General features: G+C 39.7%; 4 protein-coding genes across 5 annotated transcripts in view; 1 reads left to right on the top strand and 3 right to left on the bottom strand.

The window, feature by feature from the left end:
- Positions 1–19,395, bottom strand: part of foxo6a (forkhead box O6 a) — a 48,484-nt gene extending 29,089 nt beyond the window's left edge. Inside the window, exon 1 of the mRNA XM_067449388.1 lies at positions 18,709–19,395. Coding sequence (XP_067305489.1) covers positions 18,709–19,095 — 387 coding nt within the window. The 5' untranslated portion in view covers positions 19,096–19,395. The remainder of the gene's footprint in view (positions 1–18,708) is intronic.
- A 3,485-nt stretch (positions 19,396–22,880) lies between these two features.
- med18 (mediator of RNA polymerase II transcription, subunit 18 homolog (yeast)) lies at positions 22,881–30,983 on the bottom strand. The gene is made up of 2 exons (XM_067449848.1): positions 30,684–30,983; positions 22,881–25,009 (listed from the first exon to the last, which is right to left on the bottom strand). Exons 1-2 carry the CDS (start codon positions 30,754–30,756, stop codon positions 24,456–24,458), a joined length of 627 nt encoding a protein of 208 aa, XP_067305949.1. The 5' UTR covers positions 30,757–30,983; the 3' UTR covers positions 22,881–24,455.
- Positions 30,984–42,924: 11,941 nt separating this feature from the next.
- On the top strand, positions 42,925–106,307 carry atg5 (ATG5 autophagy related 5 homolog (S. cerevisiae)). Of its 2 annotated transcripts, none has more exons than XM_067449396.1 (8): positions 42,925–43,033; positions 49,862–50,015; positions 58,189–58,316; positions 64,906–64,984; positions 67,109–67,271; positions 71,424–71,518; positions 85,127–85,244; positions 104,049–106,307. In XM_067449396.1, exons 2-8 carry the CDS (start codon positions 49,908–49,910, stop codon positions 104,177–104,179), a joined length of 822 nt encoding a protein of 273 aa, XP_067305497.1. In that variant the 5' UTR covers positions 42,925–43,033; positions 49,862–49,907; the 3' UTR covers positions 104,180–106,307. The 2 variants fall into 2 exon arrangements, with proteins under 2 accessions (XP_067305497.1, XP_067305498.1); XM_067449397.1 differs by lacking the exon at positions 42,925–43,033 and adding an exon at positions 47,041–47,208.
- Positions 106,308–120,325: 14,018 nt separating this feature from the next.
- On the bottom strand, positions 120,326–138,706 carry prdm1a (PR domain containing 1a, with ZNF domain). Its single transcript, XM_067449847.1, has 7 exons — positions 138,532–138,706; positions 135,225–135,476; positions 132,750–132,869; positions 130,770–131,022; positions 124,500–125,395; positions 122,262–122,390; positions 120,326–121,173 (listed from the first exon to the last, which is right to left on the bottom strand). The coding sequence occupies exons 1-7, from the start codon at positions 138,556–138,558 to the stop codon at positions 120,634–120,636; spliced, it is 2,217 nt and encodes a 738-aa protein (XP_067305948.1). The 5' UTR covers positions 138,559–138,706; the 3' UTR covers positions 120,326–120,633.
- Positions 138,707–144,179: the final 5,473 nt, after the last annotated feature.

Here is a 144,179-nt window from a genome sequence, read left to right as displayed (position 1 = left end):
GATCACTGAGGATTTTTAACATGTTTATTAACCATATTTTCAAAATTAAAATCAATTATCAGTTTCCACTATAAATAAGCATAACAGGGTGGACATGTTATGCTTTACCACATCAATAAATCATTCTAATACATTGAAAAAAGAGTAAATTAAGGAGAGAGACTTGCTTTGATTCTTGTGGATAATTTGCTGCCAAAAGTTATTTTACTTCCTGAGAGGCATGTGATTAGAGGAAAAGTGAAGGGGTGTGTTCAGATGGATTTACCATCAGAGTAACAGGGGGGACATTCAGTTCAGGGACACAACATATTTATAAGACTTTAAGCATTAAATATGTTTTAATAACACAAAATATATATTGGTGAGGAATATTATAAATAAGAATATACAACAATATTGAAAAATTTGGAATTTGTTTGATTTTTATTACTTATATTTGTGGCTGAAGTTAGGCAAACTTACTTGGGGACATGGCAGTTTAGCATACTTGCACTAAACTCAAAGTAATTATTTTTAATTAATTAATCCTGGGTACATATAATTGTGTTCTATGGAAAAAGGGGGATTAACTGTGTAAGATGACCCTTTAAATACAATTATTAGCCAATTTTTACTACAATATTTACTAATTTTTAATGTATATTCCTCATACATAATATCGACCAATCAATCTAAAAAAAGGGGTCAATAAAACAACCGGAGAACAATTATGTCACATAACATTTACCTCAGGAAAGCCCTTATGACCATAATAGGCTATAGCACATTCGTTGGCTAGAAAAAAAAAGAGCTTTTGCTAAATATGTGTAGGCTAGTGTACCATATTACATATTTATTATATTTTTATTTAAATTCATTAAATAAAATTGTTATTATAATAAAAAAAAACGCATTACATGTAATCTGAGTTATTTTTAACCTTAAATAACACTGCCAGCTGATACGGCTCTTGTTTCCAGACCAAACATCTTGATGTGGGTCTAGCTTGTCAGGCTAGTTGTCATCATTTTCACCCTAACAAACTTTTTTTTTTTTACTTGTTTACCAAAAAGACAGCAGGTCATGATTGATATGAAATATGAGACGTGTGATGTGAAGACAGTAAAGTTAATGTCACTCCTACAGCAACAGAAGAATATGTGTATTGGTTATATTTTTGTTATAAAACATAGCCAACAGCTGAGTAGCGTACATATGATTTCTGTAGCACTCCAAAAGCCAGTTCATTCCATCAAGTCAAGAGCAATTCACCAATAATACATTCTATAGGTCATGCATATAGTCTTTAATAATGTGTTAGAGTTTAACATGTAGCATCTCTAGCGAGAGCAAGGAAAGGAGAAGCCTGAGTTTGTCTCAGCGAGTGAGTTATTTATACCTCCACTGAAGGTAAAGATCCGAGGCTGTTTCATGTGTGCAGACGGAGCAGAACCGACTGCTGCAATTAAGATGAAATCTGCTGCTTTCTTGATAATAACATACGTCTGAATTATTAAAAGGCACTGTTCCCTGCAGAGTCCATCAACACACACACACACGTGTGCACGACTACACGACCATCAGTCGATGGACGACGAAACACGCACCGGGTCCGTGAAAGAAAAACGGACAGAGTCCGAAAGCCGAACTCGGCGAAAAGCTCCATGCTGGCGGTCCTCCCCGGCCCGCGACCGGGGAGGGTGCATCGGTCCCGGTCGGAACAGCGACCCTCCCAGGGGTCGGAGGCGCGCCAAGACGGACTCAAAATGACCCGTCAGGTTTTTGTCAGGGAGAGGGCGAAAGTGGACGACGAAACGCGCACCCGAGTACCGGACCCAGGGAATGGCGTGCCGGAAAGCCCGTAAAAAGAGGTGCTGCGGGTTTGGGCTAGAGACTTCCAGGAACGACCCGCAGAGAGACGAGCGGGTCCGTGAAAGATAAACGGACAGAGTCCGAAAGCCGAACTCGGCGAAAAGCTCCATGCTGGCAGTCCCCCCCGGCTGGCAACCGGGGACCGTGCCTCGGTTCCGGGCACGGACGGAAAAAGTGGGCCCTACGGTGGGCGGTGCCTTACCAAGACGGACTCAAAATGACCCGCCCGGGTTTTGTCAAGGAGAGGGCACGACCGCCGCCGGGCCCATCCCGAGGGGTGCTTACCTTTTTTTTTCCTCCACCTGGTCGAAAGGAACTTGAGATGTATGAACCACTCGCTCCAACATTAATGATTTCAGAAAAATGAAATCCTATTACTGTCCACCCTGTTACTGTTTTGCACAGTAACAGGGTGGACATAATACCTAGATAAATAAGTGTTTATAGCATTTATTTGTAATTATAATCAATTTATATGGAATTTATTTGTTAAGAGGTCTGTCCAGCTTGAGAAGACAGTGTGGAATTTCCAAGAACAACACATGGGATGCTGGTCTGTTCAGTAGTATGTTGCAGTAAGTACACCCTTAAAAATAAAGGTACCAGGAAGAACCAAACATGGGCTTTCACAGTGATGCCATAGGATAACTATTTTTGGTTCCCCAAAGAACCGTTTTGTGAAAGGTTATTTAAAGAACTATCTTTTTCTAACCATTTTATAGTCTAAAGAACCTTTTTGAACTACAAAGAACCTTTTGTGCAATGGAAAGGTTCTTTGGATATTATATGTCCACCCTGTTACCTCCTGTCCACCCTGTTTCTCCTCTGTCCACCCTGTTACCTCCTGTCCACCCTGTTTCTCCTCTGTCCACCCTGTTTCTCCTCTGTCCACCCTGTTACCTCCTGTCCACCCTGTTTCTCCTCTGTCCACCCTGTTACCTCCTGTCCACCCTGTTTCTCCTCTGTCCACCCTGTTTCTCCTCTGTCCACCCTGTTACCTCCTGTCCACCCTGTTTCTCCTCTGTCCACCCTGTTACCTCTGTTTTTTATGTTAATTAAATAAGTTCAACAAATGTTATGCATATCTTGGTGGTTACTTGTAGAAAATTAAATGGCACAATTCAATTATTTAAGATGGGGACAAAATTCCAATGAAATTTATTTTTATTCTAAAAGAAATATGCTGAAATTATCATTGTGCCTTAAAAAAAAACTTTTCTCAAGATAATGCTTGTTTATGAACTCTTTGTTAAAACATTTGCAGGGTAGAGTGAGGGACATTTTAGCTCTTAGAATATAAAAATATTACAATAATTATACATTTAAAACATGTATTAATTGAGATGAGAATGTACAGTAACAGGGTGGACATTTGGCCTTTGCATGTGTGAAGAATTTGGTCAAAATTATTAAACAATAATATCCTGAGCTGGACCAATATATTTTATTGTAGTGTAACAAGCCAATTTTCAGATAAAATTATAAAATCATGGAAATTTTAACATTTTTTATTAGAAAGTTACCAAGCTGAAATGGCACCGAAGAGTAAGAATGACCCTGCTAGTAGAGATGATCGTTCCACTTGCAGCTAGGGATCTGTCACGTAACATTTACAAGCGCCAAAACGGCATTTATTGTTTGAATTTCCTAATAAAAGTGACAGAATCTGAGAGCTGAGATTTTTTTAATATCATAGTAACCTCTGTCTAGTCTGTTTGTCTCCGTGTCCTCTTTGCGTCGTGATTTTTCTGTGCGTGAGAAAATGTATTTGTGGCGTGAGAGCGTGAAAGTGACAATTGTGTGTGTCTGGTGAATGCGTGAGAGTTGGCAGTTATGGATACAATATTTTTTTTTTTTTATTAAGCTGTTCTTGTCTTTACTAAAATCAAAATTAGGCTAATCAAAGGGAAGAGTGCTCTTACGAATCACAACCGTAATAGACTCGCTGTTTTTGCTGATGCTGAATCGTCTTTAGCATACAATACATTCATTACAAATGTAATTTTAAGTTAAACGTGTGTTTAAACTGCACCTGCTGGGGAACTCACTTCACCTTCAGGGGCTCTGGGGCAGCTCAGTCTCTCCAGGTTTGTGGAGGTAGCTAAATATTTGTGTGGCGGGGGGAGGGGTATTTTATGTATTTTAATTTTAATACATTTAAAATTAAAAATTAAAGTTTTCTGTTGGTTAATGTATTCGACATACTGGCGGGTTGTTTTTACAAGTACAGTTTTTGGATCATCAAAGTTAGGCCCCTCCTGTAGATCCGCCCGTAAACGGTTATCTTTCAAACTTCCTCTGCACACAATAGGATAGCGCTACAACCAACCTGACAGATTAAACTTTCGCCGTGTTCGGTCGGCTAAACCCTGAACACATCTTCCCTTCTTAAGAATGACTTCAGTGCCATTCTTTGTTCTTTTCTCAGAGAAAAGCTCCACTCCAAGTCTTCCAGAGTCGCGGTCAAAGCTGATTCGACAGACCGCCGTTCGCCAGTTTCTTTGTTTACTAGAAGCACGCAAACGCAACTCAGCCGTCATTATGCTAAGCCCCGCCCATCCACTCTATACACGATCTGATTGGCCTGACCAGAGTTTGGCGTTTACAGCTCAAAAATGAAAAATGCTATTAACTTTTGATTAAATTGGCCTATTGTAATGAAACTGATCTTAATATATTCACTGGGTCATATTTGATCAAACTTCCTGTCCACCATTTTGTTTATCTTTAAAAAACTTATTTGAACTCCTCCCGTCCAAACTTTGCATGTGTCATTGTTACCTCACTCTGACCACACACACCACATACATTTCATAACTGCACCACCTATTGGTCAAAAGTAAGAAACCATTAAATCGTATTATTATTCGTGATTTAATAGCATAATATGACGTCATGAACATTTTCCCGCCATTTTAATTTTCAGAAATCTTTTTTCTCTCTCGAAACTCCTCTTAGGCCGTTACTCCGATTTATACCATAATTTAACTGGATCATCTTTAGACAATGCCAACAAAAAGTTATGGAAGTCAAGTCGATTAATCAAACCGTTCTCAAATAACGTGCAAACAAATTTGACAAAGTAACCATACAAAATAAAGGTGAGGCTATATCTCCACAGCGCTTTATCATATTCTGACCAAACGTAATATGTTTTATAACCATGACCTGAGGCTACCTGCAGCATTTTGGCGCAGTGCCACCTAGTGGCCAGGAGATACAAAAAATGGCTACGAAGCTTTTTTAGATTTGGGGCATCATGCCGAGTCATACGATACCCAATTTTCCTATATCAACCATTTCGGGCAAAAGTTATAATTCAATTACTAAAAATGCAAATAACTTTTGATTAAATTGTCTTATTTTAATGAAAATTAGCCGAGAACATAGATACCAATTTGCCACATTTAGCCAAACTTCCTATCCGCCATTTTGTTTATCTTTAAAAACTTTCTTTTTTTTAACTCCTCCTAGATCAAAATCGAAACCGTATCATCTTCAGACTGTGCCGACAAAAAGTTATGTATTTCATGCTGGCAGACCCGGGTTCAAGTCCTGCTTAGAGTGGGCGGTTTAAACAGGAGGTTACACAGACAAAAAGCTATGGATTTCTGCAATGCTTTGGCATATTAACACCAAACTGCGTGTTTTATTGTTACCTTACTCTGACCGCACCACATCAGTTTCATTACTGCACCACCTATTGGTCAAAAGTACGAAATCATTAAATCATATGATTTTTCAGCCATTTTGCCTAAAATCATCTCAGTACATAACTACCATTACACACCTGTAGGTAATAGATGGGACGAAGGAGAACCATATCCAAAAACAATCAACAAACCCTATCAATACTTGCAAAAAAATCTAAAACTTTTTTTTTTTATCATTAATTTTCAAAGTTAAAGAAGGTTTAAGACAAGTATAACCCCATAAAATCTATGCATTCAAATGAGTAAAAATAATAATTTATTTATGATAGTTTTAATGTGACCTTCATATAACTAGAGACATTTTTTAATAAAGTTTTTAATACAAATCAGCTACTGGCACACATAAAATCCCAAATATATTCAGTGTGAGGGGTTACAAACCCTGTTGACTACACTTACACATTCATTTCTATTGTTTCTATTGGGAAAATGACTAGATTTAGCTTTTTCAGAAAGATGGTCACAACTGGGTGTAGTTTGTTGCATATAAACCAGTCTAAAGTTTTGAATAATTATTATTTTTTAAATGTTTTTGCAAGTAGTCTCTTATAGCTCGCAGTAAAAATCATCAAACACAGAGAAGCTGAAATTCTGGAAGTGCACCGTTCTGCTAGAGTGATTTTCTGACAATTACACATCTTAGATGGAGCTTTTGTCAGATGCTTTCATCCAAAGGCACACATTTTATCTTTTCACGTTTTTCCAGGGAATTGAAGCCTTGACCTTGGTGTGGCTCCTGCCATGCTCTTCTGTTCGAGCTACAGGAATCGTATTTATTATTTTACAGAAAACATCCCCTCCTCCATACAGTGTGTTCCTTCATTTCTTCTCGAGCTGAGCTTCATCTAGTGTTGTGATGTTATCTCACGGGGACACTTCTACACACACGCTGGAAGGAGCACTTCACTTACTAGTCTCTCAAATATCTTAAATAACTATTAGACAACAGTGTTACAACCAGTAGGCGCATTTACATGGAGCACTTAAATCGGTTTTTAAGTCCAATCCGAATGAAAATGCTCCATATAAACACCTCAATCGGAATAAAAATGCCCAAACCGAATAAAATTATTGGTTTGAGAGGGGTAGGATAAACCTTTTCATGAACCGATCAAACGAAAAATGTAACCATGTAAACGACCTGACCGGATTACTTTGCAGTGTGCGTCCTTATATGACGCGATACACAGCGCGCGCCTTCACCACTGACCGCGCGCCACGCTCAAGACCACGTTATCCTAATGGGCAACATGAGCTGCAGCCCAGGGCTCCAAACACCGGGGGGCCCCCGAGACAATTCTCTTTAGCGTTAAATATATTTTTTTAGATCGTGGTAATTATGCGTACGTTGAGCATCATTGTCACACACCTGAATCGAGTCACAACGGACACCCAGAACATCACTTCAACATGTCAAACGAAAATGTAAGAAAATATGACAGTGGCAGGAGCGAATCTAGCGGGGGCGCAACTGGTGTTTCTAAAATTCCCAATGTACAAAATATAAATAGTTTCCTCTACCGATTTACATCAGCGGCGCTTCAAATGTGATGAGATAATAGCAAGAAAACACGTCTTTTTATTATTGTGTAGTAGTCCAATAAATGACTCCTATGAACTGCTTAGATCTACAATGCAAATAGTTTGAACACGAATAGATGACTCTATTCACGAATAGATGCCTGTTTCACTCATAGTCCGTTTGCCGTCACAATGTTAACGGGCTACAGCTTTCACACTGCACACAGATGCGGTCCGGCAGTGATGCGTCTGCAGCAGCGCGTTCATCGTTTCTTATCGAGTCTATTTTGTGCTGGACGCGCTGAATTAAAGTGACAGAACGTTGTTCGCATTAAAATAAACATGCACTGAAAATCTGGTTATTTCACCACAGATGCATATTAATTAAAGCCTAATCTGTTTCAAATTCAACACATGACTTTTTGCCTCGGGTAAAGCAAGGAAGAAGACAGACAGGGAGACAGGGAGACATGAGCCCCTTTCACACTGCACGTCGGACCCGCAATATTCCCGGAACATTGCCGGGTAGCCTTCTGTGTGAAAGCAACCACGCCCCGGGATTGATTACCGAATTCGACCCGGGTCGGGGACCTAGTAATATTGCGGTATTCGACCCGGGACGAGCGCTGTGTGAACAAAAGCCGAAACTAATGCCGCAACGTGTACGTAGTTATCGTGCGACTCCTAGAGCTTGTTTTTTCAATAATACATCCCTGCAGTGCTAGAAGAGCTCGTCTGTGTTTTAAACGCAGAGAGTGTTCGTATACAAAAGAAACTAAAATTAAACAAGCAGAAATGAGCGCAAACTGGACACAAGTCAAGACCATGGAGCTCCTTACTATCCGCGCTGAAGCTGAGATCGCTCGCCGGTATACGTCACATCAGCATGTCACGTGTCAACTCGATCCGGGACCGTTACGGGTTGTGTGTGAAAGCGCTCATATTACGGCATTTCGCTGGCAGTGTGAATGGACCAAATCTAGCGGCCTGGGAACAAATGCCGGGTCGCATTATCCGTGTATTTGCCGGAATCGCAGTGTGAAAGGGGCTATGGAGCGCTCTCATTTCTTTAAGGTGGAGAAACAAAGTTCTTTATGACCTGCAGGATTCATAAGGTTAGGTTGTTTCTGATTTGTAATCTCGTTATTCGATAATATTGTTTAATATATAGGCCTACATGACATGTTTAAAATATACACAAATACTATAGGATATTACCTTTTGTTAGTTTAATTTTATTTCGCGACTATAATGTGTGTGTGTCATCAGTGATGTAATCAGATTACTTCAAGTAACGTCAGTCATGTAATCAGATTACTTCAAATAACGTCAGTAATGTAATCAGATTACTTCAAGCAACGTCAGTAATGTAATCAGATTACTTCAAGTAACACCAGTAATGTAATCAGATTACTTCAAGTAATACCAGTAATGTAATCAGATTACTTCAAGTAAAATCAATAATGTAATCAGACTACTTCAAGTAACGCCAGTAATGTAATCAAATTACTTCAAGTAACGCCAGTTATGTAATCAGATTACTTCAAGTAACGTCAGCAATGTAATCAGATTACTTCAAGTAACGCCAGTAATGTAATCTGTAATCAGATTATTTCAAGTAACGCCAGTAATGTAATCAGATTACTTCAAGCAAGGCCAGTAATGTAATGAGATTACTTCAAGTAACGCCAGTAATGTAATCAGATTACTTCAAGTGACATCAGTAATGTAATCAGATTACTTCAAGTAATGCCAGTAATGTAATCAGATTACTTCAAGTAATGTCAGAAATGTAATCAGATTACTTCAAGTAACGTCAGTAATGTAATCAGATTACTTCAAATAACGTCAGTAATGTAATCAGATTACTTCAAGTAACATCAGTAATGTAATCAGATTACTTCAAGTAATGCCAGTAATGTAATCAGATTACTTCAAGTAACATCAGTAATGTAATCAGATTACTTCAAGTAACATCAGTAATGTAATCAGATTACTTTAAGTAACATCAGTAATGTAATCAGATTACTTCAAGTAACGCCAGTAATGTAATCAGATTACTTCAAATAACATCAGTAATGTAATCAGATTACTTCAAATAACGTCAGTAATGTAATCAGATTACTTCAAGTAACATCAGTAATGTAATCAGATTACTTCAAGTAACATCAGTAATGTAATCAGATTACTTCAAGTAACGCCAGTAATGTAATCAGATTACTTCAAGTAACCTCAGTAATGTAATCAGATTACTTCAAGTAACATCAGTAATGTAATCAGATTACTTCAATTAACATCAGTAATGTATGTAATCAGATTACTTCAAGTAACGCCAGTAATGTAATCAGATTACTTCAAATAACGTCAGTAATGTATGTAATCAGATTACTTCAAGTAACGCCAGTAATGTAATCAGATTACTTCAAATAACATCAGTAATGTAATCAGATTACTTCAAATAACGTCAGTAATGTAATCAGATTACTTCAAGTAACATCAGTAATGTAATCAGATTACTTCAAGTAACGCCAGTAATGTAATCAGATTACTTCAAGTAACGTCAGTAATGTAATCAGATTACTTCAAATAACGTCAGTAATGTAATCAGATTACTTCAAGTAACATCAGTAATGTAATCAGATTACTTCAAGTAACGCCAGTAATGTAATCAGATTACTTCAAATAACATCAGTAATGTAATCAGATTACTTCAAGTAACGCCAGTAATGTAATCAGATTACTTCAAGTAACATCAGTAATGTAATCAGATTACTTCAAGTAACGCCAGTAATGTAATCAGATTACTTCAAGTAACATCAGTAATGTAATCAGATTACTTCAAGTAACATCAGTAATGTAATCAGATTACTTCAAGTAACATCAGTAATGTATGTAATCAGATTACTTCAAGTAACGCCAGTAATGTAATCAGATTACTTCAAATAACATCAGTAATGTAATCAGATTACTTCAAGTAACGCCAGTAATATAATCAGATTACTTCAAGTAACATCAGTAATGTAATCAGATTACTTCAAGTAACGCCAGTAATGTAATCAGATTACTTCAAGTAACATCAGTAATGTAATCAGATTACTTCATGTAACATCAGTAATGTAATCAGATTCCTTCAAGTAACATCAGTAATGTAATCAGATTACTTCAAGTAACATCAGTAATGTAATCAGATTACTTCATGTAACATCAGTAATGTAATCAGATTATTTCAAATAACGCCAGTAATATAATCAGATTACTTCAAGTAACATCAGTAATGTAATCAGATTACTTCAAGTAACATCAGTAATGTAATCAGATTACTTCAAGTAATGCCAGTAATGTAATCAGATTACTTCAAGCAACGCCATTTATGTAATCAGATTACTTCAAGTAACGCCAGTAATGTAATCAGATTACTTCAAATAACGCCAGTAATATAATCAGATTACTTCAAGTAACATCAGTAACGTAATCAGATTACTTCAAGTAATGCCAGTAATGTAATCAGATTACTTCAAGCAACGCCAGTTATGTAATCAGATTACTTGGTCCCACTTTATATTAGGTGGCCTTAACTACTATGTACTTACATCAAAAAGTAAGTACAATGTACTTATTGTGTTCATATTATATTGCAAAACACTTTTGTTGATATTGAGGTGGGATACGGGTAGAGTTAGGGACAGGTGTGGTGGGCTGGGTAAGTTTAAGGGTAGAGTTAGGTGGAAGGGAAGTGCCAACTGTGTATTTACAAATGTAACTACAGAAATTAATTACAGACGTAATTACATGCAGGTCATTTTGAAAATGTAAGTACAATGTAAACACATGTATGTACACAATAAGTCCAGTGTATCAAATGATTAATTACAATGTTAGTACAAAGTAGTTAAGGCCACCTAATATAAAGTGGGTCCGATTACTTCAAGTAACGCCAGTAATGTATTACTTTTCAAATAAGTACATTTACATTCATGCATTTAGCAGACACTTTTATCCAAAGCGACTTACAACTGAGGAGTACAGGAAGCGATCCGTCATGAAGAGGCAAAGAAACACAAAAACTGCTCCAAATACAAAGATTTGGATATTACTCAGAGTAGCAGAAACCACAAAAGGGAGGGAAAAGCGAAAGAGTAGAGGAGGAAGGTAACACAAGCTACTGTGTTTTCCCATGTATTGACTGACGCCACTCCTGTCCTCATGCTAAGAGAATGTGCATGAGTGTGTGTGTGTATGAACACGATGGGTATTGTATATTTAGACTAATGCGAGTATTTACTCATCTCACTGGCACAGAAAAATATTTAGTATGCATAACTCATTTTACTTTAGCAGGAGTAGAAATAGTAAAATGCAAACTCACAAAGTTTACTCATTCCTTATTTCAATCTCTCTCTCTCTCTCTCTCTCTCTCTCTCTCTCTCTCTCTCTCTCTCTCTCTCTCTCTCTCTCTCTCTCTCTCTCCCTCTCTCTCTCACACACTGACTCTTTGTCCTGCTGCTTTGCACCATTAAAGACCTTAAAGACATGTTATAAATAACACTCTAGTCACTTCACATTACAGTCTGACTGACGGCCTGGCACCCGCATGACCCGCCGCACAAGACCCTGGCAGCACATTACCAGCCATCTCACACACACACACACACACACACACACACACACACACACACACACACACACACACACACACACACACACACACACACACACACACACACACACACACAGCCCCTAAACCTACCCATCACAGGAAACATTCTGCATTTTTACTTTCTCATAAAAACTCCTCCTGTGTGATTTATAAGCCTTTTGAAAAGTGGGGCCATGGGTAATGTCCTCATATTTCACCCTCTCCTGTAATACCTGTGTCATACCCATGGCATTATACACATTTGTGTCCTCATATGTCACAAAAACATGCCCCCCCCCACACACACACACAAGAAAAAAGTGTAAATGTACAGTCTGTGTAGGGATAGTTATCTGTGTAGGGGTAGTATTGTCAAAGAATAACCTTGATTTCCATCATTCCTCCTGTAACAGAGGCTAGCTGGTAGTAGTTGCTGTGCGATTAAACCTCACTCCTCTGACCGCAAGAGATGCTCTAGAGACTGACACTAGAGGATGCAGCCTTTAGCCTCCTTGTTAGAGCATCCTACTCTCCTGCCGGCGGACCCGGACACAGTGCCGTTTGTGCACATAAGTCCTAATGTCACAGCAAATGTTACAAAAGAGCTCCGTCTCCATCATGCGTTTGCTCACTACAGCACCTCATGCTATTATTTCTCTTCCTCTACTCATCACTCAGCTGAGTCTAGAATGAGCATCACTTTTACAAAAGGATGGGACTCGCACAATACACTACAGTTCATAACCTGATGTCTAATAAATATGATTTAATGTGATACACCACCACCAGATGCATAATAGTTGCGTTATGATAAACCAGCGGTTAACTATAGGAGACTGGCAGTATTTTCACTTCAAGGGGAAAACATTTTTATTTTTTATAAATTTAAAGAAATGAATGGCATAGCACTTTATTTTACAGTCCTGTTTCACACTAACATGCTACTTAGTAATGACACTAACTGTGTAATAACTAGGTACTAACCCTGAACCTACACCTAAACCGTAACCGTATATTACTCAGAGTGCTGAGGGTAAGTTCATATGAATAAAGTGCAGTCAAAAAACTTTAGGTGTCAATCAAATGTCTGTCCCTCTACAGTTTGCTGTGGTTTTGCATGGTTTCAGAGAGTGTGTAAGTTAAGTCTGTGGGTCTTAGAGCTGTGACTGACACACACACACACACACACACACACACACACACACACACACACACACATACACATACACCACAGCAGGTTTTCTGAGCTAATGCTCTTCTAAATGAGTCGACTCATTCAGTCACAGCCACAGCACATGGATGTTGAAACAGTCAATAAAAGACTTTAGGATGAGCACATGCGGGTGCTGTGTCATGTGTAGCAACATCAGGGTACAAGTGAGTGCTTTGGGCCTGGCCTGACTTCCTTAATTAAAGCCGGATACACACTGTGCGATTTTGGCCACGATTTGGCCATCTGAGACAAATTTTGCAAATCCTAAAAGACTCCGCTGATCCTAGGCTAAAATCTGCCATCTTTCATCGTTAGTTTGACATGTTCACCGGCAGCCGAATAATGAGCGCTGCGATCAAATTTTACCTCAGACGAAATTCTGGCAGTGTCAGAAGATTTGGCACACAATCCTGCAGTGTGACTTCTCCTACGACGACAGTCAAATATCTCCGGTTTTCAAGACAAACTATGACCAAAACGAGTACTAGAGATTTCTCTGTAGCCACCATATCAGTCCCGCGTGTAATGCAGCTCATCGTCACCGAACGCATCATTCATTGATGATATAAAACACCGGACGAGTTTTCTTGCATGCGTCCGTTTTTAGCGCGCCTTGACTATCATACAGTCTGACATTAATGACAGCAATCTTACAGTGTGACATATTACAGAGGCGATCATGTTAAATTTACATTACATTTATACATATATAAATGCGACTGACATTGCATTTAAGGTACGCATTTTACATTATTGTCAGTTCTTGCTCTCCCTGCGAATCGAACCCATGACCTCGGCGTTTGCTAGCGCCACGCTCTACTAGCTATAGGAAAGCCAGACTGTTCATACAGTCTGACAAGCAACATTCGCAAAGGATTTTGAAAAATTGCACAGTGTGCAGGACCCATAAGTCTTAAACCCTTTAAAGGAATAGTTGACCCAAAACTGAGCCCAAGCGTTCTATCTTATACCACAAGAAAAAATACAAACGGTGCTAATATACTCACACAATGTGGTGTAATACTACAAAAAAGTTATACTCATAACCTTTTGCTACATACCAATATTCCAGATGGCCAGACAGTGATTCATCTTTTATAAATCTGAGTTGTAAGTCACTTTGGATAAAAGCGTCTGCTAAATGCATAGATGTAAAATGTAAATGTAAATATTAATGTCTGTAACGCTGTGACCATAGAGACTGTTGTGTAGACTGTAAGTATTTAAAATATTTAACTTTTTTTAATGTTTGATGTTTAATATAATGAATAATGAAAAGACAATGCAGAAAATCTGAACGAAAGTGGCGGAAGACAAAACTTGTAGTCCATTATAACATCTATAAAGACAGCCTTCATGCTTTCAATGTTGAACTAGGCAAAGCTAGACAGACCTTCTTCTCAAATATTATAAACAAACACATAAACAACACGCACACTCTTTTTGCTACTGTAGACAGACTAACAAACCCCCCGAGTCAGACTCCTAGTGAAATGCTCTCAGACAGTAAATGCAGTGAGTTTGCCTCCTACTTCTCAGAGAAAATCAAAAATATCAGAAAGGCGATCAGCACATCCTCTAGTTGCTCTGGGGTCAGTCAGATCATACCAAACCCTCGGAAAATTACTATGTCTGATTTCGAAACAATTGACGGTAAAATTTTAGAAGACACAGTACAGCATCTTAAAACATCAACCTGTGCCCAAGACACACTCCCCACTTCTTTTTTCAAAAGTGTGTTTAACTGTTAAGAAGCAGATCTCCTAGAAGTGGTAAACTCCTCACTTCTCTATGGGACTTTTCCAACCGCCCTTAAAACTGCAATAGTTAAGCCTCTTCTGAAAAAGAGAAATCTAGATAACTCCATACTGAGCAACTACAGACCAATCTCAAATCTCCCCTTCATAGGCAAGATCGTTGAAAAAGTTGTTTTCAGTCAGCTGAACAAATTCTTAAACTCAAACGGATTCTTTGACAATTTTCAATCTGGTTTCCGACCGCATCACAGCACAGAGACAGCGCTCATAAAGATTATAAATGATATTCGCTTAAATACTGTTACAGGCAAAACATCAATTCTGGTTCTACTCGATCTCAGTGCTGCATTCGACACTGTCGACCACAACATACTTCTAGACAGGCTGGAAAACTGGGTCGGGCTTTCTGGGATGGTCCTCAGATGGTTCAGATCATACTTAGAAGGGAGAGGTTATTATGTGAGTATAGGAGACCATAAGTCTGAGTGGACGTCCATGACATGCAGAGTCCCACAAGGGTCAATTCTAGCACCTCTCCTGTTTAACCTGTATATGCTGCCACTGAGCCAAATAATGAAAAAGAACAATATTGCTTACCACAGCTATGCTGACGACACCCAGCTCTACTTAGCACTGTCACCTAATGACTACAGCCCCATTGACTCCCTGTGCAAATGCATTGATGAAGTTAACAACTGGATGTGCCAAAACTATCTTCAGTTAAACAAAGACAAAACCGAAATCACTACATTTGGAAACAAAGATGAAATTCTCAAGGTGAACGCATATCTTGAGGCTAAAGGCCTGACAACAAAAAATCAAGTCAGGAATCTCGGAGTGATTTTAGAGTCCGACCTGAGTTTCAGTAGTCATGTCAATGCAATTACTAAATCAGCATACTATCATCTGAAAAATATTGCAAGGATTAGATGTTTTGTCTCCAGGCAAGACTTAGAGAAACTCGTTCATGCTTTCATCACCAGTAGGGTGGACTATTGTAATGGCCTTCTCACCGGCCTTCCTAAAAAGACCATTAGACAGCTGCAGCTCATACAGAACGCTGCTGCCAGGATTGTGAGCAGAACCAGAAAATATGACCATATCACACCAGTCCTCAGGTCTTTACACTGGCTTCCAGTTACATTTAGAATCGATTTTAAAGTACTATTACTTGTTTATAAATCACTCAATGAGCTGGGACCTCAATACATCGCAGATATGCTGATTAAATACAAACCCAACAGATCACTCAGATCAGCAGGATCAAGTCAGTTAGAAATACCAAGAGTTCACTCAAAGCAAGGAGAGTCTGCCTTTAGCTATTATGCCAGCCGTAGCTGAACCAGCTTCCTGAACAGATCAGATTTGCTCCAACAGTAGCCACATTCAAATCCAGACTCAAAACACATCTGTTCAGCTGTGCATTTACTGAATGAGCTCTGAGCACTGGACGTCCGACTGATTGCACCCTATCTATGCATCATTTTTTAAATATTTTTTTTATAACTGTTTTAGTTTACCTGTTCTTTTCTTTGGTTATCATCATTTTATTATTTTTAATTCTCTTTACATTGTATTCTTTTTCTTATGCATTTTTTAGCCCTATTTTAATTCCTTTCTATGTAAAGCACTTTGAATTGCCATTGTGTATGAAATGTGCTATATAAATAAACTTGCCTTGCCTTTAATATGAAAAAATAGCGCTCATAAACGGGTGTCGATGGCATTCTCAAGTGAAACGAGTTGAGGCTTGGACCCAGAAACGGCGCTCCTTACGTCACGATTTAACAAGCGGATATTCGCGATATAGACAAAATCACAAATCTATTAAGCTGACGATAACGTCATGACGTCACGATTTAACAAGCGGATATTCGCGATATAGACAAAATCACAAATCTATTAAGCTGACGATAACGTCAACGGTCACGCTAGTGACGCTCCGCAGCCTCTGGAGGAGAAATCACAACACACGAACCCTGGTGCGATTGCTCAGTTAGTGCGGTTCATTTGAACATCTGTGAACGCTTCTCTCCGAACCCTGGTGTGCACCAAACAAGCTAAAAGACGGGTCTCGGTCCGCCTCCAAACTAACTCTGGTGCGGTTCGATTGATATATGAACACAACACGGACCAAAGACATGTAGACGAACCAAAAACAGGACGTGATGTCACAAGATGCGATGCACAGTCAGCTGATTAATGACGTGGAAAGATCGGTGTATCCAAAGTGAGTAACGTTAACGTTAGAGGACAAACGTAGAGCAACGAGGAAGAGCCTCATCAATATTTGGTCTGACGAGCATGTTTCGAAAATGCTAGAAAAAACTCTCATCAGAGGACCTGCTGCCCATTAGTCGGTACAGACGACAGAACAGCCGTCTCTTTTCTGCACAACGGAGGAATTCCTGGAGCTGTTTTGAATGTTTTGTACATTTTAAGAGCTCTTCATGAGTTCTCAGCGGGAAAATAATGCCATATGTACACGCATAAAACGATGGCGTTTAATCCGCACACAGCATTGTTTTGAATGTTCGGTAAGCGAGCTCCTACGTCATATAAGCCGACCAATCAGGTTGTGAGCGTCTCCCTGTGCCTTTGGTTCAGTAACTTTAGGTTCGCTGTTATAAATGCCAGTGTGAACGCTAAGCGACTATGTGTTCTATTTTTGTTTTTTGGTCCGGACCAAACAAACTGAACCAACCGAACTACAAGAGTGAACTAAGTAACAAAATTCCAAACAGCAGAACCATAACGCGTCTCACAGAAACAGTTTGCGTCACTGAATGATTCAGTGTTTGAATGAATCGGTTGAATCAAAGATTCAATAACCTGTTCGTAAACGACTGCCTCAATCTTGAATGAATCAGCCGTTTGAATGAATCGTTTGAATGAATGACTCAATGACTCACTCATTAAGACTCCCCTGCTGCCACCTACTGGTGGTTTAGTTTCATGTTTAAACACACTTTCTAAAATGTCTTATTCATCCAAAAATATAAATCTCATAACATTATTTAATGCTGTTGTAATTTTTCAGTGTAAATTATTTAATTTGATTGGTAACAGCCCTATAGCCTAGTGTCTTATTTTAATTTGATGTATAGATCAAATTTAAGAATATAAAGTTAGATTAGGGTTAAAAATGCCCTTTAAAAAGGTAAACATATCACAGATATGCAGATTTCAATATGCCAAAGCTGATTGAACTCTGTTGAGAATATTGCTTCAGAAAAAATTATATTTACAACATAAAAAAAAAAAAAAAAAACCTTTTTTTCTGGCAAGCACATTTTTTACTTGGACAAGTAAATGACCGATTTACTTATCCGAAGGACAAGCACATGAAAATGCTGAATGAATTATCAGTAGAATTTTCAAATAAAATTTTTACCGTTGAAAACCAGATCTTTTCCACAAAAATCTCCTTTTCCCCCCCAAATAAGTCTGTAAAATGGGGGGGGGGGGGGGGGGGTCGTCTTATATTCAGGGTCGTCTTATTTTCGGGAATATACGGTATATCATTTTTTACCTCAAATACAACCCTATATCCAACAGCCTGGAACACGCTTCACTTCCGGTGAAGTATTGATTCATGATTCTGCTGAAATCACGTGACATTGGCGTTCCGAATCATGAATCAATTCGCTGATTAATAACCGTTCGAATCTTTATTTGAGGATTGAAAACAAACCCGGAAGAGAAGCCAATGCTGAATAAAGTCGTAGTTTTTGTTATTTTTGGACCCAAATGTATTTTGGATGCTTCAAGAGACTCTAATTAACCCACTGATGTCTCATATGGACTACTGTGATGATGTTTTTATTCCCTTTCTGGACATGGACAGTATAGTGTGCATACACTTGCATACGCTCTCGGACTAAATATAAAATATCTTAAACTGTGTGTGAAGATGAACGGAGGTCTTACGGACATTAGGGTGAGTCAATAAAGACTTACATTTAATTTCTGGGTGAACTAACCCTTAAATAGTGCGTGCTGTGTGCCATGCGTTACCTTCCAGCCGGCAGAGCTGTTGCTGTCTCCTTTATCTTTGAAATAGGGCACATATCGGACCATCCAGTCGTAGATCTGGGACAGGGTGAGCCTCTTGTCGGGCGTGCTCTCGATGGCTCGGGTGATGAGCTCCGCGTATGACTGGTTGCCCCACGCGTTCCGCCGCGAGGACGAAGCCTTGCTTTTTCCGGTCAAACCGTGAAATCCTCCGGCGTCCAGCATCCTCCTCCTCCTGCTGCACGGCGGCGACGGAACATGAACCGAATCCACTTTAAATATGGAGAGGTCAAGCGACAGATCCGCGTTCACCTCGCACGGGAAGCCGTTCGCCCAGCTGCCCAAACCCGGCTCCATGTCCACCTGATGAGCCTCCGCTTCCTCCTCCATCCTCCGTCCTCAGTGAGCGTCAGGTGATTGTGGTTCTCACAGACGCCTCGCAGAGGAGGAGAGAAAAGGATGCTGTGGACGAGAGCGCATCATAATGAAGTCAGAGTTATGAATGCATGTGTGCAGACAACGGCTCATCTGCTGTTTCTCAGCCGGTGTAGCTCGCTCTGACCGCGGCTTAACTCTTCCTCCTCCTCCTCTTCCTCTGGTGATTCAGGCACAACTGGAGCAGCAACAGCTGAAAACTTCACACTGCATCAAGATATTTTATTTCACTCTGTTAATGTGATTATATCTAGCCTGCAAAAAAATGCTCTTCTTACTCAGTCATTTTGTCTTGTTTCTAGTCTAAATAGCTAACAATTTTTAAATCAAGATGCATTTACTAAGCTAGCTAATGACATGAAATTCCTTTTCTTAAAAATAAAATTAGTTTTTGCTTAAAACAGGCAAAATGATCTGCCAATGGGGTGAGAAAAATAATCTTATGTTTCCGTCCCAATCAGAAATAAGATTATTTTTCTCACCCCATTGGCAGATCATTTTGCCTGTTTTAAGCAAAAACTCACTTCATTTAGATTTTATTTTCAACCAAACAAGAAAAAATATCTTATGTCGTTTTACTTGTCTAGTAATTAAATGCGTCTTGATTTAAGAATTTTTTGATATTTGGACTGGAAAACAAGAAAAAAGTACTAAATAAGAAGAGCTTTTGTTTTGCAGTGTATTTATGTAACCACTGACACATTCCACTAATACAGTACCAACCTGAAACTTAACAAAAACACTTTCCTTTTTCTATCTAATAATTAATCAAATGACAGTAAAGGGATAATTCCCCCAAAAATTAAAATTCTGTCATCATTTTATCTCAGCCTTGTGTCGGTACAAACCTGTGACTTTCTTTCTATTATGGAACAAATCAGAATGTATTTTGAGAAATGTGTTTTCTCTACAATGGAACTAAATCTGATATGTCTGTCTGTCTAAAAATGTCTGCGATGTTTAATAGGGAGCCAGTGCAGTGTTGACAGAACTGGACTAATATGATCATACTTCCTGGTTCTAGTAAGAACCCTAGCTGCTGCATTTTGGACCAGCTGGAGTTTGTTTATTAAGCGAGCAGGGCAACCACCCAGTAGAGCATTACAATAATCTAGCCTTGAGCTCATGAACGCATGTAACTGTTCAGCATTTGGCATTGAGAGCATGTGCCGTAATTTAGATATATTTTTAAGATGATAGAATGCGGTTTTACAGATGCTAGAAACGAGGCTTTCAAATAAAAGATTGGTATCAAAGAGCACACCCAGGTTCCTCACTGACGACGTGTGTGTGTGATGGGTAGGTTTAGGGACAGGGGCAGTGTAAGGCCATAGAAAATACAGTTTGTATGGTATAAAATCCATTACGCCTATGGAGAGTCCCCACAAAGATGTGTGTGTGTGTGTGAGAGAGAGATACAAGGTCTTGACAGAGCAGCCATCAAGTGTTAGACAGGCCTATTCTAGGTAGGCTACTTGTGGAGCTTTTTTTCTGAATTAAATTGCAGGAAATAAATAGTCACCCATTTTTTTTTTAATTTCAGTTATGCATTCCCTTGTGAACTGGTAAGTTTCATCAGGAAGTGAAGAAATAGAGCTGAGTCGTCAGCATCATGAAAACTAACGCCATGCTTTACTGAATTTGGAATTTTCCATAGGCTAGTTGTCAGTAATAATCATCAAAATTAAAAGAAATAAACATTTGAAATATATCAGTCTGTCTAATGAATGAATATAAAATACAAGTTTCACCTTTTGAATTTAATTAGTGAAATAAACTTTTTGATGATATTCTAACTATATGACTAGCACCTGTAGGCTTTATTCCTCCGAGTGAGCAGGGTTGACGGAGAATCGCACACACCCAAATCTATAATCTCAACCCAAGCCCAAATGACAGACTGAAGTTTCCACAGTCATTTCACAACAGTGTTAGATTTGATCTGGGACTGAGTGCTTTGTTTGGTTAGCGTGTTAGCGGCTACATCTCCTCACCGCTGTGAGCTTTACTGAGACCGATACTGTGGTGAATGTAGGCACTGTGGATAAAAGCATCTGCGAAATGAATATGATCTGTGCTTTCAAGGAAAAAATGATCTTCAGAACATAAAACTAAATAAATTAGACTATTTTTGAGGCAGTTGGCACATATTATGGACAAAATAATTACCATCAACAAATGTGTACATTGTGCAGAAATGGATGAAATGTGAAACGTCGTTGTGTTAAACATCAGACATGAGGTAAGAAGGGATAAAAGAGGACTGAAGGGCAGAAACAAGCGTGACATCATTCACCACAATCCTCAAAACACACACACACACAAGTGTGCAGAAATAACTCTGATCTCACACTTATATTATTACTCAAACACAGAGGGCACTAGAGCAGGGTGTAAACTGAGTGTTTGACTTATACACACACCCTTTATGTCAGAGTGTGTGTGTGTGTGTGTGCATGCATATGCCTACTTAACCATATTCTGAAAACAAATTTGTACCCAGAAGTCAAAATCTCCAAATACCTCCCTTTAGAAATGTCCTCATGTGTAAAACTGGTAAAAAATAAAGTAATTTAAGTATTTAAAAAAATGTAAAAATGCAGTAAGTTTTCTGTGAAGTGTAGGTGTGTGTTTGGTAAAATGTACAATTATCTGTACATAAAAGAGAGAAAGAGTGTATGCACGAGTGTGTGCGTGCGTGATTGTGCATGAGTGCATGTGTGTGATTTTGCATGAGTGTATGTGTGTGATTGTGTATGTGCATGAGTGTGTGTGATCGTGTATGTGCGTGATTGTGTATGTGCATGAGTGTGTGTGTGCGTGATCGTGTATGTGCATGATTGTGTATGTGCATGAGTGTGTGTGTGTGTGCGTGATTGTGTATGTGCGTGATTGTGTAAGTGCATGAGTGTGTGTGTGCGTGATCGTGTATGTACATGAGTGTGTGTGCGTGATTGTGTATGTGCATGAGTGTTTGTGTGCGCGTGATTGTGTATGTGCATGATTGTGTGTGCGCGTGATTGTGTATGTGCATGAGTGTGTGTGCGCGTGATTGTGTATGTGCATGAGTGTGTGTGCGTGATTGTGTATGTGCATGAGTGTGTGCGCGTGATTGTGCATGAGTGTGTGTGTGTGTGATTGTGTATGTGCATTAGAGTGCATGTGTGTGATCGTGTATAAGTGTGTGTGATTGTATACGTGTGCGTGATTGTGTATGTGCATGAGTGTATGTATGTGATTGTGTATGTGCATGAGTGTATGTATGTGATTGTGTATGTGCATTAGAGTGTATGTGTGCATGAGTGTGTGATTGTGTATGAGTGTGTGTGATTGTATACGTGTGCGTGATTGTGTATGTGCATGTGTGTGTGTGTGTGTATGTGATTGTGTATGTGCATTAGAGTGTATGTGTGCATGATTGTGTATGTGTGTGTGATTGTATACGTGTGCGTGATTGTGTATGAGTGTGTGATTGTATACGTGTGCGTGATTGTGTATGTGCATGAGTGTGTGTGTGTGCGTGATTGTGTATGTGCATGAGTGTGTGTGTGTGCGTGATTGTGTATGTGCATCTGTGTGCGTGTAAGTGCATTAGAGTGTATGCGTGCATGTGTGTGTGTGCATGAGTGAGTGTGTGAAACAGTGTGTGAATGTTTGTGTGTATTAACATTTGATTCCAGAGGGCAGGCGGTGCAGATCTAGGTTAATTACAGAGCAGAAATGTTCCCCGGACGCCTCTGTGTGCTTGATTTGAATTTATTTCCCGTCAGATCTGTCATCCTTTAGAAAGCCTGAGCTGTGCTGACGCATCGGGACAGTACTTTCAGAACTCTGGGCCTTTATCACAATGAGCAAAGAGCATCACACACTGAAGACAGATGGAGACGGAAAACAGCAGAATGATTAAAGTCAGAGAAACATTTTACACAAGAATGAACTTACAGATGCGTTCAGCTTTTCCAAGAAAGAGTTAAAAAATGCTTAAAGGGTTAGTTCACCCAAAACTGAATCTTCTGTCATTAACTCCTCTCCCTAATGTCGCTCCACACCCGTAAGACCTCCGTTCATCTTCACACACAGTTTAAGATATTTTATATTTAGTCCGAGAGCGTATGCAAGTGTATGCACACTATACTGTCCATGTCCAGAAAGGGAATAAAAACATCATCACAGTAGTCCATATGAGACATCAGTGGGATAACACATCAGCAGCTAAAAAACCCCGGAAGAGAAGCCAATGCTGAATAAAGTCGTAGTTTTTGTTATTTTTGGACCCAAATGTATTTTGGATGCTTCAAGAGACTCTAATTAACCCACTGATGTCTCATATGGACTACTGTGATGATGTTTTTATTCCCTTTCTGGACATGGACAGTATAGTGTGCATACACTTGCATACGCTCTCGGACTAAATATAAAATATCTTAAACTGTGTGTGAAGATGAGCGGAGGTCTTACGGGTGTGGAGCGACATTAGGGAGACGAGCTAATGACAGAAGTTTCATTTTTGGCTGAACTAACTCTTGATCTGAGAAATGACATTATTGGAACGAAAGCTTGATATGTCACATGTTATCATCATTCAGTTCCTCATGGACTAATATTGCAAAAGAGATTTGTGGTTGCTCTACATCAGGTGTTTGGGGTCGATCTTCTTCAGGTGCACAGCGAAGCTCCTCATGTCCTCAGACATTGTGTGTGTGTGTGTGTGTGTGTGTGTGTGTCTACATGAGGCGTTTGGGGTCGATCTTCTTCAGGTGCACAGCAAAGCTCCTCATGTCCTCAGACATCGTGTGTGTGTGTGTGTGTGTGTGTGTATCTACATGAGGCGTTTGGGGTCGATCTTCTCCAGGTGCACCAGTGGCTTCAGCTGCTCAGCGAAGCTCCTCATGTCCTCAGACATCGTGTGTGTGTGTGTGTGTGTGTGTGTGTGTGTATCTACATGAGGCGTTTGAGGTCGATCTTCTCCAGGTGCACCAGAGGCTTCAGCTGCTCAGCGAAGCTCCTCATGTCCTCAGACATCGTGTGTGTGTGTGTGTGTGTGTGTGTGTGTGTGTGTGTGTGTGTGTGTGTCTACATGAGGCGTTTGGGGTCGATCTTCTCCAGGTGCACCAGTGGCTTCAGCTGCTCAGCGAAGCTCCTCATGTCCTCAGACATCGTGTGTGTGTGTGTGTGTGTGTGTGTGTGTGTGTGTATCTACATGAGGCGTTTGGGGTCGATCTTCTCCAGGTGCACCAGTGGCTTCAGCTGCTCAGCGAAGCTCCTCATGTCCTCAGACATCGTGTGTGTGTGTGTGTGTGTGTGTGTGTGTGTATCTACATGAGGCGTTTGGGGTCGATCTTCTCCAGGTGCACCAGTGGCTTCAGCTGCTCAGCGAAGCTCCTCATGTCCTCAGACATCGTGTCCTGTCCGGCTGGAGCCAGCACGCTCAGCTCCACCAGATAGGATAAAGACAGCGGCTCCGTGTTCTCCGTGTTTCCTGGCACCAGCACGCGGGACAGTTTGCTCACCACCACCTTCATTGGCCCCTTGCGGAACACCTGGCCCTTGGCCACGAACTCATGGTCCATGCGGAAGCCCATCTCATTGAGGAAGTCGGGCAGGCTGTGCGAGGCGGCCACATCCACACAGTTCCTCACCAGGGCGTGGCGGCTCTTATCGCCCACCTCGGGCTGGCCCAGGTAGCGCAGGTGCCAGGGGGCGGAGGGGTGGAGCAGCGAGCGCCGCGCCCGCAGGAGGAACGGGTTGCCCTGCTGACCCTTCAGCAGATACACCAGCTCATGATCCGCAAAGCTCTCCGCCTCCATGTTATCACACAGACCTCTGAGGCGATGCAGGAGACTCTCCAGCGACTGGTCCAGCACACTGCCTGTGGAACACAACACAACAACACCAATACGTCATCACCATAGACTGTAAAGAAATATGGCCGTAGTGTCCGTGACATCACCCATAGGATGCCGATGAGCCGTTCTGAAGCGTAGAGACGAGATGGGCGTCGCCATCTTGTGAGCGAGTCATCACGCGTCACTCCCAGACAACAGAAAATGGTGGGATGTGGGCGGAGCTTAGGTGACACAATGACTATAGACGGCGGATAAATGGCTAATCCACCTGTCACTCAAAGTAACCACGCCCTTAATTATGCAGAACTTTAAGGCTTACGTAAACGAAACGTAAACGAATGAGTTATAAAATAATTCACCCCCTCACAGTCATCATGAGGGTCAAAATTAGCCGTGTAGACCAAAACCACAATGTGTCCCAGACTGTAAACATGTGTTTTTCTGCTGTAAAGTTGGGCATTTTAACATGAGCTCAGTGAGGTTCTGCTCCTTCTGGAGCCGCTCTAGTGGCCAGTGGAGGAACTGCAGTTTAACTCACTTCAGTATCGGCTTCAGGAAAGATCGCGGGAGCTGCTTGGTCATCACACGGAACCTGTGGAATTATGTGATTTCTACACAGAACTTTTTGAAAAATCTGCGGAACGGTGTTAAAGGGTTAGTTCCCCCAGAAATGAAACTTCTGTCATTAACTCGTCTCCCTAATGTCGCTCCACACCCGTAAGACCTCCGCTCATCTTCACACACAGTTTAAGATATTTTATATTTAGTCCGAGAGCGTATGCAAGTGTATGCACACTATACTGTCCATGTCCAGAAAGGGAATAAAAACATCATCACAGTAGTCCATATGAGACATCAGTGGGTTAATTAGAGTCTCTTGAAGCATCGGAAATACATTTGGGTCCAAAAATAAACTAAATGTATTTTGGATGCTTCAAGAGATTCAAGAGAACGGAGGTCTTACGGGTGTGGAGCGACATTAGGGAGAGGAGTTAATGACAGAAGATTCATTTTTGGGTGAACTAACCCTTTAAAGCCTTAAGGTCAAAAATTGTTTTGTTAGACCCGTGTAAACCCTGTTAATGTCAGCAACTTTCGGGGAGAAGAAATATGTGAAAACTGAAACATCTTGTAGTAAACATCCAGACACTTTCTATTTGTTCCGGTCAGATCACGAGACAAAATGCACAAAAACTGTCCCTGCTCTTGATGTACTGATCGTATTCGGTTTTGATGAGAGAACAAATAGGCTACGAGGGCAGATTAGAAACGAGAACTTCTGACAAGTTTAACAGACTAGACCAGGGTTTATAAGCAAAGTGTGTAAATCTATTTGCCGTTATTCACAGGAAAAATCTTGGCACAACGCTATATTGTGTTAAGATGCAATAATTAAACGAGATCTATATCAATAAATTAACTTTAGTTAATTTCCGGACATCTTAATTCAAAATTTTCTGCAATTGTTATTGTACATATTTTACATCTGATATAACATTGTATCAGCAATGCCACCCCCCTTAATACGCCATATAGTGCGTATCATATGCACGCGAAAAACTGCGTAACGTTACCATAAGCATGCCAAAGCTCATTTTAGCGTGCATATAGTACACAGTTTTTCGCGTGCATACGATACGCAATTTATGTCCCACCCACTTTTTAAAACAAAGTTACGCCACTGCCTGTAGTTATTAGGCTTGTTTGAGATGAGCAAAATCTGCGCAGAACCGATCACCGGTGATCAGCGCGAGATGCATGCCGGTTAGAAATGTGTCCGAGGGCGGTCCGCCTTGCTCTGACATCATGCTGACGTATGTCAAAAATCTCTCGCGATGGCGAGGCGGGCGTGTCGGATTCTGCATTCGAGCGCAGTTGCTCTCCACCGACTGCACTGAGCAAAAGCATGATGGGAAACGACTTGCTGACGACACAGCTTAATGCTTATTGTTTTAAACAACCGTGATGTATTTTTCTTTTTTTTAAATGTTTGATTTTAAAACTCTGATTTAATGTTATGTGTATAAATTAGTTCGGATGGCGGTCGCCATGTTGCTCCTCCATCTTGAAAGTACATTTGCCAAAGAGGGACATACCCGTAAATTAGAGCTTCGCCTTTCGCGTTTTTACACTCGATGGCACCGTGTCGAATGTGAAGAGGGGGATTGCTTGAGGCTGCTATGATGATGGAGGATCACTCTTGAGCCCCTTTCACACTGCACGTCGGACCCGCAATATTCCCGGAGCATTGCCGGGTCGCCTTCTGTGTGAAAGCAACCACGTCCCGGAATTGATTACCGAATTCGACTCGGGTCGGGGACCTAGTAATATTACGGGATATGTATCAGAGTCGCCAAGGAAGCGGAAAAGAGAATTAAGACGGCAACGCGACAGGCAAATCAACAAGACAAAAGTAAATACTGGAGTGGCCTTTCCAAGATGGAAAGAGCTCATGAGGAGCAACGATTTTAAAAAGGACGCCGACGTTGCCTGCTTTCTTCTCGACAGGTAATATTAATTCAGCCTATTTGTGTATATTGGAAGTTTTATTGTTGCTTGGCTAATTATATCATGGTGTGCTGAGCATAACACTAGAACGACGTCTAGGATAGTTTTCCTCGCGTCAATGATGAAAAAGTATTGTTTACCTTATAACATAAATCCGTGTTCTATGACGGATAACATGAGATTAATATTTGAATTGCATTATAATTTGTTTGCCTTACGCTAGTGGTGTCGTACAATATACAGAATAACGATAGCACTGATAAAAGTTACTTTACTAAGAGCTTGCATTCGTCTGGGAACCTGATAGCTGATGTTAGCAATGAACTGGTTAAAAATAACGAAAACGTAAAACTATTATTCATTTTACATAGATTAATTTGATCATAGATCATTTGGTTAATTAAATAACTGCAAATTATAATAGTTTTAAAAAAATTACCTCATCACTTGAGTTGAAGCAACACTCACCGAAGAGGTCGAACTGGAAGCCATGACTAAATCGGCCACCGTAGGAGTTGAAACGAAATCGAAATTGAGAGGAGCAGAAACTAATATTCACTGGATGGTCATATACCTTTACACCGCTAGATGGGGGAAAATATCACACAGTGTAGCTTTAAATGACATCCAGTTGATCAGCAACAGAGCGCACGAGTGTGAATCCCGCGATATCTGCAACTGATCTCGCAGGTGTCTGATCCACTACGAGAAGAGAGAACTGTCCGGCTTGCCTGCTCTTTTTTCACTCCTCCCCTCACTGCAGCCGCCTAGTCTCGCCTTTATTTCAGGCGAGGCCAGGCGCATCTCAAACAAGCCTAATGCTATCGCAAGCCATTTTAGCATTTAAACCTTTGTCTGACTATCTATAAATATATTTAAAGATAGTAACAATTGTATTTTGACTAGTGATAATTATAATTCGACTAGTCAAAATGAAAATTAGAGATATCTGCAATTATAATTGCACTAGTAAGAAATCTGATTCGAGATATCTCTAAACACATTTTGACTAGTCAAAACTCTTTTAAAGATATCTGTAATGAGGTCAGAGATATCTTCAATAGACGCGTCACACATACGCAAAGGTAATTAGAGATATCTCTAATTCAATTTCGACTAGTCACAACTCTATTTTAAGATATCTGAATTGTACCTGCTCCTAGTCAAATCTGCGCTGTTGTGTAGGGTTGTGACGTGAGGACATTTTCCACCAATAATCGACGAGTGACAACATTTGGATGCATATGATTAAATGTCTCCAGCAGACCCAGTCAAAAACATTTAAGAATGATTTTAAAAAGATTACAGGTTAATAAATGTTTAAATAATATTAACATGATGTAGCTACTGATTACATTGATTAGTAGGCTACATTGCGCTGTGTTTACTCGTGTCATAAAGGTAATAATCCACAAGGTGGGAGTGGTGTATTGTATTATAGCAAAAGATCTGCGATGTGATATTCTGCTGTGTTGAGTGATGAGCACCAGTGTGTTTCGAAAAGTTATTTAAAAATTATAACATATGTAATGTTGCACCAAAAATAAGGCCAAATGCTTAGCTTTAAATGTGTTCGTTTGGGAATAAAAACTAACACAATTTAATCCACAGCATGCACATCTCAACATTAGTTATTACTTGAATATATAGCCTAGAATAAGACAACAACCTTCTTGATCTTCTCAGCATATTATATGTCACTTTTACACATGTCCCAGGTACGTTTTTATTTTCATACGTTTGATTTCCTTCTGTATAAAGGAGTTTAAAATGACCAAAGACGGAGGACTTTTATTATACAATTCTTAAACAAAATGGCAGATGACAACGGTTTCTGCGGTAGGATTGGTTAATAAAATGTTTAAGGTGTGGCTTAGCTAAGGCATATTTGCATGCATGTTTAAGATATCTATAAAGGAGTTTTGACTAGTCAGAATGTTAATTCCAGATATCTACATTTATATTCTTCCTAGTCACAAAGCTAATTGCAGATATCTCCAAAGAAAGATCGTTCTAGTCAAAAATCAGACAGAGATATCATAATTAAATTCAAGATATCTTTAAATGAGTTTCGACTAGGAAGAACTCCAATTCAAGATATCTCGTATTAAGTTTTGCCTAGACAAAAATCCAATTCAAGATATCTTCAATTATAATTTGACTAGTAATAAATTATTTGCAGATATCTACAAATGTATTTTAGATATCTTTAAATTTGATGAATTAAAGATATCTTAAATGTGATTATGACTAGTCAAAAACCAGTTAGAGATATCTCTAATTATAATTTTTACTAGTAATAATTCAGTTAGAGATATCTCTAATTTAATTATGACTAGTGCAATTGTAATTTGAGATATCTCTAATTAGATTTATGCCTAGTATTAAACCAATTAAAGATATCTTTAATTACAATTTCTACTAGTCAAAACTCATTTGAAGATATCTGGAAATATTTTCCAATGGAAGTCAATGGAAGATTGTGACTAGTCAAAATAGCATTATAGATATCTTGAATGTATATTATGACTAGTCAAATTAACATTGTAGATATCTTCAATCCATATTATGACTAGTCACAATCACATTGTAGATATCTTAAGTGCAATAACGACTAGTCAAAATTGCAGAGGAGATATCTGGAACTGGAATTATGACTAGTCAAAACTGATTTATGACTAGTATGCGAAGGTGTATTTAATGCTAAGCCGGCTTGCCATATAATGCCTCAGTTACACCGAGTACAACATTCTGTGTGACGTTATTATCGCGAGACTACCTGATAAAATCTCAGGTGTGCAAAAGAGGTCGGAGTAAACAATGACCGAAGTTACACCAGTCTCTTCTCTTTATTATATATAAGGGTTAATAACTTGCAAAGGGTGACCATAACTAACACAACTTATTTTAGTTTCAGGAACATTATCTTCATGTTATTAATAACCAACCACTGTTAAACTCATTTGGGTTTTTACGTTTCTTTTGGTGTCTATAGAAGAATCTACACAAAAGATCCACGAGATTACAACAAAAACAGTCCCATGTTTGAAACCCTTCAAATATTATATTATAAACATGTTCACCTGACTGACAAGATTCATTTTTGGGTGAACTAACCGTTTAAGATTAGAATAGTAGTGCATTAATATGTGTATTAATATGTGTATGTTTATGCATTGATGGCTTCACCTTGCAGCAGATACTCCATCATATTGATGGTTCCACCCGTGACGGGCATCACAGTGACCGGGGGAGCCTCCATCTCACTCGGCTTCAGACGAGCGGATCAACACACACACACACACACACCTGCTATAGGACTTTATCAACAAACACCGCCGGACTATAGCACACTCTGGACAATACGTGCAAAATAACACATACTGTACTTGTTATTAAGAAAAGAAAACGAAACGGATGATATTTTCGCCTAAAACACTACCCGGAGATAATAGCTACAACTTATTCTGGCTCCATGTGCCCAATGCGCATGCGCAGTGGCCATAGAGCGTACTGCGCATGCGCCACGGTTATTACGTTCATTTAGCGCCATCTAGCGCACTGAATATCCTCTTCATCATACTAATATAATTCATAACGTAACAAAAATAAGTAATTAATTAAAATATTAGACGTTTATTCTATATTTTTAGGTGCTGAACAGCTGAAGTAATAGTGTTTTTGTGCTACAGATGTGCGGTGAATGTATATATTTGTATTTAATATATTGCTCTAAATCGGACAGAATTATCTAGAAAGATATGGATCAGAGCCGGCCCAGCCACTAAGCGACCTTTGCAATTGCAAAGGGCCCCGTGGCCTGCAGAGGGCCCCCTAGAGAGCGCACGCACCTCGCCTCATCTGTTTGGGGAGGTGTTTATTACATGGGCGTAGGTTTAGGGGGGGACGCTAGGTACTAGTCCCAATCAATATTTTAAGATGGCTAAATTGTCCCCACCAATATTTTAGCAAACTCCTTCGTGCTGCTATATGGATCGATTCCGTATCTTCCCGTATTTACAAGCAAAATGACGCGTCCCGCCGTATCAAACCAATACGGGACGCGATACACAAGATTGGGTTTTAGCAGCTTTGCTGCTGCCATAGCGACGGAGTCTCGAGAACATGCGCTGTAAACTTGCGCGCTTTTTTAAAAACATGTCGAGCTCGCGTCCACCGTTTAAACGCAAGAGGATTTCCAGATATAGGGCTGAATAGAAACAAAGGTATCAGTGAGTCTGTCCAGTAACTTACGATGACCCCAAGACAAACTGCAGCCTTTGCAGAGAAGCATTTCAGTGTCTCAGACTGTCTGACTGAAAGCAGCAGCGATGACGGACACATCCGTGCTTCTAGGTAGGCCATTTAATGGATAATATATTAATATAATATTCCATACATTATCAAAGCTTGGCAGACTTATTTTTCTAGACATTAGACCGGTTAATTAATAGATTATAGCCTAATTAATGTTATTAATTTATAATTTAGCTATAGGCTATATTAATAATAAATAATCCTGTCATATAAAGTTTGACATTTAAAAAATATTTAGATAAAAATGTGACAAATAATTGCATAATAATATAGTCATAATAGTAAATTAATAAAGAAAATGTAATTTAATGTTTGAATTTCAGAACATTTTTTTCAGTAAAGTGGTTACTGGTTCAAAATGACTGCTTAAAGAGACAGTGCACCCAAAAATGAAAAATCTGTCAATTTCCTTTTTAAACCTGTATAAATTTCTTTGTTATGTTGAATTCCTACCATGGAAGTCAATGGTGCCCCCAAAGCAGCCTGGTTACAAACTTCCTTTAAAATCTTCTTTTGTGTTCAGCAGAACAAATAAACTCATACAGGTTTGGAACATCATGAGGGCGAGTAAATGATGACAGGATTTTTATTCTTGGGTGAGCCATCCCTTTAAAGTGCACCAATATAGGCTATTAAAGAGTTCTTTAGAAATAAATAAAATAATCAAATGTAAAATAATATAAAATGTGTTCTGCTGCAAGTTTGCATACTTGATTCCATGTTTATTGTTGAGCTGTTGTACTTGATTAATTGTCACTCTTATCACTACTATCACTCTTTAAATGCCAAGTTCATAAATGATTTTCAAAAACTGATTCAAAACTGGTTTGGAAAAAAAAAAACTTACAAACAAAATAACTTATTATTTTCAATATAAAAAGTGATTGTGCATGATTATATAGCATTATGGCTTTAAAATCAAAAAATGTGGTTATAATGGAAGTCAATGGGGCAAAAACAGCCACGAACAGTAAATGAGGGAGAAACAAAAACTGATCCTGTACAAAAACTAACAATGCATCAAATCTAAAGTTGTTACTAATCTTTGACATGCTCAATAATGTGATAAGAGGTAAAAAAAAAAAAAAAAATCCAGTCCAAAATCATTTTTTATATTGAAAATAAGTAATTTTGTGTGCATGTTGTGTTTTTTTTTTCCAAATCAGTTTTGAAAATCATTTATGAACTTGACAATTAAAGAGTATTTTGTCTTTTATTATTATTATGGTACTGGATTGGGCTGAAAAGCCTCATAAATTAATAATCGTTCATTACCAAACTATGGTGCATTTCCATACTCAGTAATAAATAATAGACTATATAATCTGGGCAAACCTGGTGGGATGTCCCCACCAAAGCTGAGACCAAACCTACGCCCTTGGTTTATTATACTCGAAGCGCAGACTGGGTGCAGGCGTGATGAGACGTCATGCTCGGCCAGATTCGCCTCGAGCTTCTTCGGTTGCGGAGCCGCACGCAAAGTTACAAAATTTGACGTGCACACCGCCAAGCGAAATTGGGTCTCGCGCACTCCTCGTTGACGCAATTTTTGCCGCGCTCGTGCGGACGCGTCAAGTATAAACAAGGCTTAAAGCTACACTGAAGTTGGCCGTGTGATAAATGCAAGTTAATTCTTCAGTTCAATATTTGTGTCTAAAAAAGGCACATAAGTTCCTGTAGAGATAGCAATACACATTGTCCTTTTTTTTGTGCCAAATAAATGAAAGCATGTCATCAATGTCTTTCTCTTGCTGTATCAAAATCTCACCTAGCTTTCCTCAGAGATGGTCAAGTTCAGTTTGTGCATGATTACATGATCTAACAATTGTGTTAATACTGTATCCTGAATTGTGGATAAGTAAGCTATATATCATATTATGCTGAAGTAAATTTCTGGAGTCTTAACAAGTAAAAGCAAAAACAACAACAACAACCGTACAGAACTTAAAAACCGTGACCCTAAATCCGTGATACGAACCGAACCGTGGCTTTTGTGAACCGTGCCACCCCTAATGTGTACCTAAAGCAGTTTTCATCAATTTTATTTATTGCTTTTGGTATTTATTCAAGTGTATTTTTTGTTAACAGACTGAGAGTCCATTGCTTTTCTTGTTTTTGGTTGTTTTGTTAATTTATTGTGGATATTTAAAAATTTTTCCGTATCAGAGTCTTTAGAGATAAAAGTTTATTGATCTTTAAAAAAGGTGTACCTGCATTATTATGCCATTATCATTCTTTTAGATGAAAATGAACGAAAAATCTTATCATTTATCGCAATAATTTCTTGACCAATTTCTTGTCCAGCAAACTTTGTTATCGTGTGCTGTTTTTGCCTTTTAAACTCTGGTGTCAATTAAAAATGTTTCTTTGATGGTCAGTGAAAATCACTTTATCAGTCTTTATTCAGCAAGTTCATCCGTGTGTGTTCATTGCACTGCACTGCCATTCAGCTCAGTGGTATCATAATTTTCCTGTTAGACATCAAACATGGAACTCAACTCAAGAACTCAAGGTCTTTTATTGACGTTCTGTATCTTATGTTGCCACATAAGAACGAAATACGTACTCAGGACCAGCAGCGTAAAAAAAGATAATTATCATACAGTAGGCTACATAGAATAATTAAAACATAATTTAATAGACTACAACATTTTAAAGTAACATAGTAGATATATGTACAGTATAGTTATAAGGTAGTCATTGCTTTTCTTTAGGCCTTACTTAAATCGGTCAAGGGCCTCCAACCAAATTTTGCTTAGGGCCCCCAAAGGTCTAGGGCCGGCTCTGATATGGATTATATATTTTTGTGAAATTAAGCAATTCGTATTATTGTCAGTTTATATAAAAAAGTTTTCAATTTCAATGTATGTAAGGTAGCTAAATATTCTTAAAAAAAAGGCCTAAACAACCATGAACACAAGAATCTTCTGAAAACAGTCCTGTGGTTCTACATCATAATGTTTTGTCACACAGACATTTATTAAAGGGAAACACTGTAAAAAATTATATGTTCAATAAGTTATGTCAACAACCAATCCCCTCCAGCCGTTAGTCTGCCCTGAGGTCAAACCCTCTCTATTCAATATTACCTTTCCCTTAGAAACACGGCACAGCACTGAAGAAAACGCACTCGCTACTCGCTGTGTCCTGCATGGGTTCTCCAAGCTTTATAATGGCAGTGAATGGTTGCTTTAGTTTTGAAGTCCATAAAAGTGCATCTATCAATCAAAAAAGTGGATCCATCCACTTTATTCGTTTGGAAAATTATCTCTGACACCTCACATCCAGCGAACCACCTTTTTCAGCTCCTTCCTTCAGGGAGGCGCTACAGGTCACTATCTACCAAGACCAAACGCTTCACAAACAGCTTTTTCCCCATAGTCATCAGGACTCTGAACTCCTCTCTTTAGTTTAGTTTTTTCTCTCATACACTAGCATGGTCATGTACCCTCTGTATCTTGTATTGCTACATGTTGTGAAGTGTATTGTCTATTTGTTGTTTGTAATGTATGATGATGTAGAGCTTAAACATACTGTACTGAAAAAAAATTCCACCGGCATTGTCGTGTGGCTAAATAAACAATCTAATCTAATAATAAATAAAAGTGCATCTATCCATCATAAAAGTGCATCTATCCATCATAAAAGTGCATCTATCCATCATAAAAGTGCATCTGTCCATCATAAAAGTGCATCTGTCCATCATAAAAGTGCATCTGTCCATCATAAACGTGCATCTATACATCATAAAAGTGCATCTGTCCATCATAAAAGTGCATCTGTCCATCATAATAGTGCATCTGTCCATCATAAACGTGCATCTGTCCATCATAAAAGTGCATCTGTCCATCATAAAAGTGCATCTGTCCATCATAAAAGTGCATCTATCATCATAAAAGTGCATCTGTCCATCATAAAAGTGCATATATCATCATAAAAGTGCATCTGTCCATCATAAAAGTGCATCTGTCCATCATAAAAGTGCATCTATCATCATAAAAGTGCATCTGTCCATCATAAAAGTGCATCTATCATCATAAAAGTGCATCTGTCCATCATAAAAGTGCATCTATCCATCATAAAAGTGCATCTATCCATCATAAAAGTGCATCTGTCCATCATAAAAGTGCATCTGTCCATCATAAAAGTGCATCTATCCATCATAAAAGTGCATCTATCATCATAAAAGTGCATCTGTCCATCATAAAAGTGCATCTATCCATCATAAAAGTGCATCTATCATCATAAAAGTGCATCTGTCCATCATAAAAGTGCATCTATCCATCATAAAAGTGCATCTGTCCATCATAAAAGTGCATATATCCATCATAAAAGTGCATCTGTCCATCATAAAAGTGCATCTGTCCATCATAAACGTGCATCTGTCCATCATAAAAGTGCATCTGTCCATCATAAACGTGCATCTGTCCATCATAAAAGTGCATCTGTCCATCATAAAAGTGCATCCATCATCATAAAAGTGCATCTGTCCATCATAATAGTGCATCTGTCCATCATAATAGTGCATCTGTCCATCATAAACGTGCCTCTGTCCATCATAAAAGTGCATCTGTCCATCATAAAAGTGCATCTGTCCATCATAAACGTGCCTCTGTCCATCATAAAAGTGCATCTGTCCATCATAAACGTGCATCTGTCCATCATAAAAGTGCATCTGTCCATCATAAAAGTGCATCTGTCCATCATAAAAGTGCATCTATCCATCATAAAAGTGCATCTGTCCATCATAAAAGTGCATCTGTCTATCATAAAAGTGCATCTGTCCATCATAATAGTGCATCTATCCATCATAAAAGTGCATCTGTCCATCATAATAGTGCATCTGTCCATCATAAACGTGCATCTGTCCATCATAAAAGTGCATCTGTCCATCATAAAAGTGCATCTGTCCATCATAAAAGTGCATCTATCATCATAAAAGTGCATCTGTCCATCATAAAAGTGCATATATCATCATAAAAGTGCATCTGTCCATCATAAAAGTGCATCTGTCCATCATAAAAGTGCATCTGTCCATCATAAAAGTGCATCTGTCCATCATAAAAGTGCATCTGTCCATCATAATAGTGCATCTGTCCATCATAAACGTGCATCTGTCCATCATAAAAGTGCATCTGTCCATCATAAAAGTGCATCTGTCCATCATAAAAGTGCATCTATCATCATAAAAGTGCATCTGTCCATCATAAAAGTGCATATATCATCATAAAAGTGCATCTGTCCATCATAAAAGTGCATCTATCATCATAAAAGTGCATCTGTCCATCATAAAAGTGCATCTATCATCATAAAAGTGCATCTGTCCATCATAAAAGTGCATCTATCCATCATAAAAGTGCATCTATCCATCATAAAAGTGCATCTGTCCATCATAAAAGTGCATCTGTCCATCATAAAAGTGCATCTATCCATCATAAAAGTGCATCTATCATCATAAAAGTGCATCTGTCCATCATAAAAGTGCATCTATCCATCATAAAAGTGCATCTATCATCATAAAAGTGCATCTGTCCATCATAAAAGTGCATCTATCCATCATAAAAGTGCATCTGTCCATCATAAAAGTGCATATATCCATCATAAAAGTGCATCTGTCCATCATAAAAGTGCATCTGTCCATCATAAACGTGCATCTGTCCATCATAAAAGTGCATCTGTCCATCATAAACGTGCATCTGTCCATCATAAAAGTGCATCTGTCCATCATAAAAGTGCATCCATCATCATAAAAGTGCATCTGTCCATCATAATAGTGCATCTGTCCATCATAATAGTGCATCTGTCCATCATAAACGTGCCTCTGTCCATCATAAAAGTGCATCTGTCCATCATAAAAGTGCATCTGTCCATCATAAACGTGCCTCTGTCCATCATAAAAGTGCATCTGTCCATCATAAACGTGCATCTGTCCATCATAAAAGTGCATCTGTCCATCATAAAAGTGCATCTGTCCATCATAAAAGTGCATCTATCATCATAAAAGTGCATCTGTCCATCATAAAAGTGCATCTGTCCATCATAAAAGTGCATCTGTCCATCATAAAAGTGCATCTATCCATCATAAACGTGCATCTGTCCATCATAAAAGTGCATCTGTCCATCATAAAAGTGCATCTATCATCATAAAAGTGCATCTGTTTATCATAATAGTGCATCTGTCCATCATAAAAGTGCATCTGTCCATCATAAACGTGCATCTGTCCATCATAAAAGTGCATCTATCCATCATAAACGTGCATCTGTCCATCATAAAAGTGCATCTGTCCATCATAAAAGTGCATCTGTCCATCATAAAAGTGCATCTGTTTATCATAATAGTGCATCTGTCCATCATAAAAGTGCATCTGTCCATCATAAAAGTGCATCTATCCATCATAAATTGCATCTGTCCACCATAAAAGTGCATCTATCCATCATAAAACCTTGACTCACTGGGGCCCAGGTCAGGAAGCAGACAAACTGGCTAAACCAACCGTCTGCTAGCTGTCTCACGTCACCAAAGTCAGCTAAATCCCAGCACATAGAGACTCTTTCACCTAGATATTATCACATAGAGACTGTGTCTGTTCCCCGAATTAGTAAATACAAAAAACCATCAAAACCATTCAACAGTAAAAATTTAATTGATGTCCAACAAATAAACAACAGATATAATACGGATGAACAATTAATAAAGCTTGGGTTGCTGAATATTCGATCCCTTTCGCCAAAAACGCTTGTTGTCAATGATATGATTATAGATCATAACTTAGATGTGCTGTGTTTGACAGAAACCTGGCTAAAACCTGATGATTACATTACTTTAAATGAGTGCACCCCCCGAGATTATTGTTACAAACATGAGCCACGTCTGAAAGGTAAAGGGGGAGGTGTGGCTGTAATTTATAATAATATTTTCAGTATTACTCAGAAGTCTAGTTTCAAATATAATTCCTTTGAAGTTTTGGTGCTTTATGTAACACTGTGTAGTGTAAATGATAAATCCCGTTTGACATTTGTGTTGGCTACTGTATACAGGCCACCAGGGCACAATACAGACTTTATCAAAGAATTTGCTGGTTTTGTATCGGAGTTAGTATTAGCTGTAGATAAAGTACTAATTGTTGGGGATTTTAATATCCACGTAGACAATGAAAAAGACGCATTGGGATATGCATTTAGAGACATTCTAAACTCTATTGGAGTTAGACAACACGTATCAGGACCCACTCATCGCCTTAATCATACTTTAGATCTAATAATGTCACATGGAATAAATGTTGATACTGTTAAAATTCTGCAGCAGAGCGATGACATCTCAGATCATTACCTAATATCATGTATACTTAATTTACCTAAGGCTGCAAAGCCATCCCCTCGCTTCAAATATGGCAGGACGATAACCGCTGCGACTAAAGATTGCTTTGTACATAATCTTCCTCATCAGTTCCATCTCCTCAGCATTACAGATAGCCAAGATGAACTTGATGCTGCAACCGAAACTATGGACTCTATCCTTACTAGCACTTTAGACATAGTTGCTCCCCGGCGCTTAAAGAAGATTAAAGCAAATAATCCAACGCCGTGGTACAACGAGCACACTCGGGCCCTTAAAACAGCAGCCAGAAAAATGGAGCGCAGCTGGAAGAAAACAAAACTAGAGGTTTTTCGCAATTTGTGGAAAGAGAGCATGATTGCATACAGAAAGGCCATAAAAACTGCTAGATCTGCTTATTTCTCATCTCTTTTAGAAGAAAACAAACACAACCCTAAGTATTTATTCGATACAGTGGCTAAATTATCAAAAAATAAAGCTTCAGCTTCTGATGTTTGTAAACAACACAGCAGTAATGACTTTATGAACTTCTTTACTAGTAAGATTGATAATATTAGGAATAAAATTATAACCATGCAGCCGTCTATTACAGTATCACTTCAGACAGAGCATTGTAGGGTCACTGAGGAAAAATTACACTCATTCACTGCTATAGGAGGAGAAGAACTGGCTAAACTTGTAAAATCATCAAAATCAACAACATGTATGCTTGACCCTATACCGACTAGGCTATTAAAAGAGATACTTCCAAAGGTCATAGATCCTATGCTTAATATCATTAATTCATCTTTGACATTAGGATATGTACCGAAAACTTTTAAGTTGGCTATAATTAAACCACTTATTAAAAAAACACAACTTGATCCTAAAGAATTAGTCAATTACAGGCCAATCTCGAATCTACCGTTTCTATCAAAAATACTAGAAAAGGCAGTGTCTTCACAATTATGTTCTTTTTTAGAAAGAAATGGTATATGTGAGGATTTCCAGTCAGGATTTAGACCGTATCATAGCACTGAGACTGCTCTAATTAGAGTTACAAATGATTTACTCTTATCATCTGATCGTGGTTGTATCTCTCTATTAGTGTTACTCGATCTTAGCGCTGCATTTGATACTATCGATCACAATATTCTTCTGAATAGAATCGAAAATTATGTTGGCGTTAGTGGAACTGCTTTGGCATGGTTTAAATCGTACTTATCTGACCGTTATCAGTTTGTAGCAGTAAATGAAGAGATGTCACACCGATCACAAGTTCAGTATGGGGTACCGCAAGGCTCAGTGTTAGGACCGTTGCTTTTCACCCTGTATATGCTACCACTAGGAGATATCATTAGGAAGCATGGCGTTAGTTTTCATTGTTATGCTGACGATACTCAGCTCTATATTTCCTCACGCCCGGATGAAACCTACCAATTCACAAGATTAACAGAATGCATAGCTGATATAAAAAATTGGATGAATAGTAATTTTCTGCAACTTAATTCAGATAAAACTGAATTTTTAATTATTGGACAGAAAAGCTCCACAAGTAGTAACCGAGAATACTGTCTAACACTTGATGACTGCTCTGTCAAGCCCTCGTCGTCAGTGAGGAACCTGGGTGTGCTCTTTGATACCAATCTTTCATTTGAAAGCCACGTTTCTAGCATCTGTAAAACCGCATTCTATCATCTTAAAAATATATCTAAATTACGGCACATGCTTTCAATGCAAAATGCTGAACAGTTAGTACATGCGTTCATGAGCTCAAGGCTAGATTATTGTAATGCTCTACTGGGTGGTTGCCCTGCTCGCTTAATAAACAAACTCCAGCTGGTCCAAAATGCAGCAGCTCGAGTTCTTACTAGAACCAGGAAGTATGATCATATTAGTCCAGTTCTGTCAACACTGCACTGGCTCCCTATTAAACATCGCATACATTTTAAAATCTTGCTTATTACTTACAAAGCACTAAATAGTTTAGCTCCCCGGTACTTAAGCGAGCTCTTAACGCATTATACCCCATCACGTCGATTGCGGTCTCAAAACTCTGGCCAGTTGATAATACCTAGAATATCTAAATCAACTGTAGGCGGTCGATCATTTTCCTATTTAGCTCCTAAACTGTGGAATAGTCTTCCTAGCATTGTTCGGGAAGCAGACACACTCTGTCAGTTTAAATCTAGACTAAAAACACATCTCTTTACTATGGCATACACACAGAACATTTTTAACTTTCATTATTCAGATCAATTGACTGATTGTTAGGCTGCATTAACTAGGTCAGCCGGAACCGGGAACACTTCCCATAACACCTGATGTACTCGTTACATCATAAAAAGAGTGGCATCTACGCTAATGTTAGTCTCTCTGTTTATCCCGAGGTTTATCCCGGATCTGGGCCCTGTCCGGATCGGATGGTGGACCTGCCTGGACATGACCAACGCATCCTGGAGTGTCTGCTGAGCCGTGTCAAATGGTGTCTCCTCCGAATTTGCCTCACTGGCACGATATGCTCAAAACCCGTCTTCGGCGCAATAATTCCGATCTTTCATGTATTCATACTCTTGTGTTATTGACGCCCCATCCTAAATAAATCTGTCTCTTCCGTGATACCCTGAAAATTTTGAATAATCCGATCTAATATGATTTCCGACCTGTAAGGTTGCCAGAATAATAATCTTACACGGTGTGTTAATAGGCCAGAGGAGAACTGGCACCCCGACTGAGTCTGGTTTCTCCCAAGGTTTATTTTTCTCCATCATGCCCCGATGGAGTTTTGGTTCCTTGCCACTGTCGCCTTTGGCTTGGCTTGCTCAGTTGGGGACACTAAAAATATGATTAAAGTTATTCAACTTATTATACAAATAAAATATATGAATTAGGTCTTATTTAATTCTATAAACTATAATACTGATCTGCCAACATTGTCGCTATATGATAAATTAAAATAAGCTGATAACATCACTGTTTTCTCCAGTACGGCTGTACAGCCAAATCTAATTTTGTCGCAATATTATCCTGTTTGACACTGTGAAGCTGCTTTGACACAATCGTGATTGTAAAAGCGCTATATAAATAAAGTTGATTGATTGATTGATTGATTGATAAAAGTGCATCTGTCCATCATAAAAGTGCATCTATCCATCATAAAAGTGCATCTGTCCTTCATAAAAGTGCATCTATCCATCATAAAAGTGCATCTGTCCATCATAATAGTGCATCTGTCCATCATAAAAGTGCATCTGTCCATCATAAAAGTGCATCTATCCATTATAAAAGTGCATCTGTCCATCATAAACGTGCATCTGTCCATCATAATAGTGCATCTGTCCATCATAAAAGTGCATCTGTCCATCATAAACGTGCATCTGTCCATCATAATAGTGCATCTGTCCATCATAAAAGTGCCTCTGTCCTCTCCCTGAGCACTTGCGGACCCCACAGACTGTAGATGCTTTTAAACGTGGTCTTAAAACCCACCTTTTTAGCAGTGCTTTTGATTGATTTGTTACTTATTTTTCAGTTTTATTTATTTATTTTTTGTTGTTGGTTGTTGTAAATCTGTAGATTTTGTTTAATATAAAGTGCGTTACAAATAAAATGTATTATTATTATAAAAGTGCATCCATCCATCCATCCATCCATCCATCCATCCATCCATCCATCCATCCACCCATCCATCCATCCATCCATCCATCCATTATTGATGGATGGATGCTCATGCACTTTTATGATGGACAGATACAAATCAGCGGGCTAGGACTTTTAATGTGAAAAACATTTGAGAATAAATGACCGTTTGGAGACTTTTAATTTGAAGGCCCGTGCCGGATGTGTAGCTCCGCTGTGTGTCGAAGATGAGCTCGACTCTAATGCTTCCTGTCGATATCTAATGAAGGTATTGTATTATTATATGTTCGGGTTGTTGTTTTTGTTTGAACGCAGTGGTTTCTGAAATCGAGGCGGTTTTGCTGTCGCTAACAGCTCTAGAGATGCGTCTCCTGTGCTGTGTTGTTCTGTCAGTGCTAGCTTAGCTTTAGTTACTCGTGTTGTTATACTCACCTGTCATACTTTATTTTACTGTCTAAGATGCTCACAGCTTCAGGACAGGCGAGTAAACATCTCAAATAGAGTTGCTTTACAGGTCGTCGGTTTAAAGTGTGTCGTTATTGATTGTTATGGAGTCTTAAATGCTAACAGTAGCCAATGCTAGCACAGCTGATGTTTTACTCATAAGAGCTGATGTTTATCTGTGGATTTTCTCTTGCATTGATGAGATATGAAAGGTTTTATATATATATATATATATATATATATATATATATATATATATATATATATATATATATGTTTTCAATTTCAATATATGTTCACAGAAAATATTGTTAAAAAAGTCTTAAACAAGCAAAATTAAGCCACTGCACTGGTAGCAAGGAAATATACAGTAGTGCTGTAAAAAAATAACTAGTTAATCACACATTTTTCTGTAATTAATCACATTTTTAATAATTAATATACATATGATACAGGTTTAATATATTTTTATATTGTAAAAATTAATGTAGAAATAACATAAAGACTGTATATTCTAAATATTTGTTGTAATGGCATCTTTTTATGAATATCTTACACTGATGTCTCTATAAAAAAATCACCCCTCTCAATTTTATGCATTTAGCACTATTGTACAACTGAAAGCTTTCATGTTCAGATTACATTTATTAGGGTTTTAGAAATATAACAACTTTTAATTCAAGTGAACTTAAAATAATCTCCAATAAACCTACTGTAATAAATGTCCCATTTACCTGTCCTTCAATATATCAGGCTCTATTTATTCTACTGGCCGTCAGAAGAGTTCAGATTTTTACTTGCCCTGTCAAAATGCACAAAAAGGTTATGTTTTTCCATTGTTTTTGACTCTTGCAACCTTGTAAAGAGTGCTTAAGATTTTCAGGTAGATCTAATGGGCTAAACTCTTGAGTGGGCGGAGCTTTTATTCTGCTGCGAGGGCTTCTGCGCGCGCGCGTATGCGCGTGTGTGTGTGTGTGTGTAACAGCGCTGTTTTATCATATCCACAGTGTGTTGTTAAAGTGATGTTATGCTATTCTCGGCGCTACTATGAGCCACTTGTTGACACTGCGGTGAGCGAGATCATATTAGGTGGTAAAACACGGCACTCTGTGTGGTAAATCAACAACACCAGATTTAAACAATAAGACTAACTGTGTTGAGCTGGAGAACAATCATTAGTTTCTGTCCATCAATGATCCAAACAGTGTCTAATAAAACACATCAGATATTAAAGCGGCGATAGTGGTTACTACTAGGGCTGTTTCGAATGCCATTTTTTGAGCTTCGAAGCTTACAAGCGGGTAATCTAGCGCTCGAAAGCGTTCCACCCATAGGGGCGGCCATTGCTAACCAAGCCATCACCTGCTGTTAGCATCCCATTGACTCCCATTCATTTTTGTGTCACTTTGACAGTGAATAACTTTACATCTGAGGCGTTTAAAGACTCCATTTGTCCATTGTTTATTTCTAAAGAAACACGACAATGCGTAAAAGGCTCCGTTACCTTGTATCTTACACTATCGCCCAGCAGAAGCTGTTTTTGTAAAAATAGGCTAACTATTGCGTCATAACCAACGCGACTGTCGCACAGTTGAGAAATTACCGTATAGACCTGAGGAGACGCTCACAGGCAATCTTTTACTGTCTATGAGACCGTCGGGGGGACGTGGAGACATAAAGTCTGATAAAGTCAAGGGGGAAGAATGGGGAGAAGCCCATAGTGAGCCAAAAGCAACGGGACACAATATTTAAACAACGGGATTCAGATTTCACTTTCCACATCTACTAGAAGACCTACAGCTGTCAGACAGGAGGCTCACGTCACATCTACGTCCTCAAGCTCAGTCTGAGCCGGCGCAGTTCGCTCCGCCATCAGGAAGTGAGAGCCCCTAGGTTGACTTCATTATTTCGCCGTTGACGTCAATGGGAACGCTCGGTCCATTTCTTTTACTGTCTATGGAAGCTTAGGTGGCAATCAATATCAAATATTCGAAGCTTCGGTGGGTGGGGCTAAATATATAATAATATTGTCGGTTTGCATTTGTATCATCTTTCACGACTTCACGTTTCACTCTTCGGCATCGTAAATGTGTTGCGACGGACCCAGTGGAGTGCAGTGCTGGATTTGGTGCAATATGATCAGGTGGCACTAGGGATGTCAACGATTAATCGATGATCGATTAATTGTCGATAAGACATTTGATCGATAAGACTTATTGATTATCGATTAAGCAGGGCCATGCGCTTGCGTGCGGCTCAACCGCGAAACTTACTAGGGACCATTTTATTCCTTCTCATTCATTTGGTCAAGAACATAGCGTTTTGAGCAGCATTTGCACATCCTGTCATGCTGTCGGCTATACGCCACTGCTGTAGACGCATATTTCATTTTCAGGCAAGGTTAACGATTAATCGAATAATTGATCGTTAATTTAAACGACGATCGATCATGGGAATTTGTGAAAATTGACATCCCTAGGTGGCACACATTCTTTAAATATTAATAAGCATTTAATAATCTTTTAAATAGAACAGTTTCCGGTACGCATTACACGGGCAGGTTTATGCTCCGAAAACGGACAGCGCACAAGTGATACAAAACACAGTGTAGTGTAGTCTGGCTCCATTATCTTCATTAATTCAACTACGTTAACGGGCCTCATATCCATAGCGACAAACTCTACTATGGCATCTGTTATCTCTCTCTTTCTTTTCTCTGTTAACGGTTTTCGGAATTGCAGGATCTGCTGTGAAGGTTTGGGTTTTGTTGAGCATGTTGATGGCTGCGATACCTGTGGATGTACCTATAAACAAATTATTATTAGCCTGTGCTGCTGTATGTTTTTAAATAGTGTCGTATTTGCAATTAGCCTATTTATCATAGCAAATTAGGCGCATAAAAGCATTTTTTTTTTTTGCCGCGTGCTACTTATGAATTTTTCAAACTTGTGGTGCTGTTGTGGTAGGCCAGTTTCAAATTGCATATTTGACACACTACCTTTGTCTTGTCATCCTCACTTAATTTAAAGTGCTCCCAAACAGCTGAGGTCTTGGGCATTTTGAACCTATTCAGTATGAGATGAAATAAATCACCACGTTCGCCAACGGGTGGTTCAAGCATGAGTGAGAATGAGTCCGCGACGGAAGTCACGTGTTAAAAAAAGAAAAGAATATTCGAATCTCAAAACTGAAAATCGAATGCCACCTCACCGAACGAATATTCGATTATTCTAGTACAGCCCTAGTTACCACACAATAACACCAGAGGGTAGCGCGGGGATGATGTCACTGACACGCACACACACGGGCCGTGTCCTGGTTAAAATCACTGATTTAAACATTCTTGGAAACATTTGGAATAATGTACACAAGTCAACAGCATATATAACACTGTTCTAGTGGGTATTTTAATCCAGAAATCTTACATATTGTGCCTTTTAACCTGAAAAATCAAATGTTAACTTGTTAATTTTAAGATAAATAATAATAATAATAATAATAAATAAATATATATATATATATATATATATATATATATATATATACACACATACATACATACATATATATACAGTGGTGGTCAAAATTGTTGGTACCCCTGGTAAATATGACCAAATATGGCTGTAAAAAAATAAATCGGCATTGTTTATCATTTTGATCTTTTATTAAAAAAATCACAAAAATCTTTTAATGAAAATCTTTCATTAAAGTAAAAGAATTGAAAATGTGGGGTAAATCACATTATGAAATGAATGCTTTTCTCCAAAACACGTTGGCCACAATTGTTGGTACCCTTTTATTAAATACTTTTTGCAACCTCCTTTCCCCAAGATAACAGCTCTGAGTCTTCTTCTGTAATAACTGATGAGTTTGGAGAACACCTGACCAGAGATCAGAGACCGTTCCTCCATCCTGAACCTCTCCAGATCCTTCAGATTCCCAGAGCCATGCTGGAGCTTCTTCTCTTCAGTTCAGCCACTCATCTTCTCTAGGACTCAGGTCCGGAAACTGGGACGGTCATGGCAGAAGCTTCATTTTGTGCTCAGTGACACATTTGTGCGTTGATTTTGATGTTTGTTTGGGATCGTTGTCCTGATGGGAGATCCAACCACGGCCCATTATAAGATTTCTAGCAGAATCCATCAGGTTTTGATATTTTATATTGGTATTTGCTAGAATCCATGAGACCATGTATCTGAACAAGATGTCCAGGACCTCCAGCAAAGAAATAGGCCCTCATTATTAAAGATCCAGTGGTATTTTTAGCCGTGGGCATTCAGCCGTGAAAACCCATCTGTTTTCATCAAACCCATGTGGTAGATTTGCTGCCAAAAAGCTATTTCATAGTTTCATCCTGACCACAGAATCCAGGTCCCTTTTGACTCTCCAGTCGTGTCTGACCGCTGAATGTGCTGGAGTTTGTTTCTGGATGAGCGAGGAGGATTTTTCCAGAATCCCTCCCAAACAACATGTGGTGCTGTAGGGGTTGTTAGATTTTTTTTTAGGCTTTCTGAGCCCAAGACTCAACAAATCTCTGCGATTCTCCACCTGTGATCTCGGAGAGGCTTTGTGCCCTCAAACGTTCCTCCTCGCTGTGCATTAGGACGATATACACGTCCTCTTTCAGGCAAATTCAGAACATCTCTAGTTAAATGGAGCTTCTTAATTATTGTCCTGATGGTGGAAATGGGGATTTTTAATGCTTTAGCTGTTTTCCCACAGCCTCTTTCTATTTTGTGAAGCTCAACAATCTTTTGCTGCACATCAGAACTATATTCTGTGGTTTCACTCTTCTGATAAATGATTAAGGGAATTAGGCTTTTATGCCTCGTTATATTTGTACTCCTGTGAAACAAGACATCATAGCTGGACAAGTTCATGTTCCTTGTCACCTTGGTGTGCTAAAAACAATTGGGGTACCAACAATTGTGGCCAACGTGTTTTAGAGAAAATAATTTATTTCATAATGTGATTTACCCTCCATTTTCAATTATTTTACTTAAATAAAAGGTTGGATTTTTGTGATTTAAAATTTTTTTTTTTATAAAGGATAAACAATGCAGATTATTTTTTTAAAGCCACATTTGATCATATTTACCAGGGGTACCAACAATTTGGACCACGACTGTATATATATATATATGTGTATGTTCAATTACTTGTTGTTAAAACTTGGGCTCAACTGATCTCTTAAAGGGGGGGGTGAAACACTCAGTTTCAGTCAATCTCATGTCAATCTTGAGTACCTATAGAGTAGTATTGCATCCTTCATATCTCCGAAAAGTCTTTAGTTTTATTATATTTATAAAAGAAATATGGGCTGTATCGAGTCTTTCCGGAAAAAACCGAGCGCCTGGAGGCGTATCGTGTGGGTGGAGCTAAAGAATGACGAGCGCGCAAAGCGGTGACGTCCTCAAGCGTGGAGAAACCCATCTATCTCAGCTAATACAGATAATGATCCAGAATCAAATCTGAGGCTGAAATAATCTGAACAGGAGAAACAGCAGCAGCAGGACGTCCGTCTCTGTGGTATGGACTGTATTTAGTGGCCTGTCAACATTTGTGTGTTTACTCGCAGTTTATGAGGACATGATTCGGTTTATGGACTATTGTATGCGACTAAACCTTAGCAGTAGCAAGCAAAATGGTTTTGCACGTCAGACTAGTGTAACGTTATACAGAGAACAGCAATGGAGTCCGTTAGCGCATTTGAATGACGAAGCACGCGATCGTGTCGTTTACTGATGTTTACTCACGCGACGATAGCCGACAGCACAGACATCTGAAGCAGTTTAACTCACCGGCTGCTTCCAAAGCAGGACCGAACCTTTATCGCTGGGACCGCTCCGTCAAAAACACACTTCTTTGGTATGATTTGGTGAAGTCCTGACAGCAGTGACCGGTGGAGATCCGCGATGTTGTGAAGCTTCCCATCATTTCTGCGTTCAAATCGGTTCAGATGCAGCGCTGCCTTCCCAGAATGCTGTGCTAAAGCATTGAAGTCGCTCGACGTCACCCATAGGAATAAAGTGGAGCGCGGCGCGGACTATAACGACAGAAGTGTTCACGGACGACTGGATCTGCAGCTGAGAGTGTGTATGGGCGTGCGTTTCCTCTCTCGCTCTAGTCACGCGCGCGCACCCTACCGGGAGAAGAGCCCGTACGGCCCATACAAGGACCTTCCGCTCTAGTAACGTCAAGCCGACCCATACTCGAAAAAAACTCTCCGAAACTTGTGAGAAACCGGAAGGAGTATTTTTGACACAGAAATACTCCATCAAACGTCCAACATTAGTTTTTGAAACTTTGTCTATGTTTAGGATGGGAATCCACGTCTTTAACAGTGTAAAGCTCAGTATGCATGAAACATTTCACCGCCCCTTTAACTTTTGAAGAAGCTTCTAAACATTTAAATGGCTGCTTATCAGATGTACATTTGGCTGAATATGAATATCCATTTTAATTCTAAATGTTTCTCTTGTTAGCTTTGAAATCTGCTGTTTGTTTAAATGTGAATGGTGTAATCTCACACCACTAGTGTTTGGGATCGTACGTGACGTGCCTTGCTTTCACTGCTCTCTGCATATTAAGACCCATATGAGATCTGCTCGATAAACATTGATAAGCTTTATGTATTCCATGTTTTGAGCAGCTCTGAGCCTGAGGACTTTGTATGTGCCGTGTGGAGAGAGAGGATAATGGCAGATGACAAGGATGTGCTCCGAGACGTGTGGTTCGGGAGGATCCCAGCCTGTTTCACACTCTCTCCAGAGGAAACCACAGAGAGAGAGGTAGAGCCCTACTATGTAAGTGTAGATCACACACACTCACTCACACACACACACACACACACACTCACAAGCTCACTCACTCACTCGCTCACTCACTCACTTGCACACTCACTCACTCACTCACTCACTCACACACACACACACACGCTCACTCGCAAACTCACTCACACACTCACTCACTCACTCACACACGCTCACTCGCAAACTCACTCACTCACTCACTCACTCACTCACTCACTCACTCACTCACTCACTCACTCACTCACTCACTCACTCACTCACTCACTCACTCACTCACTCACACACACGCTCACTCGCAAACTCACTCACACTCACTCACTCACTCGCTCACTCACTCGCTCACTCACTCGCACACTCACTCGCACACTCACTCGCTCACTCACTCGCACACTCACTCGCACACTCACTCGCACACTCACTCACTCACTCACTCACTCACTCACTCACTCACTCACTCACTCACTCACTCACTCACTCACTCACTCACTCACTCACACACACGCTCACTCGCAAACTCACTCACACTCACTCACTCACTCGCTCACTCACTCGCTCACTCACTCGCACACTCACTCGCACACTCACTCGCACACTCACTCGCACACTCACTCGCACACTCACAAACTCAGACACGCTCGCTCGCTCACTCACTCACTCACTCGCACACTCACTCACTCACTCACAAACTCAGACACGCTCGCTCGCTCGCTCGCTCGCTCACTCACTCACTCACTCACTCACTCACTCGCACGCTCACTCACTCACTCACTCTCACGCTCACTCGCACACTCACTTACTCGCACACTCGCTCACTCACTCGCACACTCGCTCACTCATTCACTTGCACGCTCGCTCACTCACTCACTATCACACTCACTCACTCACACACTGACTCACTCGCACACTCACTCACACCAGGGTATCCGCGGGGTCTTGAAAAGTCTTAAAAGGTGATAAATCAATTTTGGGAAAATTAAGACCCTTATAAAGTATTAAAAAGTCTTACCATTGTTTATACAGTCTTAAATTTTGAAAGTATTTTGTTCAAGCTTTGTCAAAAGAGTTTGACTCCAAAAAGTATTTATGAATATATTTCTTTTCATCCCCATAAGTATTAAAAAACAACGGGGCGCTCAGTCTGAGATCTGCTCAGAGCGCGCGCGCCAGGGAAGGACATTCGCACCGCCACCAGCCAAATGCGGCTGATTTTGAGTTGTGGCGGGTAAACTCACTTCACCTACCAAGCTGTTTCACCTCTTTGTAAACTTTGTTCAATGCATGCGAGTGCTGCCGTATGTGCGCATATAACCAGTCGTTTTCTCCGTCATCACTCGCGTGAAGACTCGGTGTGAAACTCGCGCGCGCTGAGAGAAGATCTAGGGCTGGGCGATAAATCGATTTTATGAATTAATTCGAGTTTTTAGTTTACGACGATTTTTGTGAATGAAAATCGGTTTTCTCTTTCAAATCCGCCGACGCTCCCCTCTGAGCTCCCGTAATGGCTCAGCCCTCCCCGCGCGCGTTTGCCACAGAGGTACACAAACAACAAGGATCGCGTCTAACAACATACCGTGTCATTCGTAATTGGTTCAGTTTTTCACAGAACAATTAACAATATCCCGCTGCAAAGTGTGTTTGAAGTCTGAACGGAACCGCGGTAGGCGCTATACTCATTTAAAGCTGCGCTGACACGAACGCAGCGCGAGCTCACACACGGGCCAATCTCGTGACAGACACGATACACAGCGCTGGTTATCCTGTGAGAGAGCGTTTAAATCAACACACCATCGCTACTGTGATCTAGTGGAAGCGGTCGGCGCACAATTCTGTTATAAACCACAGATATCAGATCAAACAGAGCTGTGCGAAGGTCAGGGGTTTCAGTCACAAAACACCAACATTTACCACGATTGTACTGTAGTAAAACCACATGGATTTAATGTTGTTGTTGTCATTATTTATCTCAGGATTCGTACAACCTTTTGAGATTGAAATTCAAGCACTTTCCAATGGTTTTCAAGAGCTTCACACTTATTTCCAGCACTTCAAAGCTCTAGATATCCGATTGTAATGTTATTTTTAATGTGATGGTTTGTAAAACTAAAAGTTTAAAGGGGTCTTGTGAAAGAAATAGTCGAATGTTTTTTTTAGTTTATTTTTTTAAAATGTGTAATCCATTTTGTAGCATTTTTATTTTAAAAAAAGATATGAAATGCCCACCACTATAACCAGCAGAAGAGCACTTATTGATTTATTAGCGATTTCCACTCCCTAATGTATGGAAAGTACGAAGTCACAGTCTCAGGAAAAACTAAACTTTTCTTCAAATTGTGACTAAATTACAGTAAAGCAAAGAGCTCCTTTAATAATCACTGAAGCTGTCGATCAGTTCAGTGTGAGACTATTGAAGAACAATGCTAATCTATATTTAATAAGAGCATTAGGCTACATTTAAATTTTCCCAATACTTTTTTTGCACATTACTGTTGTTAATAAAAGTTAATTTTATCTGCATATCAATTCATAAACCTTTGATATGTATACTGTATATTGCAAAAGATATGGTGCCCATTTATACTGTGGAATAGTCCGGGGTTATTCACATGCTGAAAGTTTTGCACCCCAGGTGGCACTTCTACCAAGCTGCAAATATTTAATTTTACCTAAACAAAATAAAGTTAAAACTTGTTTTGAACAATTTCTTTGTCATCTGCAGACTGATTTTAAGTAGGAGGGGAAAAAAATCGTTTTAAATCGTAAATCGAATTTTTGGTGAAAAAATCGGGGATTTTTTTTTTGGGCCATATCGCCCAGCCCTAAGAAGATCTGACGCTGTGCATCATCCGAGAGCGCGCGCTTGTCACACAGCGCGCAAATATTGAGTTCTCTTTCTAGTCTTGTGCTTAAACGGACAAACTCACACAAGAAGTATGTCAACATGTCCATCTTGATGAGTATCCTAGCAGACATAGTCTGAATATGCCTTAAGTGAACTGTATAGTGTGCACAGTCGAGAAAGACGAGCACAGCAGGGCCTGGCGCTCCCTCTGGCAGCGGCAGGTCGCAGCGCCACTTCCGGTGGCATCGGCAGCTGCCACGGACTTCTTCTGGCAGATGCCAGAGTTTGTGGCGCCACTTCCGGTGGCATCGGCAGCTGCCACGGACTTCTTCTGGCAGATGCCAGAGTTTGTGGCAGCGGTCACGGACTTCTTCTGGCAGATGCCTGTATTGCCAGAATATATAATGGTTGCCACGGTCTTTCTCGGAGATTGTCGCTGTTTGTCAGCTGTTAAATGGCAATAGTAATTCGCACGAGCGCAAAACACAGTTAATTATTTGCTTGTATATCACTATATTAGCCGTTTATTGTGGCGCCACTTCCGGTGGCATCGGCAGCTGTCACGAACTCATATAGCACATAATCGTCTATGCACATAATGCCTTGTTATGAGTGACCATATTCTACATCTTAACCTATACCTGAACAGTAATTAAAAGTTTGAGGCAAAAGTCAATAGTGAGAATTAGACCCACAACTAAAGTGATACACATACACAGGCCTATATTAAAAATGTATATATATATATATATATATATATATATATATATATATATATATATATATATATATATATATATATATATATATATATATATATATGTTTGGGGTCAGTAACAATTTTTTATGTTTTAAAAGAAGTATCTTCCAGTCACCAAGCCTGCATTTATTTAATTAAAAATACAAACAAAAACAGTAACATTGTGAAATATATTTCAAATTAAAAAAATTTCTATGTCAATATACAGTAAATTGTAATTTATTCCCGTGATCAAAGCTCAATTTTTTAGCATCATTACTTCAGTCTTCAGTGTCACATGATCCTTCAGAAATCAAATAAGTCTAATCAAGTTAGTGTTTTTATGTATTTTTACATTTATTCCAGATTAATAACAAAAGGCAGAAAAATTACAAACAATATGTACTGTTCTTTCCAGGGGGTGTCGCTGTTGGACAAAGTTAATTTATGAATACTATTGTGACTTAAATGTTTCAATAAAAGTGTCTATTGCTGTTTTAACTCTAGAATTATGCTATATATATGGCATAATTCTAGAGTTAAAACATCAATGAGCCAACAGCGACACCCGCTGGAAACGTTAAAAAGAACAGTACATATTGTTTGTATTTTTTCTGCCTTTTGTTATTAATCTGGAACAAAATTAAAAATGCATAAAAACACTAACTTGATTAGACTTATTTGATTTCTGAAGGATCATGTGACACTGAAGATAGCACTTTACTGTATATTGACAGAAAACTGCTGTTTTAAATTGGAATAATATTTCACAATGTTACTGTTTTTGTTTGTATTTTTAATTAAATAAATGCAGGCTTGGTGACTGGAAGATACTTCTTTTAAAACATAAAAAATTGTTACTGACCCCAAACATATATATATATATATATATATATATATATATATATATATATATATATATATATATATATATATATATATATATATATATATATATATATATATATATATACATTTTTAATATAGGCCTGTGTATGTGTATCACTTTAGTTGTGGGTCTAATTCTCACTATTGACTTTTGCCTCAAACTTTTAATTACTGTTCAGGTATAGGTTAAGATGTAGAATATGGTCACTCATAACAAGGCATTATGTGCATAGACGATTATGTGCTATATGAGTTCGTGACAGCTGCCGATGCCACCGGAAGTGGCGCCACAATAAACGGCTAATATAGTGATATACAAGCAAATAATTAACTGTGTTTTGCGCTCGTGCGAATTACTATTGCCATTTAACAGCTGACAAACAGCGACAATCTCCGAGAAAGACCGTGGCAACCATTATATATTCTGGCAATACAGGCATCTGCCAGAAGAAGTCCGTGACCGCTGCCACAAACTCTGGCATCTGCCAGAAGAAGTCCGTGGCAGCTGCCGATGCCACCGGAAGTGGCGCTGCGACCTGCCGCTGCCAGCATTTGCGCTTGCTCTTGCTCGACGAGCATATCCCTGAATTAGGTCTTAAAGGCGCAGTAGCCTTTACTGCTGCCTGAGTGATGTCCTTATATTTAGTTTGACATTAAACAATGCTCTTGATTGAATAGCTTTTGTAAGTTTAATAAGGATTAATCTCTCATTTAAACAGTTAAATATGCAGTTATTTTACATTTGATTACTTTATTCAATTTCTACCTTTCTGCAGGCCAGTAGGCATGTCCATTATTATTTAATGTACACATTAGTGGGGTTGAGTTAAACATTCTAGTTTGAATTTTATTTTTCAGTTTTCGGCTTTGGTTTCTTCTTTTTTTGTTTTGGCCAAGAATTTTGATTTCGGTGCATCCCTACTGACAATGTTCTGCTCAGTATGTTGTCAACACGCTTCAAAGATGCCAGAACGAATAGTTTCATTCTTGGGACTAAAAACCATAAAACTGGAAGCCATAAAAGACCACAAATCTTTGTTAAAATGTCAGTATTTCATTGAGACTTGAGATTAAATAAACTGCTTAAGTATTGTAGAGCTTGTAGTATTAATTTGTTAAAAACAAAAAAGTGGCTGGTAAAAACATTGAGTGGTAGACTTTGAAAAAAGTTAATTTCCATCCCTGGCGAGCGCTGTCTATGGGTGACGTCATGTATTTTGTGAAATGCGCAGTTAGGTGATGTGTCGCCATACGTTGTAAAACAGATATGCAATATAAACAATACAAATTTGGCCTACGATAGAGATTTTACGTCTACATTCGACTACAACTGTTTATTAAAGGTTTGTTGCAGATTAGAACTTGAAGTGCGATGAGGTCTTAAAATATTTTGAGAAGGTCTTTAAAAAGTCTTAAAAAGGTCTTGAAATTAACTTCAGGATTCCTGCATATACCCTGCACACACTCACTTACTCGCACACTCACTCACTCACTCACTCACACACTCACTCACTCGCTCACTCACACACTTACTCGCACACTCACTCACTCACTCGCTCACTCACTCACTCGCACACTCACTCACTCACTCGCTCACTCACTCACTCGCACACTCACTCACTCGCACACTCACTCGCTCGCACACTCGCTCACTCGCACACTCACACACTCACTCACTCGCACACTCACTCACATACTCACTCACTCGCACACTCACTCACTCATTCCCTCACACACACTCACAAACTCACAAACTCACTCACTCACTCACTCACTCACTCACTCACTCGCTCACTCACTCGCACACTCGCTCACTCATTCACTTGCACGCTCGCTCACTCACTCACTATCACACTCACTCACTCACACACTGACTCACTCGCACACTCACTCACACACTCACTTACTCGCACACTCACTCACTCACTCACTCACACACTCACTCACTCGCTCACTCACACACTTACTCGCACACTCACTCACTCACTCGCTCACTCACTCACTCGCACACTCACTCACTCACACACTCACTCACTCGCACACTCACTCACTCGCACACTCACTCGCTCGCACACTCGCTCACTCGCACACTCACACACTCACTCACTCGCACACTCACTCACATACTCACTCACTCGCACACTCACTCACTCATTCCCTCACACACACTCACAAACTCACAAACTCACTCACTCACTCACTCACTCACTCACTCACTCACTCACTCACTCACTCACTCACTCACTCACACACACGCTCACTCACAAACTCACTCACACTCACTCACTCACTCGCTCACTCACTCGCTCACTCACTCGCACACTCACTCGCACACTCACTCACTCACTCACTCACTCGCACACTCACTCACTCACTCACTCACTCACTCACTCACTCACTCACTCACTCACTCACTCACTCACACACGCTCACTCGCAAACTCACTCACACTCACTCACTCACTCGCTCACTCACTCGCTCACTCACTCGCACACTCACTCGCACACTCACTCGCACACTCACTCGCACACTCACTCGCACACTCACTCACTCACTCACTCACAAACTCAGACACGCTCGCTCGCTCACTCACTCACTCACTCACTCGCACACTCACTCACTCACTCACAAACTCAGACACGCTCGCTCGCTCGCTCGCTCACTCACTCACTCACTCACTCACTCACTCACTCACTCGCACGCTCACTCACTCACTCACTCTCACGCTCACTCGCACACTCACTTACTCGCACACTCGCTCACTCACTCGCACACTCGCTCACTCATTCACTTGCACGCTCGCTCACTCACTCACTATCACACTCACTCACTCACACACTGACTCACTCGCACACTCACTCACACACTCACTTACTCGCACACTCACTCACTCACTCACTCACACACTCACTCACTCGCTCACTCACACACTTACTCGCACACTCACTCACTCACTCGCTCACTCACTCACTCGCACACTCACTCACTCACACACTCACTCACTCGCACACTCACTCACTCGCACACTCACTCGCTCGCACACTCGCTCACTCGCACACTCACACACTCACTCACTCGCACACTCACTCACATACTCACTCACTCGCACACTCACTCACTCATTCCCTCACACACACTCACAAACTCACAAACTCACTCACTCACTCACTCACTCACTCACTCACTCACTCGCTCACTCACTCGCACACTCGCTCACTCATTCACTTGCACGCTCGCTCACTCACTCACTATCACACTCACTCACTCACACACTGACTCACTCGCACACTCACTCACACACTCACTTACTCGCACACTCACTCACTCACTCACTCACACACTCACTCACTCGCTCACTCACACACTTACTCGCACACTCACTCACTCACTCGCTCACTCACTCACTCGCACACTCACTCACTCACACACTCACTCACTCGCACACTCACTCACTCGCACACTCACTCGCTCGCACACTCGCTCACTCGCACACTCACACACTCACTCACTCGCACACTCACTCACATACTCACTCACTCGCACACTCACTCACTCATTCCCTCACACACACTCACAAACTCACTCACTCACTCACTCACTCACTCACTCACTCACTCACTCACTCACTCACTCACTCACTCACTCTCACACACACACCTTCTGCCGTATGTCACCTGACCTGTGCTGTGTTTCTCTTTCAGCTGCTCCTCCCTCGGGTCAGTTACCTGACGCTGGTCACAGATAAAGTGAAGAAGCACTTCCTAAAGGTCATGAAGTCTGAAGATGTGGGGGAGATGTGGTTTGAATATGAAGGAACGCCTCTGAAGTGGTACGTGGAGCTGGCACTCCTCAAATAGCTCCACACTCATGCTTTTCTGATTCATCGTTTCCTCTGGGGTCTACAGTAATAACAGTAAATGAGGCGTAATTACATGCGACTAACCCTATAGGAGCAGATGGGACCACTTTATATTAGGTGGCCTTAACTACTATGTACTAGGGATGCCACAATTCTCAATATAATAATCGACCATTCGGTACGGCTTTCACGGTTCAATATGCGCTTGTGAATTGCGTTTTTGTCGGTTTTGCATTTAATTAATTATTTTTCTACAAATTCTATAGTTTGCCTCCATCCCAAAATATTGAACAACGCGACATACATTCACATCACACGTTAGTGGTAGAGTTATACTCATGGAACACTAAATGAGCCTGTGATGTTTATCTGCTGACCCCCAGGGCATCCAACGTGTCGGTGTGTTTGTTTCTTCAGGAGAACACAAATGAAGATTTTTAACTCAACCATGCTGTGTGCCGGTCATATAATGATTAGGGATGGGCATTTTTGTCAATTTTTCATTTCGATCATCGATAGGCCTCAAAAACGAGTAATCGATTAACCGTGGGCGGGGCTTGTGGGGGGGGGGGGGGGGCGTCGGGGCATCTCCGTCATGGAGATATAAAACTATTTTAAGACTGTTATGAAAATGTATGCTGACAAAAACATGAGATGTCTATGCAAATATGAACATATGACTATACAAAAATAACTGTTACATTATGATGCATAAATGTCTTAAAGAAAAAGAAACTAAATAGGCCTAACTGTCTCAAATAACCCAGTCAATGATATGGGGCATTGTGTTTGAGCTGAAACTGTGAATACACCACCCCGCAGAACTTCACTAATATTAATAAGAATTAATAAACTTGAGTCAAACGCATCCTATATGAGATTAATCAGATATATGCCTATTACAATTTACATCTGCCCAAAAGGACGCAAATGCGCTCGTGAACTTGGCCAACAGGCTTGAAAACGAAACTCATTTTGAATGCGCTCTTCAACGCTAATACACGGGCAACGAAACCACAGATCATTTACAGCACTTTAATCGTGTTCTTATTATAATTCTATGTAGCCTACATGACAGATTGGCGCTGCACGTAATTTTATTTTTCATGATCAAAGTGAGAACAGCATCACTGCACGTTTACAAATCCATGAGAAACATTAAAACAGATCGACTGTTAAAAAAAACGAGTAACACTGCTGCATTATTAATATCGTCAATGATTTTGAAAAAGAAATAGCCTATCTAAAAATAATATGACCATCTTAAATAACCCAGAGTCGATAATGTCGTGCTGTTTGCATTTAAGCTGAAGCTGAAGAGAATGAACACCAGCTGAAATAATGGCAGCGCTTTGCTCGCTGGATATTAAACTCAACCAAACGCCGTCCTATATGAGATTATTTAGATATAGACAACATATAATCAAGTATTAAGCAAGTAATCTTACAACTTGCATCTGTGGAAAAGGACGCGGATGCGCAGATGAACTCGACCGTGCTCTGACTCTCGTTGTGGATTTCCTTTAACAGCGATACACAGAGAACTAAAGCACAGAGAATACACCATTATATGACAATCATGTTCTCATTGTAATGCTGTGTATGTGATAGATTGGCTGCCGCACATCTAGCTCTGTATTTCATGATCATTCTCAGAGCTTCAGGCATCACTGCACGCTTTAGTTTCTCTTTATTTGGCGGTCTGGAAGGCGTGCTGTCTAATGCTAACCAATCAAACCTCAGTTACCGTCCAAAATGCCGCAATAACCAACCCGAGAAATATACAAATATATTATTTTAAAGTCAGGGCGATCATCGTTTTCATGATCGATCGTCGCTGTCACGTTCGAGTACTCGACCACTGTTGCCCATCCCTAATAATGATGTGAATGGGTAACAATTCTATGAGAGTAATAAAAAGCATGCTTAGACAACATGCACAAAGAGCCCAGCTGCTCGTGACGACACACTGATGTCTTAAAGGTCCCGTTCTTTGCGATTCCATCTTTCAAACTTTAGTTAGTGTGTAATGTTGCTGTTAGAGCATAAATAATACCTGTAAGCCTACAGCGAACGGCCACTTTGGACTACACCCCTGCACTTATATATTGTGTTTTATAAAATATCATTCATAAATAATTTTCATAAACTCAAAACTTCTATATCTTTTTTTTTTTGGTTTCACTTTTTAAACTTTTTTGACTTCAACTATAATCTTTAAAATTAGACCAAACTGAAGTCTGTGCTCTCAAGATTAATATATATAGATTGTACATAAATCTAAAAAAGCTGTGTTTCAAATTTGAGGTTGATATCTCAAAAAAATGAGCTCTCAGTAAGATTTTGTCTGTGCGCAGTGGCAACTTTTCCCCATTAGATGCCAGCAGAACTCCTCTGGTGCACCGCGGCTGGATTTGGGATTAGCAGTTGAGTTTTTCTCTCTCCTATATTACAAGCACACACATGCACACATTTACATTTATGCATTTGGCAGACGCTTTTATCCAAAGCGACTTACATTGCTTTCAAGGTACACATTTTACATTATTGTCAGTTCTTGCTCTCCCTGGAAATCGAATTAGCAATGCTAACGCCACGCTCTACTGGTTGAGCTACAGGAAGCACAGTAAGGAAAGCACTACTACACACAATTGTTTTTATTACATACATACACACCACACTCTGACATCCATACCAACACACCCACAGTTATAGCTGCATAATTTATGAAATTGGTTTTATAATATGCATAAACAAAAAACAGGAATAAAGGGAGTATTTGCTTTATACACCAAACCTAAAAAAAATAGCACCATCTGGTAAAAAAATTGTAAAAATTAACATTTTGAAGCCTTGTCAACAGAATAAATGCCTATTAACAAAGATTGCATTATTTTATAGTTAAATAGCAACACGATTAAAAATAGCAGTTTTAATGGGTTTCAATGTGGACATTTTTGTCCAAAAGGCGCTGAGTGTGAGTATTTTGTGTACCTAGTATTTTTTTAAAGGAAATGGTGGTTAAATATTAAAAATCAAATAAAAATACACACCTGTGGTAAATGTTATGCAGTTAGCATTTCCACAGGCAAAGTTATCAACAACAAAAAACAGAACAAAAATGTCCATAAGGACGCACAAGGGTTAAATTAATCATTTGATACAATGGACTTTTTGTGTACATACATGTTTTTACATTGGACTTACATAAAAAAAATACCTGCATGCAATTCATTTCTGTAGTTACATTTGTAATTACACTTTTGACACTTTCCTTACCCATAACCCTGCCCTTTAACTCACACACACACCTCACCTAACTCTACCCCTTTCCCACATCAATATCAGCAAAAGTGTTTTGCAATACAATATGAACACAATAAGTACATTGTACTTATTTTTTTACGTAAGTACATAGTAGGTACGGCCATTTGATATAAAGTGGGGCCAGTACATGTAGTTCATTAATATCACTCAGTACTTAAATGTGTTATTACACTGTAACAATGACATCTTCAAATACTGTGTAACCTAAAATGGCTAGTGTGACATAAAGGCCCTGTTTACACCAAGAACTAGAACTATATATCAGGGCTTGATGCTTGCTCTTTTCCCATGGTGCACCTGTGCGCCCAAGTCGGAAAACAAACTATTTCTGCATTGACTGTATATATAAAACACGTGGTAACAGATTTAGCCATATAGTGTTATTGTAATATCCCTTAGGAACTGTATAGTTTCTGTTAATATTTTGAATTTAATCAGGGTCAGCTTTCATTTTAATTTTAGTTCAAAGTTTTAGTAATTCTGGCATTTAAAAAAAAAGTTGATTTTTTTATTTTTTTTATTTCAGTTTTCAGAAAAAAAAAAAGTGCAGGTATTTAAAAAAATATATAAGTACAATGTAAAAACATGTACACAATTAGTGCATCGTATCAAATGATTAATTAAAATGTTAGTACATAGTAGTTAAAGGTGCCCTGTGTAAAAATTGACATCAACAGAATGAGAGGAAATAAGGGCGATGATGTCATTAAAAAATGTCAAGTTATAGTGCTGCAGAGATATCAACCTTAATTAGCAGTAGCATTACTAGCCCCGGCCCGACAGGTGTCGTAATACCAGTCTCGGCCATGGGAGGCGGTATGCGGGCAACATAACCACCAGCCAACCTGCAATACTCAAATAACTCACACGGCTTGCTGGCGTTCTTGAACCTGATGTCAGTCGTGTGGAAAGTACAGCCCACTACTTCATTTCAGTTCAGGGAAGAGAGCAGACGGATGGCCGAAGCCCTTGGCCCCTTAAATGTATCTGATATGATAAAAATAGCTGCTTTACCTGACTGGAAAAAGCGGAAGCGCGAGCGCCCGGCGACTGTGTCCCGTCCCGTCATAATAAAAGTCCCGGTACTCGCGAGCCGTTTAGAATAGGCGCCCTCCAGTGGACGAAAAGTTACATAGTGCACCTTTAAGGATAAAGTGGGTCCGATGTACTTTTACACTGCAAAAAAGGCTTTTCTTACTCAGTATTTTTTTCTTGTTTCTAGTCAAAATATCTAAAGATTCTTACATTAAGAAACATTTACTAGACAAGTACGAATTATTGTCTTGTTTTGGAGAAAAATAACTCTAAATGAAGAGAGTTTTTGCTTAAAATAAGATAAATAATCTGCCAGTGGGGTGAGAAAAATAATCTTGTTTTCTGTTTGAGTTAAGATTATTTTTCTCACCCCATTGGCAGATTATTTATCTTATTTTAAGATAAAACTCTATTTTTCCCCCCCAAAAGAAGACAATTACTTTAGCTTGTCTAGTAAATACTTCTTGTTTTAAGAGTTTTTAGATGTTTGGACTCGAAACAAGACAAAAATACTGAGGAAGGAGCTTTTTTTTTGCAGTGTTTGGGATTAGTAATTATGCATAATTTACTGTTATTACTGTAGTAACTTTATGTAACAATGACTCTGGATTACCACACTTTCTAAAGGCATGTCGGCAAACAATAATGTGTGGATTTCAGAGCGGACTTCAAATGTCTGGACTCCCCAGACTGGTTTTGGCTGTTTACAGGATGCATGAGATTTTGTTTCCTTCCTAAAATTCACTTCCTGCACCTGTACTTGGATCATACTCTTAAAGGGTTAGTTCAGCCAGAAATGAAGCTTCTGTCATTAACTCGTCCCCCTAATGTCGCTCCACACCCGTAAGACCTCCGTTCATCTTCACACACAGTTTAAGATATTTTATATTTAGTCCGAGAGCGTATGCAAGTGTATGCACACTATACTGTCCATGTCCAGAAAGGGAATAAAAACATCATCACAGTAGTCCATATGAGACATCAGTGGGTTAATTAGAGTCTCTTGAAGCATCCAAAATACATTTGGGTCCAAAAATAACAAAAACTACGACTTTATTCAGCATTGGCTTCTCTTCCGCGTTTGTGTTCAATCCTCAAATAAAGATTCGAACGGTTATGAATCAGCAAATTGATTCATTATTCGGATCGCGTGTCAAACTGCTGAAATCACGTGACATTAGCGATCCGAATCATTGATCGATTCGCTGTAGGGCTGTGCAATATATCGAAATTATAGCAAATGTCAATATCGTGATATGCATACCGCAACAGGATGCAATATCTGAATGGTTTTAATAGGCTACTACAACATTGTGAAGAGTGTCTGTTTTAGGTCGATGCACAGCAGAGAATAGACTGGACACGACTGTTACTTATGGGACTTGCTTGATGTTAAAAAGAGTTATTAAACACAATATTTTGCGAAAAACAACTTGCAGTCTCGCGCTGTCTGACAAACACACACACACCGAAACATGAACGATTTGTGACACAAATGTTTGCTAAAACAGCTTGTCACTTTCAGAAGTTGTAGCGATGCTTTCTTTTCCCAGAAAGAATGTGAAACACAAATGGTTTCTTTCTCAGTTTATAAATAATTTTTTAAATATAATTTAAATAGATTTTACACACTAATTGCAATATCGTATCACATATCGAATATCGCATTATTTAACAAGCTATTGCATATCGCATTTTTCTTCAATATTGCACTGATTCATAACCGTTTGAATCTTTATTTGAGGATTGAACACAAACGCGGAAGAGAAGCCAATGCTGAATAAAGTCGTAGTTTTTGTTATTTTTGGACCCAAATGTATTTTGGATGCTTCAAGAGACTCTAATTAACCCACTGATGTCTCATATGGACTACTGTGATGATGTTTTTATTCCCTTTCTGGACATGGACAGTATAGTGTGCATACACTTGCATACGCTCTCGGACTAAATATAAAATATCTTAAACTGTGTGTGAAGATGAGCGGAGGTCTTACGGGTGTGGAGCGACATTAGGGAGAGGAGTTAATGACAGAAGTTTCATTTCTGGGTGAACTAACCCTTTAAAGCCTGGCAGCTTCATATCTGTTATCTGCTGTATGTTCTAAGGAAATGCTGTACTAGTGTTAAACCACAAGGTGGCAGGAAACAACCAGATCTGTTTGCTTGAGCACTGAGAGCTCTTTTCCACTGTTTTAAGGCACTATCCCATCGGCGTGTTGTTTGACCTCCATGCTTCAAACAGCGCTCTGCCCTGGAACGTCTCGGTGCACTTTAAGGTTTGTTTTCTTCCTCACTCCTCCTCCATGTGTTAAAGGAATAGTTCACTCATAAATGAGCCTGTGATGTTTATCTGCTGACCCCCAGGGCATCCAACATGTCGGTGTGTGTGAGAAATTGAGCCGTATTTATATACGTTTTTACCTCCTCAAATATAACACTATATCCAAAGCCTGGAATGCACTTCACTTCTGGTAAGGTCGATATACACGCACTGGCCTGTTGGATATAGCGTTGTATTTGAGGTAAAAACGTATATAACTAAGGCTGGATTTCTCACACAAACTGATCGTTTCGTGTCTTAAGATATCAGTGTGTCGTCATGAGCCGCAGGGCTCTTTGTGCATGTTGTCTAAGCATGTTTTTTTTTGCTCTTATAGGATTGTTTCCCATTCAGATCATTATATGACTGACACACAGCAACGGTTGAGTTAAAAATCTTAATTTGTGTTCTCCTGAAGAATCAAACAAACCTACATGTTGGATGGTCAGCAGATAAACATCATAGGCTCAGTTTTGGGTCAACTATCCCTTTAAAGTGTTAGTTCACCCAAAAATTTTAACTCCGTCATTAATTCCTCCTGTGGTTGGCCAGCCGTCAGACCTCCGCTCATCTTCACACACAGATGAAGATATTAGTGTTGAAATCCGATGGCTCAGAAAGGCCTTCATTGACACCAATGTCATTTCCTCTCTCAAGACCCATAAAGGCACTAAAGACGTCGTTACAAAGCCCATCTCACTACAGCGGCTCTACAATCATTGATGAAGAGGCCAGAATAGAGTTAGTGCGCAAAAACACTAAATAACGACTTATATAGTGATGGCCGATTTCAAAACAAAGCTTCGAACCGTTATGAGTCAGTGAATCGATTCATGTTTCAGATCACGAGTCAAACTGCTGAAATCACTTTAGCGATCCGAATCATAAATCGATTCACTGACTCATAACGGTTCGAAGCTTTGTTCTGAAATCGGCCCATCACTATATAAGTCGTTATTTAGTGTTTTCCCGCACTAACTCTATTCTGGCCTCTTCATCAATGATTGTAGAGCCGCTGTAGTGAGATGGGCTTTGTAACGACGTCTTTAGTGCCTTTATGGGTCTTGAGAGAGGAAATGACATTGGTGTCAATGAAGGCCTTTCTGAGCCATCGGATTTCAACACTAATATCTTCATCTGTGTGTGAAGATGAGCGGAGGTCTTACGGGTGTCCAATAGAGTCAGGATCGGGCCGCATGTTTCTATCCGAGCCCGGCCTGCGTCCGACAGAGCAGTAACCGAACCCGACCCAAGCCGAACAGGCATTAAAATCTATTTTTTTCCTCATATACTAATGACACGTACGTTTGTTTGTGTGGAAAGCCCGCTTTTATTAAGCAACTGTAGGAAGGCATTCTGAAATGTTTACAGACGAGCGCATCAGCACGCGCACAGGGCATCAAACGTTACACAGAGCCCAATCAAATAGCCAGGTCTGCTAAAAATGGCCCAAGCTAACAGAACAAAACATTAACGTAACACAAATGAAATGCTTATTGAAATGAAAGTCATCTTACCAATTTTCTCAAACTGTATGGTTCCTAAACTGCAACATGGGATCTATTTACATAATCTATCCATCAAAGTTTAGGCTAATCGAGGTTATGCAGAAAAAGGATTGCATCAACTGTGGATGGCTTCAAGGCTGTCCTGCCGCCAGCAGCGCTGAAGTTGCGCTCACTGGAATGACAGGGATGCCGCGGGCGATATGCACAAGTGTTGCGCGTTGTTGTCACTGAGACATAAACAAATTTCCGCATGCAGGAAGACGGATGTTAGGGTAATATTTTACATTTATTTGAATCACAAATAAAACCATTGCATCAAGTTAAACAGGCCCATTGGCTACTTGCATAATAAGCAGTTTTAAATTTAAAAGGTTCAATGCCGTATCGCGCTGACCTGACCCAGCCCGACCCGAACCCGAACGTCATTTCCAAATATCTGTCCGAACCCGGCCCGAACCGACCCGTCGGGCTCGGGTCGGGTATCCATCCTCTACTGTCCAACCACAGGAGGAATTAATCACACAATTTACATTTTTGGCTGAACTAACCCTAATGTGCTGTGTGTGTTGTAGAGCTTCCCAGAACAGGACCTGCTTCACTGCCTGTCGAACTCCGTGATCGAAGCACACTTCATGTCGTGCATTAAAGAGGCCGACGCGCTCAAACACAAGAGCCAAGTCATCAACGACATGCAGAAAAAAGACCACAAACAACTGTGGATGGGTCTGCAGAACGGTAACATCTCTTCAGATGCACACACCCCGAACACACGACACAACTTCTACCCGTATTTGTGACCCGTGTAGTTAGTCAGATTGCAACGAAAAAAAGACTTCTAATGCTAACTCACTTAAATAATGTTCAAAATTAGTGTGTCCCAAGACATAGTAGGTCAAAATGACAAGATCTACACACTCTACCGGCTAATATTACACACACACCATTGTGCATTAGATGAGGATTCTATTAGAACTACAAATACTGATGAAAACTCTTTAAAAACTACAAACATGGTGGATGTGTGAATCCGAAGATTTGATATGATATGAAAGGTGTTAGGCTGTTAATCAAAGTGTAAAAGTCCTCAAAAAGGCTGAATCAGAATAGAGTCATTTAACCCTAAATGGTCATTGGGGACAAACCTGAACACACACAAAAACATCCGACTTAATTCAAGAATGTTAAAGGGTTAGTTCAGCCAAAAATGAAACTTCTGTCATTAACTCCTCTCCCTAATGTCGCTCCACACCCGTAAGACCTCCGTTCATCTTCACACACAGTTTAAGATATTTTATATTTAGTCCGAGAGCGTATGCAAGTGTATGCACACTATACTGTCCATGTCCAGAAAGGGAATAAAAACATCATCACAGTAGTCCATATGAGACATCAGTGGGTTAATTAGAGTCTCTTGAAGCATCCAAAATACATTTGGGTCCAAAAATAACAAAAACTACGACTTTATTCAGCATTGGCTTCTCTTCCGCGTTTGTGTTCAATCCTCAAATAAAGATTCAAACATTTGTGAATCAGTGAATTGATTCATGATTCGGATCGCGAATGTCACGTGATTTCAGCCATAGATATCCATAATAAAGGCTAGATGTCTCGTGTGCGCTGTTGGTCAATGGAGGTCGCCGTCCGCAACTTGCGGCCATCTTGTCACAGGCAGCTCGCTCACTCGTAACAGTGTGTTTTAATGGTGCATGTACTTTTAAATAACCATAACTTGCTCAATTTTCAACTGATTTCCAAACTGTTTCGTTTGTTATAAATGTCGGAGATGTAGTTATGACACTACATACTTATGAATAAATATAACCATGGACTTTAATATGAAAGTAACATTGAACAGAACAGATGGGTGCAATGAATATACACACACACACACACACACACACACACACACACACACACACACACACACACACACACACACACACACACACACACACACACACACACACACAAGGTATTTATGTTAAATCAATATATAGGCTACTAAAACTGTGTACCAAATGGCAACATGAGAAATTATATATAGGCTGAATTTTTTTCCCAGAGCTAGATCTAAATATATATATATATGCTTTTTTAATAAGAATATAATAAAATAATTTGTATTTAAAAAAAAAATAAACAAACAAAAAAAACATGCAAACTAAGTTTATTTTAACTAGACAAAAGATTGGTTGTCATAATATCGTTATTGGTGTCAATAAAACTGAACAGCTTTGATCAGCTCGATTGTGGTCTCAGCCCCCTTGATATAAAGTGTATGTAAGTTAGCCGTAATACACAAGCTGCACAATTAAGTCCTTTATCGAAATGAAAAGCTGCAATTTCAACATGTTAAAGCATCGTTTATGTTAATAACGTTTGTAAGAAACCAAACCATTTGTAAATCCGTCAAGATTTCAGCGAGATAAGAGTATTTATGTTCGTACTGATCACTCATCTTACATCAGGTTCCACAGAGCCCGACAGAAAGCCTGCCTGTGACAAGATGGCCGCCGGTGATGCCGATGGTGACTCCGCCGTAAGATATCTAGTCCTAATTATGGATATCTATGATTTCAGCAGTTTGACTCGCGATCCGAATCATGAATCAATTCACTGATTCACAAATGTTTGAATCTTTATTTGAGGATTGAACACTCAATTCATTCACATCCTCGACTCTCAACCGGATGTCAAAATAAAAGACCTCCGGTATCATAACAAATGAAACCAAAGAAAAATTTGGTTTCATTTGGTTTCAAAGCCGCTGATCGACTAGATCTCACAACTCCTAAAACGCCAGATCAAATGTTTAAATAGCCGCTCTCTTAAGAAATAATCCACAGATTTGAGCTTTAAAGCAATATTTCAGCCATAAATGAGCCTGTGATGTTTATCTGGAGGGCATCATGGGTGTGTTTGTTTCTTCAGGAGAACACAAATGAAGATTTTTAACTCAACCGTTGCTCGTATAATGCGTGTCAATGGGGTGTATTTCTATGAGAGACAATCATTAGTTTCTGTCATCAGTGATCCAACAGTGTCTAATAAAACACATCAGATATTAAAGCGGCGATAGTGTTGCCATGGTTACTACACAATAACACCAGAGGGGATGATGTCACTGATCGGCGACACACACACACACACACACACACACACACGGTCCGTATCCTGGTTAAAATCACTGATGATTTTACATTCTTGGAAACATTTGGGATAATGTCAGTTCACAAGCAACAGCATATATAACACTGTTCTAGTGTCATGTAGTGTTCCAGCCTTTAGCTGTAAAGAGTGTGTAAGAATCTTCTCAATCATGCGCTGTTCTGTGTGTGTGTGTGTGTGTGTGTGTGTGTGTGTGTGTGTGTGTGTTCCAGCCGTTCTTCTGCAGGGGTTCAGTAGTTGATTTAAAGGTGAAATGTGAAGCTCTGCAGATAAACTCAGAGGTGTGAGTTTCAGAAGCATAGATGCTTGATGATAACACACACTCTCTCATCAGTGCAGATGACAGCTGTGTGTGTGTGTGTGTGAGAGAGAGAGAGAGAGAGAGAGAGAGAGAGAGAGAAACAATTTCTCAGCGGATGTTTTTTTCACCTGCACAAGTGAGAATGCAGCCAGTGTGACTGAACACACACACACGTTTGTTTTTGTGACATATGGGGACATTCCATAGGCGTAATGGTTTTTATACTGTACAAACTGTATTTTCTATCTCCTTAGACTGCTCCTAAACCTACCCATCACACACACACACACACACACACACACACACACACACACACACACACACACACACACACACACACACACACACACACACATTCTGCATATTTACTTTCTCATAAAAACTCCTCCTGTGTGATTTATAAGCCTTTTGTAAAGTGGGGCCATGGGTAATGTCCTCATATTTCACCCTCTCCTGTAATACCTGTGTCATACCCATGGCATTATACACATCTGTGTCCTCATGTGTCACAAAAACAAGCCACACACACACACACACACACACACACACACACACACACACACACACACACACACACACACACACACACACGTCTGGTTCACTATATTTGTGGGGACTCTCCATAGACGTAATGGTTTTTAAACCGTAAAAAACATTTATTATCCCCCTTACACTGCCCCTAAACCTACCCAACACACACACACACACACACACACACACACACACAAACACACACACACACATACACACACACTGTGATGGTCACTTAGAAGCATTTACAGTAACTTGAGGTAGAATGTGAACTGCGCATGGGTATAGAGGTCTGTGAGGAAAAGCAAACAGTGGAAGAGAGGAGATAACCGCTCACTTTCCCCTTTTATTTTCCTTTTTCTATTTGTGACCTAAGTTGAATGTTTAATTGTATCCTTTTCTCTCACTCATCCTCAAGTATGCGGACGAGTGTCAATGTATAAGTCTCTTATTAAACTCGGGAAAAATACGCCAGCTCTTGCCTCGTGCATAATTTCCTCGAGCTCTACACACTTTTTCTGGGCAGCAACATTTCAACGCTGTGTTACACACACACACACACACACACACACACACACACACACACACACACACACACACACACACACACACACACACACACACACACACACACACACACACACACACTCTCACACACACAAAAGCCAGAAATAAAAATTCTCATTTTGTTCCAAACCTGAAAGTCTTTGATCACAAAAGAGATGTGAGGCACTAACAGTCTCAGTCGCTATCCACTTTTATTGTGTCTTCATCCCACACAGTGAGACTCAATGGTGACTGAGACTGTGAAGACACTCACAGGGGTTTGTACAGTGCTAAAGCGAGCCACTGTCTCTGATTAAAGTGATTTTTGTTTCTTTTATCAGATAAATTCGACCAGTTCTGGGCCATGAATCGGAAACTTATGGAGTATCCCACTGAAGAGGGCGGCTTCCGCTATATTCCCTTCAGGATATATCAGGTATTTAATAATAATAATAATAATAATAGATTATTGCTCATTGCTTCCTAGTCAGCCGCATTAGTGTGCGCAAACTATTAGATTATGACTTCGATACGAAACTGAATGTACACCAAAAGCAGTCAAAGTATCTGAATAAGACAGAACTTAGAAAGATTTAATATTTTATAAATTAGAGAAAAAAAAGCGACTGACTTGGCCAGCATATTTATTTTTAAAAATCGAATTACCATTACATAGGGTTGTGACGAGACGAGGCGAGATTTTTACATATTTTTAAAGCTGCAGTCCGTAGTTTTTCCTCTTTGTCGCCATCTCTGTTCGAAAACTGCAATTGCAGTTATTGGCGAAATTATCAACTCTACATAGCCCCTTTCACACTGCGATTCCGGCATATACACGGATATTTGTTCCTGGGCCGCTAGATTTGGTCCATTCACACTTCCAGCGAAATACCGTAATATGTGCGCTTTCACACACAACCCGTAACGGTCCCGGGTCGAGTTGACGCGTGACATCCTGATGTGACGTATAACGGCGAGCGATCTCCGCTTCAGCGCGGATAGTAAGGAGCTCCGTGGTCTCGACTTGTGTCCAGTTTGAGCACATTTCTGCTTGTTTAATTTTAGTTTCTTTTGTATCCGAACACTCTCTGCGTTTAAAACACCGACGAGCTCTTCTGGCACTGCAGGGTTGTGTTATTGAAGAAACAAGCTCTAGGAGTCGCACGATAACTACGCACACGCTGCGGCATTAGTTTCAGCTTTTGTTCACACAGCGCTCGTCCCGGATCGAACCCCGCAATATTACTAGAGCCCCGACCCGGGTCGAATTCGGTAATCAATCCCGGGACGTGGCTGCTTTCACACAGAAGGCGACCCGGCAATGCTCCGGGAATATTGCGAGTCCGATGTGCATTGAGAAAGAGGCTCATGAGACGTGCCCCGGTCGGCACAGCACGGAGGAATCACATGTGCAGCTGTCAGGAGAAGCGCTGTCAGTCACCCGGTGTGGAGACTGTCATTCACAATCACAGACTTACTGTTTGAATTTATTTTGACCGACATAAGAATGTCATCTGAACAAGTAAGTAGCTAACATCCACTTTTGTTCTGACCAACTAAGGAGAAAAAAGCATTGCAATACATCGCGATGATTAATCTAACGATCGTTTATCATATCACGTCAAACTGCAAATTATACTTTTTCAAACTGTTAATGTTATCAGGATTGAGTGACTACATTTAGTGTGTATTAGGGCTGTAGTACCGTTTCCATTTCTGTGCAGTCTAATTTCTAATCGTCATATACCAACACATTAATGTGGAGTAGAGGTGAAGCTCCCTCTCATATAGAGCACAAAATAACTGATGTTACCATAATGCACATCGCAAAACGAGAACGGCACAACAAAGAAAACTGAATTAAGCGAACAGGTGTGCTACTGTTACATAGTCTAATTCAACCAGTGAAATGTCTGACCTGTTCAGCAGAAAAAACACGGAGCTCATGCCACCTTTAACTATCCTTGTTTTCGCATCGCCCGGGTGAAGTCTCTTTTTGTCACTCCGAAGTCCAAGGACTTTTGCATTTTACAGCGGATGAATCTCCAGTTGTCACTGGTGATTGTCGTTTGAACCTTTTTGGATCCGCCATCAAATTGATAAGTTTAATTATATCAAGTGCTGTGAGAAAAGGCTATCTCCACTTCCAACATCCTCACATGCGATAGCCTGCTAACCGGGACTCCTTCTTTATGTGTTCAGATGTGACGTAATGACGCAAACATATGCTTGAGTTTCCCGGGGAAATCCACCAGTACCACTGGAATTAAAAATATCATTACAAGCTTACTGCTGTAAATCGAGCTACGGTAAGCAGGTCGTTTTGAACACTGGCTGGTTATGTACTTGCTCAAAAAATTATTTTGGATAAATTTTAGCCCAAAAAAGTTACGGACTGCAGCTTTAAGAAATCCACAATGATGAAATACACGACTAGAAAGTAAAAAATGTTTGCAGGTGCATTTTTGAAATGTTTAAACCAATCATCTCGTAATGAATGTCATTTAATTTTTTACTTTCTTAATATGAATGATCATATACAGTTAACGAAAACAATACTGTATTCTTTCCTGTATGATCGTCTATAGAGTTATTGACATACATTTCATTTTTGGTTGAACTAACTAGTGATTGACCGATATATCAGATTCCCAATATTTAAGCATTTTCCTAGCCTGACAAGCCGGACCCACATCAAGAGGTTTGGTCTGGAAACTCCCCATTGACGGCTCAATCTGAGGGGCGGATAAACGGCTGTCTGTCAAACTCCCTCTGCACGCGATAGGATAGCGCTACACCAGCCAGAGCAACGAAGGTGAAGCGGAGCTGACAGATTAAACATTCGCCGTATCCGGTCGGCTAAACTCTGAACACATCTTCCCTTCTTAAGAATGACTTCAGTGCCGCTCTTTGTTCTTTTCTCAGAGAAAAGCTTAACTCAAGTCTTCCAGAGTCGCGGTCAAAGCTGATTCGACAGACCGCCGTTCGCCAGTTTCTGTGTTTACTAGAAGCACACAAGCGCAACTCGGCCGTCGTCATTATGGCCCCGCCCACCGACTCTATACACGATGTGATTGGCCCGACAAGAGTTAGGCGAATACAGCTCAGAAGGGTATTGAGAGTTGCTAGACGACACTTGCGGTCAGATTAAATTTGCTGCCGCTAGGGTGCGTCTAGATTTCTAGGCTAGCATTTTCCCATAATCGGGTATCGGCTTTGTAATATCGGATTTCCTGATAAATGGCGTCAAGTTGTGGACTTTTTGAGAATTGCATACAATCGCGCCATTAAAGGACTGCGTCTGAGGGAAGATGAGTCAACAGTGTTCAAAGGTAAAATAACCTGCATCCCTTAATTAATATACTTTGTTTAACATCACATTAATGGACAGATAAGATGTTATGAGATGATGATATGTAGTTTAAACTTGGCACTAAGTAGAGACGAACTTACTGACGGAGTCGGTCAGGTAATCAATCCGTCATGTCACAATAAAGACGTAACTTCACATGAATGAAATAAAACAGCCATGAATGAGAGCATGTTGGAAATAAAAGCGCCAAACTTATTTCTCTTTCTGTTTATTCTCATTCACGTTCAGCCGGTCACCGCATGTTAAAAAGACTGACTCGTTTAAAACTATTAACGTCTGCTATATAACATTTAACATTATATAACAATTCAATGTTTTATAATAAGCATCTAATTAATTACAGCTCTGTGAAAATGAATTATGCCTATCTCCGCGAGACATGTAAGTTAAACGCAGGGATGAAAACAGCGCTGTCATCAGCATTTCATAGACTGACACAAACATTAATTTTGATACCGTACTAGAGGAGATTGACTGTAAGAAAAATAAACAAACCCGCGAATACATCATAGCTATTACAATGTTTGCATATTCCAGAGATTATTCACTCTTTAGTCTATTAAACACACGGTGTTCAAACTGTAGTTTAAAATGAAGGCTTATATTTATGCTCAGTTATGCGGAGTTGATAGACTCGACTCTCATTTAGTAATGTTCTCCATTTGAAAACATTAGACTTTATAAATGTACTTTGCCTGTTGTTAATATGGCTGTATTTATAAATGAAAAGGTGAAACGGCATTAATGTTAGAAAGTAACACTGTATTTAAAAATGCTCATTTTTTCAGACTATTGATGTAAATGTCTTTTTGTTCTGTATGTAAGTGAGTGAAACTGCAAACATTACAGTGTTTAAACAGCTCAGTTCAGTGCTGTTGCTCTAATTGTAAAAAACAGAAATAAATATCGGTTCTATATATCGGTTATCGGCACATAAACATGCAAACAATCAGTATCGGTTATAAAAAATCAATATCGGTCGATCACTAGAACTAACCTCCAATTCTCCTGTTCATTTCTACGTCTCATTGAGAGAGTGTGAGAAGTCACTTGGAATATTTCAAATCCACTTTGACTTTTTGACCATGAAGCCCAGGCTCTGATTATGGCTGTACTATTCTGACGTGTGATCGTGGGCTGAGACCTGAGAGCGCCTCTTTTCTCCGGTGAAAGGCTAATGATGTCTGTTGTGTGGTTCATGTGCTGCTCTGCCAGGTTAGGTGTCAGGGGAGTTGAAAAGAAAGTGTCGGCACACAGAGTATCACACTTCTCATCGGCATCAGGAGCCTTTCGGATAATGCGGAGCTCAATAATTAATGCTGCAGTTTAAAAATGCATCGTAGTAGCTGTCACTTCTCACACTCTCTCTTCTCCGGTGAGTCAGTTTTTCTGGTAACCCGATCGAGGCCATGGCATCCTGAGACACCTTCTCTTCCCGAGAGCCGAGGGTTTGGGTGTCAGCTGGACTACCTGAGCCGTTGTGTCACCAGTTTCCTTTTCACAGCACCAAGATTGACTCCTATTGTTCGCCAGGCCTCTGTTTGTCACCACAGGTCCAGATCTTACAGGATGATACCCTGTGTCACTGACCACATGCAAGTCATGTGTGTGTGTGTTTGAAAACTGGATCCTGTCCAGCATTCGACACCTTGCCTGCTCGCTCAAGGCCAAAGGAAAGACTATGCCGTGACTACCGGCTGTTAATCCACTCAATATCTCATTCAATTGTTCACAGCATTACACCTGACTAGTGTGGTTTAAACCGCCGATTAACAAATGAGATATGTTGCTACCCAGATATGTTGCTACCAGTGTCAAAACAACATCATACAAAGTATGACATCGATAATCTCAGACACTGATTACACACAAAAAAAATGCATTTATTACTTAGTATTTTTGTCTTCTTTCTAGTCAAAAAATCAAAAAATTCGGACAGTTTACTAGACCAGTAAAAATTAGGCCGGAGACACACTGCAAGCGTGGCGTTTCTGTTGTGTCAGTCGCGGGGCGGCTGCCTGGCGTTTTCTCTGTCTTTGCACACAAGCGTGTCTGACGCGGCGCTGCTGCTGCTGGGAAGCCCTATACTTCATGTTAAATATAAATATATTGCCTATTGATACAGCAAAGACAACGTCGGCAGTAGCCTATTGACCATACATATCTATGGTATTGACGGCAAAATAGGCTACAGAACATTTCGTTCTGTATTGACAGGTTTAATATTTCAAAATCGATAATTATGTTGTTTTTTATTATTACAAGTAGGCCTATATCTGCATTTATGTTAACCTAAAGACTTTCAAACATGAAAATGTCATGTATTAATATGTATTCTTGTCAAAATGGCATATAAACATCTTTTCCTATGCTGTTTTGCCTAGAAACGCTTCCAACACACTCGCGTGTCGCGTGAAGAATAGGCGTCTCTTCTATTTGAAGCATGCACGCGTTTTCCGCGCGGCTGACGCAGGCAGTATGCAAGCGCTAACCGGTTAACATGGGAGCCGAAATAAAAACGGACACGCCACGTAGCCGAGACGCTCACGACACGCTTGCAGTGTGTCCCCGGCCTTAGGGTTGCTCCGAACGATCGGCAACTGATCTCAATCGGCCGATAATCGGTTTGGGATGATTGATCGGCGGTCTCTGAAAAGGCCGATCTCATAAACCGATCTAATACTGACGACACAAAGTGAGTGAGAGCGAGGGCATGACATGCAGCGGCACAGTCTCATTCTCTTTCTGGCGCAGGTAAAATAATTATAATGCTGAAGGTGAGGTACAATTCATATTCTGTCTTAAAAAACATACGAAGTCATTTGAAAACTTTCTTTGAGACCTAAGTTCACAAACAGAGCGATTGAATCACCACTCTCTCTCTCTCTCTCTCTCTCTCTCTCTCTCTCTCTCTCTCTCTCTCTCTCTCTCTCTCTCTCTCTCTCTCTCTCTCTCTCTCTCTCTCTCTCTCTCTCTCTCTCTCTCTCTTCACATCAGCGCATCGCATCGGCAACTAAAACCGAGCTGCACAGTTGACACAGGATTTGCCACTTACACAATCGAAGCAGTGTCGCATCGTCACTAAAGTTTATCATTTGCATTTATTGTTAAGTATTGCCAGTGTTCACTCAGCACTCACACGCGCTCTCCAAGAGACCGTAATCTAACACACACACACACACACACACATCTCATGCCCATCTCACAAAAAGCTTGCGAGTACAAATTGCGCTGCAATGGTCAAATACACACAAAACATATGCACTAAATTACCGTCTACTCTTGACGAGTATGCACGTGAACCCCGTCGTGACTCGCGAGTGAACGTTAACGTTTGTCTAACTGCATGTTGCCCTCTCTGTGTATTCGCTCTTAAAGTGAAAGCAGTCAAACAAACTGCTGCTGTCTCTGAGTTTCTCTTTGTCTTGTTGTTTGAGGAACCTTAATGAAACTCACTGCTCTGGAATGGCTGACTTTTGCAACTGTGTAAGGACTTACTTTTTGTTTTTGATGTTTTTTTGTAATGACTAGCTTTTGCAACTTTTAAAAGGATTAGTTTTATTTATTCAGGGAAGACCAATTTACATTTGATTATTTACTTAATTTCTTGAGTATTTCTTACCTCAATACTAATGTTAGACCTACCTGAAAAAAAGTCTTTAAAAACAAAAATGCACTGCATAATCAAAGATTTAAGTGAGATAATGTATAACAAGAGTCATCTATAAGGGAGAATTCCCCCATTTTCAGAAATAATCAATTCCCTGAATGAATGTCTGTAAAATTCCCTATAAATAATCTATATGATAAAAAGAAGGCTTCAAATAGGTCGGTATCTGTGATCAGATCGGCAGATACTGCTTCCCGTGATCAGCGATCGGCTCCAAAATCCTGATCGGAGCACCCTTCGTCCCAACTCGTCTAATTCAGTAGCCCCGCCCACAGACTCGTCTAATTCAGTAGCCCCGCCCACCGACTCGTCTAATTCAGTAGCCCCGCCCACAGACTTGTCTAATTCAGTAGCCCCGCCCACCGACTCGTCTAATTCAGTAGCTCTTCCCACAGACTCGTCTAATTCAGTAGCCTAGCCCACAGACTCGTCTAATTCAGTAGCCTAGCCCACAGACTCGTCTAATTCAGTAGCCTAGCCCACAGACTCGTCTAATTCAGTAGCCCCGCCCACAGACTCATCTAATTCAGTAGCCCCGCCCACCGACTCGTCTAATTCAGTAGCCCTGCCCACAGACTCGTCTAATTCAGTAGCCCCGCCCACAGACTCATCTAATTCAGTAGCCCCGCCCACCGACTCGTCTAATTCAGTAGCCCTGCCCACAGACTCGTCTAATTCAGTAGCTCTGCCCACTGACTCATCTAATTCAGTAGCCCCGCCTACAGACTCATCTAATTCAGTAGCCCCGCCCACAGACTCGTCTAATACAGTAGCCCCGCCCACCGACTCGTCTAATTCAGTAGCTCTGCCCACCGACTCGTCTAATTCAGTAGCCCCGCCCACCGACTCATCTAATTCAGTAGCCCTGCCCACAGACTCGTCTAATTCAGTAGCTCTGCCCACCGACTCGTCTAATGCAGTAGCCCCACCCTCCGACTTGTCTAATACAGTAGCCCCGCCCACCGACTCGTCTAATACAGTAGCCCCGCCCACCGACTCGTCAAATACAGTAGCCCCGCCCACCGACTCGTCTAATACAGTAGCCCCGCCCACCGACTCGTCTAATACAGTAGCCCCGCCCACCGACTCGTCTAATTCAGTAGCCCCGCCCACCGACTCGTCTAATTCAGTAGCCCCGCCCACCGACTCGTCTAATTCAGTAGCCCCGCCCACAGACTCGTCTAATTCAGTAGCCCCGCCCACCGACTTGTCTAATTCAGTAGCCCTGCCCACAGACTCGTCTAATTCAGTAGCTCTGCCCACCGACTCGTCTAATTCAGTAGCCCCGCCTACAGACTCGTCTAATTCAGTAGCCCCGCCCACAGACTCATCTAATACAGTAGCCCCGCCCACAGACTCATCTAATACAGTAGCCCCGCCCACAGACTCGTCTAATACAGTAGCCCCGCCCACTGACTCGTCTAATACAGTAGCCCCGCCCACCGACTCGTCTAATTCAGTAGCTCTGCCCACAGACTCGTCTAATACAGTAGCCCCGCCCACAGACTCGTCTAATACAGTAGCCCCGCCCACAGACTCGTCTAATACAGTAGCCCCGCCCACAGACTCGTCTAATACAGTAGCCCCGCCCACAGACTCGTCTAATTCAGTAGCCCCGCCCACAGACTCGTCTAATTCAGTAGCCCCACCCTCCGACTCGTCTAATACAGTAGCCCCGCCCACCGACTCGTCTAATACAGTAGCCCCGCCCACCGACTCGTCTAATACAGTAGCCCCGCCCACAGACTCGTCTAATACAGTAGCTCTGCCCACCGACTCATCTAATTCAGTAGCCCCGCCCACCGACTCGTCTCATTCAGTAGCCCCGCCCAACGATTCGTCTAATTCAGTAGCCCCGCCCACCGACTCGTCTAATACAGTAGCCCCGCCCACCGACTCGTCTAATACAGTAGCCCCGCCCACCGACTCGTCTAATTCAGTAGCCCCGCCCACCGACTCGTCTAATACAGTAGCCCCGCCCACAGACTCGTCTAATACAGTAGCTCTGCCCACCGACTCATCTAATTCAGTAGCCCCGCCCACCGACTCGTCTAATTCAGTAGCCCCGCCCAACGATTCGTCTAATTCAGTAGCAGCGCCCACCGACTCGTCTAATACAGTAGCCCCGCCCACAGACTCGTCTAATACAGTAGTGCTGCGTCCCAATCCGCCTACTTATACTACGTCCTAAAAGTATGTACTCTTTTTGTGAAGAAAAAGTATATACTTTTGAGTGTGTAGCAGAAAAGTATGCAAGCTTCGGGACATACTACTTCGCCATCTTTAACGGACTCTGTCGCTTAGTTACGTGCATCCCGTCACCGTTTATCTGCCCTGAGAGTTCAAATCCTTCACATTCGGTTTAATCTCCTACCGTATCGGAGAGAAATGTAGCCGCTCGTTGATCTGCCATTTGTGGGTCTTTAATGCAGAGACTCTCCTCCTGTGTTTGCAGTTTAAATATAATGATGCATTTAAAAGTTAATGGCTAAACATGTCATTACAAAAGTTCACAATGCTGCTGCTTGTGAAATATAATATGGAAAACACTGAATAAATATATTATTGTCAGGTAAAATATTGGTAGGGTCACTCAAACCCCTTTATCTAAACTTCTCTACTTAACCGTCGAACTCGCACATCCGTCATGTTTGTAGTTTTTTAACGCTTTTTATCCACGTTTGTAGTTCTAATCGAATCCTCGTCCAACTCGCAATGGGTTGTGGGCAATATCAGCCGTTAGAGTGCCCATCGATCCATACTGTGAATTCGGACCGGAAATAGTAAACCATCCGGGAATCTTTGGAATACTCTTTTCAACATACTACGATTTGGGACATACTAATTCTATTTTCGAATACTATTTAGGATGGATAGTATGCGAATTGGGACGCAGCACAGCTCTGCCCACCGACTCGTGGACCTGTCCGCATCGCGCTAGCCAGCAGCAATAACCATGCAGAGAAAGATTAAGATTTTGCGCTATTCCTGGTTGTGGAAGAACACAGCCGCTGCATAAGCTTCCTTCTGATCTTAATATTAGGAATGAGTGGTTGAACTTTATTGTTAATGAAAACAATAAAGTTTAACCACTCATTAAAGTGAGTTCAACCACTCGGTAAATCTAAAATAATGAAATAACATTAATTTCTTGATGTGTGATATTCACTCTCTTTACTTGATATTTGAAGAGCGCCCGCGCGTGTGGGGTTCGCACTTATATCCACAGATTGGGAGGGCCAAGTAATAAAAAAATAGTATTCCTATTAATCGCCAGTGGTTGGGAGATAAATGATTGTGTTTGTTTGATAAAGACGTTTTGCAATCCCTGTGAGAGAATCATTCCAGTTGCCCTTTCAAAACAATCCCTTGCGTGAACTGACAGGGGAGCAGAAGCTCATTAAATATGCAAATCTTATCCAATCCTAGCCGTGGGCGTTTACTTCCAAGTCTCCAGTGACATCCCCATCAAAACCCAGCGTTCAGGAGAGAGCCTCAAAACCAGTGTAGAAAATAGCCTATTACTGATGAGTTTTTGAATGTAAAAAACACACAAACGTCATTAGTTGACCTCAGGAAACAGTATATTTTAAAAAACAATACAAGTTCATGACACCTTTAATGTTAAAAGCATCTATTATTGTGCACTGCATTACAATATTGCATTACTCACTAGAAAAACACGTTTTATCAAATGTAAAGGCCCTTTCACACCAGAAGTGAAATAAACCTCAGGCTGAAGGAAATGTAAATTCACGCCTGTATGAGCTGTTCAAAGTAGTATCATTTAGACAACAGGACATTTCTTTTAACTCAAAACTGACCTGGGTGATACTGCTGCTGGCAGAACTTCAGTCTCGCATATCGATACAGGGCTCCAGACCAAACGGTTGTATTTCGCAACCTTTTTTCCTGCTGGTGTGGCCTAAATGGTGTTAGAGGTCGCACTGGTGCCCACCGGATAAGAGATGCCATTTCTGTTACATATGAGAAGCCTCAAACGGCAAACCAAATGAAGCGGAACGAAACCACGCTACTGGAGTTAATAACATCACGACTGCAAAATCTAGTGGAAGAGTTCGGCTCAGATTCTTTTTTATAAACTACTAGGGGTTTAACGATACACTGGTGTCACGATTCGATATATATCACAATACTCAACTCACAATATGATATTTATCACGATACTGAACTCACAATATGATATATATCCCGATATTGAACTCAAAATACGATAATTCACGATACTAAACTCCCAATATGATTATATATATATATATATATATATATATATATATATACAGTGAGTGCAGAATTATTAGGCAAGTTGTATTTTTGAGGATTCATTTTATTATTGAACAACAACCATGTTCTCAATGAACACAAAAAACTCATTAATATCAAAGCTGAATATTTTTGGAAGTTTTAGTTTTTAGTTTTAGCTATTTTAGGGGGATATCTGTGTGTGCAGGTGACTATTACTGTGCATAATTATTAGGCAACTTAACAAAAAACAAATGTATACCCATTTCAATTATTTATTTTTACCAGTGAAACCAATATAACATCTCAACATTCACAAATATACATTTCTGACATTCAAAAACAAATCAGTTACCAGTATAGCCACCTTTCTTTGCAAGGACACTCAAAAGCCTGCCATCCATGGATTCTGTCAGTGTTTTGATCTGTTCACCATCAACATTGCGTGCAGCAGCAACCACAGCCTCCCAGACACTGTTCAGAGAGGTGTACTGTTTTCCCTCCTTGTAAATCGCACATTTGATGATGGACCACAAGTTCTCAATGGGGTTCAGATCAGGTGAACAAGGAGGCCATATCATTAGATTTTCTTCTTTTATACCCTTTCTTGCCAGCCACGCTGTGGAGTACTTGGACGCGTGTGATGGAGCATTGTCCTGCATGAAAATCATGTTTTTCTTGAAGGATACAGACTTCTTCCTGTATCACTGCTTGAAGAAGGTGTCTTCCAGAAACTGGCAGTAGGACTGGGAGTTGAGCTTGACTCCATCCTCAACCCGAAAAGGCCCCACAAGCTCATCTTTGATGATACCAGCCCAAACCAGTACTCCACCTCCACCTTGCTGGCGTCTGAGTCGGACTGGAGCTCTCTGCCCTTTACCAATCCAGCCACGGGCCCATCCATCTGGCCCTTCAAGACTCACTCTCATTTCATCAGTCCATAAAACCTTAGAAAAATCAGTCTTGAGATATTTCTTGGCCCAGTCTTGACGTTTCAGCTTGTGTGTCTTGTTCAGTGGTGGTGGACTTTCTGCCTTTCTTACCTTGGCCATGTCTCTGAGTATTGCACACCTTGTGCTTTTGGGCACTCCAGTGATGTTGCAGCTCTGAAATATGGCCAAACTGGTGGCAAGTGGCATCTTGGCAGCTGCACACTTGACTTTTCTCAGTTCACGGGCAGTTATTTTGCGCCTTGGTTTTTCCACACGCTTCTTGCGACCCTGTTGACTATTTTGAATGAAACGCTTGATTGTTCGATGATCACGCTTCAGAAGCTTGGCTATTTTAAGACTGCTGCATCCCTCTGCAATTTATCTCACTATTTTTGACTTTTCTGAGCCTGTCAAGTCCTTCTTTTGACCCATTTTGCCAAAGGAAAGGACGTTGCCTAATAATTATGCACACCTGATATAGGGTGTTGATGTCATTAGACCACACCCCTTCTCATTACAGAGATGCACATCACCTAATATGCTTAATTGGTAGTAGGCTTTCCAGCCTATACAGCTTGGAGTAAGACAACATGCATAACGAGGATGATGTGGTCAAAATACTCATTTGCCTAATAATTCTGCACTCCCTGTATATGTGTGTATATATATATATATATATACTGAGCTCAAGATACGATCACGATACTGAACTCACGATATATATCTTGATATTTTAAGCCAACATAATGTTTTTTTTATTATTGTTATTATTTGTGTATTATTATTAATCGGACCCGCAAATATTCCCCCATTGCATGATTATACATTATATTAAAACATTATATATAGTTGTTTAATGAAATAATGTCACTGAAACTCCGTAAATATTCATCTTTTCCCCTCAGGCATTACTCAGCACCGCCTCTCCTGCTATTAATGCACTATACATACAATAATAAACCATCTAAAATGCTTTGAACAATCATACTGCTAAAACTAAATGTGTTCTAATGAAATAAATAAAAAATGCACTGAATTATAGTCTCTCACATTCATTTACTATGGATGCCCACTTAAGTCCACGAAGGACCAGGAGTTTTTTGTTTTCAAGCAGTTAAAGGGTTAGTTCCCCCAAAAATAAAATTGATGTCATTAACTCGTCTCCCTAATGTCGCTCCACACCCGTAAGACCTCCGTTCATCTTCACACACAGTTTAAGATATTTTATATTTAGTCAGAGAGAGTATGCAAGTGTATGCACACTATACTGTCCATGTCATGCTGATTCATAACCGTTTGAATCTTTATTTGAGGATTGAACACAAACGCGGAAGAGAAGCCAATGCTGAATAAAGTCGTAGTTTTTGTTATTTTTGGACCCAAATGTATTTTGGATGCTTCAAGAGACTCTAATTAACCCACTGATGTCTCATATGGACTACTGTGATGATGTTTTTATTCCCTTTCTGGACATGGACAGTATAGTGTGCATACACTTGCATACGCTCTCGGACTAAATATAAAATATCTTAAACTGTGTGTGAAGATGAACGGAGGTCTTACGGGTGTGGAGCGACATTAGGGAGACGAGTTAATGGCAGAAGTTTCATTTCTGGCTGAACTAACCCTTTAACATGAATTAAGTCTGATGTTTTTGTGTGTGTTCAGGTGATTTGCCCACATTTGTCCCCAATGACCATTTAGGGTTAAATGACTCAATTCTGATTCAGCCTTTTTGAGGAATTTTTATACTTTAATTGTTCCGTCATTAAAAGCCTAACAGCTTTCATATCTGTCCCATTTTAGACGACGAGTGACAGACCGTTCATCCAGAAGCTTTTCCGGCCGATGTCTGCCGAGGGTCAGATGCTCACACTGGGAGACCTGCTGAAGGAACTGCTTCCTGCGGTCATATGTGCGGAAGGTGAGCCGTGTGTGTGCACTTAACTGCAAAAAAAGAAACAAAAGAAGCTCTTCTTACTTAGTAATTTTGTCTTGTTTCCAGTCTTAATATCTAACAATTCTTAAATCAAGATGCATTTACTAGATCAGTAAAACGACATTCTTGGACCGACTTGTAAGGTCCAGGAGACATTGTGAACCTGCTGCATCTCAGGTAGGGGTATCCGAATTTAGAATCAGGCAGATAGGGATCTATTTCTCACCGTTATATTTGTATTATTTTTTTTTCTCTTTATTTTAATTGTCCTTGTTTTTATTTTAGTTCTTACACATGGTATCACTATTTTAGTTTGATTTCTGTGTAAAGCACTTTGAATTGTTATTGTGTATGAAATGTCCTATACAAATAAAACTGCCTTACCGAAGATATTTCTTCTTGGTTTGTTGAAAATAAAATCAAAATGTTTTTGCTTAAAACAGGCAGAATGATCTGCCAATGGGGTGAGAAAAATAATCTTATTTCTGTTCGGAGACAAGAAACAAGATTTCAAACAGAAATAAGATTATTTTTCTCACCCCATTGGCAGATAATTTTGCCCGTTTTAAGCAAAAACTCACTTCATTTAGATATTTTTCCCCAGAAAATAAGCAAAAATATCTTGTCATTTTTACTTATCCAGTAAATTTATTTTAATTTAAGAATTTTTTAGATATTTGGACTGGAAGAAAGAAAAACGTTTTTTACAGTGTAATCTCTCACAGGAGGGCGAAATCAAAAGATTAGCGGAGAACACATATCTTTCACATCTGTAGATTGACAAAGGAGATGAGAAAAGGGGAAAGAAGGGAAAAGATGAATCAGGCTTGCTTGAATGAAATCCACAGCCAAAACAGAGGCGGTCTGGGTTTCTCCTGACAGGAAGCAGATAAGCAGACAATAGCAGCGACAAACACAGCACATCTGTGCCGATTCAAGGGCCGCTTGCTTTGTATGAATGGCCGGGTGGTTTGGTCTGAAGGGAAAGTGGCACTTTGTTCTGTTATTGCTCTGCCTCTTCCACATATGAGGGTTTGCTTTGATAACAGAGAGAGAGAAGTGTTGAGATTACAGGGAAATACATCCGTACTTGCTCAACCTGGAAATGCCTTCTCTGTCACAATATTAGGGTTAGGAATCAATTCTGCAATCGGATACTTAGGGTCAGGTGTCACACTTTTTGATTTCACATATTGATTCCTGTGTGCACGTTAATGTGATTTTTAAACTGTTCAAGCTCAAGATGCCAAAGCGAACTGCGTTCTGTATTGCGGTAACATATAGTTATATACACTCACCTAAGGGATTATTAGGAGCACACACTAATCCTGTGTTTGACCCCCTTTGGCCTTCAGAACTGCCTTAATTCTCCGTGGCGTTGATCAACAAGCTGCTGAAAGCATTCTTTAGAAATGTTGGCCCATATTGATAGGAGAGCATCTTGCAGTTGATGGAGATTTGTGGGATGCACATCCAGGGCACGAAGCTCCCGTTCCACCACATCCCAAAGATGCTCTATTGGGTTGAGATCTGGTGACTGTGGCGGCCATTTTAGTTCAGTCAACTCATTGTCATGTTCAAGAAACCAATGTGAAATGATTGGAGCTTTGTGACATGGTGCATTATCCTGCTGGAAGTAGCCATCAGAGGATGGGGACATGGTGGTCATAAAGGGATGGACATGGTCAGAAACAATGCTCAGGTAGGCCGTGGCATTTAAACGATGCCCAATTGGCACTAAGGGGCCTAAAGTGTGCCAAGAAAACATCCCCCACACCATTACACCACCACCACCACCAGCCTGCACAGTGGGAACAAGGCATGATGGATCCATGTTCTCATTCTGGTTACGCCAAATTCTGACTCTACCATCTGAATGTCTCAACAGAAATCGAGACTCATCAGACCAGGCAACATTTCTCCAGTCTTCAACTGTCCAATTTTGGTGCAAATTGTCGCCTCTTTTTCCTATTTGTAGTGGAGATGAGTGGTCCCCGGTGGGGTCTTCTGCTGTTGTAGCCCATCCGCCTCAAGGTTGTGTGTGTTGTGGCTTCACCAATGCTTTGCTGCAGACCTTGGTTGTAACGAGTGGTTATTTCAGTCAAAGTTGCTCTTCTATCAGCTTGAATCAGTCGGCCCATTCTCCTCTGACCTCGAGCATCAACAAGGCATTTTCTCCCACAGGACTGCCACATACTGGATGCTCTTCCCTTTTCACACCATTCTTTGTAAACCCTAGAAATGGGTGTGTATAATCACTGTGTTATATCAGCTGCGTGACCTTTCCGACATGATTACATTGATTTGCAATTTAGGTTATAAAGTAAATAAAATATTATTATATTTACTTTTTTTTTGGATGGTTTGTCCGGATCAGACTCTATTCCTCTTGGATCATCAGAGTCTCTGAAGCTCTTCCTCATTGATTTGGACCTTCAGCCTTTGGTTCCCATTGAAGTCCGTTATGAGGAGAAAAATCCTGTAATGTTTTCCTCAAAAACTTAAAGGCCGACAGTAGGGTTGGGTACTGTTCACATTTTAACTGGTACCCAACGGTACCTTTTTTCGGTACTTAAGGGTGCGTTCACACTTGTCATGTTTGGTTGGATTAAAACGAACCCTGGTGCGATTGCTCAGTTAGTGCGGTTCATTTGAACATCTGTGAACGCTGCCATCCGAACCCTGGTGCGAACCAAACAAGCTAAAAGACGGGTCTCGGTCCGCTTCCAGACCAACTCTGGTGCGGTTCGATTGATATATGAACGCAACACGGACCAAAGACATGTAAACGGACCAAAAACATGACGTGATGTCACAAGATGCGACGCTAGTCACCTAATTGGAGGACGCAGAAAGATCCGTGTATCCAAAATGAGTCGAGGGCAAACGTGGTAAAGTGCCTCATCAATGTTTGGTCCGAGCATGATTTGAAAATGCTAGAAAAATCGCACAAAAAGAATACCTAGTTCTTCTCATTAAGGACCTGTGTTGCCCATACAGACGACAGAACCGCCGTCTCTTTTGCAGCACGTCTTCGTTTCTGCAACGGAGGAAATCCTGGAGCCGTTTTGACTGTTTTGAGCATTTTAAGAGCTCTTCATGAGTTCTCAGCGGGTAAATAATGCCATATGTAGACGCATAAAACGATGGCGTTTAATACAGCACACAGCGTTGTTTTCGGTAAGCGAGGTCCTATGTCATATAAGCCGACCAATCAGGTTGTGAGCGTCTCCCTGAGCCTTTGCTTCGGTAACTTTAGGTTCGCTGTTAAAAATGCCAGTGTGAACGCTAAGCGGACCAGGACTATGTTTTGTTTAAATTTTTGGTCCGGACCAAACGAACCGAACTACAAGTGTGAACCCTAAGAGATCCATCAATAACTGTTCAGAAACTGTAATTCATTTATAGAAGTGTTATTGACATTATGCCAGAGATGCCTTGGTCTGCCATCGTCTGTGATGTTTGTTCACTGTAATATTCACCAGTACAATAGTAGGCTATAGCTACTAAATTAATTGAATTCATAAAAACAACCATATTATTATTTTTTCTTTTTAACTCAATTTCTATGAAAATATTTCCCACAAATTATGTGTTGTGTGTTTTGTGGTAATCAAATGAATACTTTCTTTTATAAGACTTATCTTTTTTTTCATCAAACAAAGTGCTGCACAACTGAGCTTTATACTGTTCAAATTAAACCATGGAAGAAAAATTGTGATATATTACTTAAAAAAGAACGTTTTGATAGTTTATAATAATTACATTAGTGTTAGTGTTATTATTACACTAAGACATCTCTAAACTCTACTGTACAACAGTGACATATTTCTCAGTAATTTTAATGGGTTGCCATGAAGACTTGAGATTCTGTGTTTAGGATTGGTAGTTATTCTCAAATGAAACAGTAAAATGCTGATGAAGTGACTCTCAGAGCGGCTCTGGAGATGAAGTTCAGGCGTTTATGTGCTCTTATGATATGGAAACACGTGATTGTCACGCGTGTGTGTGTGTGTGTGTTTGAGTGAGTGAGGTAAATAAACTGCGGGTCAGCACCATTCATTCACAGAGACACGCAGGATTCATAAATACTCTTTTTGCTGTTTAATATTTACAGACACTCATCTATATCACCAGATGTGTTCTCATGTACCGAAATTTGGTACCGATTGATGTAATGTGAATTGGTTCTCGGTAGTACAGACGTAATTTGGTCGGTGCCCTTAAAAGTATCGAGTTCGATATCCAACCCTAGCTGACAGTGAAAAGACAACTTTATTTTGTAGCAAAAGACAGTGGCAAAGCAGATAATTTGAATCAAACCGCAAAAGATTAATGTATATTTATTTATTACATTTGATTTAAATTTCTATATTAAACCTAGCTGGAAATCATGGTTCATTTCTATTTATTTGTAGTATTGCTAATTTGTTTATTAGCTCATATTTTGTTATGGACAAAATTCCTTGTCTTTAGCTTTTTCCCTGCCAAACACAGATTTGTTCGGGTTTCCTCTGTCTCAAACGCTGACTGTCTTAATGAGTGAGTCATTGAGTCTATTCGTTCAAACGCTGACCGTCTTAATGAGTGAGTCATTGAATCTATTTGTTCAAATGCTGACCGTCTTAATGAGTGAGTCATTGAATCTATTTGTTCAAATGCTGACCGTCTTAATGAGTGAGTCATTGAGTCGATTTGTTCAAACGCTGACCGTCTTAATGAGTGAGTCATTGAGTCGATTTGTTCAAACGCTGACCGTCTTAATGAGTGAGTTATTGAGTTGATTCATCCAATAGCTGACCGTCTTAATGAGTAAGTCATTGAATCAATTCGTTCAAACGCTGACCGTCTTAATTAGTGAGTCATTGAGACTATTTGTTCAAATGCTGACCGTCTTAATGAGTGAGTCATTGAATCTATTTGTTCAAATGCTGACCGTCTTAATGAGTGAGTCATTGAATCAATTCGTTCAAAAGCTGACCGTTTTAATGAGTGAGTCATTGAATCAATTTGTTCAAACGCTGACCGCCTTAATTAGTGAGTCATTGAGACTATTTGTTCAAATGCTGACCGTCTTAATGACTGAGTTATTGAGTCTATTCGTTCAAACGCTGACCATCTTAATGAGTGAGTCATTGAATCAATTCATTTAAACGCTGACCATTGTAATGAGTGAGTTATAGAGTCGATTCATCCAAACGCTGACTTTCTTAGTGAGCGAGTCAATTAGTTGATTTGTTCAAATGCTGACTGTCTTAATGAGAGTCATTTAGTCGATTCATCCAAACGCTGACCGTCTTAATGAGTGAGTTATTGAGTCGATTCATCCAAACGCTGACTGTCTTAATGAGCGAGTCAATGAGTTGATTTGTTCAAATGCTGACCGTCTTAATGAGTGAGTCAACGAGTTGATTTGTTCAAATGCTGACCGCTTTAATGAGTTAGTCAATGAGTTGATTTGTTCAAATGCTGACCGTCTTAATGAGTGAGTCATTGAGTCGATTTGTTCAAATGCTGACCGTCTTAATGAGTGAGTCATTGAGTCGATTCGTTCAAACGCTGACCATCTTAATGAGTGAGTCATTGAGTTGATTCGTTCAAACGCTGACCGTCTTAATGAGTGAGTCATTGAGTCGATTCATCCAAACGCTGACCGTCTTAATGAGTGAGTCATTGAGTCGATTCATCCAAACGCTCTCTGTCTTAATGAGCGAGTCAATGAGTTGATTTGTTCAAATGCTGACCGTCTTAATGAGTGAGTCATTGAGTCGATTTGTTCAAATGCTGACCGTCTTAATGAGTGAGCCATTAAGTCAATTCTTTCAAACGCTGACCGTCTAACTGAGTGAGTCATTGAGTTTGTTCAAACGGCTGATTCACTGCGGCTGATTCACTGATCGCTGTAAAAGAGTGGGAACCCTCTGGTTTTATCAGCTTTGGTGTTTTAATGCCACGTCTGACGTACAGTCCTGTTATGTTTGCAGTGAAATGGGGATTCCCACAAATAGAAGCAAAAAGGATTTTTCAGCCAAAGCTTTAGCCGCACGTCTCCGACGCCCAGTGGAATCTGCTGAGAGAGCTTTACCATTTTGGGGGGTAAAAATGTAGACATGCTCAAAAGCTGCGGCCTCTCCTACGCCTTTCACAATAAGATTAAGATTTTATACACCGAAACGGCATACACAGTACTTTAAAATTTCCCTCTGTTCTGCTTTAGAAGTTGGTCAGAATAGTGAGAGTTTTTTTTTTAGTGAATAAGAGGGTGTGTGGTGGTATTACTTCAAATAAACGAGCTGCAGAGAAAACCCCTGCCCATCAGGCCTTCATGTCAGCCCACGGCTTTATGAGGAAACCTCCAGCTGGCCCGCCCACCTCAGAGCCCGCTTAGTGACTCAGAAATCATCTAACTCTCTTAATAAGACTTATTATTGAACATTTGAGCTGTGTTTGATGTGTGTGAGAGACAGGGTTGTGTACTTCACACGATGTGTTCATGGATTAGCATCTACAGTTCTGGTTAGCAAGCATTAGTCTGATAGCTAGAGCTTATATCATAGCTCTGGGTTTGAATTATTTAGGTGTTAGTTCATTTACTGTCATCATTTACTCTCCCCTTCAGTCATCTTCCCAACACGAATGAACAGTGAGACAGTCCATTTGTCCAAAACTCACTCTTCAAAAAGAGACCGAGCGCTTTATATGAGGAACAGATTTCATTTATTCGCTTGTAAACGAGTCAATTCTGGTGTCCAAAGCATATTCATAATATTAAATATATTTTTAGATACACTACATTAAATGACTCGACTTCCCCCTCTTAATTAATCATGCCTTGTATAAAATATTTAAAAAATAAGTAATCTGGTTGCCTTAATTCATTGAAATTAAAAATTTGAGTTAATACAATGAACATTTTTGAGGATCGACAACCTTTATTAAAAAAGTATTAAAAGATTTTGTAAGAATATTGGGTAATTTGTAATGACGAAGCCAAATTGTGCTATTTTCATGATTTATCACATTTTTTTATGTGGTCAGATACAATAATATTTTGTGTTTCTACTTATTAAACAAATTTCCTTCATTGTATCAACTCAAATTTTTAATTTCAATAAACTCGATTTTAAGGCAACCGGTTACTTACTTTTTTCAAGTTAAACCAACAGTATTGTTATTTATACAGTATGTGAGTATTAATTACAAATAATTAATCTTTACAGAGCTATTGAGCTCAAAAGCTCCAAAATGTCGTTCCAGGTTAAAAACTCAATACAAAAACATGACACAAATGCACAAGAAAGTGTTTACAATCTGCTTTTGCATAACTGATACTGATAATACTGAGATTATTTACACTTTATGACTATTGTCTCTTAGCTGAGGTTTCTCTAATATCATTCCTGGAGAACAGACATCACTGACCATTTTGGACCATAATGCATTTTGGTGTGTCATGTGACATAATATTGTACCGAAAAGAAGACCCTGAAGGACCAAAGGTATCTTTTAAAGTGCTGATATTTTGATCTTTTTGGTCACTTTAACAATATCACGTGTCCTTCTGATAACACTAATAAAAATGTATAATGTATTAATATTAATAAGCGATCTGTTTGATCTAAAAGATTACCTTAAATTGCTGATGGTTCAGTCTGTGCCTGATTATGAAGGACACGTTTTTCTTTTCCTGGAAAGCACAAACCCTCCATCATCCGTTATGCAGATCTATAACAATATTTGTGAACTTTATTATTTTATTATGAGGGATGTGTGAGACTAGCTAATTAAAAGAGTGTTGCTAAAATACTAGTCATTTACAATTAGTTTGTGCTCATTAATGTATATTTACTTCTTTCAAGTAATAAAGTATTCTCGTAAGTTTATAATATGCCATTGAAAACACATACGGGTGAGGGGTTCGAATGCCGTTATATATATATGCCGGAATATATATTGAATATTCACTGGATGGTCATAAACATTTACACCGCTAGATGGGGGAAAATATCACACAGTGGAGCTTTAAATTACCATCATGTTAATGTTACAGCTTGACAGTAATGTATTATTTTGTAAAGTGTGTATATGAGGATGGTTTTATGGTAATCCAATGACCCTTATGTGTGTTAGATCACACACTTCTGTTTGTTGAGTTCAGGATAAATGAGTCTTATTTACTTTATTGTAAAACATGTTTAGAAATGTTCCAGATTTTTCCCGATTTGGTTCTGAATTTTGCCTTGATCAGCCAATGAAATCACACACTGATTATATTAATTGTGATTAAATGTAGTTTTCCGAGCACTGATTGTTTGTTGAGCTCCAGTTATAGATATCAGGATATTTGAATATGCCAACAATGATATAAATGTGATTAATTTCAGAATGCATTACCGTTACTCAAGAGTGACACTGTCATGATTCACCAAAGTGTCTAAAAAATGTCTAAAAGCTGATATGTGACAAGGTGTGCAGAAAACAAGCTAAAACACACAGGAACAAAAGGCCAGAGGTTTTTTATAAGCTGCTGAGCCAAAAAACGAACGTTTAAGGACAAAAAAGTGGATATAGGCACTTGAGTCAGAGCACGACTTGTTATATTACACTGAGAGCTACGCCCACTGGAGGGTAAAGTAATCAGTGACAGAAAATATAATATATAAAACTGACATTTAGATATTTGAGAACATGTTTACTGCACACGTAGACATACTGAGTGTCAGGATCCCAAAAGTGACCCATTCTTCCCACTGAAGCTTCACGTCTTATTGCCTTTCTGCACTTTTGTCTCCTTAAACGCTCGTTTTTTGGGATCGACAGCTTATAAAAACTTAGTTATGTGTTTTTTTTAGCTTGTTTGCTGCACACCTTGTCACATATCAGCTTTTAGACATTGTTCTGTTTCTTGTTATAAGTAAGAAAAGACAAGGCGACCGCTTCACGCAATTCAAAGTCAATGGAGAGCGCTGGATTGTTTTCCCCCCCGGTGTGGGCGTGGCCTAAATACGCTCTGTCTCTATACACAACTAATATGTATAGAAATAAATATTTGTTGGTATTTTACTGTATGTTAAAGGGTAAGTTCGCCCAAAAATGCAGATGAATCATTATTAATTCATCTCACTGTCGTCTCAAACCCTCTCTTGTATATTTATATCATTTAATATAGTTCATCAATATCACACGAGTGCTGTTTTTCTCCAGATATCAGCATGATCACAAATGTAATATAGATTTATTTTTTTTTACAACAGTTCAATGAACCAAAGTTCATATTAAGTGACCTAATTCTCATTCGCCTGATTTCTCCAGTGAAGATTCAAACTATGAACACTTTTATAATGAGAACATGCACAACACTCGTTTTATTTTGTTGTATAGTATGTCCTAAAATGTGATTTTTATTGCCGGTTTTCTTTTCTTTTTTCAAATTTGAAATCCTTATCCGTCATTGATCAACACACATCACACATTAATACGGGTTTGGAACAACATGAGGGTGAGCAAACGATGACCTAAATGAAAGTTTCCGGCTGAACGAACCTGTGTTGATATGAAATGATTCTGCACTGCGGCGAATTAATTTGACAGATATTCCACATCTCAATGAACGTTCAGGAAGTATTGTGTGTGTCAACTACTCAAGTAGTGAAGGCAATAATGACAAATCACTCCTTAAATCAGTCAGCAAGACAGAGAATTGTGTGATTTAAATGTTTACAGTAATGAATGCATTTTGATGTAATGTCAGGCTGCTTATGAAATAATTAGAAATAAACAGTTCATTCACTTTAAAGGGTCAGGTCACCCTAAAGTGTAAATTCTATCATTAATTCCTCATGTCGTGTCAAACCCGTCAGACCTCGTTCATCTTCAGACACAGATGAAGATATTTCTGACACCTCCATAGACGGCAATGAACACTTTCAAGGCCCAGAAAGGAAGTGAAGACATGATTAAAATAGTCCATGTGACTCCAGCGGTTCAGCTTTAATGTGATGAAGCGATGAGAAGACTTTAGTGCGCAGAAAACAAACACAAAGAACCACTTTATTCAACAATATCTTCTCTGTAAACTTTCATTTATTTAGTTGTCCGGGTATATGTAAAACAGAATTTAAAGCCCTATTCGCACGGGACTAGTATTATCTGCGGACCTCTGGTGATTTGTAATAATGGGAGAGGATGTCTGTGATCTTAATCCCGTGCGAATCGGCCATGTCTGTAATTTGTAAAGTATAATTCCCATGCTAATGACGACCATATTTCTCCGAACACCGAGGTCCTGTGATAATATTAGTCGCGTGCGAATCGCCATCTCTGGGATTTGGCCAGGATTAGGCGGATCGGATATCATTTTTGCGAGGGTTTTGTTTCCTGTGCGCATTTCTATCTTTATCTTTCACGAAGAATGGAGTCTGCGTTCATAATGCGCACCGGTATGAATTCCCACACGGATTATACTTTCACTTTAGAATGAGGAGCGATTTGGGAGCACATTGCTTGAAGGGTGTGTTTAATATTAATATCAATACTATTCTTAATGAAAAACAGAAGAACAGAACAGAACAGTGATACGCCGTCTTAAACGGGCGCTTCATTCAGCTCTTCCGCCGTATATCGTCAGCTTCTCACTCGTGATAAATCAAATCTGACTCCTGCTGTCTGAGCTCAGGTCAGTTTTTAACTCTAGCGTCTGTTCTCTAACTAACGATCTAACTTATCGATACATACGACTGTTTATGATTTCATACAGGTCTATATATAAAGAAAAAAACATTTACAAGTCTTGACATCATATCCGGGAGATAAGTCAGTAAATCCGAGTAAAATCCCAGGCTTTGCTGATCCTGTGCGAATGTGCCGCCAGAACTCAGATGTGGGAGTCCTTTCTAAATCTCAGAGGTCTCCAGATAACACTAAACCCCGGAGAATAGGGCTTTTGTGCGCAATACACACACACACACACACACACACACACACACACACACACACACACACACACGCACACACAAATAACGATTTCTTCTCATCTGTGTCAGTCTTCAACACAGTTGATGTAGTAAATACAGCGCAGAGCTTCCGGGTTCTACACCAGAACGCCGGCTCACCATTGGCCGATGCTGATCATGTGACGCTGATGCAGGAGCTGACCAATAATGAGCCGGCGTTCTGGTGTAGAACCCGGAAGCTCTGCGCTGTATTTACTACATCAACAGTGTTGAAGACTGACACAGATGAGAAGAAATCGTTATTTGTGTGTGTTTATTAGTGTGTGAAATCGTTATTTGTGTGTGTTTATTAGTGTGTGAAATCGTTATTTGTGTGTGTTTATTTGTGTTTGAAATCGTTATTAGTGTGTGAAATCGTTATTTGTGTGTTTATTTGTGTTTAATATCGTTATTTGTGTGTGAAATCGTTATTAGTGTGTGAAATCGTTATTTGTGTGTTTATTTGTGTTTAATATCGTTATTTGTGTGTGAAATCGTTATTAGTGTGTGTTTATTAGTATGTGAAATCATTATTTGTGTGTGTTTAGTGCGCACTAAAGTATTCTCATCTCTTTATGACATTAAGGCTGACTCACATGGACTATTTTAACGATGTCTTTACTTCCTTTCTGGGCCTTGAACGTGCTCATCACATTGCTATCTATTTGTCAGAAACATCTTGGATAACGTAAAGTTGTAAGGCAACTTTGCTGCACAGAGTTTTTGAGTTTACTCAACTTTTACACAAAGTAGTTCCCTCAACTCAATTAACTGAGTAAGGTCACATGTCTCCCAATTCAAGATCTTTTGTTCAGTTTTGTATGTTTTTAAAAATTTTGTGTTGAATTTTTTTGTATTTTTTTGTGTCACCTTCATGGTGATCAGTGTTTTTTCTTTAGTTGGGCAGTTTGGCGACTCTTTAATGTTAGTGTTTCTCTGTCTGCTGGATAAGAAGGATTGTGTAGTGGTTTAATTCACTGATTTTATGACTGAGTTTAATATGAGCAATATACTATTAACTCTGTTTTATTGTGATTCTAGAAAAGCTCCAGCACTGTTTTAATCAGAAAAGCTGAGGAAGTTTTAAAACTGATTGTACATTTAGCACTTTGACCTCCGGTGAGAATCAGCCCATGGTGACCTGCTTTATGCTGCAATGCATGCTGGGAGCCATGGGTGAGTTTTGCATGATGCACCCAGAATGCATTGTTAACTTGTGGCAACTGTGCTTGTTAAATTACAAATCGAATTTACAATTAATACTAAGTTGGTTCAACAATTGTTGAACAAACTTATTTTCACTGGTTAAGCCAACTTCTTTTGCATTTAATAGTCCAGTTAACAAAAACACAATCATTAGCCTAATATTTGTGAGCTGGATTTTTACAGTGCAGAAATCTCTTCATCTGTGTCTGAAGATGAACGGAGGTCTGATGGGTTTGAGACGACATGATGACTGAATTAACCTTTCTGGGTGAACTAACCCTGAACCACCGGCCCAAGCGGACCAGTCAATAAATGCTCATCGCTGAGCCCTGAACGCATACGGACAGAAATGGTTCATTAATGATCACGTCACACTGAAGATGCTAGGGCTTGTGGGCGTTCGTCATAACGGCTAAACGAAAGCTAGTTATGTTCATTTACTTTATGAGTTTGTGTTCGAATTCCCCTCGCATCATTCTGAGAGTGAGAGTGGGAACGCACCTTACACACGCACGCACACACACACACACACACACCCACACACACACAGAAGCTCCTTCATCTCATCACACTCCTCCTGTGTTGTTTAGTTCTCCTTGAGTTTGTTTTTGTCCAGTTTGACCGTTATCAGTAGAAAACATGACGTTCTGAGCTGCGTTCAGGTTTCGCCTGAATCAATCTCTCGTGTATGTTTCATTTCTAATGAATGAATTAAATGATTTTATTTCGAGCAATATATAAGGACACATAACAAAGGCAATAAAGAAGCATTTTGATAAGTCAGTACAACTATTTAAATTCATCATACTTTAACATCACAATTCCAACGGTTGCTGGAAAAGGAGTGAGTAGAAGACAACTTATTTAAACCCACCCTGGGAACAATTAAACTGGACAAACAACAAAAAAAAACTACTTCCTTAATTATTGACATTATCCAACATTCAATTACATTTTAATATATATTCTAGGGCCGGGACTCGATTAAAAAAATTAATCTAATTAATTAGAGGCTTTGTAATTAATTAATTGAAATTAATCGCATTTTAATTGCATTTAAATATTTGACCTGAGAACAGTGAGAAGTAATTTGTCACATGTATTTTTAGTATCCCATTGAATAATGACTGAACACATACGCTTAATCAACAAAATATAGTTTATTTATTTCAGTCCAGCAGTGCAATGTTTGCCATTGAGTGTAGCAAAAGCGTGTGTGTGATATTTGTGGCTCGATGTGCTGCGGTGATACACACATTCCCTGTTGGATATCTTGCACACAACCGTGCTCTCGTCGACGCTTCCATCCTATCGTTTTTTAATACAAAATGTCCCCTCCACGGGGCCGAGCAGAGCGGTCTCATCCGCTTCTTCGCTCATGTTACGTGTGAATAAGTGTGGTTAAAATTATTTCTTTTTTGCCTAATTAATCTTAACTAACACGTTAAAGTCCCGTAATTAATTAATCGTAATTAACGCATTAAAGTTCCGGCCCTAATATATTCATATGAGAAAAAAATCCCCCCCCAAAAAACAAAACATTCCTTAGATACACACCATATGTTACCACCAGTAGCAATTGTCATAATACCGACAATGATAATCAGCATACCTAGACGATAACATCGACTGTGAATACAAAACAGATCTAAACTGTTATAATAATACCAACAATGGTAGGGGTGTAACGGTACACAACACTGACGGTTTGGTACGTTCCTCGGTTTTGAAGTCAGGGTTTGGTACAGCAGTTTTACAAAAATGCTTTTTATTTATTTATTTCAACAGTGGTTTACTGAAAAAATTGTCTATAAACTATAAAGGGATCCCATACTTACACATTACTATAATAGTAAAGGTTAAAAACAGAGGCAAACTATTAGCCCAAATTCAGGTATTTATTCTTAAAACACTCAGATGCTTCACATAAGGCAGATTTGGCTTTAAACCACAACTAGTAATGAGCAGATGGTTAGCGAGTAGATCGTTCTCTGGGATGCGTTTTCATGAAAATTGAATGTAAAGAGTTTTATCTCTAAACACAGATTAGCTTATAACGCTAGTCTATGGGGCTCAGGGTAAGTGAAATTAAACCGCTAGTTAATACCACTAACAAGACTCAAAATAGCCTCACACTAACACGGCAGCATAATGAGGGTCCCTACATGCAAACCCAAGCACTGAGAACTTTATAAGAGTACAAACAGTTTAATAAGAAGATACTTTATAAAGACAGTGCATTACGCGTTTACAGACGGCAGCCATCTTGGAAAACAGTCTCAACGAGTCGAGCCACGAGCGCTGTGCTAAGAGATGAACTGTGACTGAATCTCATATAATCCGTTGTTTCCGGAAGAAAGCACTGAACGCAACAGAACATAAATAAATAAAAATAAAGATTAGATTTCACAAACTTAATTCCTATCGACCAGCTCACTATATATATATATAATTTTTTGTCATATTTTTTTATTATTATGTTTTAGTTAATGATAATAACCTTGATATACAGTGATTCATATTCTCAGTACAAAAACACAAATGTATAAATAGGTAATATTGGAAAGAAAAATAATCAGTGCAATAACAAAGAATGAGACACATGAACAGTCCTATAGTGGCCGGTTGGGGTTTGCCATTAGACATATGTGGTATTATGATAGGTATGCTGAAATCATATTAAACAGGCAAAGCATTTTCTCCAAACCATTAAAAGGGACCTGTTTCGTGCAGAAATAGAAACCGCTTGTATGTGTGCCCTTACTGACAGCTCGGCCTAATGAAAGCACAAATGATGCATGAATCTGGCCGGAGATAATTGAGCTGACAGAGGGAAAGCTGAGGCCGTGCCTTTTTGACCAGTCGGTTAATAAACAAAAGAAGGCATTATGAGGAGAAGTTCCTTCCTGCGCCCACCATATCTGTCCTAACCTCTGCAGCCCTGAGCTACAGCTCATCAGAGTCCTGATCGATGAGCCGGCAGCACACGCCATCAATTACTGCTGTGAGCGTGTGTGTGTGTGTGTGTGTCCTTGTTTGGCAATACTTGTGGGGGCACAAATGTCCTCACTTATATAGTAAAATATGAAAACAAATTCACTAGTTTGACATTTGACTGGTCCTCACTAGTTAAAGAGCCTTATAAATCAGCCAAAACAAGTTTTTATTTAATGTCCTCACTTAATATAGTGAAACAACAAGTTGTGTGTGCCCTTGTTTATATTACATTGTGGGGACCAAATGTTCCACATAAGGATAGTAAAACCTGAGATCAGCAGCTACGGTCCCTTTTCAAAAGGCTTATAAATTATACAGGAGGAGTTTTTTTTGAGAAAGTAAAAATGCAGAATGTTTCCTGTGATGGGTAGGTTTAGGGGCTGTGTGTGTGTGTGTGTGTGTGTGTGTGTGTGTGTGTGTGTGTGTGTGTGTGTGTGTGTGTGTGTGTGTGTGTGTGTGTGTGTGTGTGTGTGTGTGTGTGTGTGTGTGTGTGTGTGTGTGTGTGTGTGTGTGTGTGTGTGTGTGTGTGTGTGTGTGTGTGTGTGTGTGTGTGTGTGTGTGTGTGTGTGTGTGTGTGATGGGTAGGTTTAGGGGCAGTGTGTGTGATGGGTAGGTTTAGGGGCAGTGTGTGTGATGGGTAGGTTTAGGGGCAGTGTGTGTGATGGGTAGGTTTAGGGACAGGGACAGTGTGTGTGTGGAAAGACCAGCTGGTTTGTATGCCATGAAGCCGCAACTTTTAGCAACGGCGAGGCTTTTTGTTGCCGACGATTCAGCCGATCGTCAGCCCAGCTTGTTGAAAGCGCTCATATCTTGACTTTGGGAGTGCTGGTTGTTTACACACACTCTGGACTAGAGATGGGTCCCGAAACCCGGTATTAAATCAGCCCCGGTGCTAAATTATGAAAGGTATCGATAAGCTCTGATGCTATCAGGTCTGCTGTCGGTACTGGAGCAATGAAGATAATGCACTTACTATTCATTACTGCTACATAGACGTTATATTGCAAATTATATATTGCCGGCCGTTTCCTTAAGCAATAATATTAAAACCATGTTAGATTTTTGCTATTCACACACCGAGAGAGAGCGCACATCATGACAGTCCCTGTTAATGAGTGACGACGGCCAACAAAAGCTTAGTCTGGTGACACTTCAGGCCTGTGTGTGATCTAATTTTATTTTAAAATTTTTGGTTGCCAGGAATTATAAATAGATGATGATAATTTTTTTTGGCTAGGGCTAGACCGTTTAATACACACAACAAACAGCCTGCGTTAAAATGACCGCTTGGAGAGTATTCACTTAAACACGGCGTTAATAGTTATAAAAATGATGTATTTGTATGATGTACGTAGTTCGGTCTTAAAGGGGCATCGTCTAATAAACCATGACTTGTTAATTATGTTGTTAATTTTTATTTTTATTATTATTATTAAAAAAAAAACTTGATTATAATACCGTGAAAGTTTCGGATCGATAAGCAGTATCGGTAACATGGGCGTCGGAAGCAAATAAAAAGTGGGTGGGTCCTCTCTCAGAATGCATTTTTACTGGAGTAAAGTTAGATGCCATTTACATTAAATACAAATATACTGGCGTTTACGAAACGATTGATCGGGCCAAACACAATTACTGAGTTATTAACCGTGGCTGTAGTGTAGGGTAAGACCCATGGCATCAAGTTTTGACGCTAATCGATCAGAGGTTTGAATCCGGCTTTTGTCGAACTCGCTCTGTTCCCTTTTCCCATCACATATCAGATTGGAAAGGCATTTATTTTCAATAAAAATTGAGAAAATATTTGAAATGTGGAAATAAAGGTTCTAACTTGTTTAATAATAAGTTGGGGTGTAACGATTCGTTTTAACTTTGATTCATATCACGATTTGAGGTTGTTGATTCGATTCAGGGACGATATTGGTTCATTTAGAACGATACGATCCGAAACGATTCAGTGACTTGAAATCGATTCGGTGACTTTTAATCAGTGTGACTGCAATAAATACGTGCAGTGAAGTTTCCTCGATTCCTGTTGTTTCTTTTAAGGGAATCAGATATCAATTAATTATGGATATAAACAAACAAGTAAACAATTAATGGCACAATGTTCACATTTTATTTGAATAAAGTGCAACCAACAGTTTAGGCTGAATTAACAGGAAGTTAACCTCTTCTGCTGTCATTCTCAATAAAAGTACAGTAAGTGACCCCAGCACACTACTACTGCTACTTCTGCTTGTTTATCAACATTAAAATATTACAATATTAATATCACAAATAAAGTGCGACTAACATCTCTTGAGGTTGACTGAGCAGCGGCTGAACCTGCTGCTACTACAAACAGCGAGAGACTTCTTTAGAACATCTCCATCTTTACTAAAGCTAAAGTGTTTTCTCACACTGGACCGCAATGCTGGCCTGATCATTTCCCGCTCGTTGGCTTCTCCTCTGTCATCCGCCATCTTAGGTTTAGTTTTCTCTGCGCGGCTGCTGGCGCGTGCGGCTGACGTCACATATAGGCAGACTGAGTAACGTTTAACGCCTTTATCATTAAAAGTGCTGAGAGAAAACATCCAGATAAAGTCTGACGTGCTTAAATCAAATGTGTTATTTCCTATTATCGATACAATCGATCGATCGATTACCTTTTAAAATGATATTAGATCGATATATGTCGTCCGGAAGGCCAACTGGCCGAGCACAGATCGATGTATTTGGATCATAGGAATATTAATCAATACATCGATGTTGAATTTTACTCTCCGAATAATAAGTGTTTCTTGGTTAGGGTTGAACAGACATGTGCTGAATTAGAGACGATAAAAGTGAGTGGGTCTTGTCCCACACACGCACATGCACACACACGCACACACAATGGTTTCGTCGCCCATTATCGGTAAGAGTAGTACTACCGTTAAAACCTTAAAGGAGCTGTGTGTAAGAAATGTATTTCAGTGAATCATAAAATGGCGCTGATATGTCTCTAGACATTAATAAATCATGTTCATCTCTAACTCTTCTATCACTGCCAGCAGTAGTCCGGCAGGATATTGTCATTATAAAGTTGTTGCAGCCCTCAGCTGATGCTGATGATGTCATGTTGTGTTTTGGCCTGAAGCTCCGCCCTCCACCGATCGACCAATCAGGAGTCAGTAGTGTTTGGGGTTGCCAGATCTGCTCTAGTTCCCACAGCTGTAGATCTACAAACGTTCTGCTGATCCTGCAGCCAATCTGGCAACCTCGGGGGAGGGGGAGGGGGATTACAACGCTCTACAGGCATTAGAAAGGGATTGCAGTATCTGTCAGTAACATCAGTGTGTAGGGCTGAATGCATGGATGGATATGAAATGTGATGTTGGAGCATAAATGCAGAAAACAAACAAAACAAAACATCAACAAAGTCCAAAATCAAAAGATCCTCAAATCCCACTTGGCTCAACTGGAGATCTCTTTTTAAAGGAGCGTCTACAGCACTGGTCACAGGTGTATCCAATAGACTGGAAATTGGAAAAGCGCGATATAAATAAAGTTTATTGATTGATTGATTGATTGATAATGGATCCTCTTTAATTGTGTCGTTTTCTCTCGATCGCAGACGAGCCGAAGAGATTCCAGATCATGATTCATGGCATTGAGCCTCTTCTGGAGACGCCCATCCAGTGGCTGAGCGAACACTTGAGCCATCCGGACAACTTCCTCCACATCTGCATCATCCCAGCGGAGTGACTGAGTGTCCGATGGGATAACCGTCTGCAGAGACGGCTGTGATGGCACACACTCCTCCATTCCTGATTGCTCATCGAGTGGCCTTATCGAGCGCCGGCCATGCAACATCTCCAGAACACTGCAAAAAATGCTCTTCTTACTCAGTATTTGTGTCTTGCTTCTAGTCAAAATTTCTAAAAATGCTTACATTAAGAAACATTTACTAGACAAGTCAAAATTGTTGAATTAAGATTATTTTTCTCACCCCATTGGCAGATTATTTATCTTATTTTAAGCAAAAACTCTCTTCATTTTGAGTTATTTTCCCCAAAACAAGACAATAACTTCTGCTTTTCTAGTAAATACTTCTTGTTGTAAGAGTTTTTAGATGTTTGGACTCGAAACAAGACAAAAATACTGAGGAAGAAGAGCATTTTTTGCAGTGAATCCTGTGCACTTCACACAGAGACTCTCACACACACACGTACGTTTATTTCAGACGTGTTCCTGCTGCCTTTAAAGCTCTTACAGTCGTGCGTTTGCACAAGCTGATGTGATTGTAGTCCTAAATTAACTCTCGCGTTCCCACTCTAATCCGAGCACACTGCACAGAAAGCTCTTCTTTTTTAGTATTTGTTTCTTGTTTCCAGGCCAAATATCTAACAATTCTTAAATCAAGATGCATTTACTAGATCAGTAAAATGATATGAGAGATTTCTCCTTGTTTTGTTGAAAATAAAATCTAAATGAAGTGAGTTTTTGCTTAAAACAGGCAAAATGATCTGCCAATGGGGTGAGAAAAATAATCTTATTTCTGTTTGAAATCTTGTTTCTTGTTTCCGTCCCAATTTTATTTTCGACAAAACAAGAAATATGTCGTTTTACTGATCTAGTAAATGCATCTTATTTGAAAAATTGTTAGATATTTATACTGGAAACAAGACAACATGACTGAGGAAGAAGAGCATTGTGCGCTCTCAGATCTTTTAATTATTAGGATGAATCCTGTGTGTGTGTGTTTAATGAGGCCACTAAAATACTGTACGGACTTATCAACATGTTTTGTGGTCAGATGAAGTGTGAAATGAAGGAAGTGTAAAGCAGGACAAATGATGCCTTTAGGATTGTAGGGACGGATGTGTGTGACTTCATATAGACATGATGAGAATCGTCTGGCTCAGAGGAGGCCGTTAGTCACAGTCTCAGACTAACACGAGTGGGTCGACTGGAGCACACAACCAGCTTTCCAACCTCTACCTTATTTAATCATCTGGGTTAAGGTTTCATTGGCTTACACTGCAGAAAATGCTCTTCTTCCTCAGTCATTGTGTCTTGTTTTCAGTCTAAATATCTAACAATTCTTAAATCAAGATTTACTAGATCAGTAAAATTACATTTTTCCTTGTTTTCTTCTAATAAAATCCTAGTGAGTTTTTGCTTAAAACAGGCAAAATGATCTGCCAATGGGGTGAGAGAAATAACCGGTTTGCTTATCTAGTTTGAATCTTGATTTGAGAGTATTTAGATATTTGGAAACAAGAAAAAAAAATACTACATTAAAAGAGCATTTTTTTGCAGTGTAGCACAAACCAAGCGTTCCTTCTTTTAATCATCTGGGTTAAGGTTTTCATTGGTTTAGAGACTAAATAAAATTTTTAAACTTGTATCAAAAGCCAAAAAAACACATTGACATATCACGCCGTTTCCTTCCAGTTAACCTTACAGTATTTTCTTCTGTTCTGGCCATTTATTTACAACCTGCCGGCAGACTGTCTGTCTGTGTTTGGGGGATGTGGGCCTGTAGATCAGCGCCTCAGACGACACACAGCTGAGAGTGATTATTCGTTTAGAGGAATCGGTGAGTGTTTTACTCCAGAACGAGACAGAGAGACAGCGGGCGAAACCGCAGAGCTTACGTCTCTTCTCCACACACACGGCTGTTTGTGTACAGACCTACACATGTTTATATCATTCCTCATATGACTCCCAATAATTACAGAAGTAACGATGCTGCAGCCCGTCACGAGTCTAATAACACGGTTAAAGGGGACGTTCAACCAAAAATGAAAATTCTGTCATCATTTACTCACACTCATGTTGTTCCAAACCTGTTCACTGCAAAAAATGCTCTTCTTTTTTAATCATTTTGTCTTGTTTCCAATCCAGATATCTAAAAATTCTTAAACCAAGATGCATTTACTAGATCAGTAAAACCACATGAGATATTATTTCTTGTTTTATTAAAAATAATATCTGAGTGAAGAGAGTTTTTGCTTAAAACAGGCAAAATGATCTGCCAATGGGGTGAGAGAAATAATCTCATTTCTGTTCGGGACGGAAACAAGAAACAAGATTTCAAACAGAAATAAGATTATTTCTCTCACCCCATTGGCAGATCATTTTGCCTGTTTTAAGCAAAAACTCTCATTTCAAAATATCTTATTTCGTTTTACTTATCTAGTAAAGAATTATTCGATATTTAGACTGGAAACATGAGAAAATGACTGAGGAAGAAGAGCATTTTTTCAGTGTATGAGTTTCTTGTGCTGAACACAAAAGAAGATATTTGTAAGAATGTTTGTAACCAAGCAGAGAGAGCATCCATTGACTGCCATAGTAGTTTTCCTTTACTATGGCAGTGAATGGTTGCTCTCTCTGCTTGGTTACAAACATTCTTACAAATATCTTCTTTTGTGTTCAGCACAAGAAACTCATACAGGTTTTGGAACAACATGAGGGCGAGTAAACGATGACAGAATTTTAATTTTTGTTTGAACTGTCCCTTTAAATGATAACACTGCTCAAATGTGCATTTTCATGCAGTGATTGCTTTTCTGTCTTTGCTAGATTCATTTAAAATGCATTTAATTAAAAGTATTTTATAGCTATGCAGTGTTTGACTGTATTTTCTGTGTTCATTAATCAGAGCTCTTTCAGTGGGAACTATTCACAGACAAATACTCTCCGGCTACAATTTTACTATATTTAATATGAAACACTTAGATGTGCAACATGCACAATGAACATTACAAACAATAGTATGTTATTGCCACATGACCTCATAATATAGTAATACACTATATTGCCAAAAGTGTTGGGATGTCTCCTTTACACACACATGATCTTCCCATTGTTAACCCATGGGGTTTAATATGGAGTCAGCCCACCCTCTCTAACAGCTCCAGCTCTTCTGGGAAGGCTTTCCTCAAGGTTTAGGAGTGTGTTTATGGGGATTTTTGCCCATTCTTCTAGAAGCTCATTTGTGAGGTCAGGCACTGATGTTGGACGAGAAGGCCTGGCTCTCAGTCTCTGCTCTAATTCATCCCAAAGCTGTTCTATCGGGTTGAGCTCAGGACTCTGTGCAGGCCAGTCCAGTTCCTCCACACCAAACTCCTCATCCATGTCTTTATGGAGCGACGCTTTGTGCACTGGAGCGCAGTCATGCTGGGACAGGAAGGGGCCGTCCACAAACTGATCCCACAAAGCTGAGAGCATGAAATTGTCCAAAATGTCTTGGTGAAGCATTAAGAGTTCCTTTCACTGGAACTAAGGGGCCAACCCCTGAAAAACAACCCCACCCCATAATCCCCCCTCCACCAAACTTTACACTTGGCACAATGCAGTCAGGCAAGTCCCGTTCTCCCAGCGACCGCCAAACCCAGACTCGTCCATGTGATTGTCAGACTGAAGCGTGATTGGTTGCTCAGAGAACACGTCTCACTGCTCTAGAGTCCAGTGGCGGCTGCTTTACTCCACTGCATCCCACGCTTTGCATTGCTCTTGGTGATGTAAGGCTTGGATGAGCTGCTCGGCCGTGGAAACCCATTCCATGAAGCTCTCTCCGCTGTTCTTGAGCTCATCTGAAGGCCACAGAAGTCTGGAGGTCTGGAGCTGTTGACTCTGCAGAAAGTTGGGGACTTCTGCGCACTGTGACCCTCAGCATGCGCTGACCCCGCTCTGGGATTGAACACTTCGTGGCTGAGTTGCTGTTGTCCCCAATGGCTTCCACTTTGTTCTAATCCCACTAACAGTTGAGCGTGGAATATTTAGTAGTGAGGAAATGTCAGGAATGGACTTATTGCACAGGTGTCAGCCTATCACGGCCCCACGCTTGAGTTCACTGAGCTCCTGAGAGCGACCCATTCTCTCACTAATGTGTGTAGAAGCGTCTGCAGGCCGAGAGCTGGAGTTATACACCTGTGGCCATGAAGAGACTGAACACCTGAACTCAGGGATCTGGACGAGCGGACCAATGCTAACGGTAATATAGTGTATTTTAAAGTCAACATGAAATTAAACTCCACCAAATATATATCATTGGTCTTACTTTTTTTAGAAAGTAATATTGTAATGCATTATTTTTTTTAAATAACTGTCCCCAACATCGAGAATAAAAAATGCAGTAAACAGTAAAATCGTTTGCGCTACAAACCAGTGTTCATAATTATGATAATAAATATAGCTGTAAGCAGCAGTTATCGGGACTAAGCACAACCGAAGCAAACAGACTAGCAGCAGACCAACTGCAACAACGAGTAAAGACATTTGGAGACGATATTAAGCAAAAAGGTTGAAAACACATAAATATATGGAGTTTTGTAGAGCCAATTTCATGTTTTGTTACATGAAAAGTAACAATCGTTCTCAGAGAGCCACCATTCATAAGTGTGCAACATTTGGTGAAAATTGCCAATTGAATCATCTTTAGTTAATCAAGAATTTAGTTTCTAGGCCTTACGGTTCAAAAGTTATCACAAACACAAGTGCACATTTGGACAGGGGATGGCGCTAGAGGGACTGCGGTAGTGTCTCCGGTTTGTGGTGAATGTTTGGACTGTCTCTGTGTCAAATTGTATAACTTTCCTGGAAGCTGTTCTATGAGCGGCCATAGACTTCCAGAGCGGAAGAAGAAGAACGCCAAAGAATACAATAGGTGTCTTCATAGCTTTGGTGTTTGGCCCCTAATTATTAATACGATAAAACAGTTTACAATATCAAGTGGAATGGCCTTATTGCACAGGTGTCAGCCTATCACGGCCCCACGCTTGAGTTCACTGAGCTCCTGAGAGCGACCCATTCTCTCACTAATGTGTGTAGAAGCGTCTGCAGGCCGAGAGCTGGAGTTATACACCTGTGGCCATGAAGAGACTGAACACCTGAACTCAGGTGTTCAGAAAAAGACTTCAGTTTGAGACCGGAAGAGTTGAGTTGCAAATGAGGTGGATAGTTTACCAAGATGTGTGAAGTTAAAGTCGGCTTTAAAGTGAACTTTCACTGGGCTCTTTTTCCTCTTTTGTGCCGTATATCGAGTGAAACGCTTCTCAAACAAGAGCAAATGTAGGCGGGGCTTGCTCGTGTCTGTGGGGAGTTGATTGGATGGCTGTGGTTTGCTATTGGCTGATCTCATGTGAGTGACAGGTGGCTCCGCCCTCGTCTTCAGAGAACAGATGAAGTTATTCTGACTCAAGATTATTAACACAATAATGATGTGCACCGATAAACCATTTACAATAGACACTGCAATAAACCATTAACAACTAAATTGACTTCAGAAAAGCGCGCGTGTGCGCGTGTGCGCGTGTGTGTGTGTGTGTGTGTGTGTGCGCCCTTGTTTATATTACATTCTGGGGACCAAATGTCCCCTTAAGGAAAGTAAAAAAGTTCTGAGATTACCTACATTGTGGGAACCAGCCAGCGGTCCCCACTTTTCAAAAGGCTTATAAATCACACAGGAGTTTTTTTTTTGAGAAAGTAAAAATGCAGAATGTTTCCTGTGTGTGTGTGTGAGCCTGTTTATGTGATTTGTGAGGACACAAATTGTTATAACTACATGGGTATTACACTGGTATTACAATGTAAACTTTGTTTATGAGGACATTCTAAATGTCCTCATATTTCAAATAGGTTTAAAAAAAATTTTTTGAGAAAGTAAAAATGCAGAATGTTTCTTGTGATGGGTAGGTTTAGGGGCTGTGTGTGTGTGTGTGTGTGTGTGTGTGTGTGTGTGTGTGTGTGTGTGTGTGTGTGTGTGTGTGTGTGTGTGTGTGTGTGTGTGTGTGTGTGTGTGATGGGTAGGTTTAGGGTCAGTGTAAGGGGATAGAAAATACGGTTTGTACAGTATAAAAACCATTACGCCTATGGAATGTCCCCACATTTCACAAAAACAAACGTGTGTGTGTGTGTGTGTGTGTGTGTGTGTGTGTGAGTGATAGGTAGGTTTAGGTGTGTGTGTGTGTGTGTGTGTGTGTGTGTGTGTGTGTGTGTGTGTGTGTGTGTGTGTGTGTGTGTGTGTGTAGGTTTAGGGGCAGTGTAAGGGGATAGAAATACAGTTTGTACAGTATAAAAACCATTACGCCTATGGAATGTCCCCACATTTCACAAAAACAAACGTGTGTCACTTTTGGGACATCAAAGTGAAGCCGAACTCTTCGTGTGTTCATTAAATAAAGAGCTGTCCTGATTCCAGTAAACCCGTCACTTAAAGATCAGAGCAGCCGCTCCTCCTGCCATCTCTCCGGCACGCAAAAAACAGACTCTTCTTACTCAGTATTTTTGTCTTGTTTCTAGTCAAAATATCTAAAAAAAATGTACATTAAGAAACATTTAATAATTGTCTTGTTTTGGGAAAAATAACTCTAAATGAAGAGAGTTTTTGCTTAAAATAAGATAAATAATCTTGTTTTCTGTTTGAATTAAGATTATTTTTCTCACCCCATTGGCAGATTATTTATCTTATTTTAAGCAAAAACTCTCTTCATTTTGAGTTATTTTTCCCCAAAACAAGACAATAAGCTTTTGCTTGTCTAGTAAATGTTTCTTAATGTAAGAATTGTTAGATATTGAGACTAGAAACAAGACAGAAATACTGAGTAAGAAGAGCTTTTGTGCCGTGTTCAGACGTTTGTTCTGATGTCGTAAGAGCAGTAAAATGGCTGAAGCTCATTCCTTCATTTCCTCCGTGTCTTGTGTGGCTGAAGTCCTGCCCGTTTGGGGCTCTTTGAAGTGGATTTAATGAGGAAGCGGACAGGGTTCATGTCTCCTTCAGCTCTCTCACATCAGCCTTTATGCACATTACTCTTGTGTCGTCCACTCCCCTGCGCTCGCTGATTGGGATATAAAAGTAAAACTCAAAGGCCGTAACTCAGCCAAACCCTGTTAAGTTATATGAGGTGTCAGAAGACAACTTTCCCCTCGCTACACCTGGAGCGCAGCGGAGGATCGCAGACTCAACTCTCTCTTCTCCAGAGTCTCTGCATCCTGTCATTAACCCCGGCCCTAATGGACAGGTGCTGAGGGACCCGAGGGATCATTCAGGGGCCGCTGAGGAGCATTCTCTCAGTTTGGGTTTAATATTCTTTTCTTTTGTACGTTGACTCGTTTCGTTCTCTTTCCTTTGCTTTTTCAGTAGAGTTAACACAGATCATGTGTTCTACAAAAGACATTTAGCTGACATTAGATGCGGACAAATACACAACTTCATTACTAGAGTAACAGCACTGCTGGTCAAATATTACTCCGCTACAGGTGAAAGCAAACAGATTTTTACTGGAGTAAAAGTACAGAAGTATTAGTTTTCAAAAGTACTTAAGTATCAAAAGTAAATGTCCTTCTTTATGTCGCCGCATTATTGTATTATAGTTGTATAAATGCACATTATGCCATCATGGTTTAAGCCAGTCAGTGACGCTCCATCTGACACACTAGCAGACGACTAACTTAAACTCATTTAAATACTTGTAGAAAAGTTACAAAGCTCTTTATAAAGCTGCTGTCACTTTAAGGCCGAATGCACGGATCCAATACACTGATACACATCTGATATTCTCACACTGTTCACCTTCACTGAAGACAGAATCAACTTTGTTTATGTGAATCCTCCACTAAATGAGCATTTGGACATCCGTCTTCTTCCATTTTGCTCTAAACTATAAATCAGTGTTTAATAAATGCTGTGAAATCATTGAACTTCACGCTTATTTCGACCGATCTAGCGGGCTATGTGTAATATAAAAATTATAGTCCAATCAATCGCGGGTGGATGAGAAATAAATCATTGTGTTTGTTTGATAAAGACGTTTACGAGCCCTGCGATCGAGAGAATCATTCCCTCACTCTATCCTCTCCCTCATGAACTGACAGGGGAGCAGAAGCTCATTAAATATGCAAATCTTCTCCAATCCTAGCCGTGGGCGTTTCCTTCCAAGTCTCCAGTGACACGCCCATCAGAACCCAGCGTTCAGGAGAGAGCCTCAAAACCAGTGCAGACAATAGCCTATTACTGATGAGTTATGATGTTTCTGAATGTAAAAACCACACAAACGTCATTAGTTGACCTCAGACAACAGTATAAGAAAATAAAAAAGCCAGTTCATTACACCTTTAAAAAATATATCATTTTATATAAGAAAATATAATCTATTGTCACTACTGTAAATCCATATTAAATTATTATGGGATCTCCTTCAATGCTTTTAGAAACTTTACTTTTTAAATGATTTTGTTTTTATATTTTTCAGATACATTTCTAGATTAACATATTTACATCAGATTAACATATTTACATCATATTATTAACATCAGAAGTAACTGTAATTAAATTACAGTAACTAATTACACCCAACACTGGTGTGACATTATGCCTGATGTGTTTATTAACGTTTGTAAGCTTTTCTTTTTAATTTATGAAAGTTGTCATTTATTGACCCATACTTGTCACACCATTGGACAGTTTTTGAGATTTGGCTCGAAAATGTAAATAATCGGAAGACAAAGCAGTTTTAATATCAACAGGTCCATGTTAGACAAAGAAATGTTTAACCATAATAATGATGACGATAATAATTATATGAATTTATCGGTATAACTTTAGTATGGGGAACACATATTCACTATTAACTCTGCCTTCTGCCTCATAATCTCCTAATTTACTGCTTATTAATAGTTAGTAAGGTAGTTTTTGTAGCGGTTAAGTTTAGGTATTGGGTCGGATTAAGGGATGTAGAATAAGCTCATGCAGAATAAGGCATTAATATGAGCTTTATAAGTGCTCATAAACAGACAATATCATAGTAATATCCAGGATCATAACACACTCGTTAATAGTTCATAACTGAACACTAAATAAAGTGTTAGCACGTCTTTGTGTGTCAGTGAAAATGTCAACCCATGTTTTTGGAGTTTAGCACAAATGTCTTTCCAGCGAGCCTGTGATTATTGGTGTAAAGACACGAGCCTCGGATCTGCTGTTCTGTCACTGTTAATTATTACACTGCAAAAAATGCTTTTCTTTTTCTTTTTTTCTGTCACTGTTCTAGCTTCAGTGATCCAGACATCATCACACAGCGGTAAACTGAGGACGTCAGTTATCGAGTTTAATCCGCACGCTCACACGGGGCCTATAAATGTACAATTTGGGAAGAGCTGAAAGGCATTCCAGTCCATGTAGTCAGCCTTCTCAGAACTGGATTAGGAAGAGGACACACACATCACACACACATCACACACACATCTGCTTAACAATGAACATACCTTCAGACTTTCAGCTCTGACAAGCCAACATCAAATCTCTACGTTCATCAGTCTTTGTGTAGAAGTGTTCATATGAGCCAAAGCTTGTCAGTCTAATGTTCAGTTAAGGGTCATTCTAGATTAAAATAAAATCTAAATGAAGAGAGTTTTTGCTTAAAATAAGATAAATAATCTGCTAATGGGGTGAGAAAAATAATCTTGTTTTCTGTTTGAATTAAGATTATTTTTCTCAACCCATTGGCAGATTATTTATCTTATTTTAAGCAAAAACTCTCTTCATTTTGAGTTATTTTTTCCCAAAACAAGACAATAATTTGTACTTGTCTAGTAAATGTTTCTTGTTTTAAGAGTTTTTAGATATTAGACTAGAAACAAGACAAAAATACTGAGGAAGAAGAGCATTTTTTGCGTTGTGTGTTTTTGCGTTGTGTGTTTTTGCGTTGTGTGTTTTTGCGTTGTGTGTTTTTGCGTTGTGTGTTTTTGCGTTGTGTGTTTTTGCGTTGTGTGTTTTTGCGTAGCGTGATCTAGGCCTGCTGTGGTGATGGTTTGTGTGTGTGGCGTTTTAAAGATTGGATTTGATGACTGATGCGTTTGTCTGTCGAGTCACGGATCTGTTCATCGGAAGTGCAGATGAAGCTTCTCATAATTATGGGCTTGATGTGTTGCAAACTTTCCCCCAGAGCTATACTCACTACACGGCAAAACATGCTCTTCTTCCTCAGTATTTTTGTCTTGTTTCTAGTCCAAACATCTAAAAACTCTTAAAACAGGAAGTATTTACTAGACAAGCAAAAGTAATTGTCTTGTTTTGGGGAAAATAACTCAAAATGAAGAGAGTTTTTGCTTAAAATAAGATAAATAATCTGCCAATGGGGTGAGAAAAATAATCTTGTTTTCTGTTTGAATTAAGATTATTTTTCTCACCCCATCGGCAGATTATTTATCTTATTTAAATTTTGAGTACTTTTCCCCCAAAACAAGACAATAATTTGTACTTGTCTAGTAAATGTTTCTTAATGTAAGAGTTTTTAGATGTTTGGATTAGAAACCAGACACAAATACTGAGGAAGAAGAGCCTGTTTTGCCGTGTGGTCTTTAATGTTCTCGTTTGCTGTGTTTTGAAGTACCTGTAAGATCCTTTTCTTTTTCTAAAGCGACATTTTTTCCACATCGTCTTTATCTGAAAAACTCTAAAATAACAGATCTGATAGTGCCAAATGTTGTTTTAATTAACATGGCGGGGGAAGAAATACATCTCAGCGCTTCTGTTCTGCATTCCCTGAAGAACCGGCGTTCGCTCGCAGAGAATTAGCAAAGGTTCTCGGGCCACAAACCAGTCATAAGGGTTGTTTAAAAAATAATAATTATATTAAATAAATATATATAGTAGGGGTGTAATGATTCGTTTTAACAACGATTCGATTTGTATCACGATTTGAGGTTGTCGACTCGATTTAAGGACGATATTGGTTAATTTAGAACGATACGATCCGAAACGATTCAGTGACTCTTTAGCCAAAAATATAAATCAGTGTGACAATCAGATGTTTTATTTCAGTCGAATCAAATCATTGTTAAAACGAATCGTTACACCCCTAGTATATATACAGTCTTGTTCAAAATAATAGCAGTACAATGTGACTAACCAGAATAATCAAGGTTTTTAGTATATTTTTTTATTGCTACGTGGCAAACAAGTTACCAGTAGGTTCAGTAGATTCTCAGAAAACAAACAAGACCCAGCATTCATGATATGCACGCTCTTAAGGCTGTGCAATTGGGCAATTAGTTGAAAGGGGTGTGTTAAAAAAAATAGCAGTGTAGCATTCAATCACTGAGGTCATCAATTTTGTGAAGAAACAGGTGTGAATCAGGTGGCCCCTATTTAAGGATGAAGCCAACACTTGTTGAACATGCATTTGAAAGCTGAGGAAAATGGGTCGTTCAAGACATTGTTCAGAAGAACAGCGTACTTTGATTAAAAAGTTGATTAGAGAGGGGAAAACCTATAAAGAGGTGCAAAAAATGATAGGCTGTTCAGCTAAAATGATCTCCAATGCCTTAAAATGGAGAGCAAAACCAGAGAGACGTGGAAGAAAACGGAAGACAACCATCAAAATGGATAGAAGAATAACCAGAATGGCAAAGGCTCAGCCAATGATCACCTCCAGGATGATCAAAGACAGTCTGGAGTTACCTGTAAGTACTGTGACAGTTAGAAGACGTCTGTGTGAAGCTAATCTATTTTCAAGAATCCCCCGCAAAGTCCCTCTGTTAAAAAAAGGCATGTGCAGAAGAGGTTACAATTTGCCAAAGAACACATCAACTGGCCTAAAGAGAAATGGAGGAACATTTTGTGGACTGATGAGAGTAAAATTGTTCTTTTTGGGTCCAAGGGCCACAGGCAGTTTGTGAGACGACCCCCAAACTCTGAATTCAAGCCACAGTACACAGTGAAGACAGTGAAGCATGGAGGTGCAAGCATCATGATATGGGCATGTTTCTCCTACTATGGTGTTGGGCCTATTTATCGCATACCAGGGATCATGGATCAGTTTGCATATGTTAAAATACTTGAAGAGGTCATGTTGCCCTATGCTGAAGAGGACATGCCCTTGAAACGGTTGTTTCAACAAGACAATGACCCAAAACACACTAGTAAACGGGCAAAGTCTTGGTTCCAAACCAACAAAATTAATGTTATGGAGTGGCCAGCCCAATCTCCAGACCTTAATCCAATTGAGAACTTGTGGGGTGATATCAAAAATGCTGTTTCTGAAGCAAAACCAAGAAATGTGAATGAATTGTGGAATGTTGTTAAAGAATCATGGAGTGGAATAACAGCTGAGAGGTGCCACAAGTTGGTTGACTCCATGCCACACAGATGTCAAGCAGTTTTAAAAAACTGTGGTCATACAACTAAATATTAGTTTAGTGATTCACAGGATTGCTAAATCCCAGAAAAAAAATGTTTGTACAAAATAGTTTTGAGTTTGTACAGTCAAAGGTAGACACTGCTATTTTTTTGAACACACCCCTTTCATCTAATTGCCCAATTGCACAGCCTTAAGAGCGTGCATATCATGAATGCTGGGTCTCATTTGTTTTCTGAGAATCTACTGAACCTACTGGTAACTTGTTTGCCACGTAGCAATAAAAAATATACTAAACACCTTGATTATTCTGGTTAGTCACATTGTACTGCTATTATTTTGAACAAGACTGTATATATGCATTTTTTATGACCCTTATGACTGGTTTTGTGGTATATATATATATATATATATATATATATATTTTTTTTTTTTTTTTTTCATTGATTTATGGTTTGTTAGGACAATATTTGGCTGACTATTTACAAATCTGGAATCTAAGAGTGCAATAAAAAAAAATCTAAACATTGAGAAAATCTCCTTTAAAGTTGTCCAAATTAAGTAATATTACTACTAATAATACATTTCTAAAATATGTATGGTACACTGTAAACAATGATTTAAAAAATACGTTTCCTGCTTGCCTTTAAATTTTGAGTTAATACGATGAACATTTTTTGAGATTCGACAACCTTTATTAAAATATTATAATAAAATTGTGTAAGCATATTGGGTAATTGTGTGTTTTATTTGTGATGACGCAGCCAAATTGTGCTATTTTCATGATTTATCAAATATTTTATGTGGTTCAGATACAATAATATTTTGAGTTTCTATTTATTAAACCAATTTCCTTCATTGTATCAACTCACATTTTTAATTTCAATAAACTCAACATTTTAAGGCAACCAGATTACTCACTTTTTTAAGTTAAACCAACCAAAAATTTTTACAGTGTACAAGTGACTTTAAATGTTTAAGTTGTTTCAACTTAAAGTATGTTAAACTGACTTTAAAAAATTAGTTACATCTTGTATAACTAATAAAAAGAAGTTGAACATTTCCTAACTTATTTTGATGAGTTAAAACAATGTAAACACATATGTTGTCATAACTTATTGAACTTATAATATTTTACAGTGCCGGGTCACCAATATCCCCATATCGCTTTAGGGGCTCCATCGAAAGACGTCTGTCTCCGAATCCATGTTTTAATCGAGAGTCTGTCCCTTTTGCCCCGTCGTGCCCCATGAATAATGAAAGAGCACACAAGTGACCAATGCATTAGATCAGTGAAGATTTATATTATAATTTACATTTCGTCAAAGCTGTACTTAAATAGCTACGTAAACCAGTATGTAAACAAAGACAGTATTTCTCTTTAATTCAAAGCTGAAGATGAGGTGAAGACTTTGGTCATACTTTAGGACAGATGAGACACTTCTGCATCCGTCCTTCTTCTGTTGTGGACAGGATCATTAAAGACAAAGAGAAAAGTTCAAACGTAAGAGTCCAGTGCATACGCAGGCCGAGGCGATCCGCAGCGCTCACCACAGACCTGCAGGACAGACGCTCCTCTGAAGAGTTCACTTTGGTTATCGGCTCCACATTCTCCTTTTTATCATTTTTGGTTTCAGTGATGTGCCACACATTAGGAAGAAATCAGAGTCGGCGGCCGTCTCCGACAGACACACGGCTGCTCTCTGGCTCACACACACACACCTGCACATTAGGACATTTGGGTTCCTCTTCAAGTAGCAAAACAAATATTACAAATGCCTCTCAAGCGTACACACACTCACACACACTCACGTTTGTTTTTGTGAAATGTGGGGACATTCCATAGGCGTAATGGGTTTTATACTGTACAAACCATATTTTCTATCCCCTTACACTGCCCCTAAACCTACCCATCACACACACACACACACACACACACACACACACTGCCCCTAAACCTACCCATCACACACACACACACACACTGCTCCTAAACCTACCCATCACACACACATTCTGCATTTTTACTTTCTCATAAAAACTCCTCCTGTGTGATTTATAAGCCTTTTGTAAAGTGGGGCCATGGGTAATGTCCTCATATTTCACCCTCTCCTGTAATACCTGTGTCATACCCATGGCATTATACACATCTGTGTCCTCACGTCACAAAAACAAGCACACACACACACACACACACGTACACATTTGAGGTAACAGTTGTTGTTAATAATATAACATGCCCTTTTTGCATTCATTATATTGTGTAGAGCTCAACATTAAGAGAATAAATGTAATGTAAAACACGTACACATAGATATGTAACTTCTCCTAGAGTAAAAAATGCCTTCCTCTGACTTCAGCCCACATTAAACAATCCTCCTGAATGCGGGACGCTCTGCAGTCACACGTGAAACTCGGACACTATTTACACTTACGATCCGCAAAAGAAAATCTACAAAACAGCACATTACAATGAACGAACCAGTCATTGTACACATCGCTCGTGAAGAACGAACAATAAATTAAATAGATTACGTAACAAACTAAAATAAACACCAAGAAGAGCAAATAATATTAATAATTAAAGAATAGGATTGTCATTTGTGTAGGACATGTTGAACTGGGTCAGTGTCTGCACCGCAAAACACACTCTTCTTATGTAGTATTTTTGTCTTGTTTCCAGTCCAAACATCAAAAAATTCTTAAAGATGCATAGATAAGTAAAATGACAAGATATTTTAGGACAAAAAACAAGATTTTTATTCAAAAATAAGATTTTTTTATTTATCATTTTGCCTGTTTTAAGCAAAAACTCACTTCATTTTGAAAAAATATCTCATGTTGTTTTGCTCATCGAGTAATTAACTGCATCTTTATTCAAGACTTTTTAGATATTTAGACTAGACTGTAAAAAAATGTGTTGGTTTAACTTAAAGTAAGTAACCTGGTTGCCTTAAAATATTAAGGTTCATTGAAATTAAAAATGTGAGTTGATACAATGAAGGAAATTTGTTTAATAAATAGAAACTCAAAATAGTATTGTATCTGAACCACATAAAAAATCTGATAAATCACACAATTTGGCATGTTTCAGTGCATTACTACAAATAAAACACTTTTGTATGCAATATGCTTACACTGTAAAAAATTATTTAGAAAATAAGTTCATTTGATTTCATTGAAATTAAAATTTTGAGTTAATACAATAAACATTTTTGAGATTCGAACCTTTATTAAAATATTATAAAAGATTGTGTAAGCATATTGGGTAATTGTGTGTTTTATTTGTGATGACGCAGCCAAATTGTGCTATTTTCATGATTTATCACGTGTGGTTCAGATACAATAATATTCTGAGTTTCTATTTATTAAACAAATTTCCTTCATTGTATCAACTCACATTTTTAATTTCAGTAAACTCAACATTTTAAGGCAACCAGGTTACTTACTTTTTTAAGTTAAACCAACACATTTTTTACAGTGTACTAAATATTTTAATACTAATTGAATAAAAGATGATAAATGCTCATTATATTAACTCAAAGTTTTAATTTAAATGAACTCAAAACATTTTTAGGCAACAAAAAATATTTGAAAAATAAGTTAACTAGTTGCCTTAAAATTTTGATTTAATACGATGAACATTTTTTGAGATTCGACAACCTTTATTAAAATATTATAATAAGATTGTGTAAGCATATTGGGTAATTGTGTGTGTTTTATCTGTGATGACGCAGCCAAATTGTGCTATTTTCATGATTTATCACGTGTGGTTCAGATACAATAATATTTTGAGTTTCTATTTATTAAACCAATTTCCTTCATTGTATCAACTCAAATTTTTAATTTCAGTAAATTTTAAGGCAACCAGGTTACTTACTTTTTCAAGTTAAACCAACAATATGTCCCTTTTTACAGTGAGCAGGTAATTTAAATGTTTTTACAGTGCAGAAACAAGACCAAATGACTAATAAGAAGAGCATGTTTGCAGTGTGTTCCCCTGAGTACTGAAGTCCCTGAACATAAAGGCCATGGCCCGATCTCGTGCACACTTGTGGTTGTCCATCTCCTGGCTCAGGCCTCCATGGCCTCCTCGGTCTCCTTTTTAACCGTGAGGAGCTGGATCGGGCTGCTGCAGTGCACCTTAATGACAGAAGACAGAGCCGATGGCCGCTCTCCTGCATTGCTGCCTGTGTGATAAGATGCTTTAAAATCCATCTCCTGCCAAAGTAGGCCGAAGATCTGTTTCTCCATCATGCCATCCACATCTAAGCCCTCCATTTCCTCCAGCCGGTCTGCATTATCGCTGATGTCGAAGCGCTCGATCTCCTCGTTGACGTGGTGGAGTTCGTCCAGGCCGCAGCTGGGCGGAGGCGAGGCCGCGAGGCAGTGGCCCTTCAGGTGGAGCCTCAGGCTGTTCAGGTGGATGTAGTTCCGGTGGCAGTGTGGGCATTGGTGAGGCCGCTCGCGAGTGTGTAGCCTTTTGTGCAGCTTCAGGTGGACGAACTGGGTGAACTTGGCTGGGCAGATCTTGCACTGGTAGGGCTTCTCTCCAGAATGCAGCCGCAGATGAGTTTTCAAGTTGCTGGTGCTGCTGAAACGCTTGTGACAAACCTGAGACGACAAAGCAGAGGTTTAGAAGCTCATCTCAACTTACAACACACTGCTGAACACACTCTTCTTATTTCATATGTGTGTCGTTTCCTGTCTAAATATCTAACAATTCTTAAATCAAGATGCATTTACTAGATCAGTAAAACGACATATACATTCTGGGAGAATAGTCAAAATGAGTAAACATTAGCTTGCCTCGGTAATGCAGCGTTGCCAGATTTGCATTATAAAGAACATCTTGAAGTGTTGAACTCCTAGATTATATTTCTAATGTACAGTTAAGGGCCATTCTAGATTAAAATAAAATCAATAATAATATTTTTGCTTAAAACAGGCAAAATGATCTGCCAATGGGGTGAGAAAAATAATCTTGGTAACATATTTTATAACAGTTATTAACTATAGTGTGTTCTGATCCTGCATATTGCTATGATATTGTCTGTTTATGAGCACTTATAAAGCTCATATTAATGCCTTATTCTGCATGAGCTTATTCTACATCCCTTAATCCGACCCAATACCTAAACTTAACCGCTACAAAAACTACCTTACTAACTATTAATAAGCAGTAAATGAGGAGATTATGAGGCAGAAGTCGGAGTTAATAGTGAATATGTGTTACCATAATCGTATATAATTGTGCTTGTTTTAAGCAAAAACACTTCATTTTGAAGGAAAAATATCTCATGTGGTTTTACTGATCTAGTAAATGCATCTTGATTTAAGAAGTGTTAGATATTTAGACTGGAAACAAGACAACATGACTGAGGAAGAAGAGCATGTTGAGGGTGAGATGAGTAATATTTTGTCTGTTTGAGTGTCTTCTTCTATTGTTTCTTCTGTATTTATTACTCTGCTACTGCATTTATTCATTCTTATGTGTATTTGTGACTTTAGTCTTAGGGTGCCTGTTAAGATCTGTCCAGCGACAGCAGATGGACACGAGCACTTGTAGCTAACGCTGGCTTGTTTCCAGAGAGTAACCTGTTGTTGATCAATGAGCACTGTCCCCATCCAATGAACACTAATCAACACGTGTGTGAGTGTGTGAGTGTGTGAGTGAAGTATTAATGCGGAGGTTGGTTCACCTGGCACTCGTGTGGCTTCTCTCCTGTGTGCACCAGGTAATGCTTCTGCAGGTGAGCCAGCTGAGTGAAGCCTTTACTGCACGTCTGACACTTAAAGGGTCGCTCTCCGCTGTGGACACGCAGGTGCACCTGAGGACACACACACACACACACACACAGGTGAGATACACGCTACAGCAGCATGAGGACACACACACACACACACACACACACAGGTGAGATACACGCTACAGCAGCATGAGGACACACACACACACACACACACACACACACAGGTGAGATACACACTACAGCAGCATGAGGACACACACACACACACACACACACACAGGTGAGATACACGCTACAGCAGCATGAGGACACACACACACACACACACACACACACAGGTGAGATACACGCTACAGCAGCATGAGGACACACACACACACACACACACACACAGGTGAGATACACGCTACAGCAGCATGAGGACACACACACACACACACACACACACACACAGGTGAGATACACACTACAGCAGCATGAGGACACACACACACACACACACACACACAGGTGAGATACACGCTACAGCAGCATGAGGACACACACACACACACACACACACACACAGGTGAGATACACGCTACAGCAGCATGAGGACACACACACACACACACACACACACAGGTGAGATACACGCTACAGCAGCATGAGGACACACACACACACACAGGTGAGATACACGCTACAGCAGCATGAGGACACACACACACACACACACACACACAGGTGAGATACACGCTACAGCAGCATGAGGACACACACACACACACACACACACACACAGGTGAGATACACGCTACAGCAGCATGAGGACACACACACACACACACACACAGGTGAGATACACGCTACAGCAGCATGAGGACACACACACACACACAGGTGAGATACACGCTACAGCAGCATGAGGACACACACACACACACACAGGTGAGATACACGCTACAGCAGCATGAGGACACACACACACACACACACACACAGGTGAGATACACGCTACAGCAGCATGAGGACACACACACACACACACAGGTGAGATACACGCTACAGCAGCATGAGGACACACACACACACACAGGTGAGATACACGCTACAGCAGCATGAGGACACACACACACACACACACACAGGTGAGATACACGCTACAGCAGCATGAGGACACACACACACACACACACACAGGTGAGATACACGCTACAGCAGTATGAGGACACACACACACACACACACAGGTGAGATACACGCTACAGCAGTATGAGGACACACACACACACACACACAGGTGAGATACACGCTACAGCAGTATGAGGACACACACACACACACACAGGTGAGATACACACTACAGCAGTATGAGGACACACACACACACACACAGGTGAGATACACGCTACAGCAGTATGAGGACACACACACACACACACACACACACACACAGGTGAGATACACTCTACAGCAGTATGAGGACACACACACACACACACACACACACACAGGTGAGATACACGCTACAGCAGTATGAGGACACACACACACACACACACACACACAGGTGAGATACACACTACAGCAGCATGAGGACACACACACACACACACACACACACAGGTGAGATACACGCTACAGCAGTATGAGGACACACACACACACACACACACACACAGGTGAGATACACGCTACAGCAGTATGAGGACACACACACACACACACACACACACAGGTGAGATACACGCTACAGCAGTATGAGGACACACACACACACACACACAGGTGAGATACACACTACAGCAGTATGAGGACACACACACACACACACAGGTGAGATACACGCTACAGCAGTATGAGGACACAAACACACACACAGGTGAGATACACGCTACAGCAGTATGAGGACACACACACACACACACACACACACACACACACAGGTGAGATACACACTACAGCAGTATGAGGACACACACACACACACACACACACAGGTGAGATACATGCTACAGCAGTATGAGGACACACACACACACACACACACACACAGGTGAGATACACACTACAGCAGAATGAGGACACACACACACACACACACACACAAAGGTGAGATACACACTACAGCAGTATGAGGACACACACACACACACACACACACACACGGATAACGTTACCCATTAGTAATACGGATGTGCTCACCTTAAGATTGGACAGCTGACCAAAGGTTTTGGTGCACACATTGCACTCGTACTTGATCTTCCCGTTCTGCTTCTTAAGCGGATAATCGAGGCTTTTGTAGCCTGAGGAGCCTCGTTTGATCTTGCTGAGATTGATGGCCTCGTCCTCAGTGGAGATGGGCTTGGTGGGAAGGCGTCCGGTGGAGGCCGCGGATCCGGCTGTCGGAGACCCGCCGGCGGGGGAGTATTGCAGGCCATGCAGCCCTTTATCCTTTAGGGACACGGCTGCGGAGAAGGCACTGGTGGCGGCTGGAAGCAAGATATCTCTCGGAGATGGAGATTCGGGAACCTGAAATGGCCGACCTCCCTCGGATGGAAGCATTCCCGGTGGGAAGGGGACATGAGGGGGGACCAAGCTGCCGTAAAACGGGTACATGTGTGGAAATAAACCCCCTAAAGTAGGTGGCCCATTCAGGCTACTAACAGGGTAGTGTGGCATGAGGTAGCGTGAGTATTGCGGGTTGGGGAAAAACGGCACGGAGGCCGGAGAGAAGCCATGATAATGATTTAGGCCTCGGCTGTAGAGGGCCGGAGAGAATGATAGCACCGAGTCTCTTGGCTCGTGGGGCGCCGATCTTTCGGGACTTCTCTCGGGACTGGCTGTCAATGAGCAATGTTTGTGGGAGCGAAGCGGAACGGCGAATGCTGTGGAGAAGTCCTGGTTTTGGGACGGCCGGGGGGGATAGACGGCGCTGGGGTAAAGAGGTCGCTCTGGGCTTTTGGGGCAGCGAGGACGGGTCTGAAATGGCCTGCTGGGTTCCTGGAGGACATCTTTTAAGATCTCCGAAACGCTGTGCTCTCTCTTCACCGGATGCTTGACTTCTGTCGCTTGCTGCTTGGCTTCAATCAGGCTCTGCTCTGTTCACACACACAATAAAACAGCACGTCAGTACGGTTCTCACAGATCGGTTTTGGGGTGTGTTTTATGCTGTGTTCACACCAAACGCGAGTAGAGTGTCAAAATCACGTCTACAAGTTGTGTTGAAAATGGACAAACCCAGAGATTGTGTTGGGTTCAGACATCCCTCATTTCTGGGTTTGTCCATTTTTAACCCAACTTGGGTTGTTTTTAACCCAGCATTTTTTAAAGTGCAAGAAAAAATATCTCATGTCGTTTTACTGATCTAGTAAATCTTGATTTAAGAATTGTTAGATATTTAAACTGGAAACAAGAAAAACTGACTGAGGAAGAAGAGCATGTTCTGCAGTGTAGTTAGACGCTTAAACACTTTGAATCATTCGTGTGAATAAATCGAATTAAACCTAAACTTCACTTTGCCCTCAAAAAAATTCCTCTTCTATTTTCTCCTTCCCTCCCTATTCTATCTTATTCTAGCTCTAGAGTAATAACCAAATCTTTGTATTTAAGGCACTTTTTGCGTTTCTTCGCCTCTTCATGACGGATCGCTTCCTGTTCTCCTTTACTGTAAGTCACTTTGGATAAAAGCGTCTGCTGAATGCCTGATTGTAAATGTGACTAAATCGAGCGTTTGAAGCCAAAGAGACGCACGTTCGAGGCGCTCCAGGAGCTCAGCTCGCTCACACTCCTGTATGTATATTTTAGGCTACAATAAAATGAAATATGTCATAAAACACCACTCTGTGTCTTTTCATTTTCATTAAAAAAAAGAAATTAAACATTAATAGCCACACAAATGTGGCTCAGAGCATTTGATTATCTTCACTGCAAAAAGTACTCTTCTTATTTAATATTTGTTTCTTGTTTCCAGTCCAAATATCAATTCGCTGATTCATAACCGTTTGATCTTTATTTGAGGATTGAACACAAACGCGGAAGAGAAGCCAATGCTGAATAAAGTCGTAGTTTTTGTTATTTTTGGACCCAAATGTATTTTGGATGCTTCAAGAGACTCTAATTAACCCACTGATGTCTCATATGGACTACTGTGATGATGTTTTTATTCCCTTTCTGGACATGGACAGTATAGTGTGCATACACTTGCATACGCTCTCGGACTAAATATAAAATATCTTAAACTGTGTGTGAAGATGAAGGTCTTACGGGTGTGGAGCGACATTAGGGAGACGAGTTAATGACAGAAGATTTATTTTTGGCTGAACTAACCCTTTGCCGTGGATAAACTCGCTTCGGGCGCTTTATTTGCGTTCGGTGTGAATGCAGTATTACACATATTCAATGAGAAACGAGCACATCCAATCCAGTTATTGTTATTTTGAGGGACACAGCAGGTCTATTGTCCCAGAGCACATCGCTCGTCTTAAACCAAATTTCAACAAAGCTCCCCAGCGGGTCACTTAGCGGGACAGTTTGACAGATTGCCTGGAGTTGGGTCTACAGACAGGATGTGAGGATCAGGGTCAGGGTGGGATAAATGCACTGATAGTATCTAATGGGGTTCTGTGTGTGTGTGTGTGTGTGTGTGTGTGTGTGTGTGTGTGTGTGTGTGTGTGTGTGTGTGTGTGTGTGTGTGTGTGTGTGTGTGTGTGTGTGTGTGTGTGTGTGTGTGTGTGTGTGTGTGTGTGTGTGTGTGTGTGTGTGTGTGTGTGTGTGTGTGTGTGTGTGTGTGTGTGTGTGTGTGTGTGTGTGACGGATGGCCTCCTGCTAATAGGGATCCACATGTCTAGATATCTGCCTTTTAGAGTCCACAGAGGCGGATATTACCAGATCTGGACAGTCCCTCAGCTCATCTACTCGAGTCCTGTACTGAAGTTCACTGTTTGAGTCTCTGTGCTTTACTGGAGTATTATTTTTTCTGTAATCTTCTGACTTTAACTTCACTCCATCTGAAAGACAAATATCGTCCTCTTTACTCCACTACATTTCTATCAAGGTCCTCGAAGTGGAAAGTCGTTTCTGTCGCAGCTTTGAAAGTCAGTGATGATTTTTTTCTTCTTTAAAAGGTGTTTGGGTTTTTGCAGAAAGCCTTTCAGGAATCACTCTTGTAGAGTCTCGTGAAGTTCAATGATTTCACAGCATTTATTAAACACTGATTTATAGTTTAGAGCAAAATGGAAGAAGACGGATGTCCAAATGCTCATTTAGTGGAGGATTCACATAAACAAAGTTGATTCTGTCTTCAGTGAAGGTGAACAGTGTGAGAATATCAGATGTGTATCAGTGTATTGGATCCGTGCATTCGGCCTTAAAGTGACAGCAGCTTTATAAAGAGCTTTGTAACTTTTCTACAAGTATTTAAATGAGTTTAAGTTAGTCGTCTGCTAGTGTGTCAGATGGAGCGTCACTGACTGGCTTAAACCATGATGGCATAATGTGCATTTATACAACTATAATACAGTAATGCCGCGACATGAAGAAGGACATTTACTTTTGAAAACTAATACTTCTGTACTTTTACTCAACGAAAAATCTGTTTTTACAACTTTCACTTGTAGCGGAGTAATATTTGACCAGCAGTACTGTTACTCTAGTAATAGAGTTGTGTATGTGTCCGCCTCTGTATATCACCGAGTTATCGATCTCGAATGAGCTTCTAAACTTAAAAGCTTGAGCAATTCAAATTAAATTCTGTTGATATTTCTGAAGTTTAGGCTAAGTAGACCCATTATAAACCACCCGGACCTTCCACACGCCCACATTTAATGAAAGGTGGAAAGCTAATGAGAAAATGACTTTCCCATACATCCTAAATACTTCTGTTAATCTCTTTGTAAAAGGATGTAAACGATTAAATAACTTCCTGCTTCCTGTGCACTGGACTTTCACAGGGTTAATGGTGTGGTGTGAATATGAGTGTGTGCATGATAAGCATGCCTCTAAAAGATGTCCGTGCTCTCGACTCCCTTCTATCCTTCTGTGTGTAAATAAACCCAAAGGTTATCAGTTCTCTTGCTCAGATAGCACCAGTTCTGTTCCTCCCTAGAGAGCTTTGCCAAAAAACAAACAGCCGGCGATCTCTGAGATATCAATCTGTCAGCACAGCCCTGCCGCCAGGAAGTTCAACTAGTCAATGGAGATGTGTTTTTTCTTCTCTGGTGCACGCTCTTACTAGCCTCTCCTTACTCTTAAAGTGGCAAGCGAGTGAAAAAGATCCTCCCACACCTCCTGAGGCAGATGACAAAGGAATGAAGGCACTTAGGAGACATGTTGGCTGAAACGGCTGTCGTTTTACACCAGACAGGGCCAGAGAAATAGAAAGTCTAAATCAGTTTCATGTGGGAGTCAGATCGGCCCGGCCTAAAAAAAAAATGCTCTTCTTCCTCAGTCATTGTGTCTTGTTTCCAGTCTAAATATCTAAATATTCTTAAATCAAGATGCATTTACTAGATCAGTAAAACCACATGAGATATTTTTTCTTGTTTTGTTGAAAATAAAATCTAAATGAAGAGAGTTTTTGCTTAAAACAGGCAAAATTAGAAAAATAATCAGATTGAGACGGAAACAAGAAACAAGATTTCAGTCAGAAATAAGATATTTTTGTAGACATTCATACACACTATAAAAAACAATATTTATAAAATAAGTCACCTGGCTGCCTTAATATTGAGTTTATTGAAAATAATTGTTATTTAATACAATGAACATTTCTGCACTGTAAAATTATTTTTGTTGGTTTTTGTTGGTTTAACTTAAAAAAGTAAGTAACCTGGTTGCCTTAAATTTTGAGTTCATTGAAATTAAAATTTTGAGTTAATACATTGAACATTTTTTGAGATTCAACAACCTTTATTAAAATATTATTAAAATATAATAATCTGTAAGCATTTTGGGTAATTGTGTGTTTTATTTGTGATGACGCAGCCAAATTGTGCTATTTTCATGATTTATCGCATTTTTTATGAGGTTCAGATACAATAATATTGTGAGTTTCTATTTATTAAACTAATTTCCTTCATTGTATCAACTCACATTTTTAATTTCAATAAACTCAACATTTTAAGGCCACCAGATTACTTACTTTTTTAAGTTAAACCAACAATTTTTTTTAACAGTGGTTTCTTAAGAGTTGCTACTGTTGTATTATTTCCTCTTCGAGCTGCAGGTAGAGAGGTGTGTGAGTAGGTGTAATTACAGACGTGTGTGTGTGTGTGTGTGTGTGTGTGTGTGTGTGTGTGTGTGTGTGTGTGTGTGTGTGTGTGTGTGTCGTAGCCCCAGGCTATGCGCATGACTCTGGGCACTGAGTCACACTGACTCCTGCTCATCTATAATCTCTCCTGTCCTCTGTATCAATCCCTCCTTCTGTCTCGTCCTCTCCGCTCTCACACTTTTATTGCTGGTTTATTATGTTAGGCAAAACAAACCTCAGCCTGTCTAAAGAACATCCTCAAACACCGATGGCCACAACAACACACTCCTGTTCTTTGTAAATAGTCCAAAGAAAAACATGGTTGGGGAAGAAAGCTGAGGAATCGAGGAGTTCAGATCTTAACGGAGGGAACTCTGGAAAAACATGCTCTTCTTGTTTAGTATATGTTGTCTTGTTTCCAGTCCAAATATCTAACAATTCTTAAATCAAGATGCATTTACTAGATCAGTAAAACGACATGAGATATTTTTGCTTGCACTCTAAAAAATGCTGGGTTAAAAACAACCCAAGTTGGGTTAAAAATGGACAAACCCAGAAATGAGGGATGTCTGAACCTCTGGGTTTGAGAACACAATCTCGGGGTTTGTCCATTTTCAACCCAACTTCACTGTAAAAAAAGGCACATTTTGAACTTCTGCAGTACAATCGACTTAGATGTTTAAGTTATTTAAACTTTGATTATGTTAAGAAATGAGTTACATCTTGTATAACATATAAAAAAAAGTTGAACATAACTTATTTTGATGAGTTAAAACAATGTAAACACGTGTTCATAACTTATTCAACATATCATTTTTTACAGTGTTGGGCTGTTTTTAACCCAGCGTTTTTTAGAGTGTGTTTTCTTAAAAAATAACTCAAAATGAAGAGAGTTTTTGCTTAAAATAAGATCAATAATCTGCCAATGGCGTAAGAAAAATAATCTTGTTTTCTGTTTGAATTAAGATTATTTTTCTCACCCCATTGGCAGATTATTTATCTTATTTTAAGCAAAAACTCTCTTCATTTTGAGTTATTTTTCCCAAAACAAGACAATTACTTTAGCTTGTCTAGTAAATGTTTCTTAATGTATTTTTTTATATATTTAGACTAGAAACAAGACAAAAATACTGAGTAAGAAGAGCATTTTTTTGCAGTGTGGTGTGTGAGGGGATGGCGTGTTTTTCTTGACGACAAATAGAGAGACTGTGTTTGTGTGAACTTACTGAGTTTCTGCATCATAATCTCCCCCGAGGCGGGGTAGTTGAGTCGCCGGGCGAACTCGGGGCAATACCACACCAGAAGCTCCTGGTCCGCCGGAATGGCCTTCACCGTGTAGAAATAGATGCTCATGCCGTTTTGGCAGGCAGCGAGATTCTGTTCCTGCTGGGAATGAGCCGGATTCACGTAACGCATCCAGTTACTCTTCTCCTCATCCAGGCCGTCCACAAAATGGCAGAACTCGCCATTAGAGTAAATCTACAAAAGAAGAAAACTACGGTCAGACCACGTTCAAGAGCTCTCCAGTCTATGACACACATCAGTGGGATCTGCTCGTATAAAGTCTACAGTGAGTCAACACACACACACACACACACACACACACACACACACACACACACACACACACACACACACACACACACACACACACACACACACACACACACACACACTAATAGTCTCTCCAGCCAGCGCTCTCTGGTGTGTTAGGGGATGCCTGTCTCACTGTAAAAACATGCTCTTGTTAGTAATTTTGTCTTGTTTCTACACTGTAAAAAAAAAAATCTAAAATATTTTAGTAACTGATCACGTCTACATTTCTCAATTGGCCAAACTGATGCAGTTTAATTCACAGAAATTCAATTTGGCCAATTGAGAAATGTAGACGTGATCAGTCCCTAATTGGAGACCTGATTTATTTTTTATAGTGTAGTCTAAATATCTAAAACTCTTCATTTTGATATTTTCCCCCAGAAAGCAAGAACAATTATGTTGTTTTACTGATCTAGTAAATATATCTTGATTTAAGAACATTTTCGATATTTGGACTGGAAACAAGACACACTGCTAAAGAAGAAGAGCATGTTTTGCAGAGCAGTTCATACTAAAGCTTGCATGTTCCAGGAACGCTTTCAGACGTCATGAAGAAGGTTTCCCTGAGACGTCAACACTTCCTCTTCAGCTCGAGACTCTCATCAGCGCGTGTGTGTGTGTGTGTGAGAGATCACCTGTGGTCTTACACCATATGGCCAAAGACTGACAGTAACACAGGAAAGAATGATATCAATAAGCAGAAGGTAAAGGCCAGAGTCGTTCCACGTGGGGATCTCACACTGCAAAAAATGCTCTTCTTACTCAGTATTTTTGTCTTGTTTCCAGTCCAAACATCTAAACATTCTTACATTAAGAAACACTGGTCAAAGTTAAAAAAGGGTCTTGTTTTGGGGGGGAAATGCCAGTGGGGTGAGTAAAATAATCTTGTTTTCTGTTTGAATTCAGATTATATTTCATACTCCACTGGCAGATTATTTATCTTATTTCAAGCAAAAACTCTCTTGAGTTATTTTTCCCCAAAACAAGACGAAAATACTAAGTAAGAAGAGCATGTTTTGCAGCCATGTGAAGGAGACTCTGCACTTTCTCCGTGAGCAGATGATCGAGGGAAACGTCGTTTCGACTGATCAGACTCGGCCCGTAAGATCTGAAGCCTTCTTCAGAAAGGCCGAGTCATTCTGCACTTCCTGTCCCAGAGCTCAGGCGCTGCACACTCAAATGCAGACTCACCACACGGAGCCAATCGCAGTTCCCAACACAGCAGAACTTTACTCAGCACTTTCTCACACACACACACACACACACACACACACACACACACACACACACACACACACACACACACACACACACACACACACACACACACACACACACACAAACACACACACACACACACACACACACACACACACACACGCATATAAGCCTTTTGAAAAGTGGGGCCATGGGTAATGTCCTCATATTTCACCCTCTCCTGTAATACCTGTGTCATACCCATGGCATTATACACATTTGAGTCCTCATATGTCACAAAAACATGCCCACACACACACACACATCCAGTCCATGATGTCACGCAGAAGTCAGTCAGTGGAACAGGAAGTGTGTGTTTTTACTATTCCGGCTTCTGAAACAAAATAACTCACCCGCCAGAAGTACTTCCTGTTGGCGTCTTTGGGGACATTTTCTGCAGTGTAGCTTTCTCCCACTAGAGGGCCGAAGCGTGTGCCTTTGGGGATGTACTCTCTGCTCACTACACCCGTAACCTGGAGGACAAGAGTAAACAGGTGCTTACTGTGTGTGTGTGTGTGTGGCAGATGTGTGCACTTGAAACACACAAGCCATGCCTCTCCTGACAGCCACAGGAAGTCAAAGGTCATCAAAGTTGTGACCTCAGGCCAAGCGAGATCCGTTCATCCCGCTTCACCTCTGATTAACACACACACACATACACACACACACACACACACACACAGGTGCTTTCCTTGATGCCGTTATATTAATCGCAGCCGTTAGTGTTTCACTGTAAAATAAAATCAGGCCCCACTCAAACATTCTCTAGATGTTCACAGAAACTCAGTACGGCCAACTGAACAATTCAGATGTTATCAGTCTCTAGAAAATGTTCAATTGGGGCCTTATTTAAATATATATATTTTATTACAGTGTAATAACATTTTCTTAGCGATAGATGATCTTTACAGTAAGTGCAACTAGCTGTAGATTCTATTCACTAAAGTGAAAATAGTGATCTTTTTTATTTGCACCATATAAAAGTATCAGTTCTTTGCCATATAAATAGTAATTACATGTCATTTATACTTTATTTTGACATATAGATACTATTTGCACCTCAGTATTGATGTACATTAACATGACGCAATAATAATGCTCTTCTTACTTCGTATTTTTTATTTGTTTTAAGTCCAAATATCTTACATTAAGATGCCTTTACTAGACAAGCTAAAGTTATCGTCTTGTTTTGGGGAAAATAACTCTAAATGAAGAGAGTTTTTGCTTAAAATAAGATAAATAATCTGCCAATGGGGTGAGAAAAATTATCTTAATTCAAACAGAAAACAAGATTATTTATCTTATTTAAGCAAAAACTCATAGCCCCCAAAAGAAGACAACAACGTTTGCCTGTCTAGTAAATGCTTCTTAATGTAAGAATATATTTGGATTTAAAACAAGACAAAAATACTAAGTAAGAAAAGAACAGTGTCAATTATTATTTTTATTTAAATTATTAAATGTATGCTGCCTTAAAGGAACACTAAAAGCCCTCCTTACACCGACCCCTAACCCAATATTATTATTATTAATAAACATTTTGTCCGGCACTTTATGTCCACATTTCAACCCTTTCCGATGTGCTTTGTGATGAGACGAGAGAAGCGCGAGCTCTGCAAAAGGCGGATCCAAACCAGTGTGAACACACTAAACTTTACACTTTTCTAGTTTGTGATATTTGAAGCACTTTTGCTCCTCCTCCTAATCTTCCTCTCTTCTTTTGGAAGCTCAGGTGTTTGGTGAAGAACTAGGGTTAGCCCTTTATCAGCTCTTAAGTACGTGCTCACAGGAAGAGATAACACGGACAGAGCAATTGATGAAAAAATCTATACACCAGTTCCTATTGATCTGTGAACACTTTGGAGAGGAGAGGAGCTTAATCTGGCCGTCATTAGCGGAGGAAAGGTGGAAAGTTTGTGGATTGTCGCGGACGGTCTGCGGCTGATAAAAGCGCTTTGATGGATGGCACAGAGCTCGCCTCTCAACTTTTGCACTCTTGAGGAGCTTGTCATGTGCTCCTCTGATCTATGGGTGTTTGTGTTAGAGAGTTAGAAATTATTAAGCGCACAGACATAGACAAACTTTTTTTTGTTAGGGCTGACAGTGCAGATAAAGAAGATTAATACCACTTGTGTGATCAGTAGGTGCGGCTTTATGGAGATGATGTTTAAACAGAAAATCACAGCTGGACATTTACTTAAACACACTGTTTGAGTCTCTGTGCTTTACTGGAGTATTATTCTTTCTGTAATCTTATGACTTTAACTTCACTCCATCTGAAAGACAAATATCGTCCTCTTTACTCCACTACATTTCTATCAAGGTCCTCGAAGTGGAAAGTCGTTTCTGTCGCAGCTTTGAAAGTCAGTGATGATTTTTTTCTTCTTTAAAAGGTGTTTGGGTTTTTGCAGAAAGCCTTTCAGGAATCACTCTTGTAGAGTCTCGTGAAGTTCAATGATTTCACAGCATTTATTAAACACTGATTTATAGTTTAGAGCAAAATGGAAGAAGACGGATGTCCAAATGCTCATTTAGTGGAGGATTCACATAAACAAAGTTGATTCTGTCTTCAGTGAAGGTGAACAGTGTGAGAATATCAGATGTGTATCAGTGTATTGGATCCGTGCATTCGGCCTTAAAGTGACAGCAGCTTTATAAAGAGCTTTGTAGCTTTTCTACAAGTATTTAAATGAGTTTAAGTTAGTCGTCTGCTAGTGTGTCAGATGGAGCGTCACTGACTGGCTTAAACCATGATGGCATAATGTGCATTTATACAACAATAACCTGACGAATGCTTCCGAAAGCAAGCCTGGAGGCGGCGGTCGTACCTCTTTGGAGTCCGCCGGGTGTTTGAAGGCCAAGTTTCGGGGCAGAGACGCTTCGGCTCGGCTGAGCTCCGGGCTCTCCAGAGGACCGTCCCATGTGTGGTCCTTCACTATATACGTGCATTTCTCCTCAAACTCCTCCTCCGTCCATTTTGTCATGTCTACATCCTCCACGTCCATCTTGAGCTCCTCATTATCAGAGGTATAGGGCGCTCCCTCAGTAGTCAACATTGCCGAGCTGTGATGAGAAGCAGCCTGAGGAGGGAGAGAGAGAGAGAGAGAGAGAGAGAGAGAGAGAGAGAGAGAGAGAGAGAGAGAGAGAGAGAGAGAGACCTGATGATTAACAAATTAGAAAATATGTGACCCTGCACTGCAAAAAATGCTCTTCTTACTCAGTATTTTTGTCTTGTTTCTAGTCTAAATATCTAAAAATTCTTACATTAAGAAACATTTACTAGACAAGTAAAAGTTATTGTCTTGTTTTGGGGAAAATAACTCAAAATGAAGAGAGTTTTTGCTTAAAATAAGATAAATAATCTGCCAATGGGGTGAGAAAAATAATCTTAATTCAAACAGAAAACGAGATTATTTCTCTCACCCCATTGGCAGATTATTTATCTTATTGTAAGCAAAAACTCTCTTCATTTTGAGTTATTTTTCCCAAAACAAGACAAAACCTTTTGCTTGTCTAGTAAATGTTTCTTGTTTTAAGAGTTTTTAGATGTTTGGACTAGAAACAAGACAAAAATACTGAGTAAGAAGAGCATTTTGTGCCGTGTGGAGCTCTTCAGCAGTCGTGCGTCTCACGGGTATATCTGTGGCAACAATACATCATAAGGGTCAAAATTATCCATTTTTCATTAATGCCGAAAATCATCAGTATATTGAGATCATGTTCCATGAAGATATTTAGTAAATGTCCTACTGTTAATACATAAGAAATGTATTATTAGTAGTGATATGCATTGCATTTGAGCAACTTTTAAAGGAGGTTTTCTTCATATTTAGATTTTTTGCATGCGCAGAACGTCACCTTTTGGGTCACATTTTCGCCTGTTGTTTATTAAAAACAAGAAGGATTGTACTCGTCTAACGGTTTATCTGTGGCGATAGCATCGTATGCGTCAAAATGATCCATTTGGGACCCAGGATTAGACTTTTGAGGACATTATATTTTAGTGAAAGTAGGATGATATATCAATGCATTCCGTTATATATTTCATCACATAGTTCAGATTCATCTTTAAACAAAGTTTTTTTTTTTTTTTTTTTAAATCTAAAACTTAAAAAAAAAAAATTGTTGGTAAATTAAAAATAAATTCATTGTTTTAGCCTATACACAGTAAAAAAAGGCACATTTTGAACTTTTGCAGTACAATCGACTCGGATGTTTAAGTTATTTCAACTTAGATTATGTTAAAAAATGAGTTACATCTTCTATAACTAATAAAAAAACGTTAACATTTCTTAACTTATTTTGATGAGTTAAAACAATGTAAACACGTGTTGTCATAACTTATTGAACATATAATGTTTTACAGTGCTGCAATTTCATGTCATTTAATTTTTTTTAACAACTGAGTCAGAGGACATATCATAACATATGAATGAAATATAATTTTTCACAAAAAAAGTCTGTTGCTTATGCTCTAAACAATGTAATGACATGAAAAAATACAAAATTCAAAAAAACGTATTTTTTTCTGGGTCCCAGGAGGATTTAATGCATTAATGAAGTATTGTGTGATCTCGTGAATAATTGTAACCACAGTTATAATACTTAAGTTACGCCTTTAGAAATTATAATGCATTAAACACACAGCAAACATCCGATTTCAGATTCAACAAGAAAACTGCAAATATTATAATTTGATTACAATAATTGATAATAAAATATTTTGTAAACTGTAAAAAATGATTTAGAAAAAAAGTTTTCTGGTTGCCTTAAAATTTTGATTTCATTGAAATTAAAATGTTGAGTTAATACAATGAACATTTTTTGAGATTCGACAACCTTTATTAAAATATTATAATAAGATTGTGTAAGCATATTGGGTAATTGTGTGTTTTATTTGTGATGACGCAGCCAAATTGTGCTATTTTCATGATTTATCACGTGTGGTTCAGATACAATAATATTCTGAGTTTCTATTTATTAAACAAATTTCCTTCATTGTATCAACTCAAATGTTTAATTTCAATAAACTCAACATTTTAAGGCAACCGGTTACTTACTTTTTTAAAGTTAAACCAACAAAAGTTTTTTACAGTGTAGTTTTAATTTGATTGAATCGCTTTAATGTATTATACATGAAGTGTCACCGAATACATAAAGTGAACCAAAAGTGAATAAAAGACAACAGTCCTACTCTTCCTTTCTTTCCATCAACTATCCCTCGCACCTCTTCCCTTCTGCCTGTTTTCTTCCCGGAGTGAAAAAATAGCCACAAATGGAGGAAAACAGAGGAAGGAAGTCCCGTCTACATCTGAATGTAGCTAAATCTGGAGTAAGAAACGGAACCATCAATCCATCCCAGAGAGAGAGAGAGAGAGAGAGAGAGAGAGAGAGAGAGAGAGAGAGAGAGAGAGAGACAACAAAAGAGGAGAAAGGCTTTTCCTTTGGGACGCAAAGTGATTCAATCAATCTTCAGCCGACATTCAAGGCAAAATAAGGAGTTACCTGTCCAATCAAACTCTCGGAGTGTGTTTAAACCTCTTAAAGAAGCAAAAGTGCACTCACAGGAACTTTTTACGTTCCTATACATTACAAATTACCATTCAATTATAAAGTGAATCAAATTTAATGTTCCAGAACAAACAAAGAAAAGTAGATTAGTGTTTATTTGATGCTGTAGTTGAGCTTTTCTCCTCCTCTAGAGTTCTGTCTGTCAGTGTTAGGAGGAGATCAGAAAAGAGCTGTTGTTAGAAAGACGTAAAGCACAGCTGTAGAAACTCATAGTGAAACTGAAAAACATTAACAAACATGGAAATCAGACTAAATATAAAACCAGATCCACAACACTGAGTTTAGAGATATATGATGCTTCCAGCCATGTTTTAAACTCATCTAAATGAAGAGAAATGCCTACACTGTCAAATCCGAGAACTAAACTTTTAACACAAATTAACAAAAAAGCCCCAATAAAACTTTTCACAAGCCTCACTGCAAACAACCACACCACATGTTAATTAACAACCACTAAACAACTAAATAAGCATTCAATATTTAATAACAGGAACAACTGTTTCTGATGTAAAACACCTTCTCCACTTCACACAGAAATAAACAGCTTAGAGAAATGTCACTTACCAGGACGCTCTGGTCCCAGCCACACATAGAGGCTGTGTGTGATCTCTCCCCTGAGTGTGTGTGAGTGAGATCTCTCCCCTGAGTGTGTGTGTGTGTGTGTGTGTGTGGGACAGGTGCAGCTCGGTTCTCCTGTCTCTGCTATAGTCCAGATGGTAAGTGGCTTCTCCTGCCAGAGCCTGAGATTGACTGACTGACTGAGCATGTTTGTCTGACTTGTTGAAGGAACTTTAGCCCCGCCCACTGACTCCTCCCACCCCAGTGTCTGGCTGACTCCTCCCACACAGTACATGATCTAACAATTACACCACTGACACACACACACACACACGCACACACACACACACACACACACACACACACACACACTAACTTGGACATCTATCTAAGTGGGTACATTGTATAGACTGTTTTGTTTTTATATGAAGATATTATAATCTAACCAAAATTAGATTTAAAAGCAGAAAGTTTATATAAATATAAAAACTTTCTCAATATATATATAGATTTCTTTTTATGCCATTTTCTCAATAAGGACATATCCAAGGTTTTGGACATTTTTGTCAGGTTTAGTTAACGTCTGGGAACAAGTCCCCAAAATATGGTTAAGAAGACACTCACTCACTCACACACACACACACACACACACACACACACACACACACACACACACACACACACACACACACACACACACACACACTTAAATTCCCTTTTTTTCATGACCCTTTCATTGCCCATAAATGTAGAGGCGTACTTCCTAAATAATACTTAAATCTCTTTTTACTCTTTTTGTTTTTTAAATCCCATCCATGAATCTCAAATCGAATCATTTGCGCTGTGTGTTAGCATCGTTTGCATGTCTCCCGATGGCATTAGAGCACAAACCCCCCGCGCCGTCCTTTAGCCCCAGACTAAGGGCCGGTTTGAAGAGGAAAGTGGCCGTGTTTCTGCTTCTCATCCGCTGAAGGAAGGACGTCCTGTGACGGAGACTCAGTGACTAATAACGTTTACTGGGAGCTGACTGACGTCCCGGTTCCTCTTTTACCCCCAATTCACACGCTTACCCTCTCCGGTGCATTATTCATTCTTCAGAGCGCGCCTCATAGGAAAAGACTGCGTTCGTTTGGAGAATCCTCTTAATACACACCAGCTGTAATTTTCTTCATTTGGTGAAAATGGAGCAGAAATGAAAGCCAAGGGCTTCACTGTAAAAAAAAATAAAAATGCTCTGCTTACACTCTTAGAAGAAAAGGTTAGATCAGTAAATCAACATAAGATATTTTTCCTTTGTTTTCTTAAAAATAAAATCCAAATGAGTTTTTGCTTAAAACAGGCCAAATGATCTGCCAATGGGGTGAGAGAAATAATCTTATTTCTGATTGAAATCTTGTTTCTTGTTTCCGTCCCGAACAGAAATCAGATTATTTTTCTCACCCCATTGGCAGATCATTTTGCCTGTTTTAAGCAAAAACTCTCTTAAATTTGTTCCCCCCGCCCAGAAAACAAGCAAAAGTTTAATTTGACTTCTAGTAAATGCATCTTGATTTAAGATATTTGGACTGGAAACAAGACAAAAATACTAAATAAGAAGAGCATTATTTTTTGGGCAGTGTTCTAGCTCGTCCCTCAGCAGACATTGAGGCAAAAACACTCATTACACACACAAACACTCTCACCCACCCCAAATTCAGCTGGTGACAAAGAGCTGACCACATCAGTCACAGCCTACTATTTCCTGGCAGCAGACTACCAAGAATATTGTCGTAGCCCCAAGGGCTGCCCAGAACCCGCCCCAATCTGGTCCGCAGCTGTTTACCCCAAACCCACTCAGCTGAGAAGTCCAGGAAGGACCAGAACCAAAACACTGAGTGAGCTGAAGCAGGGACCTGCGAGAGAAGAGCCAAGGCCATCCACAATAAGACCCACTTTAGGAGACTTCAAGCCCATAAAGGCTGACCCTCCAGGGCCTGATCAGACACCTTCTCTTTCTCCGGACGAGCTGAGGCCAGGGGGCAGGGAGGGCTCTGAAGTCAAATTCAAATGGACCTTTTTACTGTCTGTATAAAGGGTTTAATGTGGCCTGAAAGAAAACCAGCGGAACAATAGCGGGCAGAGGAGCATCCACAGCATTGTTAGTTTTACAGAGAGCTCATAACATCTCCACACCGCAGACAACCCAAGATATGAAGCAGAATTAGACACGCTATTGCAGTTTAATCAATATTTGTATATTTTCAGTTTTCATGTAAATTTTTAGTTAGTTGTTGTATTCGTTTTTAATTTATTGTAGTTCTCTTTTTTCCTATTACACTGCAAACAATGCTTTTCTTACTTCGCATTTTTTGTTTTGTTTCTAGCCAAGTGAAAGTTATTGTCTTGTTTTGGGAAAAATAACTCAAAATGAAGAGAGTTTTTGCTTAAAATAAGATAAATAATCTGCCAATGGGGTGAGAAAAATAATCTTGTTTTGTGATTAAGATTATTTATCTTATTTTAAGCAAAAACTCTCTTCATTTAGAGTTATTTTTCCCTAAAACTAGACAATTACTTTTGCTTGTCTCGTAAATACTTCTTGTTTTAAGAATTTTTAGATGTTTGGACTAGAAACAAGACAAAAATACTGAGTAAGAGGAGCATTTTTTGCAGTGTAATAATTGTAGGGCTTCAACTGCTAACACTTTATTTAGTGTTCAGTTATGAACTATTAACGAGTGTGTTATGATCCTTCATATGACTATGATATTGTCTGTTTATGAGCACTTATAAAGCTCATATTAATGCCTTATTCTGCATGAGCTTATTCTACATCCCTTAATCCGACCCAATACCTAAACTTAACCGCTACAAAAACTACCTTACTAACTATTAATAAGCAGTAAATTAGGAGATTATGAGGCAGAAGTCGGAGTTAATAGTGAATATGTGTTCCCCATACTAAAGATGTTTTGTGAAAGTTTTTACTATTTAAATTCACAGAAATGTGTTCAATAGTTTTAGGTAATGATAGATAATAACCCTGGTTCCACTTTTAAATTAGGAATAACACATTTGCGTAGTATAATTGCCTACATCCTTTAAGCTGCAAACTTTGTTGCTGACGCCCGCATCCAATTACCATCCAGTCCTCTGTTTAAGTAGGCATGTGTTAAGGAAGTTAGATAAAAACACATAACCTGCTTTCACATATCAGTTCAAACAGTGTTATCTTTAAAGTTGTTTCATCAGAGTCTACATAAAAATAATTACACTCTTAGAAAAAAAGGTTCAGTGGGGATCAATGTCGATCTCTAAGGTTCTTGACTCTATTTCAAAGAATCCTTTATGCCAAAAAGGTTCTATATAAGATAACATGTCTTAGATGATTACATAATATTTCTGTTTTATGGGTTATTACTGTATACAAGCTTTTTAATTAATATGATTTAATAAAAAAGAATGAAAGCACAAATAACTGACGGAACCGTTTAAGGTTCTGCATATGAAGCGTCTGACGGAACCCTTTAAGGTTCTGCATATGAAGCATCTGATGGAACCCTTAAAGGTTCTGCATATGAAGCGTCTGACGGAACCCTTTAAGGTTCTGCATATGAAGCGTCTGATGGAACCCTTTAAGGTTCTGCATATGAAGCGTCTGACGGAACCCTTTAAGGTTCTGCATATGAAGCGTCTGACGGAACCCTTTAAGGTTCTGCATATGAAGCGTCTGACGGAACCCTTTAAGGTTCTGTATATGAAGCGTCTGATTGAACTCTTTAAGGTTCTGCATATGAAGCGTCTGATGGAACCCTTTAAGGTTCTGCATATGAAGCGTCTGAAGGAACCCTTTAAGGTTCTGCATATGAAGCGTCTGACGGAACTCTTTAAGGTTCTGCATATGAAGCGTCTGAAGGAACCCTTTAAGGTTCTACATATGAAGCATCTGATGGAACTCTTTAAGGTTCTGCATATGAAGCGTCTGACGGAACCCTTTAAGCTTCTGCATATGAAGCGTCTGACGGAACCCTTTAAGGTTCTGCATATGAAGCGTCTGACGGAACCCTTTAAGGTTCTGCATATGAAGCGTCTGACGGAACCCTTTAAGCTTCTGCATATGAAGCGTCTGACGGAACCCTTTAAGGTTCTGCATATGAAGCGTCTGATGGAACTCTTTAAGGTTCTGCATATGAACCGTCTGACGGAACACTTTAAGGTTCTGCATATGAAGCGTCTGATGGAACCCTTTAAGGTTCTGCATATGAAGCGTCTGAAGGAACCCTTTGAGGTTCTGCATATGAAGCGTCTGATGGAACCCTTTAAGGTTCTGTATATGAAGCGTCTGAAGGAACCCTTTAAGGTTCTGCATATGAAGCGTCTGACGGAACCCTTTAAGGTTCTGCATATGAAGCGTCTGACGGAACCCTTTAAGGTTCTGCATATGAAGCGTCTGACGGAACCCTTTAAGGTTCTGCATATGAAGCGTCTGACGGAACCCTTTAAGGTTCTACATATGAAGCGTCTGATGGAACCCTTTAAGGTTCTGCATGTGAAGCATCTGACGGAACCCTTTAAGGTTCTACATATGAAGCGGCTGATGGAACCCTTTAAGGTTCTACATATGAAGCGTCTGACGGAACCCTTTAAGGTTCTACATATGAAGCGTCTGATGGAACCCTTTAAGGTTCTACATATGGAGCGTCTGACGGAACCCTTTAAGGTTCTATATATAAAGCGTCTGATGGAACTCTCTAAGGTTCTACATATGAAGCGTCTGATGGAACCCTTTAAGGTTCTACATATGAAGCATCTGATGTGTAGAAAGCGTCTACATGTGATGCTGAAAGGTATATCCAAGTTCTAGAACAACATCTGCTCCATCCAGACGGCATCTCTTTCAGGGAAGACCTTGCATTCTCCAACATGGCAATGCCAGAGCACACACTGCATCAATTACAACATCATGGCTGCGTAGAAGAAGGATCCGGCACTGAAATGGCCAGCCTGCAGTCCAGATCTTTCACCATTAGAAAACATTTGGAGCATCATAAAGAGGAAGATGCGATAAAGAAGACCTAAGACAGTTGAGCAGCTAGAAGCCTGTGTTAGACAAGAATGGGACAACATTCCTATTCCTAAACTTGAGCAGCTCGTCTCCTCAGTCCCCAGACGATTGCAGACTGATATAAAAAGAAGAGGGGATGACACACAGCGATAAACATGGCCTTGGCCCAACTTTTGAGATGTGTTGATGCCTTGAAATTTAAAATCAACTTATTTCCCCCTTAAAATTATACATTTTCTCAGTTTAAACATTTGATAAGTCATCTATGTTGTTTTCTGAATAGAATTTAGAAATGTGAAACTTCCACATAATTTATTTTTATTTTTTTTATTTACAATTTGTACAATGTTCCAACTTTTTTGGAAATCGAGTTTGTAGATTAATTTCTTCTAGAAGAGATTGCTAAGTTAAAAGAAAGCTAGTGTGCATTTCCTCTTTGTGTATTTGTGTGTGTTTATCTGACTGTCGGTATAAACACTGAGATATTAGGAACAGCATATTGAGCCATGGCACCTGGACTTAAGCGAGTCTAAGGGTTCGAGTGTGTGTGTGTACATGTGCTGTGGAGAGGCTGATCTGCACGTGGGCCGCACGTTCTGCAGATGATACC

The sequence above is a fragment of the Pseudorasbora parva genome, chromosome 7, assembly GCF_024679245.1.
Source record: "Pseudorasbora parva isolate DD20220531a chromosome 7, ASM2467924v1, whole genome shotgun sequence".
NCBI classification, from domain to species: Eukaryota; Metazoa; Chordata; class Actinopteri; order Cypriniformes; family Gobionidae; genus Pseudorasbora; species Pseudorasbora parva.
This window is presented reverse-complemented; position numbering and strand designations above follow the sequence as displayed.

Coding starts and splice junctions, on each gene's coding strand:
- med18 (XM_067449848.1), bottom strand. CDS start 30,756: ATGGAGGCTCCCCCGGTCACTGTGATGCCCGTCACGGGTGGAACCATC. Junction 25,010..30,683: donor GATGGAGTATCTGCTGCAAG/GTGAAGCCATCA, acceptor TGTGTTCCACAG/GCAGTGTGCTGGACCAGTCG.
- atg5 (XM_067449396.1), top strand. CDS start 49,908: ATGGCAGATGACAAGGATGTGCTCCGAGACGTGTGGTTCGGGAGGATC. Junction 50,016..58,188: donor GAGAGGTAGAGCCCTACTAT/GTAAGTGTAGAT, acceptor TTTCTCTTTCAG/CTGCTCCTCCCTCGGGTCAG. Junction 85,245..104,048: donor TGCGGTCATATGTGCGGAAG/GTGAGCCGTGTG, acceptor TCTCGATCGCAG/ACGAGCCGAAGAGATTCCAG.
- prdm1a (XM_067449847.1), bottom strand. CDS start 138,558: ATGTGTGGCTGGGACCAGAGCGTCCTG. Junction 132,870..135,224: donor ACCCGGCGGACTCCAAAGAG/GTACGACCGCCG, acceptor CTTGTCCTCCAG/GTTACGGGTGTAGTGAGCAG. Junction 125,396..130,769: donor GATTATGATGCAGAAACTCA/GTAAGTTCACAC, acceptor GTGTGTGAACAG/AGCAGAGCCTGATTGAAGCC.